We start from the raw sequence: 132,195 nt of genomic DNA on the forward strand, positions 1-132,195 counted from the left end.
AAAAATATATTATTATCATGATAGATGTTCATGTGGAGCGGGTGGGGGAGAGGTGAACTCCAACTGAGAATATTTTCGTTGTTGGGAGATGTTCTCCATACACGGCGGTAGTGTCGAGTTGATGTGAGAGGAGGAGATCCGGGATCCGAGCTCTTACTAAACGGCCTAACTATCAAATCGGTTTTACGTCCGGTCCGAGTCTGACAACACGGTACGTGGGCCACGTGGCTTCTGTTTGTATCGTATGATGGGGGTGGGGTCTAAGGTACGAAGGTCGACTGGTCGAGATTACAGTAGTAGCGATTAGCGAAGCGTAGGTACGACTCATTTTTTATTTGTTGTGGGTTGGGACTGGGAGGCTTGAGAGGGATATCTGGGCGGGGCGATAGAATGGCCGACGGTTGTTTGGGTCCCGCGGCATGTAAGGTGTTACAGTTTTCACTTCCCTCACGCTTCAACCCCACTGCTGCTTCTGCTGCTTCTGCTGTTGCTATTGCTTCTTCCTCTTCTACTTGTTCTAGATCAATCTCGATGACATCGCCACGTTCCACCGCTCTCCATGCCTCTGTAAATCCCTCCCAGCCTTCCTTGCTTGTTTTCTCAGGTCTGACACTTCCAATCTTAAAATCCCATTTTACTTATTCTCTTCGAATTACATTTTTTAATGTTTTTCCTTTTCTATTAATGTTTTCTTTTGGTGTGTGAGCTGGATTGCTGGGGTCGAGCACCTGACCTCATGGTTGATGGTTACTCTGCACTTCGTCACCAAATCCTGTGAAAATATTTTATTTTATTATCCTATGATGATAACCCACTTTTGCCTCTCTCTCTCTCTCTACCTGTAATTCTCGTATATTTTCTGTTTAATTTGATCGAGAAATGATGTGGATTGACTCTGCTGGGATATGTACAGTTTGTGTTGCTATGAATTATTGGGTATCTTCATGTTCTTCTTTCTGTTTTAGTTGATTGGTGATTAAATTAATGCTGGGAATGGCAATGTGGTTTCAATTATGAGCAGAAAGGTTGATGGACGATAGTAAATCTATAAACATGATACCAATTTTCTCCATTCGATGCAAAACGTCGTTTTATTGGGTTACATATTATTAGCTTCAACGCTATTCTGTTGGCCGACTCATTTGACTTGAACAAATAGCGAAAATTCGTTTCTACTAAGTGAACTTCAATTGCTTCCTTTCTTTCTTGCTACTAAATATGAATCCCCAATTGTTAAAAATATCAACCTTAGATCACTACAATATTTAATGATGAAGTACCACTGTATGCATGTAACAACTGCACTCTCATTTTCGTATCTTGCCACGTGTTTGTATTCACTTTGTTGTGTTTATTTGGAACATCATCTATCTCTCTCTAGCACGATACTATATCCTGTCCTTATGGTTTGGATCATACTGCATCAGTATTCAAATACTTCTTCATTGTTTCAGCAATATCATTGCCTTTGAGAAGAACCGCTGTTGGTGAAGATCAAAGATATTGATATTGCTTCCTGTTGCTGGCATGCTGAATCAATAATAATTGGGTAGAATAGGATGGATATGTGTGTTATATATACTGTGGGTGCGTGGCTTGTTGGAACTGGGTTGATTTTTCTCTGACCTGAAAAAGCATAATATTGCTGTTGTCGTTGACAGATTTATTGCTGAAAAGAAGTTCATTTTAGTAGAAAAAGATGTAATTATCTAGGAACGTGTAGTTCAGCTTTTAAGTCTATTAATTTTTTCAGTGAAGAGTGTTGCTTTTTTAACAATTTTTTGCCAAAATTTCAGAGCCAATTATATATCCCTTGCAGATAGGATGTTGTCTTAGAGACTCATTAGTTGACGAATGGTAAGCAAAACAGGATTGGGGAGTGCTTTTCTACAAAATTTTGTTCACCAGGATCAGGAATTAAGACAACCAAACTGCATTATAATACACCATATGACAATGGTGTAATGAACTCACATATTTTGGTCATGGCTGCAGAGATGTAAAGGGAGACCATTTTAGTTAAAGAAAAATTAAGATCAGCTAACGAAATGATGTCTAGTCTCGGAGAGGAGAATGATAAGAATGCCAATGCGTATTTTCTTTGAAGGGGGATAGAAGTTTTCCTTCTTGGAGAGGATGGTACAAAAAGTTACTATGCATCCTCAAAGAACATTTTTTCCTAGATTAGCTAGGGCTTTGTTAGATGGAATGAAACAAGGGATCAACCATGCACAAAAGAATACAATGTTAGCTGGATCAATTTAAGCACATGATCAGCTATAAAAGGAAAAGAAAGTCATATGTATTAAGATAAGGATATAAAAACATATGTATTAGGATAAGGAAAAAGTATATATTAAGATAAGGATATAAAGTAATTCATTCTTGGTGGTCTCTGAAGCTTGCTTTATATAATCTAAATTCTTTTGCAGCAGAGTGCTAGTAAAAACATAAAAGCCTCTTTTGCCACTTTTTTTCTAGAGGAACTTGTAGTGTCTTCAGAAAAAAACTTTGCTTCTAGTCCTTCCAAGAAGTCCAGCTTTGGGCAAAAATGTTTGAATATTTTAAAAGATAAAAATGAAGGACATTCAACCTGCTTTTGATTATTCTAATATTTTTATTTTTCCTCATCCTTATGATAGTAAAGAACGGGACTGTTAGTCTTCTCTTCATAACTTGACCAATTATTGAACTAAATTGAAATTGAGTATTATAAATAATTGATACATAAATTCTAACTCATGGCAACAGAACCTAATTGGTTCCTTGTAAATGATAAAAATGCACATTTCATATGCATTGATTCTGTACCAGTGTCTTCTAAACTTCACTTAAGGATGCAATATTGCTGTTCTGAATTTCTATATATATATATATATATTTTTGTGTACTACTATGTCTAAAGTAAAAGGTTATGAGTATCTTGATATTTCTTCAGGTGGAACTGCATTTAATGGTGTTGTGGAAGATCTCAAAAAGCTCACAACTCGAGTGGCACATGTACTTCCTGTTTCTGATGATGGAGGAAGTACAGCCGAAATTGTTCGTGTCCTTGGTATGTTAAGGCAATTACCTGGTTATATTGTTGTGTCTATATTGGTGAAGTTTTATTGCTTAAAGAACATATTCTTTTTTCCCCACACGAGATAAGTAGAAGATAATCAGATAAGTATTGTATAGGTGGTCCAGCTGTTGGAGACATAAGGTCAAGATGTCTGAGATTGTCTGATGAAAGTACTTCTGAAGCTTTAGCAGTGCGAACATTGCTTGGTCACCGCCTACCTCTTGATGCTCTACTAGCCAAATCAGAGTGGTATTATAATAGATCTTCTGTATAAGTGTTACTTAGTTATGAGTCTATACAATGTGATATACCATTATTCCCATTTAACATTATTTACCATTTTATTCATGGGCCATTGTTGGGTTAGTAACATATCATTGTCAAAGCCATCACCAGTGTTCAGTAGTATTCTTCTCATTGATGGTACCTTGATGCTGGAGATGCTTGGTTCTTTTAATGTGGTTAAATGTTTCATCAGCGTATTTTACTGGGACAATGAAGAAGACAAATAAGAATATTTGTCATGATCAGTGTCCAATATAATATTCTTCTCATTGATGGTATCCAGCTACTGGAAACTCTTGACTCTTTTGATGCAGTTAAATGTTTCATCAGAATATTATATTGGGAGAGTGAAGAATGAAGATGATCAATCCTTAATTAAGTCAATGTCTTACAATAAACTATTGTTATAATAATTATTTTTATTAGGGAAATTATTTTTTTGATCAATATTTATTAGGGCAATTATCCAATAATGGTCTTGACCTTGTGTCTCCCCAAATTGGTGTTCCTTGTGTAAGGCCGAGAATGAGGACTGTTTCCATTTGCTGATCTCCTGTTCCTTTGCTACAGCTTTATGGAGTTGGAGCCTTGGTTTATTTGGAGGTAGGTGGTCTTTGCCTTTTGATTTAAGTTCGTTATTTAACCCATCTTTTTTTGTTTGGCACACTAGAAGAGGCAAGGTTATGTGGAAATGTGTCAGGGTAGCCACTTTATGGACTCTTTGGGAGGAAAGGAATGCAAGAATCTTCTTAGAGAAGGAAAGAAGATTAGATGAAGTGAAGGACTGCATCCTAACAAGAGCAATCCATTGGCTGAAAACCTTGGATATATTTGATGACTTGTGGAGGAATTGGTTAGTAATAGCTAACACTTCAACAAAGAAGAATAGAATTTTGTCAGAATGGGATCCACCTTTAGAAGGTGTCATCAAGTTGAATTTTGATGGAAGTAGCCAAGGTAACCCCAGGCCTTCAGGTATATGGGGTGTCCTGAGGAGTAAGGACAGCAATATAATTTCCTTATTCTCAGGACCGGTGGGAGTGGGGGACTCCACAAGGGTAGAAATCCTTGTTGCAGTACAAGGAATTCAGATCGCTAACTAGCTTGGGGTGAAGCATCTCCTAGTTGAAGGGGACTCTTAGGTGGTAACAAGGTGGCTTCTAAACCCAGATGCTACCACTTGGGGCTACAAAGATCTCATAAAAAAAGTAAAGTGGTTAACTAGCAATATGAGAGTTGAGGTAAAATGGGTTATCTGGTCTGCTAATTCTATGGCCGATTCTTTAGCCAAATAGGGGGTTTCCAGGGAAGATCTTTTTTGTGCTACTTTGTAAGTTATTATTAATCTGGAAATTTGTACTTAACTAGCCTGGAGAGGTTGCAACTCGTGCCTCTCATCGGGGACTTTGTACTATCTTCTATTGCTGTTTAATATATTTATTTTAATTATCAAAAAAAATAAATAATGGTCTTGACCTTTTGGGTCTTGGGAAGGATAGACTGGATATCAACCTAACATTTGGCTTTTATTTTGCATGAAGTGCTTGCTTTCAGACTCAGACCCATATTCTCACACTTGCAAGCCTGAGATTTTACCATTATATCAAGCAATGGCCCCTTACAATAATTATTTTTATTGTATTTATCATTTCAATTCGTTTGGTGGGACTGGAATAAGTTCAACCGTTTACTTGTTTATTTCTCGACAAATTTAGGTCCTTATTTATTTGTCGCCCCTTATATCATAGTTTTCAAGGTGGGTGGGGCTAGGCGATGGGGGGGGGGTGCCTTGTCTCCTAGGCATCGGCTAGGCAATGGGATTTTTTAATAAAAACCATGAATCATAGGGTAATTCCCTAGGTTCCATAGCAAGTAGCAACCATCTTCCACTATTAATTGTCTATAATCTTCTTAAAAAAATGTATAAACTTCATTTAAAGCATAGAACATCAACATATTCATGAAAAAATGGAAGAAATAAAAGAAGTTTCATAAAATAGAGGGGTTGAGCCTCTATTTTTGTCATAGGAAAAGAAAAAAAAAAGGATGGAAGAAGAAGAATAATATGTACTGATTAGACAAAATTTTGAGTTTTTCCATGCTTATTAGTTGAGGTTTTGAAGTCTTTGAGGGTTCAAGATAGTATACATCTTTACTGAACCCTAACAAATAAGAAAAATAATAAACAGAAACTAGTATTTTAATTCAAACTGAATAATTTAGTTTAATAATGTCTGTTTAATTATTATAACCTCAGGAAGTTAAAACTGTAAAAATATCCAAGAGCATTGTATAAAAAATATCTTGGCGATCAAGTGAGGTTACCATCCATGAGTGCCTTGTTGCCTAGGAGTCACTCTAAATGTTAAGCTACCTTAGTATTACCTGATTGTCATAGTTAGGTAGTATATCCTAGAGGTAGTCTCTATTTTATATGATAGCGGGTTGTTCTTGTATCGTTTGGTGTAGCAATAAGAGATATGTCTTTGCTATTTTTGCTGGGTTATTTGGTTTTCATTTGATTGATAACAGCATATTTGTGTTTTATTGGATGGTTGCTCGCAAGAAAGTGTTGTGGCTATGTGAACTCAAGAAAACCAAATCGTTGACTAAGTGATTTGTTTATCCATTGACTTATATGCCCAATTATATAATATGAAAATAATAATATTAATTATATACATATATTCAAAATATATAATTATGTTCTACTATAACATATATTTTTTATTCCAGCTTCAATTTTTTATATAAAAAATTAAGGTGCGTGTTAGTGTTTTATCGAAAGGTCACAAGAAAGTATTGTGACCATGTGGACACATCACAACACATTGTTAGGTTACCTTGACATTTCTTGCTTGTCATAGTAAGATAGTGGAGCATAGAAGTGATTTCTATTTTTTCATATATTATTGGGTTGTTTTTGTATCATTCGAGGAAAAAGGCATGCATTCACTGGATGATTTGATTATCATCATGTTTGTGACTTATTGGAGGGTTACAAGAAAGTGTTGTGACTGTGTGAGTTCATTGAAATCAAATCACCCAAGCATGCATTCATTGGGTGATTTGGTTTTTCTTTTGATTGATAGCATGTTAGTGTTGTATCGGAAGGTCACAAGAAAGTATTGTGACCATGTGGGCACATCACCACACATTGTTAGGCTACCTTGGCATTTTGTGCTTGTCATAGTAAGGTAGTGGAGCGTAGAGGTAGTCTCTATTTTTTCATATATTATTGGGTTGTTTGTATCATTTGAGGAAAAAGGCATGCACTCACTAGGTGATTTGATTTATCATTTAATTGTTATCATTTCTATGTTTTATTGTTTGGTGATTTGGTTTTTCTTTTGATTGATGGCATGTTTGTGTTTTATTGAAGGGTTTAATGAAAGTGTTATGGTTATTTGAACTAATTTTTCAATATGTTAGACTACCTTGATATTTCTAAATTATCATAGTAAGGTAGACCCTAGAGGCAATCTCTATTTTTTCATATGTTAGTTGTTAGTGTGTCATTTAGGGTAGCAATTGCAGGATGCACTAATTGGATAATTTGGGTTTTGTTTGATTAATAGTTTGTTTGTGTTTTATTAGAGGATACAAGTAAGTTTTGTGACCATGTGAACACATTGAACCAAACCACCTAAGCAAGCACTCATTGGTACTATTTGGTTGATAGCATGTCATGTTTTATTGGAGGGTTAAAACACATAGAAAGTATTGTGACTATGTGAACTCATTGCTCCACATGCTAAACTATCTATATATTTTTTGATTGTTAAAGTAAGGCGGTGGATCCTAGAGGCATAGTTTTCAAGGCGTCGAGGCGAGGCTAGGTGATGTTTTTTTTTTCACTATTAATTGTTGACTAGTTGCCTAGGTGATTTTTTTTTAATAAAACCATGAAACTTAGGGTAATTCCTTAGGATCCATAGCAATTCTATAAATGGAAGAAAGAAAAGAAATTTCAGAAAATAGAGGGGCTGAGCCTCTATTTTTGTCCTAGGAAAGGAAGGAATGAAAAGAAGGGGTGAAAGAAGTCTTCAAGGGTTCTTCCATGCTAATCAGTTAAAGTATAGTCTTCAAGGGTTCAAGGAAGTATACATTGCTGATTGAACCCTAACAAATGAGAAAAACAATAAAAAGAAACTAGTATTTTAACTTAAACTGAATATTTATTTTAATAATGCCTATTTTATTATTATAATCTAAAAAAGTTGTAAATATAAAAGTCTCCTAGAGCACCATGTAAAAAAATGTCTGGGCAAATTGAGGAAATCGTCCATGAGCGCTTTATTGCCTAGGCGTTGCCTTGACAACTATGACAATTTTTTCAATTCATTTGGAGCTACTTTGTCCTTGTTTTTACTTAGTTGATATCAGTTTATATATTAATTTTTTTTCATCATTTTCTTTTTGTAACTGGGACAAAAGTAATTTAAATATGTTTATTCCTACCTGCAGTGGTTTCATATTGGATAGTAGGTCTTAGGAAATTTGACTCTGTGCATGATGAACCTTATAGTTTACTATTTTCTGAGTTTCTCTTATTGATTTTCTAGGTATTACAATGCTGGGGATATTGAGTGTTAGTGTGTTGAGTTGAGAATTTGACAGGTACCATATTGTAGAAGGGGAGCACTCTCTATGGAAAGGTGTATCAAGACCGTATAGGGAAACGATTCGAGCTTTCCTGGCTTACTTTCAAAATCAGGTATTCCCTGATCCCTGTTGCTTCAGTATAATACCCTCTTAAATATTCTCCTTTCTTTTTTTCTTATGAATGAAAAAAAAACTTGCATACATCATCATTCTAACATTTCCTATTCCTAACTTTGCCATGTTTCTAGTCATCTTTTCTGGTTATTCAAATACAAAGCAAAGATATGCTAATTATCTACATTGGAGGCACCACATTATTTGAACTACCCAGATTTTTTCGATCATTAACAACAGTCATTATTTCATTAACGTATGGAGAACCTGCACTTCAAAAAAATTGAAAGAATTAACACAACAGCAAAAGCTGGCATATCACAAAAAGATAGAAAACTACCACCTTATTACAAGTTTAACCCTGGGTCAGGTACCCACTGTAACAAATTTTCAGTTGTTATAATAGCTCTATCTTCACATTCCAGAGCAAATGAATTTTCACTTTATTCCAATGGTTACTGGTTGATAATTATAGAACAAGCAAGCTGTCATTTAAGGGAGTTTCCAAAACTTAGGGAAGTCAAATGCTAGACTTGAGGTCGAATACCGCCTCCATGATTCTAACTACTGACCATTAACAGCTAAACAATTGCCTGACAAAAAGATAAAAATGGATTTCCCTCATATTTGTGGATTACTGGAAATATTGTTCTTTTGATGTGTCAATTGCCATAGAGACCTGGTTTCTGTTTTCAAATTATTGTTTCTTAATCGATTCAATCTATTGACAATGTTCACTTGTATCTGTGATGCATTTCTTTTTCAAACTTACATTACATCTTTTTGCAACCCTAGGTATTTATTCTCTATTTATGTACATGTACATGCATACATACACACATAAGTGCATGCATGCATGTTTTTACTCAGTTTTTGTTAGATTTTTCTGTCAATAGTTAAACTGTCTTCCCAAATCCCAAGGTATTCTCTTTTGGACCTCTTGCATACATATATATTTTTTCTCAAGATTTTGTCTGTTATGCACTGTTGGACCTTTTGCACATAAGTGCTTACTACAAAAATATTAATGGTAGACTTATCAAAAAAAAAAAAATAATGGCAGTTTTTTTTTTTTTTGTCATGAAGATCCTTCGGAGGTCAAGCGAATCTTTTTGTTTCAGCAATGGGAGGTACTTTTTCTGTTCCCTTTGTAGTCCTGTAGTAGATCAATCTCATATTATTATCTATTTATCATTTTTTTCTTGTAATGTTTTTATATGATTTTTTGTTGGGATAAGGCATGGATGATGATGAATGTGTTTATATGACTTTTGAGTTTAAGCTGATCAAGTTTGCAATAGAAGTTGATATAGTTTATGCAGGATGAAGAGAATGATCTAACACAGGACCACAAAGAAGTTGAAGTTCACCATAGAAGCAAATCTGTATATGATTTTTGAGTTTAATAGTTGATATAGTGTTCCAACATCATAAGGATGCAAACTAATGGAAGAAAGGGTGGAGACAGGATATGAACAGAAGCCAATGAAGTGTTTGTTGAGAAATAGATTTAGATATTTGCAATAAAAGGATGCCTTTATAAGGAAGTTTGCCTGAAGTATTGGTCTGGTGATAGATGATGGAAGGTTAATGAGGTCGCTTTAGATTTGTTTGTTAATAGCTGGAAACAATGTTTTAAAGTCAAGACTGGATGTTGAACTGCTAGAGATGGCAGTTTGTGGTCTGAAAGGTTTGACCATGTGGTTCAAATGTTCAACCTGCGAGAATGAATAAATGGAAAAAAGGGAAAACTCTATAAAATAAAAAAAGCTTTATCACCTACATCTATTGATTCTAGAATATTCTTGAGGAGTTCCTTGAGGGCTGAGATACTAGCAGCTCTTGAAGGTGTACAAAGGGTCAAGGACATGCATATTAATAAGTTGATCATAGAAGGAGATTCTGAAGTTCTGGTGAATTGGCTAAAAGAGGATAACTCTAGGCTTTGGAATTACAACAATGAAAAGAGGAAATTTAAGTGGCTGACTAAGGACATTGAAATTCAATGCACATGGGTAAAGAGAAGTGCAAACTCATTGGCATATGGTCTAGCTAGGCAAGGGGTAAAAAAAAACTCTATTTTTTGGGCTGTGTTGTAATTGCTTTACTTTTGGTGTTCACTGGCTGTATTCGGGAGTTAAGATTGTTTAGCTCCCTTGCTTTGTAATTTTCATAATCTTAATACAATTCACTGTTATTGATCGAAAGAAAAAAAAAATTCTTGAGGAGTTGTACGTGTAAACAACAAATCTTTGAACAAGTTTTGGACAAGGTTCCTTTAATGGTTTGAATGGTTCAGCTCTCTGGACAAGGGTCATAAAGTGTTGCTTTGAAGACAAAAAGGACCCTTAGATATTTAAAATATTTCTCTTATTTCTCATTTTTTGTTTTTTAAGTTAAATTCATTTTCTTCATCACTCACTCTGTAGTAAATCCGATATTTCCATTCCTAAGGATAAGGGTTGCAGTTAAGTTTAACTATTTTAGATGGTTTTAGTAAGAAGTATGAAGTATTAAGGTTGCAAGCTTTTGGAAGAGTCTATGCCATTTAAGTTTCAAACATAAGAAATTTCTTATCAAGCTTGTTGTGTCTGGTAAGCAGGTTATAATGAAGGCTTGTTATGAAATGTAACTATACCCAATAAAAATTAAGCAGTGTAAGCTACAAATAAAATTAGTTGATTTACTATCTTTATTTTTGGTAGGCATTTCCATCTCTGAATTTCTGGACTACCTATATGTTAGTGTTCGGTCTGCCTGTTAGACTAATAATAGTCAAGGAAGAGAGAGAGAAGAGAGAAGGAGAGAAAGAGAGAAAGGAGAAGAGCAGAAGAGAAACAAGGAGAAAAAATTCTGGTTCGAATGAGAGAAAAAGCACCCTTTGCCATTTGGCCAGATGTATTTTATATTACTCAAATAATGTGAAAACGTCACATATGCCCCTACTTAAGTTAGGGACATTAAATCTAACATAAACTTACACATCATCATCTAAACACAAGCACAAAGACAGAAATACCCCTACATACTTGACACTAACACTCCCCCTCAAAGCTGGAGAGTATATATCATATAATCCCAGCTTGTTACATATGTAGTCCACTCTCCCCCGACTCAACCCTTTAGTTAACAAATCTGCCCACTGGTTCCCTGTGTTGACATATGCAGTGTCGATCACTCCACTCAACACCTTCTCTCTAACAAAGTGACAGTCAACCTCTATGTGTTTGGTTCTCTCATGAAACACCAGATTAGAGGAAATGTGAATTGTAGCCTGATTGTCACAGTAGAGCTTCATTGGAGTATCAACAGTGTATCCTATCTCTTGTAGAAGGTTCCTTAGCCACACTAATTCACAAGTGGTATGTGCCATAACTCTATATTCTGCCGTTGCATTGCTTCTTGCCACAACTGTTTGCTTTTTGCTTTTCCATGTCACCAGATTACCCCCATGAAAATTACAATAGCCTGTGGTAGATCTCCTATCAGATACAAAACCGGCCCAATCAACATCAACATATCCTTTTATTTCAAGTTTTCCACCACTTTTGTATATCAAACCGCGACCAGGAGCCCCCTTTAAATACCTCACAATCCTTATAACCGCATCCCAATGTGGAACTAGAGGTTTCTGCATGAACTGAATTACCATACTAACTGTGTATGAAACACCTGGCCGAGTGATGGTTAGGTAGTTCAGTTTACCTACCAGCCGCCAGTATCTGCCAGGGTCTTCAAACACTTCACCCATATCACTACTCAGCTTAGTGTTTGTTTCCATAGGAATTTTAGCTGGTTTAGCACCTAACAAACCTGTTTCTTCAAGCAAATCAAGAACATATTTCCTCTAACACAAGTTAATACCATGCTTGGACCTTGCTACTTTTATTCCCAAGAAATACTTCAATTTACCAAGGTCTTTTGTCTGAAAATGTTCTTGCAGAAAGATCTTCAACCTGTCAATGCCCATTTTATCACTCCCGGTAATGACAATATCATCTACATACACCACTAAGTAGTCATGACTGAAGACAGAATGGTCAACTTGGCACTGTTTCATACCAAACTTCTTTACTACCTCAGTAAATCTGTCAAACCATGCTTGAGGAGATTGTTTAAGCCCATAAATGGCCTTCAGTAGTCGGCACACCTTACCATCGTCCCCCTAAGCAACAAACCCCGGTGGTTGCTCCATATAGACCTCCTCGAGCAGATCACCATGCAAGAAGGCATTCTTGATATGAAGCTGATAGAGGGGCCAATCATACATCGCAGCAAGAGAAATCACAACACAGACTGAACCAATCTTAGCAACTAGGGAGAAAGTCTCTGTGTAATCAATACCATTAGGTTTGGGAATACCCTTTGGCAACCAATCGAGCTTTTAGCTGCTCTACACTACCATCAGGTAAGTACTTAACCATATAAACCCACTTATAGCCAACAACCTGCTTACCAGGAGGAAGAGTGGTGAGTTCCATGTATGATTATGAGCCAGAGCTGAGAGTTCTTCCATCGCACGACACCATCTTGGAGAGGCAAGGGCTTCCTGAACATCCTTAGGTATAACAACAGAGGATAGCAAAGAGATAAACTGGTGATGGGAAGTGGAAAGGTGAATCAGTGAAACATAATTAGAAATAGGATGAAGGGTACAACTACGCTTACCTTTCCGCAAGGCAATGGGAAGATCAAGATCAGATATTGGGGTCGGGGCTAGTGTGGTAACAACTGCCGAATCTGTCGACAATGATGAAGCTGGAGGAGGTGCTGGTACACGTGGGCGATGTGTATACACGTGATGGATTGGTGGTCGTTCAACAGGTGGTGGCACCGGAGGCAAAGACTTGGTCACTGCAGGAACAAGGGGAACAGAGTCCACAACTGGAAGAGGAAGGGGAGGAGGTGATGAGGAGGAAGAAACATCACCGGACCCCAAGAAGAATTGTGTAGACTCAAAGACAGTAACATCAACACATACAAAGGAACGTTGAGAGCTAGGGTGATAACACTTATGCCCTTTCTGAGTCCGGGAATAGCCAAGGAAGATGCACCTAATAGACCGTGCATCTAACTTGTCCATTCCTGGCCCCAGATTATGAACAAAACAAACACATCAAAAAATTCGAGGAGAGAGAGGAAATGGAGACAAGGTAGGAAACAATGTGGTGAATGGGGAATAACCATCAAGGATAGACGTGGGCATCCGGTTAACCATGAAGTAGGAAGTAAGCATTGCATCACTCCAAAAGGATTTGAGAACATTCATGTGATGCATGAGGGACCGAGCTGTTTCCAAGAGGTGATGATTCTTTCTCTTAGTCACCCCGTTTTGTTGTGGGGCGTAGGTACATGAAGTCTGATGGATAATGCCATGTTGGTCTAGGTAGTCTTGAAATGATGAAGAGAAATATTCACGACCATTATCAGAACGAAAAATTTTAATGTGAACACCAAATTGGTTGCGAATCTTAGCATAAAACTTTTGGAAAATGGTAAACAATTCACTTCTTTCTTTCATTAAATAGAGCCACGTCATCCTTGAATAATCATCAACAAAATATTTATATCCATTGTATGACATCACTTTATAAGGACCCCAAACATCTGAACGAACCAAAGAAAAATGACTCGATACACGATTATCAACTCTAGGACTAAAGGGAGCACGATGATGTTTCCCCAACTGACACGACTCACAATCCAAAATAGAAAGATGACTCAATGAAGGAACCAAAGACTTCAAAACTTTCAGTGAAGGATGACCAAATTGACAATGCCACTGGAGAGGAGAGAGGGACGACTGGAGAGCTGTTGACGTACTTCCACCACCATCAAGATAATACAATCCACCAGCTTCATGCCCTCCACCAATCTTCATCCTCGTCTTGAGATCTTGAAAAACACATGAAGAGGGGTAAAAGGTAATGGAGCAATTAAGAGACTTGGTCAACTTACTAACAGACATAAGATTAAAAGGAAATTTAGGGACATACAAAATTGAGGATAGGGATACAGGGTCCAGGTCAACATTACCAACACCACAAATGGAGGATGTGGAACCATTAGCAAGGGTAACGAATTGTGATGTTGGGCAATGACAGAGGGAAGAAAACACACCTGGAGTTCCAGTCATGTGATTGGAGGCTCCAAAATCAATAATCCAGGGATGGGGTGTGGATGCCAGACAAGCCATACCTGAGTGTGCGAGAGTGGCCATGTTCTACTGAGATGTGGCCTGTACTAACCTCTCATACTGATCACGGGGAATACTCATCATCTCCTTCCCAGTAACATCTGTGGATGTAGGAGGTACCTGATCGGCTGAATGGCTCTCCTGTCTGAAGTTATTGTCATTGGTCATAGCATGATTGGCCCAAGTTGAAGGTGGACCATGCAGGTCATAGCAATAATTAATGGTATGCCCATCCATACCACAGTGTGTACACCTCCTTGGACCCGAACTACGTCCTTTGCCACGGGCTCCCCCTGAATCTCGACCTCCAGTACGACCACCACCACGGTTATATGTAGGTCCACTACTACCACTATGGCCAGACTGAGCTCCCCGAGCTCCACCTCTAACACCATGGCCTCTGGATACTGCTAGGGCTGATCTATCGGAAATATTAGGATTCTCGGTAGATCCAATGGAAATCCTCCTGAGTCGAGCAAACACCTCTTCTAAGGAAGGGAGAGCTGACCCTCCTAGTATCTGAGCCCGCACTGGTTCATATTCAGATTTCAGCTCCACAAAAAACTGAGTCACATCAAGTTGTTCTCTCTGTTGTTGCTGAATTTTGACATCAGAAGTGAGGGGGTGATAAACATTCAATTCATTACGAATGTTTCTCATACTAGCATAGTACTCCTCAAGACTCTGATTACCCTGTTGTAGATTAAAGTATTCCTGGTACAACTGATATACTTTGGTTGTGTTGTCTTAACCTGAATACAGCTTCTTAGCGTGGTTCCACACTTCTTTGGCAGTATCAAGGAACATGAAATTTACACTAATCTTGGGTTCCTTACTATTCCATAACCTTGTGATGATCTGTGCATCTGCCTTCTCCCAATCATCATACTCATGAGAATCGGTGGAAGGTTTTTCGTCCCTTATGTGCTTCACCTTCTTCTTTGCTTAAAAGAAATACTTCTACAGATTTGGCCCAAGGTACATAATTTTCTTCGTTGAGCTTAATGGAGGTCATTTGAACATTCAGGTAGTCAGTAGGGACCATCACACCAGTCTTGCTATCACTGTTGTCTCCCATTGCTGAATTTGGCAAATTGCACACTAGATCACACTACACACTGATTTCAGTACTTACTACTGCTGCAAATTGCACTCTTTACACCACAAACCCAACTCCACGATTGCCTGAAACTTCACAACACTGTTTGAGGAACACCCCCCCCTTTGAATCACACTGAAGGGTGCACAAACCCTAGCACACTACAATCTGAAATCCCACCATACAGTCTGAAATAGACTTCTCATTTGATTCACACCAAGAAAAAATGCATAAAACCTCTTACCTGATCACCCGAAAATCAGACCACACAAGACACCCACTGCACCACACGAATCAGCCCTCTTCTCTTCATCGATTAGGGGAGGGCTTCTTAGAAACTGCAGCAACCGACCACAAACACCACAACTGGAGGCATAGAAACCTCCAAGGGAAGAGGGCGATAACTCCTTTTCAGCCCTTTCCCTTATCTCTAGTTGATGGCGAAGAAAGCAAGAGAAAACCCTAGGCTGGGTGCGCAAATAACAGAATTCTGGGCAGATCCGATTTGCTCAGTTCAGCTCTGATACCATGTTAGTGTTCGGTCTGCCTGTTAGACTGATAACAGTCAAGGAAGAGAGAGAGAAGAGAGAAGGAGAGAAAGAGAGAAAGGAGAAGAGCAGAAGAGAAACAAGGAGAAAAGATTCTGGTTCGAATGAGAGAAAAAGCACCCTCTGCCATTCGGCCAGATGTATTTTATATTACTAAAATAATGTGAAAAAGTCACATATGCCCCTACTTAAGTTAGGGACATTAAATCTAACATAAACTTACACATCATCATCTAAACACAAGCACAAAGACAGAAATACCCCTACATACTCGACATTAACACTATATAAAATTTTTGGGGATTAATTGTCTTTTCACTATAGAAGTTGGAAGTTTATGCAAGGATGAAGAGGATCCATTGTCACATCTTTTGCTTATAAATCCTCTATTTGCATGTTAAAGCAGTTCATTGGGTTGAGTGGGATATTGTGGGTTTTATCTTGGGACCTTTTGAATTTATTATTGGGTGCCTGGCTAGGAAATGGAACCTCTTGAGTCTTGCCTCTTGTTGTTTGTTGGAACATCTGGAAAGAGAAGAACAAAAGATCGTTCAAAAATAGAAGCAATGAGGAGGTCCAAGTTGTTGGTAGGGTGTTAATATCAATTTATTGGGTGGGTTTAATGCTTAAAGGAGTTTAGTGGGCTAAGATTTATACATACATAGATACATACATACATACATATATATATACATATATATCTATATATATATATACATATATATTTATATATATATATTTTCCGAAGTTGGAAATATATATTATTTGATGCTTGCATTTCTTCCGGGTTCTGATATTGTAAATAACTGTCATATTTGCACAAGCGTATGGTTGGGAATCTTTTCAATATACTTCTCTTTTTTGACCAAACTTAGATTGTTAACTTCCATGTTAATTAGGGTTAACTGCTCTAATATCTTCATGATGGAAACTGGGAGTCTGAGCATGATTATGCATCATCCCAAGACAACCTATAAAATTTTGGTGCTTGTTAGCTTCAAAGTGGTTTTTTTTTTTTTTTTTATAAATAAAATTTCATTAAGAATTCATTATCAACAAAATAAAAACTGTTACAATCATCCCAGTGGGAGGTGCGAGGTGCAGCCTCACCCTTCAAAAGAAAAGAAACAGCACAAAAATTACAACTGGGCCCTATACAACTGATCCCTAATTACTCCTTGTTTGGCTAAGCAATCAGCAAATGAATTAGTCTCCTTTCCCAGCCATTGTATGATTAAATTCATATGTTGTGTTGCCCATTTGAATTTCTTCAATTCATTTCTGTAGCACCATATCACTGAATCTGTATTTTTTTTTTATCAGAAACGATAACTTTCATTAGAGATAAATTAAACTGAAATACAGAATTCAACCCTTATTAGAAAAGGTTGATCCAATAAACATCAAACATCACAGCACTGCCCAATAAAGACTCTCCCTTACAGCCCCTTGTTTTGCTAGGGCGTCGCAAAACCATTTGCTGATCTCCTTACTCACTTGAACCAAACACTGACCTCCCTTGTTATGCTAAGAATTTCCCTTATCAGCTGTCTATATTGCCAAATTCCTAGCTGCCCTGATTGCATCCACCCAATTACCAACTTGGAGTCTCCCTCTATCTCAATCTGCTGTAGCTCCAATTGTTTGGCCAGTTTTACACCTTGATGTAGTGCCAAGATTTCCGCTCTTGAGGAATCTCCAACTCCTATTGGACCTGAAAACAAAGCCATTATCGTGCCTTCTTTATCTCTGAAAACACCTATACCAGATAGACCTGGATTACCTATAGAGAGCTTCCATCAAAGTTCAGTTTCACCCTTTGTTGTGCCGGTGAGGACCAAACTTCCTGTTTCATAGCTTTGGAAGTAGTAGTAGATGCCACAATACCCCAACTTCTATAATTGTCTTCAACTGAGAAATCCTTAAAAAGATCATAGGATTTCAACCAATGGATAACCTTAGTAGTTATTCCTTCCACAACCTCTTCCTTGGATCTACAATTGCCTTTGAAGATCCTATTGTTTCTTTCCTCCCACACTGACCACAATACAACAGCTCTAGTGGCTCTCCACATAATCCTTCCATGAACCGTTGGTTGCTTGTAAAAATTTGGATCAAAGAGGTTCACCATGCTTGAGGAGGGAGTCCACATGCAGCCAAAGAGAGAAGAGAACCAAGACCAAATAAAGAACACAAAGGGACATGAGATTAGTAAATCTGAAATTGTCTCACCAGAACCCAAATAGAGGCAACAAACATGGGGGGAGAGGCACATATTTGGCCTCTTTTTCTACAATAAATCCAAGGTGTTGATTTTTTGGAGTACCACTTCCCAACAAAAGGCCTGAATTTTAGGGGGTACAGGGCTACCCCACACCTCCTTTGAAGGAAAGTTCTCTACAAGGTTAGAGGTTTGAAGCAAAATGTTATAGAAAGGAGCAATTGAAAAAACCAGAAGGGGAAGGTTTCCAAATTCTGCCATCTCTATAGGATGATCAAGAAAGACTTCCCCTAACTGAGTGATCAAATCATCAACCATTTTCATTTCAGAATCCCTTAGACCTCTTCTCAAGCCCAAATCCCAAGAGTTATCAACAAACACTGAAGAGATCACTGTTCTTTTGTTTTCATACAAGGAGTAAATAGAAGGAAATCTATCTCTAAGGGAGTTTTCACCAACCCAAACATCTTCCCAAAACAAGACTTTGTTTCCAGCACAGACATCATATTTGAAATAAGGAAGCATAAGAGGCAAAATACCTTGAATATCTTTCCAAGGAGAACACTGAGAAGCCCCAGGGTTGAGTCCTGCATCCCAGTCGTTATCTGCCAATCCATGAATACTAACAATCACTCTAGACCAAAGTCTGTCCTGTTCCATTGATGGTCTCCAAATCCATTTCCCCAGCAAAACTGTGTTTCTTAATCTTATATTTCCTAACCCAAGGCCTCTATCATCCCTACTCCTAGAAACCACCTCCCACTTCACTAAGTGGTCCTTCTTAGTATCCCTTGGTTCCTACAAGAAATCCCTATTATCTTCTCTAACTGGTTAGCTACTTTCATTGGTCCTCTAAAGGTAGATAGGAAATAAACTGGTAGGTTGGCTAAGGTTGACTTGATTAAGGTTATCCTACCCCCTAAAGAGATGTAATTCCTCTTTCAATTTGCTAACCTCTTGGAGAATCTTTCAATTACAGGGTACCAAAAACTCTCAATCATTGGGTTCTCTCCCAGTGGTAGCCCTAAATATTGTAAAGGCCAGCCCCCCACTTCACACCCCAAAACCCCAGCTAGGGAATCGACCTCCTCTCCCCCTAAACTGAGCCCTGCCACACAACTTTTTCCCCAATTCACTTTAAGATTGGACTTCCTTTCAAATTGAAGCACTAGACTCTTTAAGTTCCGTAATTCCCCTTCCTCCCCGTTACAAAACAAGATGATGTCATCTGCAAATTGTAAGTGTGTGGCCATCACCTCCTCCCTACCAATCCTCCAACCTCTTATCAAATTGTTAGCATCGGCCCTCGAAATCATGGCACTCAACACATCAGCTACTAGGGTAAAGAGGAATGGGGACAATGGATCTTCTTGCCTAATACCCCTCTTTGCAGGATAGAAACCCCTAGCTACACCATTCACCAATATTGAGAAATGACATGAAGAAATGCATCCCTTTACCCAACTGCACCATCTCTCCCCAAACCCTCTCTACTTGAGAACCTTTAGTAAAAAATCCCAGTCCACCATGTCATATGCCTTTTCAAGATCCAATTTGCAAACCAACCCCTTTTCCTTTCTCCTCATCTTCACCTCAACACATTCATTGGCAATAAGTATTTGATCTACAATTTGTCTTCCTTCTACAAATGCCCTTCGATATGGTGAGATTAGAGATGGGAGGATCTTTTTTAATCTTAGCGCTAGGACCTTAGAGATGATCTTATACATGCTTCCCACTAGGCTTACAGGTCTAAAATCGTTTGGTTGGAGAGCGTCCTTCTTCTTAGGAACCAAGGCAATAAAAGTTGCATTTGCTCCTGGGTTAAATTTTCCTCTCTCATAGAATTCTTCAAAAACTTCCAACAAATCCTCTCTAATTATCTCCCAACAATCTTGATAGAAGGCCACCAAAAAACCATCAGACCCAGGAGCTTTAGCTTGAATCATGGAGAATGTTGCATTTCTCACTTCTTGGGCCTCAAATCTTTTTTCCAAAGATTTCAATAAGATCTTCCACCCTTCACTCCAAGTCCTCTAAGCTCTCACTAGGTCTCCCTGGGTTGTCATACACTAATTTGAAGTGATTAACCAAAGCTTGAGCTATATCATCTTTCCTTGTCAACAATTGCCCATCCCACTCCAATTTTGAAACAAAATTCTTCCTTCTCCTCCCATTTGCCAATGAATGAAAAAACCTTGTATTGATGTCCCCTTCCTTTAGCCATTTGCACTTGGATTTTTGCCTCCAACTTATCTCCTCCTTCCTAAGAAGATCTTCCAGTTCCTGTTTCAAATTCCATCTTTCCACCCTACCCTCTTCCCCCAGCCTTCTTTCAGCTTCTAGTCCATCTATTTCCTGCACTCTCTGATTGATTTCCACTTTCCTTTGTTCTAATCTACCAAAAACCTCTTTATTTCAAATCTTGAGTCTAGCTTTCAAGAGTTGTAGTTTCTTGTAAAACCTATACCCCTTCCATCGAAATTCCACTTGGTCCACTTCCCACCATTCTTTTACCTTAGTTAGAAACTCTGGATGAAGTAATCACATGTTTTCAAACCTAAAAGGGCACGACCCTCCATCTAGTCTTTCTTGAGACAACCTGATTGGGCAATGATCTGAAATAGGTCTCGGCAATTCTGTAACACCTAAAATCCCCCATTCAGCTTTCCAATCCATTGTAAAGAGGAACCTATCCAATTGACAATAGGTAGGGTTTTCTTGGAAGTTTGACTAGGTAAAATTTGCTTGCTGAAGAGGGAGGTCCCGTAATGCAAAATTCTCCACAAAGAGCTTAAACTTCCTCATGCTAAATGTAATCCTACGACTGGGGTTATTGGACTCGTTCAAGAATCTTATTACATTGAAATCCCCACCCAAACACTAAGGGCCATCCCACAAACCCCTAACGGCTGTTAGTTCTTCCCAGGAACCTTCCCTTTCCCTGTAAGAGGTGAGACTATAGACATTAGTTAGCACCCATGCCCACCCATCTTCCTTACTCTTCAATTTTATTGACACTGAGAAGGTTCCCAATTAATTCTTCTTCATACTCCCAGTCTTCATTTCTCCACGAAGTAATAATTCCCCCTGAAGCTCCCCACAATTGTGCAAAGGTCCAACTCAAATTTCTTGTTGAGCAAATGCTCCTAACCCATTTCTTGTCCACCTCAGACAATTTTGATTCATGTATTAAGACCACATCTGGCTTTTCTCTTCTCAAGAAGTCTTTGGTCACTCACCTTTTCTTTGAATTCCCCACACCTCTTACATTACAGCTTATTAACTTCATGGACAAACATTTCAGGTAGCTCTAACCAAACCACCCTCTTTACTCTTTTTTTCTATCCTTCCTACCCCCACTCGCTTTATCATAAACCACCCCACTCTTCAACCTCTCCACCTCACTCAACTTTTTCTTTTTTTTTTAAGATCAATAACACCAGCTTCATTAAATTAAAAGAAAAGAGGGAATATGGATACAAGAGGGGAGATATAATATCTTAGCTCCTCAAAAACAGATAACAATGGGAGTGCAAAGAGAAAAGATTAAAAACTAGCCCAAAAAACAGGCTCCCTATTCACTCCTTGCATGGCCAACCCATCCGCAAATGAGTTGGCATTCCTCTTCACCCAGCTGTACTAAGTCTCAATGTCCCTACCCAGCCATAAGAACTGTTTTTTCATTGTTAAAGTTCCACAAACCACTGTCCTCTGTCTTCAACCAACTAACCACCACCTTCGAATCACCTTCCAGGATCAAACGACTGATATTTAATTCCTTTGCTCTTCGAATCCCTTCAAGCGCTGCAAGGATCTCAGCCCTAAGAGAGTCACCTTCTTCAATAGGGCCAGAGAATAAAGCAATAACAATTCCTTCCTCATTCCTGAAGACTCCTTCAATTTCCGAGGGCCCTGGATTCCTTACACTGCTGCAATCAAAATTCAGCCTTATAAAGCCCGAGGGGGGAGGGGACCAAAACGGACAAAGAGTCCTCTTGCATCTAGCATTGGAAGCAATCTCTTTCCAGTTTCTTAGCAAGTCATCCATAGGAAAATCTGAAAACAACTCCAAAGATTTTAGCCAGTAGACAACCCTTAAAAGGATTCAATCTAACAATTCTTCCAATGTTCTTTCCTTGTCGGAAAAAATGCGTGAGTTTCTTTCTTCCCACAATGACCAGCATACCGCTGCCCTAATACACCTCCACATAGTCTTCCCTCGCTTCCTAGGCCAACTGAAAAAAGAAGGAGAAAACAAACCTTGGACAGTCTATGGAGGATACCAAGAACACCCAAAACGGGAGAAAACCCACTCCCAAACAGTTTTAGCAGCCTTACAAGAGACCACGAGGTGGTAGTCAGATTCCCCATCAGCTTTACAAAGAGCACATCTATTAGGAAGTAGACAATAGTTGGGTCTCTTTCTCTGAAGTAAGTCTAAAGTGTTGATTCTTTCCAGGAAAATTTCCCAACAAAAAAAACCAACTCGAAGAGGAATAGGCCTGCTCCAAATTTCCTTAACCGGAAAGGACAACCCAAAGGGGATTGGAGGCTGAGTTAAGGTTTCAAAGAATGAAGCACAAGAAAAGGTACCAGAGCTAGAAGGGGTCCAAAATCTGGTGTCTTCCTTAGCAGGGTTTAGGAAGACAATCTCAAGGGAGGCTAGCAAAGTTACCAAGCTATCCATGCCTGTATCCCTAATTGCCCTACACCGGCCTAGGTTCCATCCAGAGCCAGAAGTGGAGGCTGAAGGGACCAAGAAAGAAGATATGGGTTCATTTTTCAAGTCTGATAGAGCATACAAGGAATGAAACTGGTCCTTCAGAGGAGAATCCCCGACCCAAAGTTGTTCCCAGAATTTTATTCGGTTACTAGAGTTTAGACCATACCTGATCCAAGGGGAGAAAACTGGGAGCATATTGTGAATGGATTTCCAAGGAGAATCAGCTGAAGCCCTTGCCAAGATTCCAGGATCCTAGCCATTGTCTTCCAGCCCATGAAGGCTAGCCACAATCTTAGTCCACAATTTATCCCTTTCCAATGAAAACCTCCACAACCATTTCCCTAGTAGAGCCATATTCCTTTTCTTGAAATTACCAATCCCAAGACCTCCTAGTTTTTTACACCTAGTGACCACCTCCCAACTCACCCTATGATTTCTCTTCTCCTCTCTAGGCTCCCACAGAAAGTTCCTTATTAATTTCTCCAAAAGATTGGAAACCTTTGAGGGGATCTTAAACATTGAAAGATAGTAGACAGGTAGGTTAGCTAGGGTAGACCTAATTCGAGTGACTCTCCCACCTAAAGAAAGATAATCTCTTCTAGGCCGCCAGCCTCTTCTCAAACCTCTCCACTACCTAAGCCCAAAAGCTAACACTCTTAGGATTATCTCCTAAAGGGAGGCCCAAGTATGTCAAGGGCCAGTCCGAAATTTAGATTCCGGATCCAATTGAGGTTAGATATTTGCTCAAAGAGTTGTATTGTCAACTTTAGATTCCGGATCCAATTGAAGTTCCCTCCTTCACTGAATAGGATAGTATCATTTGCAAACTGTAGAAGTGTTAAGGGAACCTCCTCCCTTCCTACTCTCCACCCTCTTATCAAATTCCTCGAGTATGCTCTATGGATCAATCTCCCATTCACCAGGATAGAAGAATGACAAGTCCTAACACAACCCCAAATCCACTTACACTACTTGTCTCCAAAACCAAAACTCCTCAACACCTCCATCAAGAAAGACCAATCGACCAAGTCATAAGCCTTCTCCAAATCCAATTTGCAAACCACTCCCTTCTCACTCAACTTTTTCTTCCTCTTCTTAGAAAGCTCTCCTACCTTCTTACTAGAATCTTCCACCTTCTCATTTCCTTCTAGTTTCTTGCCTGAACCCTTCTTCTTCTTCTTTTTCCGTTGTCCTTTTGATTTTCCACTGTATCCACTTTTCTCCACTGTATTGGGAAATTGAATAATCTCCACCTCAACCCTACCCTCTTTAACATTCAGCTCCTCTTCCATTCTGATTCTAAATAGTTCCAAGATCAACTCCCAAATTTTGTCCCCTAGTTCTCTCTCTTCTGCTTCTGAATTTATCTCCCTAACTACCTCTGTCACTTGTCCCGAATCAAACGAATTGGCAGAATTTATAGCTGGGCTGGAATCACCTGTAGGCCAGACACACACGACTTGGGGAAACAGAGTTAGTAACCAAAAACTGAACCTGAAAACAATCCAAACCTTGGGAGGAAGAAGACGCAATATGAGTTGCTGGAATAGCCTGAACCTCTTTTGTTTGACTTTCGCTGGGAATAGGACCCTCGAAATCAAGATTTGGATTGATTGCAGTGGGAAACATACAGTTTATAGCTCTGCTTGGAGGAACTAGATTGCCAACACACACCGTACAAGCACCCATTCCCTAGTCTTTATAAAGGATTGAATCCCCTTTTCTCCCTGTTTCGGTTTTCTCCTCACCCGAGCCTGTTTTCTTTCTTTCCAACTCCTTTCTAGGCTGAACCAACTCTCCTGGAAGTGTACAAGCCTCTTCTTCAAACAGTAACTTTAATCCTGGGTCATCTTCCTCCCCAAACCTTGAACGACATTTACTCTGTATACTACCATAGCTGGATTCTTCAACATACAACTCCTCTTTCAGAGACTCATCATCTACACTTATCCAATCTGAAGCAGAATCCTCCTCTTCTAACCTTGTGCGATTATATCTCGGATTAGGTTTATCTGGGCTGGTGGAGTAAGAGACCAGTCTTGGCTGCCATGCTAAAGTCGGACCAGACAATCGTTTTTCTTTTGAGCCAGTTTCAGACCAATCTGAAGAGGACGAAGATATACCACATCGAATGTCCATGGTCTTTTGAGCCTTGTTCCACCTCACGTGCCTATTTAAGTGGTCACCTGATTTATCTATGGGCTTACTTGATGTTAAAGTCTTATTTCCAGGCCCATCCACTTGAGGTTTAAGACTGGGCCCACCAGTACCCCTCACCTTAACCGTTCGCCCATCCTTATAATTTTGAACCTGATCCAGTCTTTTTAAAAGTTTAGTATTGGTTCCCTGACTACAGGCTTGGGCCATATCAAATGACAATCCACCTGGTGCTGTTCCAATCTATCTCCACCTGTCCCCACCTTTGGACACTTGTTCAAATTCAAAATGTCTTATGATAGACTTTCTCCACCTTTGGACGCTATTACCTGAGCAAAAGTCCTAACCAGTCCTCTAGTTTGCTAATTAAAGTGGAAGGTTGGGGTACTGTTTTCCTATTCCTTGCTTTTACAGTTTCCTTCCCAATGTTAACTATTAGACAATTATGCCCTTATCTCTAATCAGATTGATGTACTTATTGACATTTATTGTAAATGAATAAAGTGCATAATTGGTTCATGTTATTTTGGTGTGTTTCTGTGTAATACCCTTAAACTAAACACTAATGAGACTCGTGCTAGTTTAGAATTTTGAAACCCTGAACCAGACCAAATTCCAGCATTACCCTGGACCTTGGAGATAGATGGGCTAAACTGGAAAGTTACACCTGACCCCTAGACTCGATTATGATACTACACTAGATTAGGCTGCCTTTGATATGCCAATCAGTAAGATCCTTAATAGGGTCAAAACCTGGGTATGTTGGGGTAGTTCGAGAATTCATTTGAGTGGGTGATCATAGTGATAGGATCAGCCCCTTGGTCGGACAAAGTGAATGATCGGGGAATGCATTCTCTCTGATGGAAACCTAAACTGTTGGCAGTTGATTTCAAAGTGTTGAGATTTGTTTTGCAAAATATATTTATATAGAGATATACATATATATTATGGTTTCACAAAATGTTTGCAAAATGTTTTAATTCCCGAGATCCATGTGGGTAGAGAGTGCAACACTGTACCTTGTAGCTGAGGGAGATGTCCTCTCTTGTCGGGTAGTGTTTGATCATTATGGGCTGAGAGGTTAAGTGTAAGACCATTGAGGGTTGTACCTGATGGGCTAATCTTGCATCTGCCCACAGTCCTTGGGCCTTCATAAGGTGGCTGGACCCAATGACCATTTAGTGTAAATGTTGGGCCCATTAAGAGCCCATATTGATGGACTAAGGGGTTCACTGTGTTCTGCAGTGAATTTGGCCAGGCCTTGTGTAAATGTTCAAGACTGCTATCAGTCTTGAGCACTAATAAATTTCAGGTTCGAAAAGGAGAGGAAGTATAGAGGAAAGAGGAGAAAGAGTAGTGAGAGAGCAGTAGAGCACAAACTTTGAAAGGAATGACAAAATCTCAATGTTCTGCTGCCGCCACTTCTATTTAATATTTATAGGTTATGCTAGTTACATGAAAGGACACATCTGCCCTTGGTATTTACATAACACATAACAATATAAAACTGAAAAATAAATAACTAGAATAACAGATTGACCATCAGCTAACCTTAGGATGACTAGGTACATTCTACCCTACGGACAGAGTGGAACCACAACTGTGGGGCCCACATCAGTGTTCTCTACACCTTGTAACAAAGGCTGGGCTGAACCCATGTGGCTGATGTGTAGATCAATGCTAGGGTCCCACGCCATACAAAGAGAGCCAAACTAGCCAGCATTTAAAGGGTAAAGTGAGCACTGTGACTTAATGGGCCTAAGGCCCATTTCGAACTGGGCGAATTTGGGTTTATAACCTGATTAGGATTAGCAGTTGGATAAGATAAGTCTTATCCAACTTGAGGGTCCAGATCCAAATATTAGATTTGGATCAAGAAACTCATTCCTAATCGGGTTAGGAAGCTGATCCAGAGAAGGTTATAAATAAGGGGGCGAATTCTATAGAGAGACCAATTCTTCTTTGCAATCTTTTTCTTCCTTTGCTCTTGCCGCCCTGCCTAGTTTGATCTCCACCTCTTGGAGTGATCAAGAACTGTTCTTGATATTGTTTCTTGGTGAAGAAACAATCTGAAGTCGTGCTCACACAACCCTACACGATTCTTGCTGAAGAATCACAGGTTAACACTTATTGCTGATCTTGCCTCAACATTCGCTTTGTCATCTTCAGTGGAGGCGGATTTGGTAACCTCTTTGGGCATGAACACCTACATTGGGAGGAGCTTTTTGCGTGGATTCCGTATTAGGTATTCCTCTCCCTAATCTTGGTTTCAGATTTGGTTCGGTTTGTTTCAAGAGCGAACCTTGAAAAATGCAGTTTTTCTAAATCAGGGAATAGGATTCCCGGATGGGAGAAAGAAATTTTTGAAATTTTGCCCAACCACCCTGCATGGTTCAGCCATCCATATGATGGATCTCCCATCCCTCTATTAAATTAACTCGAACCTTAGAAGCCATGTCATCTTCTTCTTCCCTGCTCCTCCCTAATCTCCACCATCTAGCTTCTGTAGATGTTGCAATCCAAACCCTGAGTTCTACATTATCTGAAGTTAATTCCAAAGACCTTGGGATAAGATTTGGCTTTGCTCCAGCTACATTAATCTGCACAGCACTCAGGTTGGAAGCATCAAAGGAAACCATCTCGCCTCCACATAGATTAGCAACTTTCCTGAATACCTCCATCTTCCATAGATGGAAAGGCAACCCAATAATTTTCAGATTGATAAGTTCTGTGGGTTCTACCAACTGTACATTGCATAAAGGCTTCCATTTCTCCAACACCACCACACCTTGCTCTGTTACAGCCGAAACAGTAGCAAAATCCAGAGGAATCCCCTGAAAATACACTACAGCCTTATGGTCGTCAAAGGGAGAAATCTGCAACACCTCTGTAGTCTTCAATATCTGTTGGACTTCTTCTCCTAGTCTCCCCCAATCTTTTACTTTCTTGTTTACTGAGAGGACAAGTTTAAGCTGCCAATCCTCTTTAGGTTTGTTCACCCACAATTTCACCAAACCTAGTCCAGCATCAATTTGCAATTTACTTTCCATCCCTATCTCCTCCTCTCCTGGGATCTCCCTGAAAACTTTCCCTGACTGCCCTTCAGATTGTTCCTTAATTTTTTGACCATCTTTTAGGGCACCTTCTCTGTCATTAGTTACCACCATAAACTCCTGAATTGCTTCTACTAACTAGTCCCATCCCGAGGCCTCCCTTCCTTCAGGGAAACAGGTAAACTGCTTCAGCCCCTCACCAAAGTGTTCCTGCACTCCCAAAAACCTCCCGTACTTGTTCTCTTTTCTTTCAGCTACGTACTTCCTGTTCTGTTCCAATAGACAGCACCTCCATTCCCTTGATTTTTCTGTTATTTTAGCTCCATCGAGAACTCCTTGGAACCATAGTACCGCCCTTCCTTCGAGAAGCAAAGAAGCTTTCCTCGATTCTACAATCTTTAGAGAGAGTCCATTTCTAGTCCAGATTTCTTCCAAGATGAAAAGTCTTCGCTTCCACCTTCAACACTTTCTTCCATGTTTTAGCTCGCAGGAACTGACCTTCCCTCCCTCTTTCCAAGCTTCCCTTGCTGACCTTCCCTCCCTTCATGTGCTCTCAGTTCACGACCTGAGAGGGTTTTTCTGTTTGATATCACTGAATCTGTATTTTTAAGCCAACCTACCACCACCTTGGAGTCCCCTTCTATCACCAAGCACTCCATCACTATCTCTCTTGCAATCTGTACACCTTGTAGGACTGCATATAGTTCAGCCCTTAAAAGAGTCTCCATTCCCTATCAGTCCTGAGTAGAGTGCTCTCAGATTCCCATCCTTGTCTCTGATGGTTTTTCCAATTCCAGATAGTCCTGGGTTGCCTCAACTACTCCCATCAAAGTTTAGTTTCATGAAGCCTTCCATGGGTGGTGTCCAAATGAGTCGTGTTTTAGCCTTTTGTACTGAACTAGAAGCTATTGAAAACCAATTCCTCCAAATGTCATCAAAGGAGAAACTTTTAAACAGTTTCATAGTTTGTAGCCAATGTATAGTTCTAGCCAAAACACAATCCGTAATTTGCTGCTTACTTCTCTCCTTCTCTTGGAAGATTCTGGCATTTCTTTCTTCCCATAAATTCCAAACCACTACTGCTCTAGCACATCTCCACGTCGTTCTTCACCTTTTCTTCGTCCAAGTAAATGTAGATGGATCAAACAGAAATTTAATCTCCAATGGCATATTCCACCTGCACCCAAATAAAGAGAAAATCCACTCCAAATTTTTGCAGTAAAAGAACAGGAAATAAATAGCTGAAAACAAGATTCACCATCAAACTTACACAGAGTGCACCAATTCGGGGAAATACTAAAAAAAGGCCTCTTCTTTTGCAAATAGTCCAAAGTGTTAATTTTCCCATATACCATTTCCCAACAGAAAGCCTTGATTTTAGGGGGGATCAGCTGAAACCAAACTTCCTTCTAAGGAAACAACGGAGAAGAAGAGGACTGGCAAAGAGCTTTAAAGAAAGAGGCACAAGAGAAGAAACCTTTAGGATTTGGTAACCAAACTCTCTTGTCTGGTTTAGAGGGTTCAAGGAAAACATTATCCAAACATAAGAGAAGCTCTGTCAAACAGGAGGCTTCTTCATCCCTCAGCCCCCTTCGAAACCCAAAATCCCAATTAAGATTCAAAGGTGAAGTATAAAGGACTAAAAGGCTTGAAATCACCTTATTTTTGTATAAGGAAATGGAGTACAAGGAAGGAAACAAGTCCTTTAGGGGTCAGTCATCAAGGCAAATATCTTCCCAAAAGCAGATTAGGTTCCCTGAACAAGCATCCTACCTGATAAAATTGAGGAATTGAGGAAGTACGTTGTGGATTGTTTTCCAAGGTGTTGTCAAAGTAGCCTGATATGATACACCAACATCCCAACTACTCTCCAATCTCCCATGAATACTATCCACTACTTCAGCCCACAAATTTTCTTGCTCAAGTGACCACCTCCATAACCATTTTCCTAAAAGAGCTGTGCTTTTCTTTCGCAAATTCCCAAGACCTAATCCACCCTCTTCCTTACTTTTGCACACAATACCCCAATTGATTAAGTGGTCTTTTCTTGTCTCTCCTGGCTTCCAAAGGAAATCCCTCATAATTTTTTCTAACTTCTTTTCTTCCCTTGGAGGGATCCTAAAAACAGAGAGGAAATAGATAGGTAAGTTAGCCAAAGTTGATCTTATCAGGTAATCCTCCCTCCTAAAGAGATGTAGCTCCTCTTCCAAGCGGCTAGTCTCTAACCACATCTTTCTACAACTGGGTTCCAGAATCTACTTTCCTTAGGGTTGGCTCCTAGGGAAGTCCTAAGTAGGTCAAAGGCTAAGGGGTAATTTGACACTCTAAGCACCTCCGTGACCAAACTTATGACACTCTCCTCCATATTAATCCTTGCTACACAACTTTTGTCTAAATTGATTTTCAGGTTGGACACCTTTTCGAACCATTGAATTGGTTCTTTTAGTTTCCTCACACTCCTAGGTCTCCCCCTTCACAAAAAATTATGATATCGTCTGCAAATTGGAGGTGAGTAACTGGGACCTTGTTTCTGCCCACTCTCCAACCCTTAACTTCATCTTCCTTATCTACCTTAGAGAGAAGTCTACTGAAAACATCCACCACTAAAGTAAAAAGAAAAGGAGAGAGAGGGTCTCCTTGCCTTAAACCTCTATAGGCTGGAAATAAATCTTTCACCACTCCATTAAGAAGGATGGAAAAATGACAAGACTGAACACATCCAAATACCCAATTGCACCACCTCTCCCCAAACCCCCGTTGTTGCATTACTTCTAGTAAGAAGTTCCAGTCCACCAAGTCATAAGTCTTTCCTAAATCCAATTTGCATACAAATCCTTCCTTCCTAGATCTCTTCGTTTCTTCTATACATTCATTGGCTATCAGGATTTGATAAAAAATTTGTCTCCCTTGAACAAAGGCTCCTTGGAATTGACTTATGAGAGAGTGGAGTATTTCTTTAATCCTCAAAGATAGGACTTTGGCAATTATTTTATAGGTACTGGTCACCAAACTAATGGGTCAGAAATCCTTAGGTTGACTAGCCTAAGGTTTTTTGGGAATAAAAGCCAAGAAGGTTGCATTGACTCCACGGCTAACAATATGTGTATTTGAGAATTCCTTGAATACTTCAAGCAAATCATCTTTCAAACTTCCCAACAATCTTGATAGAAAGCCATTGTGAAGCCGTTTGAACCCAGTGCTTTAGATTTGTTTGTGAAAAACACTGCCTTTTTTATTTCCCCCTCCTCAAAGTCCCTTTCCAACCATCTTGCTGCCTCCTCTTCTAGTAGGGGTCACTCTAGTCCTTCTAAACTCAATCTCTCCTCCAAAGGTCTTCTATAAAGGGATTTAAAATGGTCCACAAAGTTTCTGGTTATTTCATCCTGATTAGATATCACTTCCCCATTAATTTCCAATCTAGCCACAAAATTCTTATGCCTTCTACCATTGGCCATCGCATGGAAGAATTTTGTATTACCATTCCCCTCTTTTATCCACTTATGTCTTGACTTTTGTCTCCAACAAATTTCCTCTCTACTAAGAACTTCCTCCAAATCTTTCTTCAATTTCCATCTTGATTCCCTTTCTTCCTCATTAAGAATTCTTTCATTCTCCAACTTGTCCAATTCCTCAACCTGAGATGTGAGAGTAAGCTTCCTTTCTTCAAATCTTCCAAAATGGTCCCTATTCCACTCCTTTATCTTTGCCCTCAACCTTTGCAACTTCTTATGGAATTTGATTCCCTCCCACCTTACCCCCCTTAGGTCCTCCTTCCACCACTCCTCAACTCTGCGAACAAAATTTGGATGTGTCAACCACATATTTTCAAATCTAAATGGAGTATGACCATTTAGAAAAATTTCTGATCCTATTCTAATGGGGTGGTGATCTGAAGTGACTTTAGGCAACGCTCTAGACACCAAATCTTCCCAATGGTTCTCCCAACCCACATTAAACAAAAATCTGTCCAGCTTTGAACATAGTGGATTTTCTTGAAAGTTGGACCAAGTAAAGCTGGTATGCATAAGAGGGATCTCCTTCAGCTCTCACCTGTCTATAAACTCATTAAATCTCCTCATACTGGTGGTTATTTACTGTTTGGGGTTAGAAGTTTCATTAGAGAACCTTATGACATTGAAATCCTCTCCCATACACCAAGCACCCTCCCACAAACCCCATATTGCATACAATTCCTCCCAAAGCTCATTTCTTTCCTTGTGCCTATATGGTCCATAAACATTAGTTAATACCCAGGAAAACCCATCATTCACATTCTTAAACTTTACTGATACAGTGTATTTGCCAATCAGCTCCTCCATTGATTCCAGTACCTCATCTTTCCATAGAATCACCATTACCCCCTGAAGACCTCCAGGAAGGAGCCTCAATCCATCCTATGCCTCTTGATCCCCACTTTGTTCTACATGGATGCTTCATTTGGCGGAGGGATGGCAATTTGGGCAGAGAAGTTCGGAAGTGTTACGAAAATCTTATACATGCTTTGTGTGTGTGCATGTGTGGGTAGGGTATTTCAAAAACTGAATTAGCTGAGGCTTTATGTAATTAACTGATATCTGCGGCCACTTTTCTTTTTAGTTGTTCATTTCACCAAATTGATACAGAAAATATGAGCATATTCCCTTTGGGTTGGTATTATGTAACTTTTTTTTTGGATAAATGATTGAGAGATTTTATTAATCAGAAACTGTTAGTTACAAGCAACCCAAGGAGAGGCACAAGGTGCAACCCTTCCTAGGAGATAACATACAACTTTCAAACTCAATTAAAACAAGTCACAAAGTAGCCCAAAAAGGACAATCCCGAGAAGCCCCTTGTTTAGCTAATGAATCAGCTACAGCATTTGCCGATCTGCTCATCCACTGAACAGTAACTCTTTAGCCATTTCACTTTCTTGAATAGATCTCTATAACCCCAAATGGCGGAAGTACTGAACAATCTGGATAACCCCAAGGGGGTCGAGCCAAGCTGGCTCGCAATCTGGATTCCTTGAACAGCAGCTAGTACTTCTGCCCTTGTAGAATCACCCACTCCTACAGGTCCTGGCTCGCCTTCAATTATGTAACTTATTTATATGCTTGTTTGCTTGCATGCAATTTTTTCTCTGCTGTGCTTTTTCTTGAAGTCTTTTGTTATCTTTACCTTTTTGTTCAGGCATTCTTAAGATTTATTTTGTTCATTTTTATTTTCTAATAAAGAATCTTAATTTTATTCTATTGCAGAACTTGAACTCTTGAACTTTGATGAAGTATTTCTTTTTCAATTCCTTTTTTTGGGGGTGGGTGCATAGTTTAGTAATTTTTATTTTTTTTAAAATTAATAGATATATTTTAATTGTTGTTGATAGGAATCAGGAAATGCCTAGTAATTGCATTGGCAGAAACTTGGTTGATAGGACTCTTCCTGGTTGTCAGCCAAGATGCCTTTGACTATTCTAGGATTTATACTTTGATCTTGGAAATGCCTTTGCAACCACATTCAATAAACTCCAATGTTAACAATAAAAAAAAATGCTTTCACAACCACTAAATTTCTTCTTCCTTTGTGGGAAGTAGGAACTATTTAGGGGTTGCTTTCCTACTAACTTTTCAATTTTACTCGTCAGTCTAACTTTACCATATATATAAATAAACTTATGCTGGTTATGTGTTATTTCAATTTACTTTGCAATTGCAAAAAAAAAAAAAAATTACTTGCAATTATGGTCAATGCTGATTTTAATGCACAATTACCTGGCCTGTACTTTTATGAATATACTTGGTTTTGTCAACTGACTTCCCTCATGTTTGCAGCATTGGGAATTTCTTCTTTGCAGGGGCACGCATATTCTTCCAGTCTTTAGATGCTGCAATATTTTTGTTTTCTCGTGTTTCTGGCATTCCCACTGAAAGTCTTGTTCTACCCATGATTTCCACCAATGACAGGCTTACATTAGGATGTGAGTTATGGGTATGATTATTGATATCTGTCTTCATGTTTTTGTTTAATTCTTTGCATTCACTGCCAAATGTTATTGTACCATAATGTTTTCCTATTGAAAATTGTTGTTTACTGTTTAAAGTTTCAAACTATAGTTCTTGGGATAAGATGGATTGAGAATGTGTTACATGTTCAAATTCTTTGGGCGATTGTTGATTTCTTTGCTCTTAGTTCATCTTTTTGTTTGCATTTTTTAAAGCAGAAGTGCCAAGTAGAAGTAATATGCATTATGTTTAGTTATTATTGGATTGCTGCCTTTAACTTGGAGTCTTGGAAAATGTTTGAAGGGCTCCCCTTTTGTTATATAGCATTGATATTGGATGACATTGGCTGATCCCATGCAATTCAATACCCATGGTATTTATGCTAGTACTTAGCCTATACCAGGTAAATTATATAAATTTTTTTTTGATCAATAACAAACTTCATTAAATTCATCAAAACTTTCAATGATAATTACAAAGAGGAAGACAAAATTTCTTATCTTCCAGTATAACTTGAGCCCCAAGAGAAGGAAAAGAAAAAGAGAAAGAGAAGGAGAAACAGAAAAGATAATTACAATTGTGCCCAGAACATCGACTCCCTCTCCACTCCTTGTTTAGCTAACCCATCAGCAAAAGAATTAGCTGATCTTTTTACCCAACTGATTTTAACCTCCATTTCTCGAGCCAGCCATCTAAATTTCCTCATATTGCTGTAATTCCATACTCCACTGTAGTCTTTATTCAGCCATCCAACCACCACCTCCAAGTCCCCTTCAATTACAAGTTTTCTGATATTCATCTCCTTGGCTTTCTGGATTCCTTCCATAACCGCATGGATCTCGGCTCTGAGAGAGTCACCCACTCCAATTGGGCCTGAGAACATGGCAGAAACAACCCCATTCTCATCCCTGAAAACACCCCCAACCCCTGATTGTCCAGGATTCCCTCTGCAACTCCCATCAAAGTTTAGTTTTATGAAACCCGCAGGGGGGGGGGAGTCCAAGACACATTCATCACTGTTTTGGTCTGGGTACTGTTAGCAATCTTGCCCCAATTCCTCAACATGTCATCCACTGTATAATCTGTGAATAGCTCTAGTGATTTCATCCACTGTATTACCCTTATAAGGATCAAAGCCCTCAATTCATCAATACTTCTCTCTACTTCTGAGAAAATCCTGGCATTTCTTTCTTCCCATAAGGACCAGCAAACCGTAGCCCTCTGTCCTCTCCACATAATCTTGCCCCTTTTCATGTGCCACCTGAAAAAAGGAGAAAACAGATTTTGCAAATTTGATGGAGGGTTCCAACTACACCCAAATAGGGAGAGAGCCCACTCCCAAATAGACTTTGCATATTGGCAAGACACCAGTAGGTGAAAACCCGTCTCCCCATCAGCTTTACAAAGAACACATCAATGAGGGGACAAACAAGTATTGTGTCTCTTCTTTTGGAGCAGATCACTAGTGTTGAATCTTTCCAAAAAGGCTTCCCAACAAAAACTACCAACCCTAGGAGGGATTGGTCTGCACCAAATCTCATGAATAGGAAAAGGGAGGGCTATAGGATTGGTGGACTGGCTTAAAACTTTGAAGAAAGAGGCACAAGAGAAAGAACCGGTGGGGGGTGGGAGTCCAAATTCTAGAGTCCACCTTAGCAAGGTGTAAGAAAATATTGTCAAGAAGCTGAAGGAGACTCGAAATGCTGTCAAGGTCCGAGTCTCTCACAGAGCCGAGATCCATACTAACCATCTGATAATTAGTTATTTTCCTTTAGATTGCTGTCCTTCAATTTTTGTCTAATCAGAGAGGACCAAATTCTTGTAGCACTACATTAGGAAAACTGTCTGTAATCTTTTAATTCTTAATCATATGACAATCTTTGAATGAAATGCTTAAGCAGGTGATTTTAATAATCTGATAACTTTATATTATTGTCTTAGATCCTTTCCCTTTATTTTTGACTGTGCAGAAAGGACCAAGTTCCTAATTGTTGTATTTCAATATGTCTTATATAGAAATCATAGGGACCAACAATTAAGTGCATCCAACTTGGTAAACTATCTAGTCATAAATTCAGCATTAAATCATGTCTTTTAACTCTCTGGTCCATAAATTATTATAGTGGAAATTTAATAGAATATTTCTGTTGTTCATGCAGTGAGAATGGGCCGAATGGACCCTAGTGTTCTTTATTTCTTTTAAGTAGTGTTTAAAAGTTATGTTTCTTAGTCATGGGCCTTATGGGCCTTCTTTTATTTTCTTAAATTATCTCTTTAATGCTGGCCGCCCCATCAAGGGCATCCAAGTAATTGTAGTCAAACTTAGAATTATTAATAAAAGTGATGAAAGGGGGCTAGAGAGAGAGGTTCGAATTCTTCTTTTCTTCTTCCACAACCTATTGCTGAAACTTATTTTCTTCTTCTTTCTCTTTCTCTTTTTTCTTATTTTCTTGCATTATCTGAATTACATTTTCAACTGTTCATGAATGAGATCATTTGATAAATCTGAAAATTCAGATCTGAAAAGTTAAAAATATATTAAGTGTCTGAAATCTGAAAAGAGGCATAGATGCTTTTCTACTTTTTAGAGGCTCTGAATCCATAAGTTTGTTTGTGTTGGATTAACCCTTTACCATCTGAAATTTACTGATTTTACTATTTTACCCCTAGAACATACTATTTGTAAATATTGAGTTCAATTTGCATTATCTCATAAAAAATAAATTTCAACCTCAAAGTAACATTGAAACAATACAAATAAAAAATAAAAAATTAATAATTGATAATTACTAATTAATAAATGAAACGATTAAAATTTAGTAAAAAATAATTAATGTTTAATAATTCCTATTTAGTAAAAATAATTAATAATTAGTAATGTTTAATAAAAAGAATTATTAAATATTAATAAATAATAATTAATGTTTAATAAAAATATTAAAATAATTAATAATTAATAAAAAATATTTATAAATAATAATAATATTATTATTTCTACTCACCGAACCGTCGCTGCAACTTGCAGCGGCGATGGTGGTGGTGGGAAGATAGGAAGGCGAGAGAGAGAGAGAGACCACTTTTTTAAATTGTGAAAGCAAAATTCCGTTTTGATGACTACAGAATGTTGCCAAATCAAGATACATAATCATGGCATATAAAACATATTTCAAGTGAAAATATGGAAGCGAAAGCAAATGTAGAGATATAGAGCAGTAGTTGTTAGTGTGGTCCCACTTCATATTTGTGTTTGTTTTTATGTTATTTTTGTTAGTTGTGTCAGTTTATATATGTTTTTTCTTTCTTATGTAGGTGGCAGGGGTATTAGTGGAATTGTACTGATGTTTAATTGCAAACATATAAATAGATGAGTGGGGCGACAAGTGTAGTCTAACCACACCCTTTTCTCATTCTTTCTTCTCCTTCTCTTCTTCTCTCTTCTTCTCCTCTGTTCTCTGCTATTTTTCTTCTCGTTTCTTATTGAATTCTCATCAGAATAAAAACAGATTACAGTTCTTTTTAGCCTAGTTGGTATCAGAGCCAACCTAGGGTTGATTAGGTTTCTCATGTGGGCCTGATCCAGCCGGTTGCATGAGAACTACCTAGGGCTGGAAGTTCAGCATCATTTTTTTTTGAGAAAGTTTAACCAAGATTTATTGAGAATAAAAGGGGGGGGGGGGGGGGGAACAAGAGGAGATATACAAAACAGCGGGGGGGCAACCCCTGCAAGTTACAAAGGAGGAAGCTTGTCGCTATACAGATGCTCCAAATACACACCAAATTTAGCTAGGCCATCTGCAGTATGATTGTATTCCCTAGGAATCCAAACTAAGTTAACATTCAATCCATCCAAAGAATCCCAAGCTTCAGTCAGATAGTGATAAAGTCTCCAAGGGCCCCCTTTTTTGTCTCTTAATCATTTTATTGTATTTGCTGAATCACCTGTAATGATCAAATTCTGAATACCCAAATTCTTAATTATCCTGATTCCGGTGAGAGCAGCCATCACTTCAGCCTTTGTGGAGTTGGCCCAACCGATTGGGCCACTAAAAGTCCAGCAGATATTGCCCCTTTCGTCCCTTACTGTACCACCAATACCTGCAAAGCCCGGATTGCTTAAGGCACAACCGTCAAAATTAAGGGTTATCACACCTTCACTGATGGAAACGGGATGCCTCAAGGGAGTTTGCTGAGGATGAGGCAGAAACAGGAAGGGGTGAATATTTCTGATAATATCATTGACTGAAAGTCCTTTAAATAGATCTGAATTCACCAACCAAAGGATGCAAAGATAGGTAATATCTGAGATTAAATCCTCCAAGGTTCTGCTTTTATTGTCTGTTTCTTTCATCCCAAACGCCCCACATTACTGCATGAGGCACTGATTGCCAAAAGACTTTACCCCTTTTGCTAAGCCCTATTCCTTGCCATTGATTCAAGTTGTCCATAATGTGTTTTGGAAAAGCCCAGCTGTACCCTGCCATATTCAAGAAATGGGACCATATCCTTTGAGTGAAGCTGCAATGAAGAAGGATGTGATCTGCAGATTCACCCTCGCTGAGACAAAAATACAAACATGAGGAGAAATGGAGCGTCTTCCCAAAATGTTTTTCTGAAGGAGATCACAAGTATTAACTTTCTGGAGACAGGCTTCCCATACAAAGAAGCAAATTCTTGAGGGGATGTGGCTGCACAAAATTTTCTTGTAAGGAAAAGAGGGATGCTGATCTTCAGCAGTCAAAGCCCTGAACATAGACTTAGAAGAGAAATCGCCATTTGGGTGAAGGGTCCATATTCGGGTGTCAGAATGAGAGGGGGATATATAGGCATCTTTGAGGGTTTGGATTAAAGCTATTAAATCAGAAATCTCTGAATCCCTTAGGGGTCTTCTGAGGTGGAGGTTGAACCATTGTGAACGTATAAAACACATAGGAATCTACAAGAAATAACAAAAATGGCATATTTGTAAAAGGCACATGTCTGGGCTGGGGTGCAAGGTGCATGCTTTTTTTTGGAAGGGACCGTGCTTGGGTTCAGGTGAGGTGTATGCCTTAAAATGCACCCAGGAGTGCCTTTTAAGACACTGTTCTTTGGTAGGTAGGAATTTTTTTTGAGCCTTGGTATAGGAATCTTGTATCAAGGTGACAGTAGCATCTCTGGGTCTTTAATGACCCATTGGGGATATAAACTCATCATTCATCACAAGTTGGTGAGGAACTTCTTATATTTTTCCGCCCATACTACTTAACAAGCCAGAATCTCTGCTTTAACCATTGAGGAGGGTTGGCCAATTTTTAGATTGTGTCAAGGAGCAGTAAGTCATCCTTCATGTCTTACTATCTGAAAAGTTTCTAGAGAACTGAACATAAAAAATGACAATCTGAAAAGTTCATTGTTGAAAGGGCCCTCTTTTGTATTTCTATATTTACAACTTCATACCTGAATAGCTTTTTTGTATTGATAGAGCTGCTTGTTAATAGTTTTCATGTTTAACTGAATACCCTGTATGTATAGCTGTTATTTTCTGATGTATACAATGCATTTACCTCTCTCATCCCCCTAAAAAAAATAAAATAAAATAAAAAGAAAAAAGGAAAAAATCCCAGTTCACAATTAAAAAAGAAAAAAGGGAAATTTATACAATAGGAGATGTTGTTCATAACAAGGAAAAAGAACGGAGCATTGTTCTCAAGATTATGTAGAGAATGCTCTTCAACCTTGTCAAATCTAAAAGCACATAAAAGGAGGGAAAGAAAACTTCATAGTTATGAACTTCCATTAACATGATTTGTAGCCTAAAGCTTTCAATATATCTCACTAAAAATTCAGCTCTGTTAAATAGTGTTTTCTTTGCGATACTTCTGCTATTTGTTAACAAGAAAAGTCAAAGAATAATTCAATGACATATGGATATTAGGTGCACCCATGTCCATGTCTCTATTGATCCACCGAAGTGCATACATATGTATTTAATATTGTGCATATATACACGTTTTTGCTAGTGAAGGAACATGGTATGCATATGCTGCTTTCATAAAGGGCTTATTGTTTATTCTCTTCTTTTATATACATGCACAATTGTCCACTGATTATAGTTTCAGATTTATTTATGTATGCCAAAGAATGAACATCATGGAGCATTTTATTTCATAATTGTACATTTATCTTATATTTGACCACCATATTTGACTTTGCATAACTGATAAAAAGAGTTTGAGTAAGCATATAACTATTTGTTCTTTTGAAGTACCTATACAGAAATTTTAACCATACTACTATACCTGTGAGGAGTAAATGCTGAACAAATTTTCCATTTATCTTGTTCAGGAAAAAGCCGTTACCTTGTTTATTCTTTCCTTTAATTATGAGCTTTTTTTTTTTTTTTTCAGGATGGAACTATAATACGTGGTCAGAATGAAATATCTCATCCAACAAAGGGATCTATGGAACCTATAAACAAGGTACACATTTAGCGTTCTTGCCATGATTACTGAACCTATGGGTATGATGAGTTTGTAATTTTTGTCTGAAATTTTAGTGGGACTGGTGACTCTTATCTGTCTCAAATTTTCCTCTCTCTCTCTCTCTCTTTGTAACTTTCTTTTCCTTAAATGGGTATTTATAACACATAATTGAAACTGAAAATGGAATTTTACTAGAACTTCTACATGTCTATTGCTTGATGTTTGACCATGAATGAATATTTTCCATTGGGTGAAAAATTCTTGTTCGAGAGGTTAAGGTCTGCAAGCTAAAGGGCTCCTTGTTCAGTACCTTGGACTTTGGAAAAATATGACAGAAGCTTCTTTGGTTTTAGATTCCTCCATATGCCACATACAAATTTCAATGACTAATGAGTCACTTGTAGTTTCTTATATTGGATATTTGCCAACTAACATTTTTGGGCAAGATGAGGCTAAGTGGACAGGAAAAACTTCGGTATTTAATCAAATTGAAATTGGAATTTTATCTTTGGAGTTGCTGATTACATTGTAATTATGGGGGAGATATTATTCCCAACAATTCCCTACTATCACCAGTTTTATCCTTCAGCTTATTTTTTTTGTCAGTTTTTTTTTTTTGACAAGTGAGGTCAACTATTGTATTGATAAAAAATATGAAGGGGCTGAATCCACATACAAGTTCACATTGGTAATTACAGACCTGTAGAAAAATGATTGAAAAGTCTTCTACAGAAAGCAAAAGTGAGGCATAAAACAGTGCAAACAACATTAAACAAATAAAGATCGACTTATAATCAAGTATTACAAATCTACCATTCATGCACCAATTTTACCCTAAGAATTTGTGGTTCTTTAGTCACAACTCACATATAACAGACACGACAAATAGAATAGTCTCCTCAAGTGTCATTGTGGTTTTAGTGTCCACATGTCTGCCATGGGTACAGTGACCGTTTTGAAGTGTCCAATTAACCTAGATGTCCAGAACTGAATGAGGTTACATACTTGCAGTATTTCCCAGGATTCCTGATTCTTTTCTGAAGGGTGACACAAGTGATGGGAGAGTAATTCCTCAGAAATGTATCTTTAGTCATGCAAGAAACAATAGTACCTTTTTACTTGAGTAAATCTTGAATGAGCTCATGAGCTAATTGCTGGTCGTAATGTTCAGTCTTTCTAGTTCATTGGTTTATGTTCTGTCTTTAGTGGGATTAGAAATTGGACTCATTTTTGTGCTGGATTTGTCTTGATAGGAATGTTCTTCGGTTCAGGCACTTCCTTCAAGAATAAAGCGAGTATTCTACATGTCAAGTGAGGGCAAAAACTTGTTGCATGAGGTGAATGGTGCTTCTTATGATTCATGTTTGATTGGCATATCTATATGATTTTGCAGAGTAAACTTTCCCTGATATGTGCCTTCAAGTTTCATCAATATTATTTTTCTACAGATCGAAAAAAAAGGTCTCCTGATATGTGTACCTATTATTATGCTTAATGATGGTTGTTTAATTTACTATACATTTATGCATTTTTTTTGGGAAAAGAGTTTTATCATTTTGAAAAAAAAAAAGCTTAAGCATCCATTATTTTCATGATTGGAGAATGGTTTCTTTTATTATTTGCAAGGAATGTTTTGCTCATGTACCTATTGTCATGCTTTATGATGGTTGTTGACTTCATTATATATTAGATGCATTGTTTTTTGGAAAAAGAACATGATGTTTGGAAAAAATTATTGCTTAACATTTCATTATTTTGGTGATAGAGGAATGATTTCTTTATTATTTGCAAGGAATATTTTGTTCATGTTCTGGGACTATACTTTTGTCATTGACATATCAAATGGTTATAGTATGGATTTGCATAACACCAGTTATAGGTAGTATTGTAAAATTTTCCGACTGTACAAAGCTTGACAACTAATTTGGATATTCTTTTCTGTTTGTTTTTTGTTTTTTTTTTTTGCTTTTGAAATTTGGGATACAACAAGTAGATAGTAGAAGGGGACTCCAAGGTCATAACAGGGTGGTTGGGAAGTAATGAGGAGGGACAATGGAAGTAGAGAATTGAAACTGAAGAAGCTAAAGAGATATTAAAGGGCTCTGGATTATCATTTGATGGATGCCTAGGTCTGCAAACAGTCTTGTAGATGGGTGAAGGGATGAGAGATCCATCATATGGATGGCCAAACCCTGCAGGAAGGTTGGGCGAAATTTCAAAAATTTCTCTCTCCCATCTGGGAATTGCATTCCCTATTTTAGAAAACTACATTTTCAAGGATCAATCTTGAATTCAAAACTGGACCAGATCTGAAACAAAAAGGGAGGAGAGGGATGCACCTAATACGAAGTGGCAATAACTCCCAATGAAGGTGTTCACGCCTAAGGAGAAGACCAAATCTTGCTTCCACTGAAGATGACACAGTGTGTGGTGAAGCAGGATCAGTAAGATGGTTCTTCAGCAAGAACCAGGGTTCTTCAACAAGAATCGAACAAGGGCTGGTGAGCACGACTTCAGATTGTTTCTTCGGCCAAGAAACAATATCAAGAACCTTTCTTGATCAATTCCTCAAGAGGAGATCGTACTGGGTAGGGATGGCAAGAATAGGGGAGAAGTCTGCAGGTTGCTGTGTTGTGTAACTGAGAAATTTGCCCCCTTATTTATAGCCTTCTCAGGATCAGCCTCCTAATCTAATTAGGAGAGAGTTCCTTAATCCAAATCTAATATTTTGATCTGGACTCTTGAATGGATAAGACTTATCTTATCCTTCAACTAATCCTAATCAGATTACAAATCCTATCTTGTCTCCTTTTAATTAACTAGCTTAAGCCCAGTTCGAATTTGGCTTTAGGCCCATTAAGCTTATGTGCTCACTTACCCCTTAATCTGCTGCCCAGTTGGATCTCTTTGTATGGCGTGGGACCCAAACATTGATCTACACATCAGCCACATGGGTTCAACCCATCTTTGTTACAAGGCCTGTCCGAATTCACTGTAGGAGACAGTGAACCCCTGAGTCCATCACCATGGGCTCTTAATGGGTCCAACATTTACACTAAATGGTCCTTGGGTCCAGCCACCTTATGAAAACCCAAGGACTGTGGGCAGATGCAAGATTAGCTCATCAGGTATTACCCTCAATGGTCTTACACTTAACCTCTCAGCCCATAATGATCAAACATTGCCCAACAAGAGAGGACCTATCTCTCGGCTGCAATGTACAGTGCTGCACTCTCTACTCACATGGATCCCGGGAATTAAAACCTTTTGCAAATATTTTAAAACCATAATATATATATATATATATATATATATATATATATCTATATAAATATATTTTGCAAAACAAATCTCAACGTTTGAAATCAATTGCCGGCAGTTTAGGTTTCCATCAGAGAGTGCATTCCCCTATCATTCACTTTGTCCGACAAAGGGGCTGATCCTGTCACTATGATCACCCACTCAGGTGAATTCTCGGACTGTCCCAACATACCCAGGTTTTGACCCCCTCTAAGGATCTCACTGATTGGCATATCAAAGACAACCCAATTCGACACCTAGTGTAGTACCATAATCGAGTCTAGGGGTCAGGTGTAACATTCCAGTTTTGCCCATCTATCTCCAAGGTCTAGGGCAATACTGGAATTTGGTCCGTTTAGGGTTTCAAGAAAACCCACACTGCATGTACCTCAGGTCTCACCCTGGTGGTTGAGACAAACCACCCCAACCAACTTGGCAGTACATCAGTGTCAGCCTTGGCAGGATAAATCTCCCCAGATACATCCAACGACTATGAAGATTCTAAACTAACACGAGTCTCATAAGTGTCCAGTTTAAGGGTATTACACAGAAACACACCACAATGACATAAATCAATTATATACTTTATTCATTTACAATAAATGTCAAAAGATACATCAATCTGATTGGAGTAAAGGGCATAACTGTTTAACAACTCCCACTTGCACTTAGGTCCAATCGGATAGAAGCCGGAGTCCTACACTTTCCACGTGTTTCTCAAACACTTTTTGTGTAAGTGGCTTAGTCAATGGGTTTGCTAGATTCTCCGCTGACGCTACTTTCTGAATCAGGACGTCCCTCTACCAACTATCTCCCGCAGTACATGGTACTTCCTCTCGATGTGCTTCGACTTCGACTGGGCTCGTGGCTCCTTAGCCTGAGATATAGCTCCATTGTTGTCACACAACAGTGGAATGGGTGATGTGTTGGACGGAACTACTCCTAATTCCTAAATGAACTTCATCCAGATGGCTTCTTTGGCAGCTTCACTTGCCGCAATGCATTCGGCTTCGGTTGTGGAATCTGTGATGGAACCTTGTTTGCTACTTTTCCAGTTAACTACACATGCCTCCCATCGTAAAGATGTACCCAGATGTAGACTTTCTATTATTCGGATCTGACTGGAAATTGACATCAGTATACTCTTGGATCTGTAGTGAATTACCATCGAATACCAGACAAAACTATTTTGTCCTTCGAAGGTATTTCAGTATGTTTTTCACAGCTGTCCAGTGTTCCTATCCTAGGTTAGACTGGTATCTACTTACCACACTCACTGCCTGAGCAATGTCAGGATGAGTGCACAACATGGCATACATGGTGCTCCCTATGGCTGAGGCATATGGAATCTCCTTCATGCCCTCAATCTCCTCAGGAGTCTTGGGAGACATACCCTTGGAGAGAGTGACTCCGTGCCTGAAAGGAATATTTCCTTTCTTGGAGTTCTCCATACTTTATCACTTGACAATTTTGTCAATGCAAGTAGACTGGGGTAATCCTATTATCCTTTTCGATCTATCTCAATAGAGTTGAAGTCCCAAGATATAGGTGGCTTCTCCAAGACCTTTCATGGAGAATTGCTGTGAAAGCCACACTTTCACCGTAGTTAACATTCCTACATCATTCCCAATGAGTAGAATGTCTTCTACATACAGAACCAAGAACGTAACCCTATCCCCATTGGTTTTCCTATAAACACAGGGCTCATCCGAATTTTGTTCAAAGTCAAACTATTTGACAGTAGAGTCAAACTGGATGTTCCAACTCCTAGAAGCCTGCTTCAGTCCATATATGGATCGGTTAAGTTTGCATACCATGTGTTCCTGACCTGCAACAATGAATCCTTGCGGTTGCTGCATATAGATATCTTCAGTAAGATCTCCATTCAGGAACGCGGTTTTAACATCCATTTGCCAAATCTCGTAGTTATGGTATGCTGCTACAGTTAGCAAGATCCTAATAGACTTTAGCATAGCCACTGGCGAAAAGGTCTCCTCAAGACGAGCTTTATAGGTCTCAATGTTACCATCTGGGCCCCTCTTCCTCTTGTAAATCCACTTGCAACCAATTGCTTTCACCCCAGAGGGTGGGTCCACAAGAGTCCAAACCTTGTTGGTCTCCATCGAGTCCATCTCGACTTTCATGGCATCTACCCACTTCAGGGAATCTATGTCCAACATAGCTTCCACATAAGTTGTGGGATCCTCCTCACTTGTCGTGGCTTCCACCAAGTAACTTTCTTGGTCATAGAACTAGAGGCCTGGATACCCGGGTAGACCTTCTAGGTTGAGTATCTGGAGCTTGTGGGACATCTCCCACTACTCCTGGGCTCTCCTCATCAAGAACAACTTCTTGCTGAAGATTCTACAGGATGTAATCTTCTTTTAAGAAATAGGCATTTCGACTGTAAAACACTTTTTGTTCTTTCGGATCATAGAATAGGTAACCTACAGAGCCTTTGGGGTAACCTACAAATAGGCAATTACTGGTCTTAGATTCCAATTTGTCAGCACTAGTTCTTTTAACATGTTCCGAACAACCCCAAATTTTCAAGTGTCTCACACTTGGTTTCTTACCGGTCAAAAGCTCATAGGGAGCTTTCGGAATGGATTTGGTTGGAACCCGATTCAGCACGTAAATCGTAGTCTCTAATGTGTATCCCCAAAAGGATGTAGGTAATTCTGAGTGAATGAGAAGTGATCAAACCATATTCAATAGGGTCTGGTTCCTCCTCTCCGACACACCATTTAACTGTGGTGTAGAGGGAGGGGCTAATTGTGATACTATCCCATTTCCTTTAAGTAGTCCCTGAATTCGTCAGAGAGATACCACCTCGATCTGATCAAAGGGCTTTAATTTCTCTCCCTAACTGTTTCTCGACTTCTTGTCTGAACTCCTTGAACTTTTCAAAGGATTCAGACTTATGTCTCATTAGGTACATGTAACCATACCGAGAATAATCATCGGTTAATCCTAATCAGATTACAATGAAGGTGTTCACGCCCAAGGAGAAGACCAAATCTTGCTTCCACTGAAGATGACACAGTGTGTGGTGAAGCAGGATCAGTAAGATGGTTCTTCAGCAAGAACCAGGGTTCTTCAACAAGAATCGAACAAGGGCTGGTGAGCACGACTTCAGATTGTTTCTTCGGCCAAGAAACAATATCAAGAACCTTTCTTGATCAATTCCTCAAGAGGAGATCGTACTGGGTAGGGATGGCAAGAATAGGGGAGAAGTCTGCAGGTTGCTGTGTTGTGTAACTGAGGAATTTGCCCCCTTATTTATAGCCTTCTCAGGATCAGCCTCCTAATCTAATTAGGAGAGAGTTCCTTAATCCAAATCTAATATTTTGATCTGGACTCTTGAATGGATAAGACTTATCTTATCCTTCAACTAATCCTAATCAGATTACAAATCCTATCTTGTCTCCTTTTAATTAACTAGCTTAAGCCCAGTTCGAATTTGGCTTTAGGCCCATTAAGCTTATGTGCTCACTTACCCCTTAATCTGCTGCCCAGTTGGATCTCTTTGTATGGCGTGGGACCCAAACATTGATCTACACATCAGCCACATGGGTTCAACCCATCTTTGTTACAAGGCCTGTCCGAATTCACTGTAGGAGACAGTGAACCCCTGAGTCCATCACCATGGGCTCTTAATGGGTCCAACATTTACACTAAATGGTCCTTGGGTCCAGTCACCTTATGAAAACCCAAGGACTGTGGGCAGATGCAAGATTAGCTCATCAGGTATTACCCTCAATGGTCTTACACTTAACCTCTCAGCCCATAATGATCAAACACTGCCCAACAAGAGAGGACCTATCTCTCGACTGCGATGTACAGTGCTTCACTCTCTACTCACATGGATCCCGAGAATTAAAACCTTTTGCAAATATTTTGAAACCATAATATATATATGTATATCTCTATATAAATATATTTTGCAAAACAAATCTCAACGTTTGAAATCAATTGCCGGCAGTTTAGGTTTCCATCAGAGAGAGTGCATTCCCTGATCATTCACTTTGTCTGACAAAGGGGCTGATCCTGTCACTATGATCACCCACTCAGGTGAATTCTCGGACTGTCCCAACATACCCAGGTTTTGACCCCCTCTAAGGATCTCACTGATTGGCATATCAAAGACAGCCCAATCCGACACCTAGTGCAGTACCATAATCGAGTCTAGGGGTTAGGTGTAACATTCCAGTTTTGCCCATTTATCTCCAAGGTCCCGGGCAATACTGGAATTTGGTCCGGTTCAGGGTTTCAAGAAAACCCACACTACATGTACCTTAGGTCTCACCCTGGTGGCTGAGACAAGCCACCCCAACCAACTTGGCAGTACATCAGTGTCATCCTTGGCAGGATAAATCTCCCCAGATCTATCCAATGACTATGAAGATTCTAAACTAACACGAGTCTTATAAGTGTCTAGTTTAAGGGTGTTACACAAAAACACACCACAATGACATGAATCAATTATGTACTTTATTCATTTACAATAAATGTCAAAAGATACATCAATTTGATTGGAGCTAAGGGTATAACTGTTTAACAATGGGCTGGAAAAAATGGGGGTAACAGGGAATTGTTTCAGCAAGGGGGGGTTGTACTTGGTACTAAATATTACAAGGATGGTTAGCTGAGGCTGACCATCTCTCCACTCTTATGTACTTCAAACTTTACTGATTAATACAATTTTCATTGTTACTGATAAGAAAAGGGATTATTTATTATATATTTCCAGTTTTATACTTTTGTTTTCCTTGCCACAATATTACAAATATGGGATCTTCAAGTATGCTATGTATTGGTGGCTTCTCTAGTGAGAGCTAGCAGTTCAATTTCTAAATTTTCACATCTTTTGTTTGCAAGGTAGGGGATAGACATAATTTATCTCTGGAAAGGTCAGGGTGGAGTTAGGGACCTTGTGGTTTTGAATTTTGGTTCACCATTAGATTCAATGAATTTTCTGGTAGTTGGATGTTGTTAAGGAAATGGAGCAAATTGGATAACAAGGTTTTACCATAATTTCTGGTCGCTTGCAAGAAGTTGGTTGTAACTTTTATGGGTGGAGAGCATGCGCAAGAGCGTAGGAGGGCCTTCAGAAGGTTGGATAAGATCCAGGTTTTACTGGAGGTGGAATCTTCGTAGGGTTATGTAATTGGGGAAAAGGTTAGAAGGAATATACCCCATAAACCATGAACCTCCTTACTATTTTAGTAAGCATCTATCAGGGGTTGTAGCTTGAGGAGAGATAGGGAGGAAAAGGGGAGGATCATATCTTCCACAATCGGGGATTGTTAATGCAGAGTTTGTAGGGGTGTTGGTAAAGATTTGACTTCATGGGGTTTTGTTATGGATGATTTGGGATAACTTTTAGTTGTATTAGTGCTGTGTTTATTTGTTTGCATTATATTTTTTTTTTGATTATAAAAAAAGAAGATATATTAGAAAAGAAAAGCAAATACAACCTGAAGAGGTGCTGAGACAGCACCTCCACCCAAACTAAGGAGAGACAAGCACCCAAATCCCAATACAATAAGACCCCTGAAACATCTTACCACCCCAACCACCCCAGATTAGAATACAAAAAGAAGCAAAACTCATATCTAGAATCAATCTCTTGAGAGAACTGACTGAACCCGAGCACCGTCACAAAGCTGCCAAAGGAACCCCAGACCTCTCCCTTCACCTGTGACATTTCCAACATTTCCCCTCACTCTTCATCAACAAGATCTAAAGCCTCTCCTTCATCTTCCTCCCATTTCTCACTCCCTTCCCCAGTTACTTTCCTCTTGTTATTTTCCTGCCTTCTATTTTATTCAAAGTGTTTGATTGCCTTTCTCACCAATGCTTCTCCCCCTAAGAAGAAAAGGCCAAGAGATTTCCCCACAGCTATTTGTCTGTCTACTAGTTGATCAATGCCCACTTTTCCTTTCTCGGAGCTATTTATCTTGAAGATTCCTTCAGCTTTATTCCCCTCTATCTCCCTCTCCTCTTCTCTTCTTTCCTCTCCAGACTTATCCTGGACTTCAGTTTCCAAAGAATTTTTGACATTCCATTTCTCGCTGTATTCCCCCCTGAATCAGCTATCTTCTCCTTCACAACCTTCTTCCTGACATCTTTCTCTTCCTCCAAATTCCTTCCAGAGGACTTTATCATATTCATTTCTTCCCTCTCCCCTACAGATGCTTTATGGATTTGAAAATTTGAAAATCTGCCCTGAACCTTCCTGTCTGAGTCATCGTCTAAACAATTTGCATTTCCTCTGTCTTTCAAACAATTTGAAACTCTGGATTTAGCTTTAGTTCCTTTCCTCTTGTAGATTCTCTTGAATCTACAACAAGGATTGTCCCTGACCAAACCTTCCTTGAGACGATGAAAAACCTTAGTTACATGAACAAGCTGCCCATTGCTGGATCCTCTTAATCTTCTCAACTCCCCTGCATTGGGATTCTCAGAATTAGACAACTTCGAAATGTCTTCACTTCTCCCTCCTAAGTCCACCCCCAACTTTCCAACAAAGACTGAATAGTCGAACCTGCCTCACTAACCACGTCCTGGTTCAGATCCCTGCTGCTGGAATCGAAGGAGACAGTCTTATTCTCTGAGGCGATGAAACACATATCCTTTCTAGTACTTTCTTCCTTTACCGGAATTTTCTTCTATTTTGACTCTTTCCGACATTCCGTCACCAGACTCAACCCCATCTGATATTCTGCAAACATCTTTCTTGGTGTGAACGGTTAAGTCCTTGACAGTAGCTCTTTCTTGTGGACCGTATCCCATGGTACAGCTTGGGGAACTATCTTCTCTAAACATGCTTTAACCTTCTGACCATTAGAATGACTCATTTCTTCCAAGCTCACGAACTTCGTAATCACCCACTCCCAAGACTCCTTCCTCTTGCCATGGCCACCAAAGGTTCTTAAATTGTTACATTTAAAAGCTGTTACCTTTTTTCCCTCAAAACTATGGCTGTATCCTTCCTCATCATTCTACCTCCATTGACATGCTAGCCTCTTGAGAATTTCTTTTCCGGTCTCCCACGGCTTAGACGAGAGTTACGAACAGTCTTCAAAGGGGAACAAAATGGACCAGAACTATCGTCCATTAAACTCAACTCTTTAGAAGTCACGTGCAACTCAGCTCATTTTAAACCGAGCTTCGAGCCGAATTCAAACCCGATATATAGGCTCGTTTGCTAGTCGAGCCGAGCTCGAGCCCAATGAAGCCCGGCTCGTGAGGCTCGCGAGCCTAGTAAATAATTTTTATAATTTTTATTTTTCAAAAAAACTTGGCTTATTGTCGAGCTCAAGCCGAGTCGAGCTCGAACTTGCAAGCTATGAACTAAGCCGAGCTTGATCTCAAGTCTCTAGCTCAAATCGAGCTCGAGCTCGAGCCTGATACTATTCCTGCGAGCCGAGTTCGAATAGCCAAGTATTCGGCTTGGCTCGGCTCGAATCCACCCTTAGCCTTGACTTTTCTCCTTTTGGGCCAACTGACCTGTATGACCCAAATCGACAACCTGATGGATAAAACCCACCCTGCCCATCTATTCACAACACCGCCTCTCCATCTTTCTCATAATTGCTTCGGAGCAGGCGAGACTCGTTCATAGAATTTCATCGTTCCACGTTGGTTCCACTCCCTTGTTCTCAAGCTCCCTCCACTCCCTCTCCTCTTCTTCCACCTGGGAGCCGACTCGCCATGCCATCATTTTCCTCAGGCTCTCTGTCGATCCTCCAAAGCGATGCTTTAGTTTCTGGCACAATCCAAACCTTGTGCCAATGACCATCCACTTGCAACTCCACAACTCTAGGAATAGCTTCAGGGCGTACCTTTGTGATTCCAATTCTTGCAACGCGAAGATCCTGAATATCAAAATCAACCAAAGATCCTCCGATGGCATTCACAATACTCTCAAACACTCTTACCGCCCAGAGATTGAAAGGGAAGCCCAAGAGCTTCAGCGCTATCATTTCGACTGTGAGATTCATACTATTGCAGTTTGGAAACTATCGTTCCACTGAAACCAAGCCAACACAAGTTTCACCTGTCTGCAACTTGTCTATTTCTTCTTCAACCTCAACGATTGCCTTTTTACTGTCAAAAGGCCTGATAAACGAAGGGGCAAGTCACACAATGACCACTTTTAAACAGCTAAGATAAGGTCTTGTTAAGTCCTTAAGTTTGCTGGACTGGGAGCAGATTATTAAGATATTCCCAGTCACAGCTTAAAAAAAATAATAATAAAAACAAAAAAGGGCTTTCTTATAAGCCCAATCAGTCCTATTGGTGGGCTGAAACATTTTAATAAAGAAAGGGGCCTGCAGTCTAGTTTAGTGAACAACAGGCCCCAAGTTATATGGGCTTATTTGTAATGCAATAAGCATTTAATGGGCCTATAGTAGAGCCCATTTAATGGAACAACAGGCCCTAAAAGAATAAATCCATTTTAATTAATTTCTTGTGAGGTATCCCACTTATTTGTAAGGGGATGCCACTTGTTCTATTCTAACAAGAGGACTATTTTCCCTCCTTTAACCACTTGAAGTGGGGGGACACATGCCACCCTAGGGGAGAGAGTTATTTTCCCTCCTCTAACCACTTGAAGTGGGGTGACACATGTCACCCTAGGGGAGAGGGAGTTATTTTCCCTCCTCTAACCACTGTAAGTGGAGGGACACATGTCACCCTAGGAAGAAGGATTTATTTTCCCTCCTTTAACCACTTGAAGTGGGGGGACACATGTCACCCTAGGGGAGAGAGTTATTTTCCCTCCTCTAACCACTTTAATTGGGGGGACACATGTCACCCTAGGGGAGAGTTATTTTCCCTCCTCTAACCACTTTAAGTGGGGGGACACTTGTTTCCTTGGGAAGGAAGAGTTTTCTTTTTCCCTCTTTAACCCATTTTAAGTGGGGTGACACTTGGCACTCTAAGAAGAGAGGAGTGGGGAGTTACTTAACCACCTCCCTCCTCTATATAAACCCCTTTCCTACAAGGAGAAGGGGCTAATGCCTTTTTGTTGGCTATTATTATTTGTTTGCAGGATTTCTAGCACTAAAAAATAAGTGGGAAGAGAAAAGGGAAGAAGATTGGTGTGGAGAGCATAAAAGAAAAAGGAAGAAGAAGGTAGGGAATCTTGTTTTCTTCCTACACCTCTTCAATATGATACTCATTGTGCTTCTCACATGAGATGGAAGCCCATATTCTATCAATTCCTCTCACTCCTTCCTTTCTTCTTTTATTTTTCTTTTATTCCTTGTTTCATACTGAAATACATGTAAGCAGACAACCATCTACAGCCTTGTTCATGAAACTTGGCTGATTATGGTTCCTTACAACCTATTAACCTATGTGTGAGGGGGAAAACCATCTACAACTTTGTTCATGAAACTTGGCTGATTATGGTTCCTCACAGCATGATAATGCACATAACCACAATTTAAAGGCCATTTGTAGCCTTATTGATGAAACATGCTTTTTATGATACCTATTTACTTGTTATGCATACAGTGTTTGTTTCTTTATTCGCTGGATTTCTTTCAAACAAAGAGGGAATATATACCAGAATTTTCAAAGGAAAATTCTGTAGAAAAATGATACTTAGTTTAGTCTCTATTGATTGGTACTTCTGAATCAGAATCAAAAGGTTTTCTCTGCCCCTAGCAGAGATGTAATTAAGGGAACATCTACGTGATTTCCCGAATGGGGCTTACCCAAATAACAAAAAAACACAGTTACTAGTCTAATTGGGTGAATTATGTTATGTGAGAAATTATACTAAAAAAAAAAATTCAAGTAACAGGTCTACACAACATGAAGCAGGTATGCATATCTACACAACATATAGTTTTATATCACTGCTTGATCTTACAAACTTACTTAGGATTTTAAATACAAGTCATATTCCTTTGATACATGATGGTCTTATAAAACAAGAAAAGTAAGATAAAATAACCAAGGATTAGCACCTAGAGGAATCGGTAGGAAGCAACATATAAAAGCTTCTTGAAGGTATTGACAACATTAAGGGTATGTTTGGTTTGAAGGAAAAGGCAGGGAAAGGAAAGGGAAGGTAGGGAAACCTTTACAAGGTTTGTAAAGCTTTCCCTACCTTCCCTTTCCTTTCCCTACTTCTCCCTTCAAACCAAACATAGCCTAAAGAACTCTGGCATCCAGACCAAAGATGCTAAAGACAGATGTTTAGCTTTGTGGGACAAATTTGTTTAAAAATAATATTAAACTAGTGCTTTCTAAAATTAATCATAAAAGCAATGTTCTGAAAATCGTAATCGTATCGTAAATTGTAGAGAAAATTGAATCAAATCGTATCGTAAATCATAAGATTATTTCTATTTTTTACAAACTTGTCAAAAATTAATATAGATATATTAAAAGGCTAAAATAGGAAAGTGACTTTTACCCTATTTTTAATATATATCTACCATATATGTACTTAAAACAATATAACTTACCACTTATACAATAGAAGCCTAAGATGATATAATGAAGTTTGAATTTTTAATCAAACTAATCTACATACAATGGCTCTTTAACCTACATGATGGAAAATAAAGTCAATTTCTAGTCTTAAATAATGTACATAAATCATTTTCTAGTAAGGGCTTTAAAAAAATGTCTCCCTTGGCAAAACTAAATATAAACAAAAAAAAAAAAAATCAAAGTAGAGAACTAATTCTTAATTGAATTTATTTGAGTCAAAGTGAATTGTAGAAATCATAAGATTTATGAATCAAATTGTAGCATTCAAACAAAAATCGTTAGATTTTTGCAGAAAAGGATTCAAATCAAACCCTTGGGATTCATGATTCAAATCGTGAATCATATCGTAAATTGTAAGATTTTGACAAATAAAAGTACTACTAAAACTCAAACTCAAAAACTTGAATAACCAAAATGTAGAAAATTTTGCCACAGACTTGATGGTTGTGAATAAATTGGTCATAAATTATTTTATACTTGGATCATGTGATCTTGTGCTTGTTGGGTAGAACCTGACGACCATTTTAATGTAACCAAAAACAAGCCTAATTGGTAAAGTTTTGACACTTCAAATTTAGAAGAGTAGAGTGAATTTGAGACTGTTCTTTGTAATTTCAGGTTGAAGCTTAAGTAATTAATCTACAAGTTTGAATTTTAGATCCTTTCTATTCCACACCAGCCTGCCAATGAGTAATTTTCCCCTCGATTTATTCTACATATCTAATGTTTGTAGGTATTTTGGTTTCTGATAGTGTTATGTGATATTCATGCCTTTTTTTTCTTTTAACATTTAATTTGAAGACTTACCAAAAGAAGATGCTTATTTTTCATGGTGTATTCCATAATTTTGGCAATAAGAAGTTTTAATTTCTTCTAGAGTTTAATTATGTATTTTGATTTTCATTTGCAATTTTAATATCTGCAACTTCAATCATTATCATCACTTTCACTGAACAGGTCTTCCCCACAGCCAACCCTACTGTCTTGGAGCAGTTGAGTGAAGTAGATTGCATTGTCTATGCTATGGGTTCTCTTTTTACTTCCATCTGCCCTTCACTGGTAACATTCTAGACCTTATTTTCAATCATATGATGACAGTTGTTTAGTTATTTGAAGAACTTACTGATTATTTAAATGGGTAAAAGACTTAAACCTCCCTTGAAGTTTATGCTAAATACCAAGACCTCCCCTCTCTTTTCTAAATGGACTAAGAACTCCCTTGTGATATGACATCATCAGACATATACCTCCCTTCCCTTAGTTATTTGTTAAGATCCTGTTATATAAACTATTAAATTTTTTCAAGAAACCCAATATTGCCCCTCTTTTTGACAACTGCAAGACATAATCTATAGAAACAGTTTGGGAGGTTGAAGAAAGTAGCTGTATACATCCCATGAATTTCTTCTACCAAACTACAAGACGGAATCTATGGTGTGACTTCTCACACAAACAGCAACACTTACATAAAAAATCCTAGTAGCATTGTTCACATGAACAAGAAAACTGTAGGTAGGTTGAAGAACAGTTCATAATGAGAATCCCTAGAACTATCGGATGGAATCTTGTATCAAGACAGAGGACTATTGGTGCTAACCAAAGAACTACAGAATCAGCCTACCATCAGAAGGATTGTTGAGTCTTTCATCCTCTGTTCTTTTGACTTTTTTTACTCAATGTTATAGATTGAGAGTGCATATAGAGCATTGGAAGGAATTGAAAAACAAGTGATTCCTATCTATTTGAATGGCTTAATTAGAAGCTTTGTTTTAGTGTGGTTTTCATAGGATTAAGAAGTAGCTGTTACAAATATACTAGGATTTTCTATTTAGCAAAAGAATATCTAGGAATTTCCTTCCAGATGGATGTATAGTTATTATAAAATCTTGGTAGTTCGACCACATGGTATTTGGTTCTCAATCTACTAGTTCCTTGAATTGCCATGATTGATTCATTTAACATAAACAATGTGTTTCTGAGTGTTAACCATTCTCCGTATCATCTCTTACTACCCCTATGTTTACCCTACTAAAATGATATTCTCTATTATAATAAGAAACCTCATGATTTTAGCTCGTACTCCTTCAAGCAAAAAAAAAAAAAAGAAAAAAGAAAACGTGGTTATTTTGATACTCTGCTCCTAGGTTTAGCTTGATAACTGGATGGAATATCCAAGACTTTGGTTTGCTGCCATTTCAAGCTTTAAATCATTGGTTGAAAATGTGAGCTTTATTACTATTTCATTACAGGTTTGAAAAACAAAACCTTCAACATGTTTTTGGATGATTGTATCCAAAAACCCTTGCTCTTTACGAACCAAAAAGTCCTGTCATCATGCTTCCCGTTTCTGTTTTTTGGTCTTCCAAAACACTGAGGGCCTTTAATCTGCCCCAAATTTCTTGTTCATTTCAGGCCGAGGCTCCTGTAAGGCTGTAATCTACATCTTACAACAAGACATAACACTGATCATGAAAACTGTAGCTGTGGTTTTCTTTGAAAATTTGAAGAATAATGAGGGATAAAAATGTATTTTCATCAAATTTTTTTAAATATAGCAGCACCTCATTATGAGAGGGGAGGTTTAAATCCTATAAAAAATTAGAGGGGATGTGTTAGTATTTATGAGAAACCTCGGGGGGGGGGGGTGTTAAGTCTTTTACCCTATTTAAATTTGGTTGTTTTTCTGAGTATGTAATATGTGCCATGTTTTTGGTATTTCCATGTGTCTCTCATGGTCATAGATTCTGCAAGCATTTCCATAGAGGTACTAATGGTATACATAATATAAGGTCTACCTGTAACATCAAAGTTATTTATATTGTATATTAAGTGTGCCACCCAAACAAAGGGGACCTGGGTAAGCTAGAAGAATCTGTTCATTATGGATTTCTTTAGGCAGTTTTTTTTTTAATACAAATCCAACTTCATACTCTTTCCACAATTGCCAGCAACAGTGAGGAATAAGAGTACCTGTACTGAAAAGCTGATTTCCACCTTGAATTCTTACTTGTCAAGTCCTGTGCCTATGGTCAGTTGGTTGATTAGGGAATGAGGCACCTGTATGGCCAATTCCTCTCCCCAAATAATGTAATCTGGGATTTCTTGGCTCTCTTCCCCCTTTCATTTTTTTTCCCTTGCAGCAGTTACACTTGGAAGGCAAAGCTATTATGGGCTTGGACACATTTTCTTCAGTTAGTGATTGGCTGAGTATAGCCTTCCAAGAGAGAAAAGAGAGAAATTCTCTTACATCTGATCTGTTTACTTCATTTCCCTTTTCTGTAAACTGATGTCTAATGCACTTCCAAGCTGACTTGAGAGTCAATTTCCCATTATTAGACCTTCACACCATTCTATCTGGTTTTACCATTCTGGGTCTGCTGTGATACTTCTGTTAATAATTTTATTATCCATAAAAAAACACTCACAGTACCCTTTATTTTCCTTTTCTTTTTTCCTTTAATTATGTATAGATCATGTATAGGGAGGACAATTGTTCTATATTTTCTTCATGCTTGTCTTGTGTTCAATTTTGATATCAAGCCTTTAAACATTTAAGAAGAAATGCCTAAGTTCATTCAATTCTTGTTGGCAACATAGCATTATAGATAGTTACTCATTGTATCTTGGTCTCTTGTAAATAAAGAACTTAATAGGATGTAGGTTGCTCAGAGTTGTGACATATTCATTCTTTTTCCTATTCTAATTTATTTTGCAACACTTTTAGGTATTACTTGGGATTGGGGAGATCATTTCCTCAAGATCTTGTCTGAAGGTAATCTCTAATAAAGCAACTCAAGTCAACAAAGATTTATCCCATCTTTATGTGGTTGACTACATGAATGCTATACTGCCATTCCACTCTATTTATTGCCATGTAATCAATCTCCAATCAATCAATGAAGTAATTATCACTTTATAAAAAATTAATGATGTTATGGATGTATTACTTCAAGTTCTTTTGCTTGTTTATTTATATCATAAGTTTTCTTTTCCCTGACCAGCTGTGTCAGAGATTAAGTTCTATTACTAAGGGGGCATTTAGGACCATACTGAAGTAAAGCAGTACTTTTTAGTTTCTTTTTTTATCAATACAGTACTTTTTAGTTTCCATAGATTTCAACTCACATTTTGATCCTTTAAAATGGAATTGTGTCACACATCACCACAGTGATGATTAAAAGTTGAATAAGTTAATTTTCTGAAAACCATAAACTAGCCTTCTTTAAGGAAGGTTTTGTGTGATGGAATAACATCCTGAAACTTTTGCGCTTGCATAACATTCTGTGATGCACTAACTTAAGCACGTTCTATCAAAAGCAAATGAAATGTTTCCATGAGTGTATGGTTTTAATTGCCACCTATATTAACAAAATTCTTGAGAATTTTGAAAGATCTTTAATGAAGTTATCGTTTCCAATAAATTTGAATGGCTGACATGAGACATGGATTTGAGAGTTAGTTGGGCTAAAAGAACAGCTAATGGTTTTGCTGATGCCTTGGCAAAACTAATGGGTGGGAAGAAATCAATTGTTTTGGGCTCAGTTGTAATTTTGCATTATAATTTTGAGGAGAGTTAAGAGTTTTTAGCTCTCCTCCTTTGTAATTTGCTTGTTTTGATTTAATGAAATTTGGAAAAAGTTACTGTTTCCAATAAAAAAGTATTAGGACTTTATTAATTCTAGTGAAATCTATTGAGTTCTAACTTGAAACACAGTTATATTCCTAATTATATCAAAAAAGGAAAAAAATGATATCACTATAAATGCAGTGAGAGTGGTTATTGCTGTATTTACTGAACTGATTCAAACTCTAGGTACTCTTGTTGAATGGTTCACATGATCGAGAAACCAGTGGATTCTCTGCTTCATGCTTTGTAACTGCCATCACAGATGCTTTAAATAGAACATATGGAGATTCAAACAATTGTCTGAATAACCTTGTAAGTTAGTAGGTCAACTCCATAAAATTTTTTACATTTCAAATTAAATGGTTGTGTTGTTCTGCTTCCCACAAATCCTTACCAAGATTCCTTTATTCTCAGCCAAGTGATTACATCAATGCCCTGCTGGTGCCCAGGGATGGTCAAATTCCAGTAGATGTTCAGAATTTGGCTGCCCAAGGAATATTTCATGTGGTATTATACATATCTAATTTCTAATTATCTTCTATAGACATCTAGATTTAATAATGAAAAAAGTTCTATCAATTGCTGCTCCCCACCCCCCCCCCCAAAAAAAAAAAATAAAAGAAAAAGAACTTTTTTGCTCATATCTGGAATTTCTGTCAAGTTGAACCAAAACATCTTCTATCCATTTTTTTGGGTAGTAAAATACTGGGATGCTTTACTGTCTAAATATGGGCTTAGCAAGTGGGAGTTCATATTGAGCCCTAGGTTTTGCAGCAACTTAATGGATTGGGAGATTGATTCTTTGGCCTCATTGCTGATTCTATGACAGTGTCATCACCTGTCATGCAGCAGACTTGAGGGCATGGTTATGGGATCCTTGTAGGTTTCCTCAGTAAATTTAATTTTCAGGAAACTTGAGTCCTCAAAGGGGAGGTCCTTCCAAGATTGCTTTCACAGTGTGGATAACTGCTTTGGGTAGATAACATAAAAGACAAGTTGGTGAGAAGGGGATGACCACTTCAACAACTTCATGTATTGTTGCTTTCTAGAAGATGAGTCAGTGAATCACTTTTGCACAAGGTTCAAAGTATCAATATGCCCCTGTGTATTGGCAGAGGCGTATGTTACTTAAAACCACATGCCTTTGTTTTTTTTTTTATTTTTTTTTCAAAATTTGTTTTTTAGGCTTGTATTTAACTATATATTTTATTAAAAAGAATGGGGTTCCCAAAACACCTGTAAACAGGTGTATCGGACCCCAATGATATGATACGATACACCCGATACGAGGCATATCGTATCGAAATTTTGAACCTTGCTTCTGCATTGTCAGTTTTGTTCCTCTTCTGTTACTTAACAGGTTTTCAGGGTGATGTGGTGCCTCCCTTTCATGATTCTGAAGACATTCTTGTCCTGGGAAGTATAGACTTAGTAAGATAAAAAGGAACCAAACCACTTTTGCTATATGTTGGTGTATGTGGAATTGTGGAGTGAAAGGAAAAGGAGAATCTTTTATCCATAAGATGCCTAATAAGTGCTCTTATGCAGAAAATTGACAGTCTCAACTATTTTTGGTATTCCATTGTAGAAGAGTTTGGTGTGCCTGGATTTCATTCACTTTTTCAATCACTGGAATAGTATCATTTTTGATTTTCCTCAGCTAAATAGTTGCATATGCTGTGTATGTGGTTTCTCAACCCCTCTTATAGTTTAATATATTAACACAATCACGTTCATCAAAAATGAAGAAAGAAGTGAGAGGTAATTAAGGTTATGGGGGAATATCTTTCCTTCTCTATCATGTGATCACATCTTTTAACGTTTGTACCTTAAAAAATTGTTCAAGTTATGTTCCAAGAAGGCTGTGGGGATGGTGCTTTATGGCTTCTCATCCACAAGGAATTTGAGGAAGTATAGACTCATTTATATTTGGCTTGATTTTCTTTTTTGTTTGGATAGATGGTATTTTTTTTTTAATTTCTTATTAGGCCTGATTATCTGTTTTGCTTTTCCATTAAGGATTGAAAAGTGCCTCCCTTGTGTAACTTCTTGTTGCACATTTTACCCATTATACCTTTTCCAAAGTGTGTGTGTGTACATAAATATATTCCCCTAATATTTTTGCATCCATTAAGAAAATATCAGAATGTAGGTGAATTTGTGAGTATTGCCTATTTTTTGAACTATGCCTAGGATATGTTTTGCCTACGTGAGTTTTTGTCTAGGATACGGAATTGTAAAATACACTTCTTCAATGTAGGATTGATTATAAATCTTGTCTTCCATTTGATTTCCGTCGCTTTATACTTTAATCTTCAGATTACCTCTAGATCTAATCAGTATAATAGTATATTAAATATCACCACAATGTGGAAGTTCCAACAATATTAAACAATTGTTTGACTCCAATCTTGTCTTAAACTACATCACTGGTCATAGAGATTTATTATTATTTTTTTCCATTTGAATTGATTATGACAAAATCAAACATACTCTATTTGCGATTAATGAGATCTATTGGTGTGATCCCATTATTGCAGATCACTGTTGATTCCATTTATGATCCCAAAGTAGGGCCAACTTTTGATTCCAAGTCACTAATCAAGGCTCTCACAGATTTGATTGGTGAATACATGAGCATGCTTTAAGTACCATTTCTGGTATCTGGGAGAAAAGTGAAGAAGAAATATGAAGTGGTGTCTCTCTAACCATGCCTTTTCACAGGGTCAATTTGGCTTGATTCTTTACAAGGTGCAGTTTTAAAACATAGAGTTTCAATATAACTGTTGATGCTGTTTATTTTATTACACTAAATTTTGCTAGGGTTTGATTGCAATTAGCAAAAGATGAAATATATGATTCCTGTTCAGTTTTTAGGTGTCACTGCACAAGATTAGATGAAATATACGATTCCTGTTCAATTTTGCTAGGGTTTCATTGTATAATACTGCTTGTAAGTGCAATTGTTTGATTATCTACCCATTTGAGGTGATATGTAGGAGAAAATACAGTAATTTTATTTTGACTTGAATTCCATTGGTTGACTGCAACAATTTTCTCCATTAAATGCAGTTTTAGTGGATGCCTTAGCTAGAGGTGTTTCAATTTAGTAGCTTCAATCAAAAAGAAAAAAAAGGCCATTGTAGCTAGAATTCTTTGCAATATGATTATCCTTCAAGTCTCAACTCCATTAGAGATCAATCAATGATACCCTACCACCTCAAAAGCTCAAGGGGAGGGTTATTAGTGTATTCAGTGTATATGATATTTATGTTTCATATGCTGAGTCAGCAATCTGATTGTAGATTAGCACTGATAAAACAAATCTGATTACAACTTATAAAAAAACAAGATCTGATTACAGATAAGCTCAAGTGGGTTTTTCAGTACAACTTGTGCATTTCTCAATTCAGCTATTGGGTAGTAGATGTTAGTTATCAATTAACAGTTTGGTGAAATTAAATTACAAAAATGCATTCTCAAGGGAACGCATAAATACCCTCATGAAATGAATTTCTATGGACACTTTTTGTCTTTTCATTAGAGGGTGTTTTCCTAGTAAGAATTTTTGGATGTCTCCCACATAGTATGCTGAGTAATTACCTTATGTGTAAATCTAAAAATATGAGAAACTTTGTATATCGATGAAAGGTAAAAGCTCCTGTTGAAAGTTGCTACAAGGACTATGCATATTTAGATATGTTAAATGGATATAAAATGTAAGTTTTGCATAATACTTTTAACTTTCATACTTTCAATATGTTAATGTTTTTTGGTTGGTAACCATCCAAAGCATTTTAGTGATTATGGAAAAGGAATGGTATGTAGAAGAGTTTGTGACTTTATTTCCCAACCCCACACATTTTGCTTAAAGTTTTTGTCAATATTTATTCTTAAATAGTTCTTAATGCTGAAAACTTTAATAATTGAATTAATGGGGTTGTGTTAAAATGTGATTATTATTGCATTCATAGTTTTGAAGGTGCCAAGGTGAGGCTAGGCGATAGGGGAGCATCTTGTCGTCTAGTCACCCAAGCGTATATCCTAGGGTAGTTTCCTAGGTTCCATAACCACATTTCCTTAATAATTATCCATAATTTTCATAAGAAAAGTATAACCTTCATGTTAAAGTATAGAAAATCAACACATTCATAAGAAAAAGAAAGAAAAGAAAATTCAAATCAATATGGGGGCTGAACCCCTATTTTGTTATAGGAAAAGAATAAGAAAATACAGCATTTAGCAATGTTTTGTTGATTAAACCCTAACAAATAAGAAAATAATAAAAGGAAATTAGTATATAAACATACAAACTAAATATTTTAGTTTAATAATGTTTATTTTATAATTATAATCTCAAAAATTAAGAATATAAAAGTATTTTATTACACAATGTACAAAACTACTTGGCGATTAGGCGAGGTGAGCCTCCAAGAGCGCCTTGTCGCCTAGGTGTTGCCTTGACAACTACGATTGCATTTTAGATATTATGCTGGATATGTAGTAGCAAGATTCTTGTGCCTTTGATGAGTTTGGCCCCTACGATCAATATGAGACTGTTTTACCATTAAGTGACATTATAATAGATGGCATGAAGGAGAAAGACAACATAAAATCATTGAACTAATAAAGAAAATAAAAGAAAATGAAGACACATGGAAGAACAGCAAAGAAAAAGGGGATGAAAAGTGGAAAGAAACGATCTAAAACAAGGCACAATTATAGCAGTATCTTTTTGCCTACCCATGTGTAATGATGAGTGAAGAGAAAACCTGATTAACTGAGGGGTGAGGGCTTTGCCTAGTAAAATAGAATGCTACTATGTATAGGAAAATGGGGGTGGGGGGAGACTGGTAAATATAACTACATAATGCCAACATTTCCTTTCATGATTGAACTCCTAGTCATTCAATTACATTGAAACCATAATCATGGAAATTTCTCCATCAATGTTTTCTTTCGTCCATTGGGCTGAAATATTTAGGAACATGAAAAGAAATGGGAGATAAGGAACATTTGGAATTTACAAATAGATTCATCTTCAAGGTTTGAATTTGAGCCACCTACAAGTGAGACCTGTTTCTCATTTGTTGTTTTGGCACTAAACGAGGGAGAAAATGGACCTCAACACTTTCATCACTCAACATAGAGCTCCTTTTGTGGCACTCAAAAGTTTGTTGAACTCTATATCAAACATGGAATATAGGATGGAAGATGGAGTCAAATGAAACACATTCATTCGTGTCTCTGCCACATGGCATATTATGATTAAGCAATGTGCTTTAGGGATGGTGTGCTAGGGTAGAATCATTAATCTAATATAGATTGCTTAAGTTATGTTTTGGTCATTTTACAAATCGATTAATAAATGCCTAGTGTTCCTTAAAATAAATTTGAAGTAGCTATTTGTGTATTAATTGTACCTTGTTTCTAGTCAGTCCCATAGTGAAATAAGTATTCCCTGTGTATGTGTGTTACTTGCATGCTTCTTGTCATTGGTTAGAATTTGATTGAAGTGCCAAGAGTCTGAAGGTTGTGACTTGTGGCAATATACATCGGTATGCAGATTCTTAAGCTTAATGTTAGGCTTCTTAGTTTTTATATTTTCAAGATACTTAAGTTATGTTTTGATAATCAACTGGTACAATTAGGTAGTTTTTTTTCAAGGTAAAACAAGCAATTATCTCATGAGTTGTAGCGCCATTTATTATGTGCTTGCTATGTGAGCTCTGTTTATGGTTAAACACCTGATTGAGGAATACACTCTTGGTGCCAGTAAGGTAAATTAAGTAGCTTGTGAGCTGATGGCTTATCATACTGGAAATATAGATTCATACTTGAAAATTTGAACCTGAATTTTAGATGCTCTTCTTGCAAAGATAAATTTAATTTGATGATTGCACTTATGCATTAATTGTGGAGTGTAAAATATACCAAATAAGATTGACATGTTTATCTGCTGTCTGCCAATTTTCTTCATGTGTGCTAGATGTGATGAAATATGAGCATGGGTGGCACAACTTTATGGGAAGATTTCAGTGCAAGAAAGGCTGTGTGTCTCGTATCTTTCCAAGCAGTGATCCTGAAACGACATACCTATGAGTTGTGAGTGTCAATATCAATCAAACAGAATAGGCTCAAGATAACCTGTTTTCTTATCTCCTATCTTATTATTACATTGCCCTATATTCAAATAAGAAAGTGTTATATCTATTCTTTTATATAAGCCTGGAGTCTGCACACACTTGTTTTAGGTTATCCTGTGATATGAAATCATCTCAGAGAAAAGTTCCTTCAAAGGGAAAATTAGTGATGAAAAAAATAAAAAGTTATTCCCACTTTGTGCTGCGTTTGTTTTCTCATCACTGGAAAATAGTAAGAAGATTTTTCAATGTAAAATTTCGGTTATATTTCTTCCTCTTTTAGTCTTTTACGATCAAAACCACCTTCTTTTTACCCCGTTTACATGGAAAGTTGGAAACAAAGGCAGACTTAGGCAGCATTTAGCTCTCTGGAACTGGTGATGGTGATTTTTTTAAACAAAATTCCTATACATATTCTAAGATAAGAGGTCCTCACAAATTATGACTACAATGAATTTTAGAAATGGCCATGACACCCTCCATCAATGTTAGGCTTTTATGAGCAGAGTATTTTCTTACCATTTTAAAGAATCTTACTTGGCTCCTTTTTTATAATCTAAAGAATCAGACTTGTCACCACCATTCCCAATCAAACCTAGCTTTGTCCATAAACTGTATATCTTCGTATCCATATGGAGATGAAGCTACGAATAAGCTATAGCTGCTATGCTAAACGCGGCCTTGGTGGGAAAAATTGTGACGTTATTACTACACAAACTGCAGCCGAAGATAATAGCATAAAGGTGGCCATGTTGAACTCGGGTCTGAAGGCTAATTCCAGTGACCGGACAAGAAGCGAAGGGAGCAGTCATGTCCAAGTGAAAGCCAGTAGGCTATACAAGCTATTCTCACTTGACAGGGATCATCTGAGAGTGAAAAGAAATGTGATAAAAGCCTGGCAGCTGCAAACCAAACGGACCTTTAAAATTCTCCATCACATGGTTTAATGGCAAAATCGTGAGAAAGCAGATCGAGCAACAATGGGTGGGGAGGGGGTCCATGTATCCCATAGACCAAAGGGATGCACCGATTAGCTAGGAGGACCTCCGACCTCCGGTTCAAGCAGGGTAAAGCTGCACTGCAAATGGTATCCATTTGTCCGAATTTGAATTCAAATCAGATATGGTTCAGCTGAATTGAGTTGGGCCTGTTTATAATTGGATTGAGTATATGAAGGGAGGAGCGTTACATGAGCTTTTTAGGAGTTGAGCAAACAAGCCCTGGATGCTTCTGATTTCATCCTAAATTAGGTTAAAATCGTTAGGTTAGACTCTTAGTCACTATGATTGATGGGGCGTATTTAGGCTCCACAGTTCACACTCCACACAAGGAGTCCGCGTTCTGTGAACCCGTGGGTTCACTGGACGCGTGAACCCGCCAATGAGAGACGACGTGGTGCAAAAACAGGCTAACGTTAACAGGCAGATGATTGTTAATTGGAGTGTGCGGTTGAACTGGCACAAAATGACAAAATCTAAGTTAAAATCCCTGTCTCAGTTCGAAACTTGGAACTTCGAACCTTGCCTCCATCGGCACATTGCATAAGGGTGCTATCCCATATTCGCTATTGATCCAAAAAAGTATCCTATGTTGTTCATCTAGAGTTGAGCAGTGCAATCAGGAAATCACATTTAAGTCGGCAGTTACACAGACAATCCAGGAAATCAACAGACTGATATCAGTTTATCCTCCTCATAGTTTCTGTATTAGATCATAAAAATTCAAGTAACCTTAACATTGAATCTGTAACAACATCAATAGTTTTCCAGTAATTTCTAGTAAATATCTAGAGTCGAATGCCTTCTCAGAGAGTGGTCTCTAAATTTTTTCCTCTTCGTTTTGATAATAAATTGATTCCAAGAACCAATAGGAACTCCTTTATATTAGAAACTTTAGCAAGTCCAGAACCTGCGTATAGTTTTTACTGTATTTTAGTTGAATTTAAGCACTGCGTATAGTTTCACATGGCCGCTGGTGTAAGCTGAGGTTCAGGTCACCTTCGATCTGTTCAAAACAGAAAACTAGGAACACCTTTGGAAGAGGAAGAAAAAGAGGAGTATGTTCAACCGCACACTCCGATTAACGGCCACCTGTCCGTTAATGTTAACCTGTTTTTCAGAGACGACGTGATCGTCTCTCATTGGCGGGTTCACGCGTCTAGTGAACCCACGGGTTCACAGAACACGGACTCCCACACATGGAACTAGAATGGAGATTGGAGGCTTCAGTTCCTGTGTATGAATATAAAAAGATTCCAATGGGATGGTTTGCGATTTGCGTACATGATCTCTGCAATCATAAATCAATGAGGGCATCGCCAAAAAAAAAAAATCAATGAGGGCATCACACTAATTTCATTAAATCCGTTCAAAGCTAGATTACTGTTTTGTTACCGAGGATTCAGAAGCAAAAGTTGCTGTAGACAAAAGAGCAGTAGACTGTGTAGACCCAGATTACGGCTCAAACCATATACACCCTTCTCGCCACCCTGATCAACAGTTCTCTTGCAGACATTATTTTTTTTGCAACTATATATATGCTGATGATAAATAAAGCTTAGCAAGTATGCTTGATTGAGCACTTGACTTCCTAAATCTCTTAGGCCCCGTTTGGTTTGTGGGAATAGGGATTTGGAATTGGAGTCAGGATGGACTATTTTGATTCCAACTGTTTGGTATTTTAGTTAAATGGAATCCGAGTTCTATTATCATTCCTACTGAAATGACATTCCCCCATTTAAGAAAATAACCATTCCCTACTTCTCTTTTGGAAGTAAATCCCATTCCTACTGATTCCAATTTCTATTTTCATTTGTGTCTGAACCAGACTATGAAAATAGACTATTCCAATTCCAATTCGGTTCTGATTCCGGCTGTGAATCAGACGGACCCTTAGTCCATAAGATTTACGCAAATGCGCCCGAGAAACAATTATGGCTTCCGCTCGCCAATGGCAATGTATCTGTGAGGCCATATTCATCCTCGGTGTTTGGGCTCATCCAGCTGCCTCCCGCCTGCTCCAAGAGATACCCATGTCAATGTCCGTGTGGCATGATCATGAATAATGGATGCTTTGCTATGGCCGTATGTACAGCAATGCTATTGAGAAAGGAGAAGCGTTTCAAGATATTCAAAGGCAATGTCGAATTTATCGAGTCCTTCAACAGCATCGGCCATTCCTACGAATTAAGTCTCAACAAGTTTGCAGATTTAACTAACGAACAATTCACATCTTCTCGCAATGGGATACAAGAAATCCACCAAATCAAGGCCATCGGCTGCAAGATCATTCGCCTACAAAAACTTTGACTGACGTGCAATCTAGCATTGACTGGAGAAACTAAAGGAGCTGTTACCTCTGTTAAGGACCAAGGTGACTGTGATAAGTAACTAAATACTATTTTCTAGAGGTGTATCTGTTGTTTTTGGAAGCAGTGGAATGTTACCACTTACCAATTACCAAACTCCGTACCTGATATACTTTTCAGAGCAAGAACTAGACGATTGTGACAATAAAAATGAAGGACGTGAAGGTGGCTTCATGGACAACGCTTTCAGATTCATCTTACAGAATGAGGGTTTCACAACTGAAGCTAACTACCATTACAAGGGGGCTGATGACTACTGTCACACTGACAAGGAAGCAATCTCTATGGCCAAAATCAATGGTGTCTGTTGCCATTGATGCCGATGGGCAGGTTTTCCATTTCTACTCGAGCGGTGTCTTCACTGGAGAGTGTGGCACAGTCCCAAATCATGTTGTTAGTTTGTTACTGTAATTGGTTATGGGACAAGTGATGATGGGATCAAGTATTGGCTTATCAAGAATTCCTGGGGTCCTGACTGGGGTGAGAGTGGATTCATGAGAATGCAGCGAGATGTTGACTATAAAGAAGGTCATTGTGGTAATGCTACCAAACCCTCCCATCCAACTGCATAAAACATTAACAACCTATGGATGTTTGTCTTGAGCAACTCAGCCACTCCAGCTAGTTTTTGGTTAAGAAAGAACTGTACAGAATCAATCCTCTAGCAATGAAAAAAAATGCATGGCTATTGGCAACTAGTATTTGTAATGTAACTTTACAGTGTGAGGGTGATATAGATGGTAGTGATGCATGATTTAAAGTTTCAACTCACTCCATGAGCATCATTTTCTTTTTCATCTTTACTTTGACAGTTTAAGTAGGACTAAAGCCTGTTATGGAGATTGTCAAACAGGAAAAAGGTAATGAACCATCTCTAGGTTAGGCTTTCGTCAAATGACCCTCCAACCTATGAGATAACTGGGTCTCCTTTTACTTCCTACTCTATTTTGTTTCAAGCTGGATTCAAGATACCAGCCCTTTCCTTTGGTAAAGGCTTAAATTTTTGGGCAGTTTTATAGGAAAATAAAGGCCCAACAGATGATTTGGTCTTACCAGTTCCTTCTGGTTTAAGGCTAAAATCCAAACAGGCTGCAGCTCTAATGTCAAGTTCCATGTAAAAGATGAAGCATTGGACACAGTTAAGGCTGAAAGTTGAAGTTTTCGAAATGAACAGGGCACCAAGTTATAAATCACAAGAGAATAGCATGTAAAGGATTTATCACTTTCATTATGTCTCTTCCAGCTAGAAGACATGCTTACCATATCTCATTTCATAAGGTTGCTTGTTTACACAGGAAGCCTCTAATACATCCATAGATTTACCAGCTTTAAAGGGTGATAAGCATTATGCCCAGATATGGTTACAATCTCTTAGACAGATAATTAGTTTCATTATGGAACCAACAATTTAGAACAATCCACAAATGCTAAGCTAAATGAAGCTCCGTATATGGAAGACTGATTGTAGTGGTCAGTAAAACTGCTTCTGTTATCCATGTACATGATAGAACAAGACATCCAAGGACACAAATTATAAAAACATATAGCTGTTAACACTTAACAGTATCTAGAGGTGTGTAATTATTTAAGATGCAGCACATCATTTTTAAGAATCGTATATACTAGTAAATACTAGTAAGAAGATTGACTTTTTTGCTTGTTTTGGCAAAAGATCCTGAAAACAGTAAATACTAGTAAGAAGGAAAACATACACACACACACACACAATGAATGGGGATGTGAGAAAAAGTAAAATTGATTAGAGACAAAAAAATATCCCTTGATGGAATAACAATTACATTTGTCAGATAACAGTTTAACACTGAACCAAATTTTCACCAATGACTAGTGCAGATATATCCTATATACCTGCTGAAAGTAATTCATTTTTAATCATGATGGATCAAGCCCGCTTCCCACTATTTGGGTTAGACTTTGGGCAGAGAACCTTCCGTCCCTTGGCACGCCTACGCTTCAACACAGCTCTCCCACTAGTGGTTCTCATTCGCCTTCTGAAACCATGAGTCCTAGCCAGTGACTTTCTGGACCTGTTCCTCTTGGTCTGGCACAGAGCAGCCTTCCCTGCCCTCACCACTAGACCTCTACCGTTCTCTCTTCTCACCACATTGTTAAATCTCAAATCAACCCCCAATGACAGACCTGCAATCCATGAATAGGTGAAAACGAAAAGCACTATTTTGTGTTATACATCTCATTTTCCATTTTCCTTTATTTCAGTGGTGGATTACATATGCTAAGTTACATCATGTTCCTCAATGGTATCACATAGCCCAGATACATGAACAGCTACAGAGTAACATTACAGTCTAGTGAAGAGGGCAGAAAATTTAACAATGTGTGCAGGTAGATTTCTGCAAAATGCATGTAATGCAGCTCTTCTAATTGTAAGAACGGGATCCCACTCATTTGCTAATCTTTTTCAAAATTTACCTAGAGATCTTATTGGACCGGATAGCATTAAAATGTTACAGTCCCAAATTCTAATACAAAGCAATGATAATCCCTATTCCCTACTACAGTACTACGCTACGTAGCTACCCACCAAAGAAATCAAGTTTAATTAATAAAGAAGAACCCACGAATCGGAATCATTACATATGCAACTGCTGAGTTCTGAGCTCAATCTGGATAAATTGAAAGAAACCTAGTTCCCTTTACGCCCAAATATCGTAAAAGAAATTAAGAATCTAAAATTCTTATACAATACAATGAATCACTACTTCATTACCTACTAAAATAAGAAAAATTAGTTAAAAGAAAATAATTCATGATAGATAACCATTAGACATGACAAGTTGCAAGCTCAATCTGGCTTTTCCCTTTAAAAGGGGATTTAATCGATAGAGATTATAATGGGTTACCTGCGAATGAAGAAGGGAGAGAGAGTGAAGTTGAAGGAACGAAAGAGCAGTGAAGAAGGCCAGAAGTAGTTTTGGAGTTCACCAAGTTCAGAGATGCAAAGCTTCTCTTTGTGCCCGTAAGGAAAGTGAGAGAAGCTGAAGGACTGCAATTACTGATTCTCGCACTTGACAGAGATACTAACGATATCGAAGTCATTCTTCCTCCTTTGCTCACTGTCTCCTCAATTCCCTTGGTGTGTCCCTCCTTTGCTTATCGCCTTATCTAGATTTCTACAACAAAACGACTCTCTCTCTCTCTCTCTCTCTCTTTCTCTCTCTCTCTCTCTCTCTCTCTCCTTTCGTTTTGGGCCTAAGCCGCCTGAGACTCTGGGCTGGGGGATACAGAACTGAACGCATGGTTTCGAACTGGGCCCCATGTCTTATCCCTTCTTATATTCTTTTTTATTTTGATGGTACCCTGAACCCATGTAGATTGTCACATTGCATTATCCTTTTGGGTCAATCACAAAATGAAAATGAAAACCGAGAGCTGTGACAAGTTTTGTGTCTTGTGGGCCAAAGGCCCAAATCCCAGTTATGGATGGGCCAGGATCAGTTCACTTCCCGCCAATTATGGTTGAGACAAATTTGAAAGTATTGTTAGCTAAAATTGAATTAAGCCCCATTAAATCTTGATGACCACATAACATTCTTCTCATACCAATTGTTACCACACTCACACTAGAGCCAATTAAACCCCTCCCGGCCTCCCCCTTTCTCGAATTCGGATTAGATGAACGCGATGGTTGTTTAGCAGGCTGTGGAACCAATGATGAGGTTTTATGTTAGTAATTAATTCATGAGCCCCACTGATGGAGGGCCAGCTCATCATCTAGGCGATAACTCATAAGATAAGAGGCACATGCAGGATAAAGATAATTCCAAGATTCAAGATAATTCAAGATTCAAGATAGAATAACCCATGCGTGGATAGATCCAGGGAGATCGGACAGTGGAGATCAAGGCAACCTCAAAGAAGACTTCGATCCTAGCTAAAAGAGTAGATGTTTAGATCACTTACAACTTTTTCTTCCTAGTTACTCTACAATTCTCCAGATGTATTATAAATACTATTATTTCCAAGCTAATAGACACATTCGAGTTTTCGTCAACTTTTCTCTCGCTTCTAGAGATTCATGTATAGTTCTAACCGACTTCACTACGAAGCCTTGTCTTCGCCTGGTGCTTGCATAGCTAGCCCGGTTTATTGCTTCCACGCTGCGTCAGGTGGTATCAGAGCAAGAGTTCGCCCAGTCAGATGGCCAACCAAGACGGTAGCAGTCGCAACCCACCCCGTGACGGAGATCAGGGGTTACAAACTGTTTGGAGAGCAATTGAAGAGCAGCGTACAACCACGCATAACATTGAGCAGCAGTTGGCAGAGATCACTAGACAACTGCAGACCTTGTTACGGGAGAATGTTCCACGGAACCGGGAGAATCCGTATCCAATCAAAGGAGACGACCATGGTAGATCGCTCGTCAATCCTGTACCCTGACACCCTGTTCTTGATGATGATAGTGACGATGAGCTAGAACTCGGTGTTGCTCCAGTTAATCCCGGCGATGGCATAAACGATAGGAATTGGCGTAACCCTGATAATTTTAATCCCCGCCAGAATAATGACGAATTTAAACTCAAGGTAGATATTCCTACTTTTAGTGGGGATCTGGATATAGAGGGACTCTTAGATTGGATCACGGAGGTCAATCGTTTTTTTGAGTACATGGAGATCCTGGAAGAAAGAAGGGTGAAATTAGTAGCTTTTCGACTGAAGGGAGGAGTGTCTGTTTGGTGGGAACGAATGAGGGAGACCCGGATCAGAGAAGGAAGAGGTCCAATTCGAACATGGAGGCGCATGAAACAACTAATAAGAGGTATGTTTTTACCCCCTGATTATGAGCAATATATGTTTGATTCATATCAACGATGTGCATAGGGTTCAATAAGTGTCAATGAATATACATCTGAATTTCTAAGATTGGCTAAACGAAATCAGCTACCTAAAAGTGATAACCAGCAGGCAGCTAGTTATCTGAGCGGTTTGAGACCGGCCATCAGAGACAAAATTGATGTCCAGATGGTTCTTAGTGTACAGGAAGCAAGGAACCTAGCCTTGAAGGCTGAATTAATGTTCCAAGAGAGGACCCGAGGTGATAATTACCGTCGGTACAGTGGAAGTGACAATAGACCGGCAAAAGTCGACAAGAACAAATCAGCACTAGGAGTACAACCTCCTCACCCAGCAAGTACAACTAACGCCGATAAGGCCCTCATGGGAGGAAATACTCGAGGTAACCCTTCCAACCCTCCTAAACCCAATAATCCCTATGCAAAACCTACTCCTTTTAAATGCTTTAAGTGTAATGAAGTGGGGCATAGGTCCAGTGACTGTCCTAGAAGGAAGGCAGTTAACATGGTAGAGAGGGAGGAGGAAGAAGATGTTGAAGAGGAAGTATATTGTGGACCTGATGGGGAGGACGAAGAAGGTCCATATGAACATGAAGAATACACCTGTGTTGTGAGAAAATTAATGCTGTCCCAAAGAAGCAAAGACACCACTCAACGACACCGAATGTTTCACACTAGATGTACTATACAGGGTAAATTATTTGATTTAATTATTGATAGTGGAAGTCAGGAAAATATTATTTGCAGGGATGTCATATAGAAATTGCAATTACTTCTTGAAAAACATTCGAACCCATATACAATTGGGTGGATCAAGGAAGTCGGTGGCGTACAGGTGGAGGAACGCTGCAAGGTCCCATTCTCCATTGGTAAATACTCTGATGAGGTATACTATGATATTGTAGATATGGATGCTTGCCATATTTTATTAGGTAGGCCTTGGCAATTTGATACAAATGCAAAACACTTGGGTAGGAAGAATACCTACCAACTCGAGAAAGAGGGTGTACGCTACACCTTATTACCTATGGCAGAAAGGAATTCCCCAAAGGCTCCAAAGGCAGAGGAGAAAAATTCCTGACCATTACACATCACCATGCCAAATTTGTAAAAGAATGTAAGGATACTCGCGAGGTACACTTATTGGTGGTAAAGGGAGAAAGCATGAATGAGTCACTGGAGGAAAACAAAATTCCAGTGGAAGTGCAGAGACTACTTGATGAATTCCATGATGTAGTTCCAGATAAATTACCTAATGAACTCCCACCCATGCGAGATATCCAACATCATATTGATTTTGTTCCTGGTGCTAATCTACCTAATCTACCACATTACAGGATGAGTCCTAAGGAAAATGAAATCTTACGAGAAAAGGTAGAAGAATTATTGAAAAAGGGGCATATTCAGGTCAGCATGAGTCCTTGTGCAGTACTAGCATTGTTAACACCCAAGAAAGATGGGAGTTGGAGGATGTGTGTCGACAGCAGGGCTATTAACAAAATCACTATTGACTACAAATTCCCCATTCTCAGGCTGGACAACATGCTAGATCAACTTGATGGAGCTGTAGTATTTTCAAAAATCGATCTCAGGAGTGGGTACCATCAGATCAGAATCTGTCTCAGAGACGAATGGAAGACAACCTTCAAAACTAGAGATGGATTGTTTGAATGGTTAGTCATGCCCTTTGGATTAACCAACGCACCCAGCACATTCATGAGGCTAATGAATCAGGTATTGCGTCTTTTTATTGGTAAATTTGTTGTGGTATATTTTGATGACATTATGATTTACAATAAATCTATCACTGAGCACATTGGACATATCAGGGAAGTATTAAAGGCATTAAGGAAAAACAAATTATATGCTGATTTAAAGAAGTGCACTTTCATGAGTGATAATTTGTTGTTCCTAGGATTCATTATAAGTAAGGACGGAATTAGGGTGGATAAAGAAAAAATGAAAGCCATTAGGGAGTGGCTGGCCCCATCAAACGTCACGGATATAAGACGTTTCCATGGGTTAGCAACTTTCTACAAGCGATTTATCAAACACTTTAGTAGTATTGTAGCTCCCATCACTGAGTGTTTGAAAAAAGGAAAGTTTCAATTGGGAGAAAACAAGAGCAGAGTTTTGCCCTCATAAAAGAAAAATTATGCACTGCTTCTATCCTTGCCTTACCAAGTTTTGATAAACTATTTGAAGTTGAATGTGATGCCAGTGGAGTTGGAATAGGGGCTATATTGTCCCAAGAAAAGAGACTCATTGCATTCTTTAGTGAAAAGTTATGTGAAGCTAGGAGGAAGTGGTCCACTTATGATAAGGATTTCTATGCTTGGTTAAGAGCATTGAAGACATGGGAACATTATTTAATTGCAAAATAATGTGTTCTTTACACCGACCACCAAGCTCTTAAGTATCTCAGTAAGCAAAAACAGTTGAGGAGTGACCTGCATGCAAGATGGTCTGCTTTTCTTGATAAATTCCCATACAAAATTATGTATAAGGCTGGACAGCAAAACACAATGGCTGATGCTCTTAGTACACGTGTAGCCCTCATCAGGACTCTTAGTATTGAAATTGTGGGCTTTGAGTGCTTGAAAGATATACATGCCCAGGATGAGGACTTCCAACAGGTGTGGGAAAAATGCATGAATCGACAGCCAACAGGTGATTTCTACATTCATGATAGGCTCCTTATGAAAGGGGAACAACTGTCCATCCCTTGCACCTCCCTCCGTGAAAAGATCATCAAGGATCTGCATGGGAGTGGATTAGTAGGACACCTTGGAAGAGACAAAACAATTGAAGCAGTCAAGGGGCGTTACTACTGACCGAAATTAAGAAGGGATGTGACCAGTATTGTGAGTAGATGCTATATCTGTCAGACACCTAAGGGACAGGCCCTGAATACTAGCCTCTACATGCCTATACCTGTTCCTATTGCGATTTGGGAAGACTTGTCCATGGATTTCATGCTAGGCTTTCCAAAGACTCCAAGAAATATGGATTCCGTCTTCGTAGTAGTTGACCGGTTCTCCAAGATGGCTCACTTTCTCCCATGCAAGAAGAGCACAGGTGCAACAGCGACAAACAAGCTATTTTTCAGAGAGATTGTCTATTTACATGGGGTACCTAAGACCATCACATCGGACCAAGATACGAGGTTCTTAAGTCACTTCTGGATGACCCTGTGGAGGCTTTTTGACTCATCATTGAATTTCAGCAGTACAGCCCATCCACAAACGGACGGACAGACAGAGGTGGTGAATCGGACCCTTGGTAATTTGATCTGCAGCATCTGTAGGGAGAGACCGAAGCAGTGGGATTTTGCCATAGCACAGGCCGAGTTTGCCTACAATAATGCAATCCATAGCTCTATAGGTAGATCTCTGTTTTCCATTGTCTATATGAAGGTTCCTAATCATGCGTTGGACTTAGTGAAGCTACCTAGAGTACCCAGCCTCAATACCTCTACAGAACAAATCTAGTCCATCCAAGAAGCCGTACAGTAGAAACTAGAGCGAACCAACACAAAGTACAAGATGGCGGCAGAAAAGCATCGTTGGCACCAAGTGTTTGACGTCGGTGATGAAGTCATAGTGTTCTTTTGGAAGGAACGGATCCCCGTGGGAAAGTATAACAAGTTACAACATCGAAAGTACGGTCCATACAAGATCACGAGAAAAATCAACAACAGTGCTTATGTTATGGACTTACCAGATCACATGGGTATCTCTAAGACATTTAATGTTGCTGACATTCATCACTACCTACCAAAGGCAACACTTGCATATCCCAGTCACGACTCAGGGTCGAGTCCTTTCCAAGTAGGGGAGAATGATGGAGGGCTAGCTCATCATCTAGGTGACAACTCATAAGATAAGAGGCACATGCAGAATAAAGATAATTCTAAGATTCAAGATAATTTGAGATTCAAGATAATTCAAGGTAATTCCAAGAAGACAGAATAACCCATGCGTGGATAGATCCAGGGAGATCGGACGGTGGAGATCAAGGCAACCTCAAAGAAGACTTTGATCCTAGCTAGAAGAGTATATGTTTAGATCACTTACAACTTTTTCTTTCCTAGTTACTCTACAATTCTCCAGATGTATTATAAATACTGTTATTTCCAAGCTAATAGACACATTCGAGTTTTCGTCAACTTTTCTCTCGCTTCTAGAGATTCACGTATAGCTCTAACTGGCTTCACTATGAAGCCTTATGTTCGCCCGATGCTTGCATAGCCAGCCCGGTTTATTGCTTCTACGCTGCATCACCCATTGGGAATGGTGTGGGCCCTTGTATTTAAATACTAGCATGAAACCTTATTATTGGTTCCACAGCCTGCTGAACAACCATCGTGTTCAGCCAAACCTTACTCCCCTTTCTGACCCATTTTTGTGGTTTGAGCCAATACTCCCCTTGTGAGTTATACATCTTTCATTTTCTTACTTGGGGGTCATGGGCTTGGTTAGTCTATTATTCTTCAAACAGTGCTGGCTCGTTGTTTGCCTGTATTTAGCTGGGGGTAAGTTGGTCAACATATAAATTGATCATGATACCCACATTCGTTTGCCGCTATATTGGATTTCAAGGCAACCAAAGATATACTGAATTGCAAGGTGGATAAACAACTTACCCGCATGTTAATAAGTACTCTCCCTCCCACTGCTCTCTTTATCCGAATAACATAAAAGAATTCTGGAATGTCACTTATCCAGATAAGTTTTATTTAGTAAACATTTGCCTGGATAAACAGGTAAGTAAAACAACGGAAATGAAAGAACCACTTTGGCCAATGGTCGGGGGCAGTGCTTAAACAAACATTTGCCTGGATGTTGAGGCCCATCAAGCTATTTATACCACACATTCAATGGGATAAGCCTAAATGAAAACCTCATCCACCTGATATAAAGTTATGTTATTAGCTGATGTACTTCCTCCTCTGATAGTTCGTTAGATGGATTTATTAAAGCTATGTTTGATTTGAAGGAAAAACTAGGGAAAGGAAGGGAAAATTTATCCAAACCTTGTAGAGGTTTTTCTATTTTTTTCTACTACTTTTTCCTTCAAATCAAACATAGCTTAAAGGAAAAGGGTTGGATGTGGATAATTATGACCCATAACCTGGGATTCTATAGCTTGCCATCTGTCCTAAATAGGGCCACCCTGAGGATTAACTAGGTCAGAAAGTATCAACTTAAATTCTTGCTCACATCTTTTGTTAAAACCAAATAACTAGACGGTGGCCAAAAATTCTATTTTAAGGGTCCATTTGGTTTACGGTTGGAATCGAAATCAAAATCAAAATTTGTAGGAATCGGTATCAGAATGGTCTATTCCCATAGTCCATTTGATTCAGATAAGAAAAGGAATGGAAATTGAAACCAGCATGAATGAGATTTCATGGGAGAATGCCGTTCCACTAGGAATGAGAATGGGATTCCGATTATGATTCTGTCCAATCAAACAGTTGGAATTGGAATGGACCATTCCCGATTCATTGCAGACCCCTCTTTCTACAAGCTAAACGGGCCTAAGTGTTTGAAAGATCTGAAAATGAAGCATGAATGAATCAGGTGGTCTAAAAGATGCTGATTCTTGGCTTGAAATCTATCAATCAGAATATTGAATTCTTTAATAATTACTTAGGTTTTTGTTTGATCAAATCCTTTGGAATAGGAGGAAGTGGATCTTCGTTTTCTTATCTTTTTTATTTCCCATGAAACTGTTGGTAGAGTGGCCATAGGCCCTCATTTTGATCCTCGACATGTTGGAATATCCAACGGCCATGTGACAAGCCACATGTTGATGGAAGATGATTATTTTATGGTTATCTCTATGCAACACTTTCACACACAATCATTCCCTTGTTTTTCTCAAATTATTATCTATTTATTTATTTTCTATAAAAAGAAATTTATTTGATTGTTTACTTAAAAATGTTTTATGCATAGAGATACCAATATTGTTGGATTATTATGGATCCTAGTTCTTGCACTTACTGGGTCAATGGATATCCACTTGACCCAATGTAGACTGGATGACCAAATGGTTAGATCCTTCGTTAACATGAGATACTTGTCTCAAATCTAATGGAGCATGAATTTTACTGTTGAGTAACACTTATCTCAATTGGTTATTTTGGTTACTGTTTGTTCCTAATAATAGGAACTTTAACGTTGGAGAAGCATACTATATAAGGGATCACTCCCAAGTGCTTCAAATACATGAGATAACGGAAAAGATCCTCTCAGCTCCAGTTCTAATCAGATTCAGTTCTCTCTTACATTTTGTTTGAGAGGTTGGTGTATCGAATCCCATATTATGTGGCAGCTACAGTTTTCTCTTTGTATGCAGGTTTAGAGCGCCCAAGCATCAGCCGTCCATCTCTGCATCTTCATGGTCCTACAGAAACTGAATTCCTTAATTATGAAAAGCTTTTCAACATAAACAAACAAGCGTTCATCACTTGTTCAGTGTTTACAAAGTATTATAATTTAGAACTGCCATTTAATTTCTCGATTGTTAGGTGGTTAAAGAATGAGATAATCACTTAATAAATGTGCATACAACAACTCATTCCATGTATCCGGGACTCCAGGTAAACACCAATGGATGCAATCGGCATAAGTAATGGGATCAGCTTTTTTTTCACTTGTTAAGAGCTTGCCTCTCCGCTCTGTGTAAACTGATGTATGACCATCTTTCCGAAACTCCGACATCTGGGTGATGTTTAAAAAGCTCACTTCTATCTTCAACTCCTGTAGGACATCCCCCAGTATTCCCATGATTTCCCTACTCGAACCAGTTCCCCAGTATGGACGACCTTCGATTGGGTACGATTCATTGAAGCAATTTCCATCACCTCCTGCCCTCCATTCCCAACTCCTGCAAATGAAAATTGCAGATGATAATTAGTATTACTTGTCAAAGAAGCCATTATCGATCAGAATGTATTTTTCTTCTTAATTAAATACACACCCACTTTGGTGAACTCACCATAGATGAGTTGGCGACAGACTCATAAAGAAGACTCTCTGAGTGTGGGGATCCACCTTAGATTCAATCCAGTTTGCCCAAGTTTCTAGTGCTAATCTATATGCAGTTGTGACATTGTATTCTGTGACATCATTTAGAGACCCATTTCTGAAAATGAACCCAAAAACGGATATTTCAGTAATAGAAAGCAAATTATTAAATACCAACCAATGAACTTTTTGTCTGACCAAACTGATTCACTTGTGTATGTGAAAATCATTTCGGGTTTGAAAAGAATAAGAAAGCAAGTTCTTCTGTTCTTCTCACGTTGCATTGATCACAGGCTTGTACATCCACCAGACGTAGCTTTCGAACACTAGTACATGGACTCCCTCCCAGTGTTGGCTATGCTTGGCAATGGAATCGAGCTTGACAAGTCGTCTCTGTACTGTGTGGTTGGTTGCATGATCCGAGTTGGATTCCACAATGAAGGGAGCCCAATAAAACTCGATGGTTGCGTTAAATTCCTGAAATCCAGATCATAGAATGAAGACGATTGATTTCAATTTATCATCCCACCAAACTGCCCCAACAACCCCCAAAAAGTTGCTTATGGCCGTGATGGGATTCCCTACCAGAAGACAGCTAAAGATAGGAGGTTGCTTAATGGCTAATTCATAGCCATCTACCATTGTTTCACTACCCAGTCAAGAGCTGAACTTAACCATTGTTGATTATCATCAGGGGGATCACTGAAGGTTTGCTTTGTGTGAGCTGTATGTTGACCTATATTGCATGATTAATTAGAGAAGAGGGAAGACATATAAAGAGTACCTCTGCTCTGAAAATCTTCATGGGAGGATGCCTGTGGATGGATTTCTTTCCATCAGGAATGACTGACTGTACAAGGCAGACCATGGATTCCCATTGGGTTCTCTGAATTGAGTCGCCTATGAACATTAGTCTTTTGTTTCTCAAAGCCTCCAGCAGCTTCTTGGCATCAAACCTGAGAAATGGGATGGCCCAATCAGCGGGCCTTACCAAGAAAAACAGCTACTAGACATGAATCAGGATGACTTTTACATACATGGGAGCCAGTAAATGTTAGGTATGGACGGTGGATCAGTAGTGTATAGTCCTGTATGGTGTATAGAGCCTCACTGTGTATGATAGTAATAGAAATCTTTCTGGTGTAAATGCTTGTTACCTTGGTAGTTTGCACTCATAAGGCTCCCATCTCCAATTCTGATAAAGAGAATCAGGCCTCCCATTCTTCTGGCATGTCACCTGTTTGGTCAAGTAGGGGCAGCTCTCTTCAGTATACAAGGGATGGGATGCATTGTCCAACACCCATCTCCCATCAAACACATTGCACCAGCCCACAATGGATTCATGGCCAGAATTATCAATTGATGATCCCTGTTCTTCGCTTTCGGATGGTAAAATCTCCAGAGAATTTGACTGGAGAGAATGGGCATTTTCATTGTTTCTCCAACAGAAGTTCTCTGAGACTAGCCTCACGGTTCCAAATAAGAGAAGAGAAACCAAAGCAAAGGGGTAGATGGACAGGATCCGGTGATCAGATGAGGGCTGGGTGGCCATTGTGGGTGGGAGGAACGAGATGAATTTTCTGCATATTATTCACCATTTGAGAAAAGTTGTTGTTAGGTTTACAAGTGTATATTGATTCTGGAATTTTAAGCATTTGAGAAATTCTGGATGCAACCACCGGTTGGTAACTTGGTAAGGTCAAGTTAGAATATGAGATCTTCCATTGTTGGAGAAGAACTGAATGTCAAATAGAAAGATGAATTTGCACGCCACGTTGTGATGTGATTACTGATCAGACTATCTGAATTCTGGAAGCACAGACCTTGTCCTTCATGGATTGAGCCCTTGAATCCTAGGAAGGATAAAATGCATACACTGAACAGGGTTTTAGAATTTTGGGCTTTGGGATATGACTCAAGTGCTGTCCTTTTGTGAAAGGAAGGCTCCATGATGGCCAAGCCCATGAGCTAGGCATAGGCCACTGTTTTAAAAGCATTCTCTGGAAGCTGTGATTGAATATGGGTAAGGCATGTGAAATATGATCTCTCTTGCCAAGAAGTTCGTCCATATTATTCAATTCATATAAACCCTTCATTGATTTTTGTAGGGTCTTTGCCTCTCTCTCTCTCTTTCTAGTAATGGTTTTGAATAAAGTAATAAGAAGGGAACATTGGTGGCCGACATGCCACCCTAAATTCGGATCTTGTAATGTTGTGTTCAAACATCTCTCGACTCTGTCAAACCTATAAATCCCAGTGTCATGACGACATGACCAATCGAAAGCTTCAGAATTTTATATCAAAATTACCTGATTTTCTCAGAGCAATTGCCTCTATAGGCCAAAGTTTAGTGCAGGGATCCTTATAGAACAATTGGTAAGCTTGTAAAGTGCAAGTGCAACTCGACCATCTAAACTGGGTCCATCACTGATTGATTATTGGACTGAGGTCCACTACTCAAATCTAATATATTCATCCAGTACCAAAGAGCTGTGACCCGTGGGCTCATGCCCAGGGAGAGCTACTTCTCACAATAGCATGATAACAATATCAATTAGAGTTGAGAAAGCTAAATTCAGCCTTGAGAGCCCAACTGTGGTCGGCAGAGTATAGAAGCAGAGGTGATAATAACCAAGAAAGGAGCAAGAACAGAATGGTAAGTAAGGGTGTAATAGACCGGTTTTGGATTGGACCCCATTCAGTCTAAAATTAATTTAGACGAATTGGATGGACCAACAAGATATATTGGATTGGACCAATCCGGTTCAAAATATTTATTAGATTGGATTGGACGTGGTCCATCCATAACAAATGTATATTGGATTGGGTTGGATTAAGCCAATATTTGGTCCATTGCTATAAGATAAAAATATGTATCCGTAGACCGAATTTAGGTTAAAACCAATCTAAATCAGAATAAATTTCAAAAGATTGAACGATTCAGACATTGAATTGAACTGATCCAAATTGATTCAAAACATTCATTGGATTAGATTAGACCTGGCCCAGTTATAATAGATTCACATTAGACTGGATCGCATTACACCAAATCCAATCCAATTGACACCCCTAATGGTAAGTCATCCTCCATGATGACCTTCATGTTTCATATTCTTATTCTTAAAAGATGGACAAGACAAATAGAGGTTCTTATCGTAGACATACATAACGACAATGGACATAGGACTAAAATATGTCCATAAAGCAGAGGTGTGGTGAGAATGAATAAGAAGCTTGTAACGTAACATATTTATGAATTTACACATGATCTTGAAGTGGGACCACTAAATAATAGATCACTAGAGCCTTATCGCCCTAATCTAGGGCAGATGCTAGGTTACAGGGACCATGTAGATTTTGCCTATTAGGCAAGGGTTTAAAAACTGACGTAAAAATTGAACCGCTTTGACCACCAGTTTTCTGGTCAATGGTTCAACCATTCAGCCGAATGCATCAACCTCTATTAAAAATTAAAAAATTGACCCACAAACCATCTTTTGGGTCGAATATTAGCAGTTCAACCATTTAGATAAGTCATCAGCGGTTTGATGGCCAAGTCAATGGTTAATTGCCCATATCAATGGCATTTCAAAATCCATGGGTTTCTTTTTTTTTTTTTTTTTCTAGTTATTTTGTTAAAACAAGACATATCTGATTTGTTAATGAACAAGGATGCTTTATAAGAATAAGGATACCCTAAAAAAGGAAAGATTAGGGATGGCAATAAAAAATGTAGCGTATTAATCGGGTGTTCTATGATAGAATCGGATTCCTTTCACACATGCTAGATTCCAGCTACACTGTGGCCTTTGATAATGGCTCAAATTGCTGAACAAAGATACGTTGTTTTGTCGTTTAGTAAATAATATAATTAAATAATAAAATATTATATAATATAATTATATTATTAATTAAATAATATATGAAATTTCAACTACAGCCATTAACGTACTTGACAGTTTGTGAATTATCAATACAAATATTTTAGAAATTGTTTTATCACATCGCATAATATAACCATTTTTATTAAAAAATAGAGTAAATTGCATAATAGTATCCCGTACTTTGGAGGTAGTCTCATTTTAGAGCCCGAACTTTAAAATGTATTATTGTAGTACCTAAATTTCTAAAAAACTGCTACTTTAATTCCAATCATCATTAGCATTATCCTAATTATCTGATACAAGTAATGTTACATGTGATTACAAACTTTCAAAATCCCAAAATTATAATTTTCAAAAGAAGATAATATTCATCGTCTTCTTTCTCAAGAATAAGCCAAAACAGCAAACTTGAAGATGTGGAGTACAAATACAAATATGTAAAATGCAAAACTTTATATTTTACATTATTTTGTATATATTTGCATAGTATATAATTGCATTTGTGCTCTTTCCAAACTCAGCCTTTGTGGAAAATCAGAAAGAGGCCCAAGTTTTTACTAGGATTAATACTTGCTTTTTGAAAAATATTTGTTTTCCATAGCCATTTACATGAAACTAAATACTGTAAATTAGTATTTTTGAGAAGATACTAATTAATTAAAATGTTCTTCAGTCTAAGGCTTAGACTCTAAGCTACAGATATAAGAGAATTGCTAATATCCATTGCTTTACACATGTATGCCAAGCCAAGAGTACTTGATTGTGTCACTTCAGATGGGAATGGTGAAGAGTGTTTCATTACTTGCACAACTACTCATACATGGACTAATGCAAAAGAGTAGATGTCAAACATGATCATCAGGAGGATAGAATTTATACTCTGCCTCAGCCTAAATCAGACAATAACCTACAAATACAGTTCTGCCTCTCTTTTCTCCCTAATCACATACGCAACTTTGTGCATTCAATAACACTTAGAAACCATTGTTTTGTTATTTTTGTATAATATAAAATTTGATTTTAAGAATTACCCATTAGAGATGGTCCAAAGACCATAGTTGTGTGGTCCTAATTAAGTCCTAATTAACCCTTATAAAGAGAGGCAAGTTGTCCTTTAAGTTTAAGATAGGTGTTTGTCTTTCTCATTCAAGTCATTATTCCTATTGCTGTATGGGTAAACGCTTATAAGTGCTCTCTGCCTTGATAGTCAAGGGAAGGGTTATCTCAATTCATTAATTGAGTGCAAGTGTTTGAAGGAAACCTGTTGAATTGGCTTACATTTTGGGTTTTCTCAGAGTCGTTGAACTTGGTCTGATTAATGGGTTTCCAACCCAAATAGCTACCTAAAATATTTGTGGTGGAGTACAGGCTGGTGTGACTCCCCCACCTTGATGGTTACAGAAATAAAGAAAAAGGGAGTTGATCTTGGACTTCAGTTGATGCATCCATCCGCTTTTTTCTGGTGTAATGAACATTTTTCTTTGTCTATGAAAAGGTGAATAGGATGCTACGCTGACCAGCCTCTTTAATCTAATATCATTCCAGTTAGCTTTTTTAAATGTAAAATTTCTTCGAAAACAAGCTAGCTTCAATAAGAGGTTGTTATCATAATTGGAAAGGGACAAATGCACATAAATCCAACTCAACAAAGGCAAACTCGGTGGTTAGTTGGGATTATTGCTTATCCAATAAGAAAGGATTGATTTCTTTGATTGTATAGATTGTTCAAGTGGGCCTGAGACTGGGATAGCCCACAACCTCATAGTCCAATTTCAAGTGGCAAGGCCCCTACGTACGCTGTTTGTTCTCTTGTATGTGCCACTTGGGTTCATAAAATGACGTATCCCTAACAAGTCTTACATTGATTATTATCAGCTCAAAGATCAAAGATCAGGACCTCATCAGCAATTTGAACTTGAACTGGAACTGGTCCAGGGGTGGCGGCTCATGAACATGTGATCATTAAATGCTATGTTTGGTTTGAAAGAAAAGGTAGGGAAAAGTATGAAAACTTATACAAAATTTGTAAAGATTTCCTTGCTTTTTTCCTTCTTTTCTCTGCTTTTTCCTTCAAACCAAATTTAGCCTGAGTATGGATAAAACCATCTTTCAAAGGCCCCATGCAACTATCAAACTATCAATACTTTAAAAATTAAAAATCGTCACTTAGGCTGCATTTGGAAATGCACTTAAATCTCTGGTTCAGGGTAAATTTGTACTTTGGTTCACTTTTGCCTGTATTTAGCAATATTACATTTTTGCATTGATAAATGATAGATTAATGCATATTTACATTGATAATAAGATGTAAAAGTACATCAATAAAAAAAAAGTAAATTTGTATTCAAGTGGGCTTTTGATAAAAAAAAAAAGCATATCCTTTATTGGAATTCATATTTGTATCCATTACAGTTAAGAGTTTGTTTGGTAAGAAGGTAAATTTGTTGCAAAACTAGCCCAACTTTATAATTTATATGAACCATTTTGCACTCTACATACTTGCATTCACACATATTTGCATCGCTTCCAAACGCAACCTTAGGCTGTGTTATGGTTGTAATGCAAATAAATTTGTACTAATGTAAAACTATAACAGTGTAAATTCTAACTTATTTTTGTTTCAAATTTTATCTTATTTTATTTGATTACAGTACAGATGAAATAAATTAAGATATGAAACATAATAAAATAACATTCAAAACAAAATTACTAGTGCAAATAAATTTGCGCTACAACCAAACATGGCCTTAGTATGAGGCATGAGATAAAATTCATGAAATTGCAAGTTCTATGTGGGCTGTTGTATGCCTACCTCACATTAACTCTACTTTGCTCCAGTCCCAATTCCCCTATAATGTGTATGGCATGAAATGCCAAAAGAAAAAGAAATTCAGGACCATTTTAAATGTGGATGGATTCGAAGAAAAGAATATACTTGTTGTTGTTATTATTATTTTTATTCTTCTTCTTCAAGAGTGATTCATCACTTCTCTGATGTGGGTCCTTGCCATTCCTATGCCAAATAATCATTATAGACAATGTAATAATTACATTAAGAGTATATTGGTATTAATGGATTTTCTTTTCTCTGAATTCTGAATGTAGAGAATGTTGTTTTGAATTTTGAATTTCAAAAATTATAAAATATTCATTTTAACCCCGTATATTAAAATTTTTATTTGTTTTCTTGAAGTATCATTAGAAAATAAAAAATTGTAAGATTCTTCTTTAAAATATAAGAGGAAAAGAATACCCATTCTCTTTTTAAATTTGTAAGATTCCTCTTAAAAGATAAAAGTTAAAAGAAAAGGAACAAACATAAAAACATCCATCTCATGCTTATACAGTTAGGTTAAACCACATACAAAATGCTTATCTATTTTTTTTTTAATATTTACTACTACTATTACTATTATTATTATTATTATTATTTTTTTTTATTATTATTATTATTTTTATTTTTATTATTTTATTAAAAAAAGAATTCTACCGTCGGCCAGGCAATCATAAATCATGGAAGATGCATGGCAAAGCTAATTTGGTCTTTCCCGGCCCTTTCAACGTCATCAGCAGCATTAATTGCCGATGAAATCAAAATTATGGGCCATCTCTTAAATTATTAGCTTGTGACTTTGATGGGCCATCCCAATACGCCATCCATTAAACCTGTGAGATGATCAAGGAACTACAAGACAGCGGAAGAGAACTACTCGTTTTTTGTGATTTCTTTTCATCTTGGAATTTTCTAAGGGCTGGCTGCCCTACATTTCCCACTTGAAAACGGAAGCCCTGACCTGAGACTGAGAGGCCGGCCTCCTCTCCTTTTTCGTTCCCACTCTCTCCGTTTTATCTTCATTTCTTTTTTCCGTTATGGTCGCAATCAATTGTGCAAGATAAAGTCACAGTCGACACTTTGGTGATTTCCACTAGCTATACTTTCTTTCTCTGGGTGACAAATGACAAACAAAGCAGGTGTTATGCACTAGATCACTGCAGATGGTCGTGCTGGGTGACTTCTTATGGGTTTCAGTCTCCACCTCATCATCAATCAAGTGTTTTCAATCTGTGGGCCATCTTCCTTCCTTTTTCGAATTCCATCCACCTGTTTGGATGAATAAAATTTCCCAACTGGGTATTTTATTTGTTTTGTGATGACTGATGAGCCTTCCCAACTACGTGATTTGCCGCGCCACGCCCAGACATTCACCAACCGCATAGATAAATTGCTTGCAACTCCTTTTAATTATTGCTTAAAACGAGTTAATTAAAGATAAGCTCAAGCTGTTGTTGACTCCAGTGAAAAAGCTGTGAAGAAAACTGGTGAAAATTAAAGTTGCCGAGTAATTGACCATTTTGATATTTCATCGGTTCATCCCTTTACTCTGATAAGTTGACTTGTTTCCCATGGACTCGACTGGATCAGTTTCGCTGGTTTCCTACATCCAGCCATGCCGTCTTTTTTTTTTTTTTCTCTAAGAGAAAGGCCGCCATTTACGACTGAACTTGAGGTAGATATCACTTGTTTTGTGATTTGTTTTCTCACATGCATCGCCAACAGGACTCAGCTGTGCATGAAGGAGTAGGTGGTTCGTTGTGGGGACTTGGGACTCAGCTGTGCATGAAGGAGAGGAATATGATATAGAAAAACCAAATACAGAACCACCGCACAGACTTTCGTCGGAGTAGACAACTCATCTGTTGTGGGAATAAACTTCTAGTCTCGCTAGAAAAAGCTCGTGGGGCCTCAAACCGCTTGGCTCATCAATTACGACGCAGCTCCAAGGAAGCAGCCCTACGACGACGACTAAAGCATGCAGGCCCACCGCCCACTGCATTAATTGCTCTCCGCCCATAAGGCAGTAGTCTTCACTATTCTTTCTCCTTTGTCCCCTATAGTTTGATTGAATTGTACTCAAATAAACAGATATCAGAAGGGGAGGGCTCATCTGGGCTAGACAAATGTTTCACCCCAAAACAATGGTCTAGTCGGGTCGGGGTTTCTATGCAATATGTAACTGAAAATGATGTGGATCTATGCTTCATTTTAAAAGGGGGGGTTCGATAACATGAAAATATTTTTGTTTTTATTTGTTTTTAAAATTGCCACATCAGCAATATAATTAAAAGTATGTTCTTGAATTCTATTTTTATTTTGAGAGGCAAAATTCTTTCAAGAAATAATAAATGTTTTTGTAACTATTAAAATAATGGTTTTTAAAATACAAACAAATTTTGTAGGGTAGAATTATAAGATTTATAGGAACATGGTATTAAACAACCATATGAAAACGTGGTTTTAAAATCATCAGAATTCAATAATATGTTTTTGGTTTCACTTCTGAAAACAAAAAGCATATACACAAGCAAAAACATTTTTTGTGTTTATGTTTTGAGAAACAATTTACTTTTAAATGAGAGATATATAGTTTTTATTTGCTTTTGAAACCAACAACAAGAAAAATAGTTCGCATCGAAGAACACCCTCCACTAAAATAAAAGATTTACCTATTTCTTGTTGTAGTGCAAAACCCAGAAATATATATAAAAAAAAAAAAAAAACAAAGATAAAGATAAGTGAATAGAAAAAACACATACATTTACATGGTTTGGCTTATAGCTTCTGTCTACGGGCAAAGGAGGAGCAAAAATCACTATAGAATTAACAATGGTGAATAGTATAAAACTTTGCACAATTTCTCACTCATAGCAAACCCTAAACCCCAAATACACTCAAAACACTCGACTCCTCTCTCAAGCCCAAAAAAATGTATATCAAGGAAAACCCCCAAACTACATAAATCTTCATATTTGGATCGAACCCATAAGCTGAATATGGATCAAGTCCGAACTACTGCAGGGGCTCCACCCCTCACACCCTGTGGTAGCAGCCTAATACTTACACTTCCACCATAAATCACTATAAAATTTTGCCTTCGTGCTTTTCACCTTAGGCTCAGTTTGGAAGATTACAAATGTAAATATGTACTGCACAAATATATACAAAATAATACAAAATACAAGGTTTTGCACTCTACAAATTTGTATTTATACTCCTTCCAAATTAAGCCTTGATTCAAAGTGAGTCATGAGGTAGGTATTAATAAAGAATTCAAGGCACAAACATAAAAACTATTTTTCGAAAAGTACACATATTGAGGAGTTGTAATGCTATTAGTTGCAACCAAAATGAATCTGAAAATGACTACTCCAGATTTGCCACCCCACAAACTGTTCCCACATCCTAGAACACCACTGCCATGTATTGGGAACATCTCCCCATGAATGACAAGGGAGATATTCCCAATGTGCTGCTGTAATATCATATGGGTAAGGAAGTGGGAACAACTTGTGGGTAGCAGATTTGAGCCTGAAAATGACAATAATAAATAAAAAGTAGAAAAATAATTATATATAGTGTTTATGCTCAATATGATTAATACAATAATTAATTCCAATCATCTTATTTGTTGTCCTTTTGTGCATTCCAAGCCCTTTATGGTTTATCCAAGGTTTTCGAATCGCCATTGACCCGGACGGTCGGACCGTTCAGCCTCGGAATCATTCAGGTAATTGATTCCATTTTACCCCAAATCAGGTATTTGGTCAAAAATCGTTAAAAAAGTCAACAACCTATTGATCCAGGCAGTCAAACCAATGACCCATTGACCCGTTCAATGGTTTTTTACCTTTTTTTTTATTTTTTAAATTTATTTGTCAGAACGGGTTGTCCATTCAAACCGAATAATCAGACCGTTGACCTAGAAACTAGTGGTCAAAACGATTCTATTTCATTTTTTAAAACGTTGGGTTTCTATATAACTCACCGGTTTGAGGAGTATTTCATAGAAAATTAATTATCAATCACATGGAAAAACCACTCAAAATCTTTAGGAGGCAGTCCTAAACCATTTAAAATGAAATAATTTCATTCTAATTTGTCATGGCAATGGAATTAATGAATAAATTGAGAGTTCAATTGTGGTGCATTTATTAAATTAGTTATACTTTAAATCCAGATCTCAACCAATTATGTTAAAGTCTGCTTAACTTTTCATTCATTCACATTTCATAATCCATCTTCACCTTTAACAAATGTGTAGTTTTAACCATGTTCAACCAATCATGCGTTTGCTGGGATGCACCATAAATGATCATATGAAATTGAATCATTATTAGGATTTGCCAAATTCATCAAATGATTTTTTTTATTATTAAGAATCATTATTTCAATTGACTTGCAAACAATCAAATAATTTTTCTTTAAATCTAGTAGTTTAATATTTAAACAATAGAATCTGTCCAAAGCACAAACAAACACTTCAGTAGTTTGAAATGGGTCTTCTATAGATGATTTACTTTAGTAAAAAGATAACGTGTTCAATCTAACAACCTGTCAATTGAGCAAAGCCTCTAGATCACTAAACTATTCAATTTCCTGCTCGATGTCATCTTCATACCCCACTATTAATCCAACATTTTAAAAAAGGCTTGGTTTCTGAAGCTTCTCCATGAACTGAGGGAGGTGAAAACCCACATGGAATCCTTTGGATCACTAGCTATTCTCGCCCGTATAACACTCCTAAGTCTGACCAGAGCTCTCATGGAGGGGACCCAGAAAACCTAGCAAAAATACAAAAATGCACGGGCTGGATGAATATAGTTGATGTTCACTTGCGTGTGACATGCGACCAATCCTGAGGATTTACCACTTGCCATCTCACTAGAGTTTTCATTGAATATCGCATCTCCATGTGGATACAACAAGACAGAAAGTTTCTCTTGAGTAGATTTGTTGAATTGATCCATTAAAAATCATTTTGTTCCATAAAATACATACAATGATAAGAGTATGTGTATACATACCACATGTTGGGGAAGACTAAGGGAAGGAATTTGAAATTTCTATTCTGTTTGATTGAAAACAACATCATCAGTATAAAATAAAATCACCCAGAAAGTAAGAGAAACCAGTAGAACATAGAATCAAATATTGAGGCAACCCTACTTGTTACGCAGCAAGCGTACATCCAAGATTTCCCACCTCTTGTCTGAAAGAAAAAATGAGAAAAGAAAAACAAGAAAAGATCAGACCTTGTGTGGCACAAACCCATGTGTGCCCAAGAATCCTCCCAACCCCGTTATTTGCTGAGTCCCCTTTTTATACTTCTGCTTTTACCAATGCTTATCTCACCTCACGCCCACCTCCTAGACATCCTCTCTCTATATATAAACTCGAGTCCTAGACAGCTTTTCTTCACTCTCGTCTTTTAATTCCTTCATAGTTTGGGATCGAAATCCGAGATGGGTTCTCGATTCCAAGCTTTGTTCTCTGTGATTTGCTTTCTGCTGCTGTTCCTAAAGCAAGCAAGAACAGAGCAGTTTTATAATGAGAGAAGCTTGAGTGATAGAAAGCTAGCGGGTGGCTGCAATTTGTTCCAAGGGAGCTGGGTCTACGATGCTTCGTATCCTCTCTATGATTCTTCGAGCTGTCCCTTCATAGATCCAGAGTTTGATTGTGAAAAGTACGGTAGACCCGATAGGCTCTATCTCAAATACAGGTGGAAGCCCAACAGCTGTGAGGTTCCAAGGTATGTAACAATCATTCAGTACCTCCTTGGAAGCTGCTTTGTTTTTACCTTTTTGTTGTTATCGTTAAGCTTGTGCTAGTACCGGAGGTCTCTGTTTCTTCTCCGCCGTGAGTTTGCAGAGACAGATGGAGCTTTGTTGTTTTGATTAAACTGTCCTTCGATTCTGTAGGTTTAATGGGTTGGATTTTCTGAGGAGATGGAAAGGGAAGAAGATAATGTTTGTGGGTGACTCTCTGAGTGTGAACCAGTGGCAATCGTTGACATGCTTGCTTCACGCTTCCGTGCCCAACGCCAAGTACACACTGACCAGGAACGAGCCGCTCTCCTCAGTAACATTTGTGGTGAGTTACTGGGTTTCTCCTTTTCCATTTTCTTCTTTCAAATGGAGACTTGAGACTTGAGAGTTGAGATCAACTCAACTCATTTCAATTCGTTTTTTCATTAATGAAATGAGTACTTGCAGTAGTTCGTATCTTTTTTTGTTTATTTTCTGTTCAAAAGATTTGAATCATCTTAGCTACCTCGGTGGCTTTTCTCTAGACGGGATAAAATTTGATAATAATTGACAACAAATTCAGACATGGGCTCATCATTTGTGATGCACGCAGTATCATAAAAGCAACAGAGCAATTCCAGTTCCGGGTTTTATGTTTAAATTTTACTGAATTTTGGGTTTGAACAGGGTATTTGAAATGAAATAAGGTGAAAATCTTAGCCTTTTTCGAGGAATTTCAATTAGAAATTAACCTAACTTCACTTCGGTCGTTGCGACGATAGTGATTTATCATTGTTTTTTTTTTTTATTATTATTTCTTTCTTAATCTTCCTTCGATGAATAAGGCAACAAGCTGGACTGAAGCATGCAGTATCTTGGTTACTAGTATTGTCCTTCCGTTGAACTGAATTGGAGACAGTTAAGCATAGAAATCCACGACATTTCAAATTCAGAGGTTCATGGTCTTTCCATCCAAGAAGAGTTCTTATTATTTAACCCTTCCTTTTCTTTTTTCTTTTTTTTTCTTTTTCTTTGTAATGCTTTTTTGAAAACCAAGTGAGAATTTTCTTGCCATTTATAATAAAACAAATTAAAAGGGGTATAACACAAAGTTTTTGCAGTAAAAAGAGCAGAATAATAGCTAAAATCTTTCAATCCTAGAAAGAAATTCAGTGCACTTTCACATAAACAAATTCAGCCTATGAGAAAGAACTATTTAACTCATGTATATTAAGCAAAATTTCCAAAAGGGTCCATGGAATTCGATTCCATACTCCACTACTGTAAATCTATGCCTAAAGGTTTAGACTTTGGAGAATAGAGATATATAAATTCCTTGCTTCCCTTTGTTCACTTTTGTCTTTTAACAAAGGAAAGAAGAAGAAAGGTTAAACAAAATAACAAAAAGGAAAGAGAACAATTTGATTCTTTGAATCTAATTGGATGTTCTACCAAAAAAAATTGAAACTGGATGGGGTTAGAATAGGAGTGAAATTAAGTTCCCCCTTTTCGAAAGTTAGAAAAACTATGGTGTGCCATGGTCCATGGAACAAATAATTCACCAACGTTGAAAACTTGGGTTTGGGGTTTTGGATTGTGCGATGTGGGTCCCAAGAAATGCATGCAGCCCATGTGATTTTAGTGGTGATGAGTAACCACCGTCCCATGTGGCCATCTGGGGTTTACTTAATTAACAATACTCTGCTATTTGACGCATTAACAGAAGTTAACTGTCAAAATAACTGTACTAACAGAGTAATAGGTACGGGGATTTATAAGGACTGTATATTTAGGAGGACTTTTTTTTGTGATTTTTTAAGCCAACAGGGGCAATTTGAAGCCTTGTGGCAACACTTTCTTCACGGAATCGGGACCCCCACCTACTTTCTTTCCCACGGCTGTCAGTTTATGATTTTCGCTGTGGCCACCCAAATAACGACAAGATCTCTTTGGAACCACGAAAATACCCCTATTCTAGCTTCGAAATGACGAACATGCCACTAATTCATGACTAATGATTATCCTGATTCTAGAATCAGTTGCATCTGAGATTTCGTCTATACCAGATCCAGATCCAGATCAGATGGTGGTGATCATCTTGGTGGTCCCATCTAGTGTCCTTCCTTTGTACTTAGGGAGCTGAGCAGGATTACCACTATGATGTTTGACAGGACTACGGAGTTACGGTGTTGCTGTATCACACTACATACCTAGTGGATATTGTTCCTGAAAAAGTTGGCCGGGTTTTGAAGCTGGACTCAATGGGGGCCGGTAGTGCATGGAAAGGCATGGACATGCTGATTTTTAACACGTGGCACTGGTGGACCCACAGAGGAAGTAGCCAACCGTATGATCTATTCATCATCAAACCCGTTTATTTCATCCTTTATTTCCTTTGTCTTTTCCCAAATAAATCTGCACGAAAGGTGGGATATTGCAATGTGATGATTTGTGCTTGATTTGCAGGTGGGATTATGTACAAGACGGAGGTAAATTGTACAAAGACATGGACCGTCTGATGGCATTTTACAAAGGGCTGACCACTTGGGGCCGATGGGTCAACGCGAACGTAGACCCCACCAAAACCAATGTGTTTTTCCAGGGGATCTCTCCCACCCATTACCTGTAAGCATTATCCCAGCACAAGCTGCAAAACTGCTACTCTCTCCCTACTCCCCGTACCACACTATCATAAAATTGGGTGCCCAGCGGCCCAGCCCATTATTCCGTGGGCCTCTCACCAAGGACGTCAAAGAACCTTAGGTGCTGTTTGGAAATTTTTTCAAGTACATTTTTTGACAGCCCAATAGGTCAGAAAGATGCATTAAGCTCTTAAGGTCTTATCTTTAAAGACTGTTTTGTAAGCATCTTGATAGATTCAAAGGCTATTTCAAGCACGAAAGACCAAAAGTTTCATTTGAAACTTTGGGTCTTCTAGTCTACAAGATGCCAAATGAAAAAAAGAAAAAAAGACCATTTTTTGAATTCCCTTAGCCGGTAGGACCCAGGGCCCCCCAGCCAGTGCACCGAGGTTCTCGCCAATGCAGGCTCTGGGGAAGGATCGTTGTACACAGCCTTACCTCTGCAAATACAAACGAGTCCGGATTTTTTGCCTACAAAAATTCTGTTCACCTCTACCTGAATAACATCGCAGTCACCTCCTACATAGTATTATGCAGGGGAAGATGTTCCCAATTCAAGGGGGTGGTATGTTGTGAGTAGACGTGGGCAGGTGATCCGGAATCAATACAGAGAAGCTGTTTCCAAAATTTAAAGCCTGGTCAGTGGTCACCCAAGTAGAAATGGAGAAACCCAACCATTGCACCAAGGCCCATCCTCACCCACATCTTCTTTATAATGTGGTGTGTATTGGAAGCCCAGGCCCACTACATTGGACCTAAAATGCTTATTCCTTTTGCCTGCTAAACTTATCTAAAGTACAAATGAAGAGAAGTAAAACTGAACTGAGTGTTTGAAAAGCAGAGGAAAAGATTGGAATGAAGCAAGGAGGACTTGCAGCGGGCAGACACAGCCGCTGTTGGGGTCGACCTACCCGGCAGGTACGCCTCCGGAGGTGATAGTAGTGAACAAAGTGTTGAGTCGACTAAGAGTACCAGTGTATCTGCTGGACGTGACCAGGCTCTCACAATTGAGAATAGATGGACACCCGACGACCTACAGTGGCAACCACAAGGGCTTGGACTGCAGCCACTGGTGCCTGCCTGGACTCCCCGATACCTGGAACCTGCTCCTAAATGCAGCTCTAATCCTTTGAACACAAGGACCAGCAGATTGCAATGTGTAAACCCTAAACAAAATCTCATTATTTGTACACTATTTCAGTTCTGGGTGAAGTTTTCCTGTGATTTTTCTTTTTATATGTTGCTTGTAGTGCAATATGGGCAATAAGAGGGATGGTGCACAAAAGAAAAAGAAAATTGTAAAGTAATTTGTTCAATCCCTGTAAAAGTGCTTATTGGAATTATTATCAATTTCATTTGCAGCAGGAGAAAGTGTATTGAATATTAGATATTTTTTCAAGTCAAAGAAGTATTGAATGATAAGAGGGATGGTGCACAAGGAAGTAATTTTCTTGTAGCAATCTCATAATAGGAGTTTTTTGCCTATTTATTGTGGCTTTTGGGTTCCACAGTCTAAGCCCATTGACCATAGTTGCATCGTGCCATAAGGATGGAGGTACATAGATAACAATGAAAACTTTTTTCTAGGCTCAGTTTGGAAAGAATACAAACACAAACATCTACAATGCAAATATACAAAATACAAAGTTTTGCACTCTATATTTGTATTTGTACTTGTTCCAAATTCAGTTGTAAATACAAATAATAGACTTAGTTTGGAAGGAGTATAAATATAAATATGTACACTACTACAAATATGAACAAAATAATACAAAATACAAGATTTTATATTTGTACACTTTTCAAACTGAGTGCAAGGCTCGGATTGGAAAGAGTACAAATACAAATATGTATAATGCAGGAAATGAAAAGAGTTAACAAACCTTGGTAAGGAGGGATCAAGAAAAAGACCATTCCAAAATCCCAAGTGTTGTCTGATTTCTCAAAGCAATGCAAGAGACCAAGCTTGCCATGATTAATCTCATGCTCTGACTCTCAGAAATCATGTCATTGCTACATTACAGAGGCTCCCATCTAAAGTCTTGGGAAGGGTAGAGACAATATGGACCTAACTCTTTTTTGTTGGCACAACGTGGAAGCTCTCACTCTTGAACTTGCATTTTCATGCTTGGTAGTCCAAAATTTTACAATTTCACCAAGTAATGTCTTCTTTAAATTATATTAATAAATTAAACTAAAAATAATCAAAATATTGTATTATTATAAAATGAATAAAATACATAAAAAATAAATTATGTACAACTTGAAACAATGAATCTTTAGTAAATGCACTACCTTTCATTCAAACCAAATTTACTAATGAACTGTAAGTTTTTTATGTAATGGGATACCATTGGCTGCCCTACAAGAAAACAACATGCTGAAGAGAAAAGTCATTCTTCTATAAATCTTTGTCGGTATTTATGCTTTCATATTTTTGGTGATCATCACAATAATGAATCACAAGGATCAAAATTTCACAACGTATTGCCCGTATTGGTCAGTTTGTATCGTATCGGTGACCCAAAGATTCACTACTATTATATAGACCACTTTGGAGTTTGACCTGTTTCAGGGGTAAATAGGCCTTATACTGACTCCCTTGAACAGGTTTGAAAAAAATATAAAGAACCTATCGATACCCGATACACCAGATGGGGCGTATTGAGGAGAAATCATGGTTTTGAAAACTGGACCATACCAGATGATCAGACCTATTGGCTCAATAACCAGTCATAGGTCCGGGTTCGGTTTTGGACTCTTAAACCATCTAACCCAGATTTGAATCAAACAATCATACCGTTTGACCTGGGAACCGGTGGCCAAAATGGTTCTGTTTCTGGTCCAGTTTTCATAAACATGAGATAAATGCTTTAGACTTCCATATTGGCTCATTTGCTAGGTAGAAATCAACTCTTGGTTAACCTGCCATTGCTCATTAGTTGTCACTATCATGTGATCATGCATGACACTAAGGCTTAGTTCGGAAAGTGTACAAATACAAATATGTAAAGAGCAAAACCTTATATTTTGTATGTATTTACACTGGGTAGAAATCAACTCTTGGTTAGCCTGTCATTACTCATTAGTTGTCATTATAATGTGATCATGCATGATACTAAGGCTCAGTTCAGAAAGCGTACAAATACAAATATGTAGAGTGCAAAACCTTGTATTTTGTATGTATATATTTATATTATGCATACTAGTAATTAAGCACGTGCATTGCACGCATGATTTTTTTCCATATTAATTACTTGAATTTTAAATCTATCATATTAAGATATAAATTGAAAATTAATAAAAGTAACAATATGATTAAAAATAAACTTAAATACTTCTACTAAATGCACACGTGCAGAAATTTTAAATAATAATAATAATAATTATTATTATTTTTTATTATCATTGTTATTATTATTATTATTTGATGCTACTCGATCCAAGGTGGTGCATGAACCGAGGATATCAACCAGATAATCCTTGCCAACAGGGCGAAGCCGAGATGGAAGGATGGAGCTACGTTTCAAGACCTGCGGTCAAGAAAGGGGAAGTCAGAGGCCAGAGGAGTTATCCTTGGGTGGGTACTTCAACGCTCAAGTAAGTCCAAGGTGGTGGATGGTTGGGCCGAGCAATAAGGGTGTTGTTCTGAGCAGAGTAAGAGTAGGGGTTCTAGAAGTCTGAATCCCTTACCTTGAGCGGGAGATAGCTTTTTATAAATGAAGGTCTGTGTCCTTATCAGATTTGGCTTCTGGGGTTTCTGGGATGAGGTTGACCGTCAAGGTCCTCGGGATAGAGTCCTATTCCCTGGCGAAGTTGTGGCATGTCCAGAAGCGTGTCGTTAAACACCCCAGAACACCAATTTAAGTATTTATAATTTTTACCGTTTCTCAAATAACTACTAACGTAGTAAATGGGTGAGAACAGGTCGTATACACAGGGAAGCAAGTGAAAAATTAATATATACTTAGACTCAGACAAGAGAATTCAATTGGGAATGGCAGAAAATATGAAAATAAAATCTATTATTGCTGAAATTAAATGTTTTAAATTTAAACAAGACAATAAATAAAAATAAAATTTAATAAAGTATGGGAATTAACAAAGGAAATAAAAGAAATAAAAAAAAATGATTCAGAATCCGTATCCGGTGGCAGTGACTATAGATCAACTAGATAGCTTGTAGAAACCCCTCTTGACAAGAACCGGGTGTCCTACAAGCCTCGAACCCCTCGAGACACCTTAGCCTTTAACCGAACGAATTCAGATCTGCAAAACAGAGAAACAAACAAGAATTAAATCTAAAAGATTGCAAAAGTAAAAATAACAAAAAAGAAAATAAAGAAAAGAAAAGAATTGTTGATCAGATCCAGTGGTGGTAGTTGCAGATTGGTTGTATAGCTTGTAGGAACCCCACCTGACAAGAACTAGGCGCCTTTCCCTTCTACAACCCTTAAACTCCTCAAAAAACCTTAACCTTGTTAACTGGGTGAATTGACCAACCCCTTCTACAGGGCCCCTAGGACCCTTTTTATAAAGAATGGTGGACACGACTAGAAATAGGGAGAAAGATGGGGATGACAACTGGGATTTAGAAAAGTTAGGGATGCCTTAGGGTTTTTAATGGATGGCTAATATGGTTTTGGGGTGATCCTATGGCTGAAAATGGAAGAAGAAATACCCAATATTTTGTAGGGTTGAGATTTGGGTGCACAAAAATGGAGGGTGTAGATTAGAACATCTAAGGTTGAAGGGTTAAGATTAAAAGAATATGTGGTGCCCTATATTGAATGGTTGGGATATAGGATGGAGGGAGTGGTTGAGATTTAATAGTGAGGAGCTGAATGGTAAGGATTAGCAGAATAAGTGGCTCTTAGGGTTAGAATGCTAAAAAGAGAGTATCCTACAATGGATGGTGGAGATTAGAAGGGATGGAAGGTGAGGATTTAGCAGTTAGGGGTGGCTAGGGTTTGTTAAGAGTGAAAAGAATGGGTTAAAAGAAGCCCTAGGGTTTGCTAAGGTGTGGGGAGTACGCTAATACAGTAGGAGGGGTGCCAAACTAGGTTTAGCAGCTAGGAGGCGCCCTCCTGCTTTCAGTTTTTCACAAAACACCCCCTCTCTCAATTGGACTTCACACCATCTTCCCAAAATCTGCATTTCAATCATGAAAACTTCACAACTTTTCCTAGAATTTGCATAGAGACCCTTAGAGACCACAACATTCAATTTAACTAGGAAAATGACACATTTTGACTATTCTAAGGCAAAAAATACCCCTAAATTGAAGCCCTTAAGGCATCAAAATGCAGAGTTATCACACCCCCAACTTAAACATTACTAGTCCCTTAGCAATGCATCCTTAAAATTACACTAATCATAGAAATCTTTCCCATCTCAAGATCCTCCCTGATAGAATTAATCAAGCATCCTGATTCTAGCATTCTCAAACCCTGTATAGATTGGTATTGGGTTTTAGGGGTAAAATCGTCTTGTTTTGAATATTACAGAAACTTGGTTTTAAAATTTTATTCACCCTTCTATTTGCAAACTGTCTTGTTTAGTTGAGATTGATTTTTTAAATCAGACATGTATTCTTCTTATCATTTCTGACAGTGGATTTCTACCCCTCAACTTGATTTGCACACTTTTTTTTTATTGCTACCTTTCACCATTTGATGTGAATGTCGACACTTGCCTTAGGTGAATAGACCCAGTTACTGAGTGTTAGGTGAGTGTCTTTGGCATTCCCTTTTTCGTTTGATGTGAATCTCAACACTTGAATTAGGTGAAGAGACCCGGTTACTAAGTCTAGGGTGTCCATTGACCCTTTATTCTCTCTCACTTATGGGGTCATTTTGAACCACGAACCCAATTTTCCATGTGGAAGATTCTTTGGTCATCACTCATCGTTCTTTGCAAAATAATTAACCCAACTAGTAGACCCTCTTCCCACTTTTAATATAGGTAATGTTTGGTATCATGGCTATTTCTATTTGAGATGTTACCACATCATTGCCACCTAGGCTAGGCATTTTGAGTTTGAATCAATTTTCTGTTTGGTTATGTGGTTGCTTTGAAATAAAAGACATCCATTAAATATCTCTACCAAAAACAATAATCAGGGGATGTTATGGCAATGTAGAGATATATTCTAATGCTTTACATATTTGCAAAGATGGGATAAATTGTAGAAGATCTTCCAATTTGTGAACCTTACCTTTAGGGTAAGATGACAAAATGACCATTTGTGGTTAAGCCTGAAAGACCTATAGGCACACTTGACATGATACATACTAATGTATGTGGTCCCATGAATGTTAGCACACACAACTAGCATTGTTATTTTATAACTTTCATCGATGGTTACTCTCGGTATGGTTACACGTACCTAATGAGACATAAGTCTAAATCCTTTAAAAAGTTCAAGGAATTTAGATAAGAAGTTGAGAAACAGTTGGGGAAATAGATCAAGGCCCTTCAATCAGATTGAGGAGGCAAATATCTCTTTAACGAATTCAGGGACATCCTAAAGGACAATGGGATTGTACCACAATTGTCTCCTCCTGCTACACCACACTTAAACGGTGTGTCAGAGAGGAGAAACCATATTCTATTTGATATGGTTTGATCACTTCTTGTCCATTCAAAATTACCTATATTCTTTTGGGGATACAAATTGGGGACTGCGATATACGTGCTGAACTGGGTTCCAACCAAATCCATTCCTAAGACTCCCTATGATCTTTTGACTGTTAAGAAACCAAGTGTAAGACACTTGAAGATTTGGGGTTGTTCGATACATGTTAAAAGAACAAGTGCTGACAAATTGGAATTCAATACCAATCATTGCCTATTTGTAGGCAACTCCAAAAGCTCTATAGGATATCTATTCTATAACCCAAGAGAATAAAAGGTGTTTTATAATTGAAATGCCTACTTCTTGGAAGAAGATTACATCCTGGACAATCACCGTCAGAAAATTGTTCTTGATGAGGAGAACCTAGGAGTAGTGGGAGATGTCCCACAAGTTCCAGATAACACCCAACTTAGAAAATTTACTCGGATTTCTAAACCTCCAGTTCGTTATGGCTATGATCATGAAAGTTACTTGATGGAAGCTACGATCAATGAAGAAGATCCCCTGACTTATATGGAAGCTATGTTGGACATAGATTCCTTGAAGTGGGTAGATGCCATGAAAGCCAAGATGGACTCAATGAAAACCAACAAGGTCTGAACTCTCGTAGACCCACCCCCTAGGGTCAAAGCAATTGGTTTTAAATGGATCTACAAGAGGAAGAAGGGCCCTGATGGAAAAGTTGAGACTTATAAAGCTCATCCTGTAATTAACGAGTACACTAAAAAAGAAGGAATTGATTATAAGGAAACATTTTCGCCAGTGGCCATGCTTAAATCCATACGGATCATACTAGCTATAACAACACACTATAACTATGAGATTTGGCAAATGGATATCAAAACCTATTCCTGAATGGAGATCTTACTAAAAATATCTATATGCAGCAACCGCAAGATTTTATTACTACAAGTCAGGAACACATGGTGTGTAAACTTAATCGATCCATCTATGGACTTAAGCAAACTTCAAGAAGTTGGAACATTCAATTTGACTCTACTGTCAAACAATTTGACTTTGAGCAGAATCTGGATGAGCCCTATGTATACAAGAAATCAGTGGAAGATAAGGTTACATTCCTAATTCTATATGTAGATGGCATTCTACTCATTGGGAATGATGTAGGAATGTTGACTACGGTGAAGGTATGGTTTTCGCAGCAATTATCCATGAAAGATTTTAGAGAAACCTCTTACATCTTAGGACTTTGACTCTATAGAGATAGATAGAAAATGATAACAGGATTATCCTAATCTACTTACATTGACAAGATTGTCAACAAATACAACATGGAGAACTCCAATAATGGATTTGTCCCTTTTAGAAACAGAGTCACTCTCTCCAAGGGTATGTCTCCCAAGACTCCCAAGGAGATTAAAGGCATGAGAGAGGTTCCCTATGCCTCTGTCGTAGGGAGCATCATGTATGCCATGTTATGCATTCGGTTAGACATTACTTAGGCTGTGAGTGTAGTAAGTAGATACCAATCAAACCCAAGACAGAAGCATTGGATTGCTATAAAGAACATACTCAAATACCTTCGAATGACAAAAGAGTTTTGTCTGGTATTTAATGGTAGTTCACTATAGATCCTCGGGTATACTAATGCCGAGAGTCAGACCCATATGATAAAAAGTCTACATCTAGTAACATCTTCATGATGGGATCCTATATAGTAAGAAAAATAGTCCACAACCCAGGCCAAGCACATTACCGTAAGTGAGATTGCCTAATGAATGAAGTTGTTCATCCTAAATTTGGAATCCTATCATATCACCCATTAGATTGTTGTGTGAAAACACTGGATATACGGGAAATTGTTAGTAGAGGCGACCTACAGATTCGGAATGTAGTATTAGCAGAGAATGTGGCAGACCCATTGATTAAGCCACTGACATAGAAAGTGTTTGAGAAACACATTGATAGTATGGGACTGAAGCTTGTATCATATTGGACATAATTGTAAGTGGGAGCTGTTAGATAGCGTATGCCCTTAGTTCTAATCAGATTGATGTACATATGCATTTATTGTAAATGAATAAAATACATAATTGATTCATATTATATTTGGTGTGTTTTTGTGTAATTACCCTTAAACTGGACACTTATGAGATTCGTGTTAGTTTAGAATGTTCTCAGTCATTGGATAGACATTGGGAAGTTTATCCTATCAATACTATCATTAATGTGCTGCCAAGTAGGTTGGGGTAGCTTGTCTCAGCTACCAGGGTTAGACCCGAAGCACACGTAGTGTATGTTTGCTTGAAACACTGAACCCAAACCATTTTTTAGTTATGCCCTGGACCTTGGAAATTGGTGGGCAAAACTAGAGAGTTACACCTAACCCCTAGACTTAATTATGGTACTACACTGGGTGTCGGATTGGACTACCTTTGATATGCAAATCAATGAGATCCTTAGAGGGGGTCAAAACCTGGATATGTTGGGGCATTTTGAGAATTCACTCGAGTGGGTGATCATAGTGACAGGATCAGCCCCTTTGCCAGACAAAGTGAATGATCGGGACTGCACTCTCTCTGATGGAAACAAAAAACTTCTAGTAGTCGATTTCAAACTCGTTTAAGATTTGTTTTACAAAATATATATATTTATATGAATATATACATACATATATATATATATATATATATATATATATTATGTTTTAAGAAAAAAGGTTTGCAAAATGTTTTAATTCCCGAGATCCATCCAAATAGAGAGTACAACACTGCACCTTGCAGCCGAGGGAAAGGTCCTCCCTTGTCGGGTAGTGTTTGATCATTAAGGGCCGAGAGGTTAAGTGTAAAACCATTTAGGGCTGTTATACATGGTGGGCTAATCTCATTTAAGACCATTGTCCTTGCCCCTTCATAAGATGGTTGGACTCAAGGACCATTTAGTGTAAATGTTGGGCCCATTAAGAACCCATATTGATGGAATCAACGGTTCACTGTGCTTAGTAGTGAATTCGGCTAGGCTTTGTCACAAAAGCTAGGCTGAACCCATATGGGCTTTTGTGAGATCAATGTTGGGGTCCCACGCCATACAAAGAGAGCCAAATTGGCCAGAAACTAAAAGGGGACGTGAGATACATTCTTAATGGGCCTAAGGCCCATGATTAATTGGATTAATCAAAATGTCACATGACAGCTTAAAACAGTCATGTGACATGGGCGAATTTGGGTATGGATATGGGTTTGAATCAGCAAATAGGATAAATAGATAAGTTTTATCCACTTAAAGAGTCTAGATCCAAATAAATATTTGGATTAGCAAGCTCCTAATTGGATTAGGAGAGCTGTTCTTTAAGGTATACAAATGGAGGAGGGCGAACTACTCCAGTTTACACATTGCTCTTGGTTTTCTCTCTCTCCTTCAACTCTTGCCGCCCTAGCCCTAATTCAACCTCCATTCTTGAACTGATAGAGATCAGTTCTGATATCTAATTTTGCAAGAAAACATCATATTTATTTCATCCTCATCTCCCTTGCTTGATCCAAGTTGTTGGATTGCAGTTCTTACTGAAGGACTGCGTTGTTGAACTAGCTTCACCCTAAGCTATGCCATTTTCAGTGGATGCTGGTTTTGGTACCCTCTTTGGGCATGAACACCCACTTTGGGAACTACACATGTGGAATCTGTATCAGGTATTCTTCTCCCTTTCTTTTGGTTTTAGATTTGGTCCAGTTCGGTGCAAGAATGATCCTTGAAAAATGCAATTTTTCTAAAACTGGGATTGCAATTCCCGAAAGGGTGTAAAGAAATTTTAAAATTTCACCCTACCATCCTGCATGGTTTGGCCATCCATATGATGGATTTCCCCTTCCTTCAAATGTACTAGTTCCTAATTAGTGATTTGGTACTTCGGAAGGTCATGGTACCCGTATCAAGTTTCGCAAAACTCATTCCAAATTGGGAATAGCCCTATAGAGTGACTAAGGCATTGGGACTTGGCACCTATGAGCTAGAAACTCTAAAGGGAGGTCAGTGCTTTACACATGGAATGCTAAAAACCTCAAAAGGTACTACTTCTAGAGTTTTAAGCTCGTTAACCCAATTTTCTTCATTATTTTATTTCAATTTTAGTTTGGTTTAATTCGCTTAATTAGTTTGACCTAGTGAACTGGGAAACTCATCTTGGTTTTAGTTAACATTGGGATGGGTAACTTGGCCTTAAGTGGTCGGAACAACTTCAATGGAAAGTTGCTGAAATACTTAAATACTGCTCATGCAACCTCCCTTTATGTAACCCAAGTAGGGAAATGTTGTGACTAACTCGACTAGTTCAGATTAGTGTCAACCATTCAAGACAAAAACATGAGGAGACAGAAGAGAAAAATTTGCACAAGTACGAGCATTGAATAGAAAAGCTCACTTGATTACTCTAAAAGAAAAAAAAGAAAAAAAAAAGAGAGGATATAGTACATCACAAAAAAAGAGAAAAGTATAGAAGAAGAATGAAAAGTCAAGATTGTGGGCTTGAGGTACATCAATTTGAAGTCATAGAAACAGGAGAAAAGGCCAAAGTGTTATTGGGGGGCATGCCGTCAGCCCCAATCTCTTCTTCCCCATGTTCCTCTTCCTCCTTGGAATCCAGCTCCTTGTTGGCCCTCGTAAGCACGTCCTCAGTAATAGTTGACAACTTCAACTTCCCCAAGTTACATTCCAAGAACAATTCAACTATGAATTGTTGACAAATTTTGAAGCCCTTCTTCATCGAGGCCAATGCATACATGTCCCGATCTGTCTTGAACTCTTCTAAGGCAGTGGGTGATGACCTTGGCTTTGGCCACCTTCAGCTCCTCGTGGAGCTTCATCCTCTGCTCCACTAGCTCAACCTCCTTTTGTTTGAGATCTCTTATGAGGATGGCATCAATTTTCTCAAGCTCCTTGTTTTTTGGACATCTAAGCCTTCTCTTGCCTCTCTTGCTCCAAAGAACCAAGGACCGATTCCGCCTTAGCTCGGAGCAGCTCCACCTCGGCCTTTAGCATATCAATCTCCTCCTTGGCCACTTCTAATTGCCCTTAGGAGTCCTTTTCCTCTATCCTCACGGCCTCGCACTAGTGGGAGCTCGAGTCAACATTCCCCATCAACACATGCTTGAGGGTGTTGACCTAAAAGAAGACCTGAAATTAGTCTTAACTCACAAAAAAGGGGAATACGATAAAATAGAAGTCTCACCACCACAAGGTACCAGACAGTTTTCCTATTAAGCATGAGAAGGCATGGCTGCTCTACTCCATTAGATCCTTAAGGAGGATGACACGAGCATTTAGACTAATAGGATCCCCCGATTCCCTAGGGGCATCCTCCAATCTCTCCTCGACATTGTCGATGTTGATGTGGATGAACTCGGTAGCGACCTACTCGGCTGCCCTGACCTCCTCTTTGACAACTTGAGAGGAGATCCTTTGTTACCTTCCTCTTTTTCCTTCTCAAGGTGTCAAAGACTCTAGTGGTGCTCATGTGCGACATTTCACCTAAAAAAGACAAAGCACCTATTAAACAACCAATCGAGGTGAAAGACAAATGAAGAAAAACCTAAGTGTGGAGCAACGACCTACCTACTAGACTAAGCTGGCTCAAATCAACATCTCCTTAGCCATGAAGTCCCCAACTTGTAACTTTTTGCTAACTAGGTTTTATATTTAGGCCTTTAGGGCTCATCCAAGGTTTCCTCTCCTAGGTCAAGTATGGTTGTTCTCCACTCTATGGTAAAGGGTCATTCCCCTACAGTCGATACGTAAAAGAACTTCCTCTTCCAGTCTGGCACCTTGAAAGTGAAGCCATGCAATAGTTTGAGCCCAAAGCGGTAGGACAAATAAAAGAAGCTTTCCTCACTGAATTGTTTCTTTATTTGATAGAGGACGGTGAAGGTTGAATCAATGACAAGATGGTATTGTGCTGGTTAGGGTCCTCACAAAATTCAAATGAAGCTAACCTAGGGTTTGTCTTAGTAACTAAGAAACTTAGGGATGAAGGTGTGAAAGGGAAACTTGAGACTGACCACCAAGACTTGCTCGAAAACATAGACTTCGTCCTCGCCGTGTTTTGAAGGACACAAGTCAGAATTAAGAAGGATTCCAAACTCCTCAAGAATCTAGTACCACTCCAAAATCCGCTAGAGATCGAAGGGGGTTAGCCAAGTTCTATTGAACTCGGACTTCTTTTGCTAGAGGTTGAGGCCCCTTTATGGGAGCAATAGTTTGCTCTTCTCCCTTAGACTCGAAGCTCGACATATTTTAAGAAATGGAAAAAGGGAAGAAAGGGAAGACTCACCTGAAGAAGGCTAGGACTAACCAACCTGACTTTGGCTATCCAACACTACCGACCTCTCCAAACTCTCTAATCTCACTTCAAGCAACTTTGCAAGGAGACAAGTGATGAATGAACCCCTGACTCTAGTATTTATGGACAAGAACCTTGAATCATCAACGACTGAGGTCCATTCAATACAATGGTTCAAATGGGCATGACGTTTCATCTTTTGAGGTTAGTCGGTTTCAAACTCACGTAAAGTCTGCGAATACGTGCCACACGACTTGTCAGATGGCTCCAGACTAGTGAACCAAACCCAACATGGATCCACGAACCCGACCTAAAAGCATCTGACAGAGACCATCCCAAACTAGGCTACTCCCTTTGCTCAAATTGTTCACCTCAAGCTTGGAAGTAAGGGCAATTGATGAGGGGTGAAATACATCTCCAATCACATCTTGTTGTGTTGCAACCCGACAACCGTTTCTTGGCACCTTGACAACACACCTGGCAAGATGCTGCTTGTATGCTCCTCAATAAATTAGCTTACATAATCTAAACAAGTTGAGACCTCGCTATAGAGCACATTAGTAGATCGGCATTTAGGCCCGAAACACATGACCACTCTGACTACTCTACGCTCCTAACCTACCTTTCCGACTTGGACCACCCACATGGCACGTCCTTCCCCTTATCGATTCACACTGGATAACAACTCCGAGACATCAAGGACTTGATTGAATGTCCTTGCTATAGAGCATCAAGGACGTCTGACCCACATGGCACGTCCTTCCCCTTATCAACTCACACGGATAACAACTTTGAAACATACATTGATATGACACCCCCTGGCGGCATTATACCTGCTTCCCTATACTTTGCGAGGAACCAAATAAGGACAACCACGATGCTGTGCGAGCGTATCCCGTAAGCAGTAGATTAATGAGCACTAATACACCGCGTGTTGGACACCCTACAATCCAACCTTAAGATCCATATGAGAGTTACCTCTCATCCTCATAAGGTACACTCACTACATAAACTCTCTTGGTATGGTTCTTGCTTGGTTATTTTCCATCACCTTGTCAGCTTGATGCTTACTTAATAGATTGGTTTCCTTGCCTGGATCACTCCCCTGGGCCCTTTGATGTTCTGTCTTGTAGATTCAATAGCAACCCTCATTTCTAACCTCCTAGCTATCATTGCCAGTAGGGACTCACGTTTTGACCATCATCATCAATAACTTAAGATTAAATTTTGATAATAAAATCTTAATAAAAATGAAAGAAAATATTAAGTTACTTATATGTTAATAAATTAAACATTTTTAACTAACACTATCTATAAAATTTATCATTTCAAACATAAAATATAAGAAAATGATAAATAACTAAGGAAATATTGTATGTATTTAATAAAATAATTGATTCCAAGTTTGAACCTATTCAGTATAGGATAGATATGGAACCAACTCAGTTATTAATCAGGACAAAATCATGAAATCAGAATATGCATGGAATAGGCCCAACCCATTGACAACCCTAGATCTCATTATTCGAAAACATTTTGAATTGGATCCAGATTTTAATAGGTATATATGTTGTTCTCTAGAGGCTTCCTGGATTTTTTTGCTATGAAAGTAAGAAGCTGACAACAAACAAATTTTGTTCTCCACTGTCCTTAGGTTAAACCTTATTTTCATGGTTGGAAACAAGATTTACCATGTGGTCTATCAACATTGCCTCCAATTTTGGGTATTGAAAGTGGTGATGAAGTTGTAGTTGTCAAAGGTAGTTTGAACACGAGGCTGTTTTCGGCTGTAGTGCAATTTTATTTGCATTAGTACAAATGTATGGGGTGCAAATGGAAAAAATGCAGATTTTGGTTTAATTTTGTTTTGGATTTTACTTTATTCTATTTTAATTTGGGTCTAATATTTACTTCATTTTTACTACAACCAAACAAAGTGACGTAAAATTTGTAACAAAAATCTATACTATTATAAAAAATACGAATGAGGGTGTGGAACTTTAATTGACTAAAGTGGCCACATTTGTTATTTAGTCCATTTCTAATAATGAAGGTTGAATCTCATTTAATCCCCCTTCATTAATTCTTGTATTTAAGGTATTAATTCCCATTCTCTCTTACTATATCTCATATTTAAGTTAATTTTCACCAATAAATGCTTTTAATTATATCTATATCCAATACATTTAATAATATAAATTCATATATTTTAAAACTTACTCAAAAACAATCATTCTTTATCCAAGTGATGACTAAGCAATTCAACTATTCGAATCAAATTGGCTAATCAATGAAGTCATAGTTAGATAATGAAATTTTTAAATAGAAATGAATATAGAAAAATGCAAAGTGTAGAAAAAATAGACACATTTATGATATTTCTTTATTAATCAAATTAAAAAACAAGTGTAATAAACAAGAATTATTTTTATTGATGGTGAAAATGAAATACATAATACAAAACTAACCAAAAATAAAATTATTTTCTTGTTTAGTGGAGATCAATAATTCAACTTTTGGTCAAATCTGTCAACCTTTAATGTTAGAAGTAAATAATAATGAAAATTAATAAAATATAAAAAACACAAAAAAAATTACATAAATTTTACAAAAAAATATTTGGGCACATGTATAATATCCTATATTTATTATATTAAACAAAAAATAAGTATAAATAACAATATTATTTTACACACATAGAAAAAAAAAATTATAGAAAAAATCGAATACATATATAACTCAATATTTATACTACTATTAAAAATATGAATCAGATTGTGGAGCTTTCTTTTTGCCTAAAATACCCATTTTTTAATTTAATCCATATTTAATTGCGATGTTTAAAACGTAGTTTGAACTACAGTTCTCACTTCATTCAATTCCCACTCTTTAAATATTACATTTTTTGATAAATGAAGAAAAACAAAATATACACTAAGAAGATAAAACATTACAAAAAGAAAAGTCTAGCCAAGTGGGTAGGCCTCTCAATGATACCCAAAACTTTCAGCCCAATATGAGGTGCTTACCTAATTAGATTCAAATTCAGCATCCGATTCATAGTAAAGAACAAAAAAATATATGAATTTTATATTAAATTTTGTATATATTATTTTTATCATTATCATCACCTAGAATTAGTCAAACAAACTGTACATTCAAATTATTTGTACTATCATAATTTTGCATCAATGCAAATAAATTTGCATTGCAACCAAACATAGCCTGGGGAATATACAAGAAAAAAATTCAGTCTCGATTTGGATTTTATACTGTCTATGATCCGACTGTGATAAAGGAAAAATATATCACTTAAAAACCCAAATCCATCGATTGATGATATTCATCAAAATTCACGGCAAACGGAAGTCATCAGGTCGACTGAAAGTTGGAGTCGGGTTCCAGATTTTGTGAAGCAGGTATGCAACTTCTTCCTACGTTGTTTTTGTATTGATGATCAAACCGACCAAGCTGTAGTTCATTTTAAAATGGGTATATCCAGGGGGCATAGGATAAAGAAGATAATAGAAAGATTAGATGTGATTTCCAGAGAGAAGATCAATTTTCAATTACAAAATTGTGTACCAAGTGATGAGGAAAGAAAGGAAGGGGAGCAAACGAGTTCTTTTGTAGATCATTTGGAGGTCTGTGGTAGGGATAGTGATAAAAAGTGCATAAAGGACCTTTTGATTTGCGAGAGTAGTAGCCGAACGGATTCCAGCACATTCCCAGTAGTCATTTCTATAGTTGGCATGGGGGGCCTGGGAAAGACCACTCTAGCCCAAGAAATATACAACGACGGAAAAGTGGTAAGCCATTTCCAATTGAGAATCTGGGTTCATGTGTCGGAGAATTTTGACGTGAAAAGAATTACAGAAGCAATTATAAACGACGTCACCGGGGATAATTGTGGAGGTCAGTTGAACCGGCTTCAGAAAGAGTTACGTAAAAGGGTAAAGAATAAGCGATTTCTTCTCGTGCTGGACGATGTGTGGAATCCAGATGATGACAAGTGGAAAAAATTGAAGCTCCCCCTGAAAGACTGTAAACAAGGAAGTAGGATTTTAGTCACAACTCGCTCCATGAACACTGCAGCCATAATGGGTACAAATACAACCTCCGGATCCGCATATAATTTGCAGCCATTATCTGAGAATGATTGCTTGTTCCTGTTTAAAAAAATAGCCTTTGAAGGAGAAGAAAAGAAGGGCCATAAGGAATTCGAAGACATTGCTGAAGCCATCGCAAAGAAATGCGGAGGCGTGCCTTTGGCGATTAAGACCGTAGCAAGTCTGCTGAAATCCAAAAAAACGAAAACTGATTGGAAAAGCATCTTGAAGAGTGAGATATGGGATTTTCCAGAGGTTGAAGATGGTATTTTTCCAGCACTCTCTTTGAGTTACTACGATTTGCCGCCTCTTCTGAAGCCTTGCTTTTCGTATTTGGCCATTTTCCCAAAAGATTACGAAATAGAGAAGGACAAGCTAATCAAGTTATGGATGGCAAACGGGTATATTAGGTCCGATCGACAACAAAAAGATATGGAGATAATAGGTGGAGAATATTTTGACAGTTTATTGGAGCGTTCATTACTTGAAGCTGTAGAACAAGATCACGATGGCAACGTAGTTCGGTGCAAGATGAATGATCTCGTTCACAAGCTAGCCCAGTTTGTTGCTAAAGGTGAGTTTCTGATCATTGAGATGGGAGATCATTCTCATCTCAGAATCGATGCCCGGCATTCCTCGCTTCTGGTTAGGCATCAGATGGAGAAATTTGTACAATTGCAACCAGTAGTTAGTTTACGTAGTCTTCTGTTCATTGTCTTCTCAAACATGAAGGTTCCACATCCACCAGATCTATTTGACCATACCAGATCCCTTAGGGTGATGGATTTGAGCCACACTAAAATCGAGGAATTGCCAGCTTCATTGGGGAAATTGAAACACATTAGATATCTTGATTTCTCCTTCACATATATAAAAGAGCTACCGGAATCTGTGGGTAGCCTACTTAATTTGCAGACGTTGAAGCTTAATAAGTGCATATATCTATGCAGATTGCCTCAAGGAATGGTTAAAATGTGTAATCTCAGGCATTTAGAACTTGAAGGAACGGAGGAAATCAACTACCTGCCCAAAGGATTAATAGAGAAACTGGGTGTCTTTGCAACATTGTCGAGGTTCATCGTGGGTAGTGCATGTAAGATTGGAGAACTGAAACATCTTAATCTGGTGCGGGGCAAACTGAGAATAGAAAAATTGGAGAGAGTGGAGAACAGGGAGGAAGCCAGGGAGGCAGAACTGAAAAATAAGCAATACCTTGATTCTCTGGTCTTATGCTGTACAGATAAACGCGATGACGAGGAATGGACAGCGGTGGATAGGAAGGAAGTGGAGCGGATGGAAGGCGTGTTTGAAGGGCTCAGACCTCATACAAACTTGAAGGAATTGGAGATATTCAGCTACATTGGTTACGAGTTCCCTAGTTGGATGAAAGATTCCTCGTTCCAAAAGTTAACCAAGGTTGCTCTGTATTACTGCAACAAGTGTAAGCAATTGCCAGCGCTTGGAAGACTCCCGTCACTTGAAGAATTATATATATGGAGAATGGAAGATTTAAAAATAATCGGTGACGAGTTTTATGGGGACGGGGATGGTGGGATTAAGGGATTCCCGAGGCTGAAGAAATTAACATTTGCGTTTCTGCGGAATTGGGAGGTGTGGGATTTGGGAGAGGACGAGATGCCATCTCTACTCGCGTTGATAATCATGGATTGCCATAAGCTCAAGGAATTGCCGAAAGTCTTCCCCGGTGGACTCAGCTCTCTAAACATCAGCGGATGTGCAGAATTGAAATCCCTTTCCGATGGGTTGCGACGACTTCATTCACTCAAGACTCTCGACATTTACGGCTGTGTACAATTAAAAGATTTGCCCGATTTACGACCATCAACCAAGCTTGAAGAATTGAACATCAAAGACTGCCCATTTTTGTCGAGCAAAAATAACAACGAAGGGGAGGAATGGCTCAAGATAGCACATGTTCGTCGAATCTATATTGAAGGCAAGCAACTTCAAAAGGCAAGCTCTCTCTCTCTCTCTCTCTCTCTCTCTCTCTCTCTCAAAATACAGAATTACAGATCCATTGTTGTTGAATTGCTGAGGCTAATCGCTCATCCCCGTTGGCATTTTAATTAAGCATTAAAAAGTGTCTCATACTGTGCACTAATTGTTCTGGATTCTTTGTTGGCTTACTGTGGTCTGTGGGCAGTGGCATTTCTCATATCCCAAATAAGCCTGAATAAAATTAAGAATTTTTCGATGAATTTTCTCTTTGCTTAGGTCCTTTAGCTTTAAATCTATCCATTCCATCATGAAGTCATGGAAAGACTTATTTTGGATTTGTTCTGGGTTTATACCCATATCAGCAGCAATCCAAACAGCTCTATCTTGCATAGTTACAGGTGAAAACAAGCAAAAGACCTGTATAAACAATGAATTTATGCAACTCTTAGATTTCTTTATCATTCTATAGACATTTTTCACTAGCATGAAGTATCCGTTTTTGGTGCGTTTACACATTCAAATTGCATCTTTGACCCAAAAATCTTGCTTAATAAGCAAGATTACCAAACAAGTTCTCAATGTGATTTGTTGCTCGCAGTTGTCGGCATCGGCAGAGGTCCAGTAAGGAGCAGCAGATGAAGAAGTAGGAAGAGAAGAGGAACAAAGAACACAGTAATACAAATTGAAAGAAGATGAAAGCTACTGCTGGAGACCCGTATAAATCGATCTCTTGCTTCTTGATGAATTCTGCCTTCTCCAATTGCGTTTGCCTCTAAAATCAAACATTGTTATATTATATTTTGTGTCTTTGTATTTAAGCTAAAGAGACTTATGGTGTGGTATTTTGTTGTACTTTGAAAGATTAGCCTCGGCTAGCATGCTTTGACTGGTAATATATTCTCTAAACAAATTTATTTCTACATGGACAGGAAAGTTGTACCACTAGCAAATATTATAAAGCTTAACAAAAGCAACAAAAAATTTAGAGGGGCAAGCAATTTTCCATGGCAGGAGGCTTGGCAAATGACAAAATTCATTTGAAGAGTGAATACAAATAAACCTGACTAAGTCAGGTTGGAGTCTGGGTTAGGGTTGAAAAGTTTCTAAACCTTCGGTTAGGGTAGGGTTGAGGTCTTGGCCAAACCGGTCCAACCCCAAACCCAACTCGTATTCATATTATATGTATACATATTATATAAAAATGTATTTGTGTATGTATCAAAAAACAGTTTAAAGGATTTTTTTTCCAGTTGGGTTAGGGTTATTAGGTTGGGTTCAACAGCTTGGGTTGGGTGAGGGATGACCTCAAGCTGACCTAACCAGGCCCGACTTACAATTCAAGACTCCTCTATCAAACGAGTCCAGATTTCCTAGTCACTTTTCCTACCCACTCTCTACCTGCAGTGAATTGGAGTCATACATCTCTCAATTCATAATAGAGATCTGTGGCTCCAATTCCCGGCAGGTAAAGAGTGGGTAGGAAATCCTTAGTGCTATCAAACACTTGTATTTATGACACACTAGTGTAAGGGTAGAGCTGTAAAGTGGGCTGGGCCATGCTTGCCACTGTGGCAACTGAGTTGTGCCAGACCCAGCCCAAACCCCAGTGTCGTACCATGCTTACTCATGCAACCAATGCTAATTTTCATCGATTTTGAGCTCCCAACTGAGGGAATTAGAGTAGATGAGTTGAAGGTTTCAGCAATCCATGAGTTGCCTACACCTAAGAATTAATTTATACGAGATCAAAGGGTTTTCATGGCCTTGGTTTCTTTTTACAAGGGATTCATCAAAGACTTTAGTAGCATCATCGTCCCAATCATAGATTGCATGAAGAGCAAGGAGAAGTTCTAATTGATTGAAGTAGCGTAAGCATCATTCTAATTGATTGAAGGGCCGGATATCTCTCATTACGATGTCCTAGACAAAGGTGTTTGATTTTGATTATATTTCAAATGGATGTGTTGGTTTTTCTTCAATTGTTCAATCCACTTGTAATGAAGAACACAACGGCGATGACTATTTATTCAAAGACCAGCTATATACAGATTTCTTTCTTTTTCATTGGTTTCTAAGTCCCTTCGTTGCTGTTATATATATATATTAGATTTGTTAACCTCCGTTGCATCATTAGATTTCTATCAAGTTAGAGTGGAAGAGAGGTGATGAGAGAGAATTATACTGCTACAAATTATATGGAAATCTTAAGGCTCAGTTTGGAAGGAGTATAAATAAAAATATGTACAGTGCAAATGCATACAAAATACAACATTTTACACTTTATATATTTGTATTTGTAAGTGGTTGCTAACATGCCAGCTATTTTTATTTAAATAAATAATAAAATCATGATCTCCAACACCGCCTAAAAATTTGTTTTTGTTTTTAGAAATCATGATTCCGATTATTTGGAAAGCATGATTTAATTTTAGAAACAAATCCGTCCATCTTGTTTTTTACTTCTCATCAAAACAAAAATCATTAAAAAAATCCAAAAACAAAGTTAAATAACGTACTTTTGTTTTCTTTCTTTTTTTTTTTTTCTTTTGGTTTCCGCTGATGTGGTAATTCTGAAAACAAAAATATTTAATCTTTGAATACCCCCTAAATGATCATAACTTTTGATGTTGTTCGATCCGAGGTGGTGTACGAACCAAAGTAGCAGTCAGATAGTCCTTGTCAACATGGTGGAGTAGAGGTGGAAGGACGTGGCCGCACTTTAAGACCCGTGATCAAGAAAGGATGTCAGAGGCCCGAGGAGTTATTCCCAGATAGGCATTCCGACGGTCAAGTCAGTAGAAGGCGATGAATGGTCGGGGCAAGCAGTGAGGGTTCTGGTCCAAGCAGAGTAATAATATGAGTGCTAAAAGTTGGAACCCCTTACCTTGAGCGGGAGATACCTTTTTATAGTCGAAGGTCTATGTTCTAGTCGGATTAGGCTTCCGGGGTTGCTAGGATGAGGTTAATCGCCGAGGTCTTTGGGATAGAGTCCTAATCCCCAGCAGAGTTGTCCTCATTCCTTCTCTTGTTCTTGGTCGTGCTTATCCTCTAACGTGGCTGTGGAGTCGGTGTATGCCGTGGAGCTGGCCGGGTGGTGCTGATGTGGCTAAGGTGACTAGGCGACAACTGGGCAGCCACGTGGCATTTAAGGCCAGTTCAACCATAATTCGAACATCATTCCCCCAACTTTGAAGTCGAGGGATGAGTGCTTGGTCGAGGTGTAGTGTGGTAGGGTGCTTTAGTTCTCGGTTGAGGAACTCCAAGTTGGAGTCCTGGTTGAGCGTCTGGTCCACTTAGTATTCCCCGACGCTTGTTAGAGCTTGGAGTCCGCACATTGCGGGATCATCATCTACGAACTTTGAGAATTATAATTTCGGAATTCGAACACCTTTAACACACTATAGGCTTGAATACACTAATAGATGTTTTTCTGTGCATCCTTGCTACCTAATTACTTTTAAGAGTTTTTTTTTCTACAATTACATTTTAAGAGTTAAAGAATCTTACAATCAAGGTTTTAACAATCGGATCAGATACAGAACTATTTTGGGGACCGGTTCCCAGAAGTCCAACGGTTTGGTTTGAATGAACAACCTATTTTGACTTAAAAATAATTAAAATTTAAAAATGGTCAAAAATCAACGTATGGATTGATAAGTCAATGGTTCAACCACTCGGATCAGCTGATCGTTGACCAAATTAACAGTATTTGGCCTAGGAGTGATTTTAGGGTGAAACAGAACCGGTTGCTTGAATGGTCTCGGGTCAACTGGTCCAATTGTTAGGTCCGGTCCGGTTTTCAAAGCCATGCTTAAAACAATAGAGTTAACCCTATGTTTTGTTGGAACCTACTTTTTCTTTCAAACCAAACATAGCCTAAGAGTAGAAACTAAGGCAGTGTTTGTTTGTGGTACATGTAAATGCACTTCTACACTATGCAATATAGTTTCAATCCGATTTAGGAGAGTGTAAATGAGAACTCGATTATTAGGACTATAGTTTTACATTGAAAAAATCAATGTTAACATTGCATAATTATCAATGTAAAAACTTAGATGAATGAAGTCTTACATTGATTGATTTATGATGTATATTAACACCACTCGGCACTATCAAATCTATACTATATATATAAATCAAAGCAGTCCATGTCAGCATGCATCTCCTCTCTCCAAACTTCCCTTTTTACTTTCTCTTTAACTTTTCCTCTCCTTTCGCCTTTCCACCTCTCCCATTATGCCAAGTTAGCAGCCCTCTTTCTTTCATGTTCAAGATATCACCTCATAAAAGTATTCCTAAAAGAGGAAATATGTCATATTTGAAATTTGAGAAGAGTTAGTTTCTAGTGATCTTTTCTTTCCTTCTATAGTCAATATTCCCAATCTCCATTCTTCTTCCCCCAACCAAAGCTATTCCCAATCTATTCCTATTTTTTCTTCTCCTTCCCCAATCGTGAACTACCATGTGTGTTTGTTCACTTATTATTTTTTTTTCTTTTCTAATCACAAACTATCTTTCTTTTTTTCTTATGAACAAACTACTATGTGTGTTTGTTCTGTATGTTTTTGTGTTTTATCCATCCATCTCATTTCTTTCTCTCCTCAACCTGACCAAGTCAATAATGATGCAGCAATTATGCAAAAAGTCTCTCTCAAAAATTTCTCTTTTGTCATGGAAATAAAAATCAATATAAGAGGGAACCACATTGGTTTTGCACATGCATGGATGAGGGGAGAAGAACATGGGTAGGGAACAACGACTCTCTATGATTTTGAAATAGGAATTGACAATGATGGTTCACTGTTGATTATTTTTTATTCTCTTTTATTTTGCATCGCTTTTCAGTAAGTTACTTAAGTAATTTTTTCTTAGGAAACACTTACCCAAGTAAGTGTATTTACCCATTTTCTTTTATTTCCCAAAGAAAAAAAAGAAAATGACCATTTTAACCATAAAAATTCATTATTAAAATTGGCACTTTTGTTCCATTCAAGTGTTGGAAGCTTTTCCCCCAAGTGGAAAAGTTATTTACCCACCTAGGAAATGAGTATCACTTACCCGATTAAGTGATACCTAGGAAAATAAACATTCCCTGGTCTCTACATTAATCTAAAAAAAGAACATGGGATTCTTGGTCAATGGGAACCAAAATCCCATTAACCAATTTTTCCCTTCTCAAAATCCAAAAAAAAAAAAAACACCCCCTAAATGTTTCTTAGTGGATAGGTTTCTATTTTTCTTTATTGTTGGGTTAGCTTTTACGGTTTAGAATCATAAAAATTTTAACTATTTATGTTCATTTTATTGAATAATTGATTATAAATTGGTGAAACATGTCTACAGGATAGTGTCTGGAAAGAACTTTCAGATAGGAAAAGGAAGAATGTCTGGAACATCCCACATATAAACTGTTCACAGGATTCACTGGTTCAGGTATGGGAAAATAATCCTTTATTTTATCATTTTGAAAACTCAGGTCTACGAATGACTCCTATTGAGATAATAAAACCATCACAGTTCATTTTTCCCCTGTTTAAATAGCTTGATGTCAACTGCCTTTACCGAACTTCAACAACTGAAAAATTATTATGGTTCTATTGTTATTTATTTTTCAAAATACTTCCTAGTATAACCATTTGATCTTTCAAAAAGACTATTAATGATTCACTTTTTTTTTGTGATATTGCGGATAATAAAACCACATATCCCCTGTTTAAATAGCTTGATGTCAACAACAGCCTCAAGTGAACTCAAACTGCCATTGAATTACTACCATGGTTCTAATGTTGAATTCACTTTAGATTATATCAAATAATCTCTAAATGCAAAATAGGTTTGCTATTTAAATAGCTTGAATTCACTTTTGATTATATCAAATAATCCACCACATATGTTTAACATTAGCAGTTTGGTAAAAGGTTTTGACCTATATAGTATGGTTATTGACGATGGGTAATTTGGCCCGATCTATCAACACCTGGATACGTGGAAGCGACTTGCTGATTGAATGATGAATCAGCATTTTCTGTTATATCAGCGAGTTAGATCAGCTCGGGTACTTCAGGTACCTCGGCCAAGACCGAGGTCCGAGCAATTCGTGATGGTCTGTCCTACCGAGGTGACACATAACCAATTTCTAAAAGCTAGTCAGCTATCTCCAAGCTCTTCGGGATCACGCCGCACATCTGCAAGTCTTATCCTTATCCTGCCCGGATCAAATGGACTCAATAAGTCTTATCAGTTAACACGAAGTCTACCTCCTAGTGCAAAACGGATTCGTAGTAACATGGATCGGGGATCTTGAAGGTGTTTCGTAAGAACTATGGCATTTCACCTATATAAGGGCACCAACCCCAAGGACACAAGGTACGTGCATTTATCTGCTCACTAGCCTTCTAGCATACAAATTTTTAGCTCACACACAGAGTACTAACTTAAGCATTGGAGCATCCACATCAGGTAAGCCACTCCGGGTCCTCTGAACCTTCTTATTTTAAAGTTTGATTGTCTAACTAAACGGACCAACATCCAAACTGCCCTTCAGATAAGAGCATCCAGATCGCACTCTATAAATTTTCTCTCTGTTATATTAAATTCGAAGAGCATCATGGATGGTTGAAAAGTTAAGGATTTTTTGCGTTGGTATGTATTTCTACCCTCTTCGTCCTAATTTTTAACCATAAATTAAAGCAAAGCTTTTGATAGTTAACATTTGAAAAGGGAAATGTACATTATCTAATTTATGAGGCTAATATTTGATGGATTCAATAAAAAGACTGTCATCTATCCACAAACAAACGCAATAGATTATTGAAAGAATTAGATTAGTTTCAGTTGTTTGGTTTTAGTTATAGATATTCAATTGTAAGTAACCAATGTAGAAATCAAGCTATCATTGATTATTTGGAAAAGATAATACCACCCTAATTTATATATATAAATTCTATTTCATATTTTAATATATCTATTCTTTTATACATAAAGGTTTCATACTATCAACTTGGTTCAGAACCCATCTTTAACTTCTAACAGCTATCCCTGAATTATGTAGCCACTGGCATGAAAAATAAAGAAGAGACACAAATACAATTTTTTTTTGTTGATCCTAATTTTGTGAAGGAAAAATGACAGAGAAAAGTTCAATAATAGACAGGGGAAACTCATGACAATGAAACCCTACCAGGTTACCACTCAATATTTTACTTTTGATATTTTACTATAGAATTATCATATTATAGGATAATTTTGCTAAGATGTTGTAAGAGTTATGTGAGATATTTTTCTTTGAAAATAAGATTAATTTGAAATTGTGAGTGCAATAATTTGAAGATAAGTAATAGAATGCAAAAATTATTAACAATTTTGTAGAAACCGATAAAATAAGGTAAATTTTCTAAAAAAAATCAAAAGCTAACAACAAAAATTAGAACCTTAATTTTTTAAAATTAATTAAAAAATAAGAGAGTTTTTCAATAAAAATAACAATTTTTTAGTACATTAAAAGTAATATTTATTGAGAAAAAATTAAAATAAAAAAGCAACAAAAAATATAAATAAGAGAAATTCAAAAATCAGCAACTTACTTTACACAATTAACTCATTAATTAAAATAAATTAAATAACTCAGTTTTATCAACTTACTCTAAAATTAGTAAAATTAAGTTTATATATTTTATAAAAAATAAAATTTAAATAATTAAAAAATTAACATAATAAAAGAAATGTTAACAAACTAGTTAACCGCTTTCATCGGTTTGGTATCGGTTTGATCGACTTTTTAAAAAACCGAACTAATCGATTCTGTTCAGAAAACAATACCGAACTGTGAGCACCCCCTACCCTACCTCGACAGCCCTAAAACCATTTCCGGCCCAGGATCCGGGCCCCGCTTGGCCCATGGACATCCATCCCTACGATGGGAGCATCTTCATTGTAGCCTTGTGCCAACACATGGGTCGTCACTCGTCATGGGCCTCAGGGCCGCTCCAACACATGGGTCCAACAACTTTGGATCAATTTTGATGACTTCATGTTCAACCTGAATCCATCAATAGGCACATAGGCTAGAAGGATCCATCGATAAAGGATTGAGGACACGAATTTGTGCGCAACGTGTCAGAAGGAAAGTGGGTTCCATTGAAAGAACCCACTCCTGGAGTCGTAGGGGCATATCCACTTGTTACCCACGCTGTCGAGATTCTATTGAGTGAATCCACATGTAAATATCCTGGCAAGTGCTGATTCACCCTATTCAAATTCAATTTACCAACACGTAACTAATGCAGACAACACGTGTCTTACCTCAAAATACACCGCTCACCGCTCCGGTCTCTCTAGTCTCTGCTTTAAAATCCCTTCCCTTGCCTGACTCATGTGGCTTATATCTGCTACTCTTTATCTCATACGCAGCAACCATCGAGGCATCGAACCCACTAGCTAGTTAGCAATGGCTTCTCAGAAAGCTATCAACAATAAAACCAACCGGGCTGCTCAAGGAGATGCGGGAGAGCCGCAGGGTAGTAGAAAGATTGAGGTGCATCCTGAGCAAGAAAAAGTGCCATATGTCACCAACAAATGTGATGCAGCAGCTGATACACCCGATACAGAGGAGAGAGAATCTCAAGCTGAGAAAGAACAGCCCACGCTGGAGGAGATGGGCAAGTACCGAGCGATAGCCCAACAGAGTTCCATAGATGCGATCAGGAGAGCAGAGGAGCGATATGAAAAGGCGAAGGCATCGGCTGCGCCTGCGGCGGGACTAGAAGCAGAAGGAACCAAGGAGTCCTCTACAGGGGATGCCACTTCTTATGTGGCGGAGAAGGGTGCCAAAGCCATGGACACAGTCAAGCAAGGAGTTCAAAGTGCTGCAAAATATGCATCGAGTAAGGGTGGCGCTGCCAGGGACACAATTCTGGAAAAAAACCAACAAGGCTATGGTTATGCCAAGGACAAGGCTCAGCAGGCCTATGTTGCCACTAGGGATACTATGGCGAGGGGGGCTGGCCAAGCCAAGGACGCCACCGTCGAAGGCAGTAAGAAGGCAGCAGGGTACGCAGGCCAGAAAGCCGTGGAAGCGAAGGATGCGGCCGTCAGAACAGGTTGGGCTGCAGCACACTACACATCGGAGAAAGCTGCTGAGGCGGCAGAGGCAGCTGCAGCTTACACGGCCAAGAAAAAGGCCGAAGCCGACCCAACAACGGTACATCACCAATTCCCCAACTAAACAACTGGGTTTTAGAAAGGATACAAGGTCAAGGTGTTTCATGATTTCTGCATTGCATGAACAATTGAACCGAGTTTGAATTTGAAAGAAAGTTGTTAGCCACATATCCTCACCCCTCGCTCTCCCCCTCATCCTCTCCTGTTGTGTACTCTTCTATGTATGTCTATCTTTCCGTTGTATAACTCTGTAAACAACTCCTGTAACAACACACTATATATATTCAATACAAATAAAGTTGCAAACCAACACCTAAATATCGATTGTTAGATTGTTTTCATTCCTTCAGCTTAACTAGTCCGAAAGAAGTTATCAAAGATCAGCTTAGGATGTTCAATTTCATAAATGACACTATTTCATTTAACTTCCTTTTTACAGAAAGAGCTCGGAGCGACGGCCAATGGTGAATGTGAGAGTGGTGGCCAGGATATTATTACAGAATTTAAAGAAAAGATAGCCATCCAGATAGGACCAACATGAGAAAAACAGGGACTCGATCATAATTAAAGAAGAAACAGGTTGAAGGTGGATTATTGAATACTGTTGGCGAAACTGTAGCAGAAATTGCACAAATATGCTAAAAGATGTCGTAGTAGGACAAGAGCCAGAGAGAAAAGAGTAGCTGCTTTTTGCAAAGAGAACGCACATAGAAAGCACATAGATTTATAGATGGAAGAAATATGAATGAATTTGAATTTAAATCGCTATAATGCTGCATAAAAGCATCCATGCAAGGTGTTTGTAATCTTTACAGGAAAAACTGGTTAGTAATACAGTAGAGTGGTTTTCGACTTTTCGTTTGATACAGGCTAGCAAGCTGTAGACCTGCAAACGAGCTTCGATTGCTGCTGGCTTTGACACTGCACGTGGCATGACCTGGCTTTATCTCTTAGTTCTTGAAATGCACGCATTGTTTCCACATCGAATCCTCCAGCGAACTGGTTTAAACACAGATGGCAACGATTAGAGATCAAAACCAAGGAACCTAGGAATCAAATTACGAAATTGTTGAACAGGGTTATAATTAAAAGTCTTGTACCTGATGGACTCGAAAAGCAAACCTTACTCCTTGGAGCATCAGCTCCTCTTCCTCGGGACCACCACCAACATTTTCTAACTCCGCGGATACTCTCTTCATGTATTTCATTGCCAGCTTCACGGATGCAAGCTTGATCTGCATCTCAATAAATCAAAAGCAAAACTCTTCAATCAATTAGAGCAAAACTCAACTAGAAGGGTAAAATATCTACCGACTACAATGTGAAAACTAGTAGTTTAAAACAGGAACACCAAAGCACACATCAGTGACGTATGTTTGATTAAACGTCAACTGTAACTGCAACTTTAAAGAGGTGCAGCATAAGGTTGGATTATCCATGTAGTCCAGTTGTCCGTGCATCCTAGTTCCCTACCTATTAAGCCTAACCCCACTAACCATAAACCAAGTCTGTGTTCAAATCAGCTACTACCTTGTAGCCCGGGACTAAAACCTTGAATCACGGCCCGACTATAAAATCAGGTTTCATATTTTTTTCTATCACTTGTTCACTTATTAGATATTATGGTAATTATGGTAGTTACCTCTACTCTTATAAAAAAAAAATAGTGATTCAATCTTAGCATACTTTTCTAACTCAAAAAAAAAGACACACAACAAAGGCCTTCTAACATTAGGTTGATAGTGTAAGCATACTTCACATGCACCCGTCCCCATCTCTTAATCCCCAGTAATGTGAATGTAATATGTAATACCCCCGAAAAAAAAAGTACATACATTGGGTTGAGGCCGTTTTCTTAAATTAAAAATAAAAAAGTTGAGCAAAATTTACCATATGAATTTTGGGTCCCAAAGAAAATACCCCCGAAAAAAAAAGTACATACATTGGATTGAGGCTGTTTTCTTCAATTAAAAATAAAAAAGTTAAGCAAAATTTACCATATGAATTTTGGGTCCCAAAGAAAATACCCCCGAAAAAAAAAGTACATACATTGGGTTGAGGCCGTTTTCTTAAATTAAAAATAAAAAAGTTAACCAAAATTTACCATATGAATTTTGGGCCCCAAAGAAAATACATCCAAATAGCGGGCTTGGGCCCATTCAAAATTTAACAAATGCCAAACTCAATCCAACCCAAGTTGCACCCGCAAGTATCAACTTCTTTTTTTTCAAGCACAACTTGTATTACAAGGAATAAATAGATACATAGATGGAAATTTTTTTGTTTTACTGAACTAGTTTTCTTACAAGATCATAAAATCATATACATGCTCAGTGTGCTTACTAATTTTCTTTCCGGGTCATCAGATCATCAACCCAATCCAATCACCCCTAATCATTATTTATAATTATGTTAAATGTCATTTTATAGAGGATATGTTATATTATAATCCAGTTAGATTAGACAAATCCGATAAAAATAAAGTGCCTTCTGGTTCTGGGTCCATTACTTTCGGACCAAGACATTTTTCTCGTCAAAACTGGATCCGGGTGTTTTAAAACCTGTCGCACTGAAATGGGTTTCCAGTTTGTGATTCTGTGAAACGTATGCCTCCATACTTTTTTCCATAAATTAATCATCTTTTTTTATTTGTCTGTATTTGCATGCTATTCATCAGGAATAATAAACATTTTCATCATAAAAAACCATACGACAAAGCATTAAAATATAAGTAGGCCTGTAGGTCCAAAGAAGTATATACGGTACCTGGCTAACAAATCCAGTTTCTAGCATCCATTCCGTGGGAATATGAAATCCTTTGTATCGGTTTGTTGCCGTCTCTCTCATACGTGATAGATTATATACTCCATGCTCTAATCTGTTATTATTAGATCAAAAGCGTCAACAGTAGTAACTCGGTGAGTCCCGCTAATAAGACGGTTATTTTTTTGTCAATTTGAAGGGAATGGGGAGAAATTTTACTTTTCAAATAGAGCTTGCATTTTCTTGAGTGCTGGGCCGCAGGGCTGGCGACTGTCATCCCTGAAGGAGGAAGCCTCGGCTTCGAGCTTCTTAAGATCACAGTACCCAAAGGCAGCTTCTCGCAATGCGTCGGCCTTGTGCTCCGGCCAATCGAAGTGCTTCAGGACTGCTCTTTCATCCACCTGTTTGAGAAGAAGAAGAAGAAGAAACACAGCCACAGTGTGAGGAGAGATTTTGGAAACACGGTAGGTGTTAACCTTCCAATGATAGCGGGCCTGCAGAAAGCAATCAAGCATACCAAGTACGATAGTTCGTCGTCGAGCCACTTGACGAAGGGAACTACATCTTCAATGTCTATAAAAGCCGCATTCTCAACTTCCTTTATCAAGAATCGAATAAAATCTCCTTGAGTCTCCACATCTGTTTTAATCTGTACAACCAACGCAAAGTCAAAAAGAGAATATCAGAACTGTAATTTCAAAAAGAAAACCGTGATCAATCCACTGAGTATAGTATCCCACTGATTAGTGATTCCTAAAGATCTTTAATTTGAACCAGTTTTTTCCGCCAAATGAAGTGATTTCTGTTCTGCAAAAGAAGGGCATTTTGGGAATTAACAGCACTACGGGAGTTGGGGCCCCAGCAAAGCGGACAGTGGACTAGAAAATCTAGAGAGGATGTAAAGTACTAAAGTAGGGAGTCATATGGGCAGATAAAAACAAAAGCATAGGGGTGTTAAGAGTCATTTCATCATTCTTTAATACAGACAGTGGCATTGCTGTAAATATGGAAACGGACAAGGCGGAAACAGAATGGTACTGGCACTTACAGCGAGCAAGTGAGTGGACCGGTTCTCGATTTCGCCGATCATGTTCCGCGCGTTAGCCGCCGCCGGAACTTCCGGTAGCCCCGCCCCGGAGTCCCTCCTTGAATCCCTCCGCATGAGAGAGTGATAGAACTCCACAACCTCTGGAACTCGTCTTACTTTTGAAGGCGCCGCTTTCAATCCCTTCGCCGGCAATGGAGGCGGCGGTGGAGGCTGAACTGGAGGAGGAGGAGGAGGTGGTGGTGGTGGTGGAATAGCCGGTTGTTTCGTCTTTTCCGTTGAGTCGATGCTTTCTACAGTCGAGGAAGAACTCGATGGCGAGGGTGGTGCTGACGCCGGTTTTGACGATAACGACAATGAGAGTGACGAGGAAGGTCTAGGCGGTGGTTTTGGAACTCTAGGAGCTCGACTTTTCACAGTAGTACTCGTAGATTCCGATACATCGGATGTTTCTTCTGCATTGCAGCGAGGTTGCTGCACTCTTTCGCCTTCTGCATCTTCTTTCTTCCGATCTGTAACTTCAACCTTCTGAGCATCTTGATTCGGAGCAATGTCCGTCGCTTTCGGAGCCTTCCTCAAGTTCTTCAGTAGATTCGACCTCGCGGACACATCTATTAAGCCCTGAAACCTCTGTGAGGAAGAGCATTCGTCTTCCCCTGTTTCTCTGCATATTAACCTCTTGGAGTCCGTTCGACTTTGCTCCGAAAGAGTTCTCTTAAGTTCTGTAATCTCTTGTTCCATTTCCTTCATCTTCTTTTCGCTTTCTCTCCGTTCTTCGTCGATCTTCGTTCGTAAGCTCTCGAGCTCAAGTCTCAATCTCTCATTCTCAGTTTGCAAACTCTTTCTTTCGCTTTCTTTCCTGTCTTCGACCGTCTTCCGTAAGTTGTCGAGCTCCAGCCTTAAGTGGTCGTTCTCAGCTTCCAAGCTCTCGATCCTCTTCGCGGACTTCCCAAGCTCGGCATCCTTGGACGAGATTTCGCTCTCTAAAAAGGGGACAATTGCAGCGGTCTCCTTCAAAAGCTTATGCTCGAGAAGCTCAGTCCTGAGACGAGATTCCTTCTCGCGCAACTGTTCGACGAGACGAACGAGCTCTGAAACGTCTGGCGGTCGAGGCTGGACTTGAGCGGAAGAGCGAGGGAAGTAGACGCCGAAGGAGCGAGAGAAGACAGCCTTGGGAAGAGCTTTTGCAGAGTTAGGAGGAGGTTTTGCGGAGCTAGGGGAGGGGCAATACTTGGGGGTCTCAGGTTGTTTAGGAGTTGCAGGAGATTTCTGCAACCCCATTGCGGCCTTGACCTTACCTGCAACCATTGTGAGCCAGAGCTAAACGTGAGAGCTGAGAGAAGTTCTATCTTTCCCTCCCTCTGGTTCAAGCCTCTTTCCGCTGTGAAGCTCAATCTCCCGATTCTAATAAGTTGGAGCAGAAGACGAAAGCTCCAAACACATCCTTCTGAAACTGGGAAAACGAGGGCTGCAGCTTGGAGGTAGCGAGAGAAGTTTTTCTCTTGTCCTTTCGCTACGAGAGCAAGGGAGATTGAGAAGCAGAATACAGAAAGAGGCGTTGGATAACGTGAAGAGAGCGAAAGAGAGGGAGAAGAAGGCTCAGATGACGAGGAACGGTCTTATTTCTTTTTTGGATCCAAAATTTGAAAAATAGGAAAGGAGTTAAAGGGGGTGGTATCCAACGAGCGCGCTCTCATCGGTATTCAATACGTGGTTGTTTCTGAAATAGTGAATAGTGAATACCGGTTCTTTATGGAATAAAGGAAAAGCTTTGCTGCCTTACATAATACATACCATATCTGTATGTCTGAACTCTGTATAAGGTAGGGCGCTCATCAGTTGCTCAATGAATGAGAGCGCTCTCATAAATTATGGCTCAAAATAACAAACCAAGAAATAAATGAAGATGGGAAAGATAGTGAAGTGAAACCAACAAAAGCGACAAGAGACAACGGTAGAGTACTGGAGTGCGGTGAGATTACCGATTACTCCCGTGTAAGGTGTAACGGTAGAGAGTAATTAATCGCGATATTTTGAAGGGAATTGGTGCGAGATTTATTACATTTTGAATTGAGTGATGGCGGCATATGTTGTTGATCACCAGGGACCAGGCAGGGTGGTGGACACTATATAGAGTATCTAATCTCGTGCACCGTACACGTGAAGGAAGGATAGAAGCTGTTGTGAACCGTTGAGTTACTGTTTTATTTGGTGTTTCTTGTCTCTTTAACTTTTTATCTTGGCCCGGAAGGAGAGGTGAGTGAGTCAAGACTGGAACCTTTGCTTAGGAATGGGATGGGGGCCACTTCTTTTACTCCACATTGCGCCTAAACCACGCTACAAATATGCTTTTTACTCACTTCAGTGTTCTACTTCTAAACAACAATCTTCTAGCCGGTTTTACCTTATGCCCAAATAAATAAATTTGAATCGTTTAGTGGAAGTTTTGTAGTGTAGATAAGAAATTAAGTGATGTGGGCAAAGATGGAATCAAGTAAGTTAGGCGAGTTGATCAAATTTTAGCTAAATTTAGGTCTAATCCTAAGAATTGGACTTAAAGCCTGAGCCCAGTTCAAACATGAGGTCAAACTTAATTATCCAACCTAAACCAAAGTCTTCACTAAAATGTTAGGCACTCGGGTTGGGTCCGGACCCGGGCTAGACTTGGATTGGTTAAAAGCCCAATGCCCTAAACTAAAAATTAATATACATTTATGTGTACGTGTAAAGAAGAAATACCTAGAATTTTGATAAGTTTAGTGTTAACTTCAACCATCAAATGTAGAATAAAATAATTCTATTAATTTAAAAAACCGCCAAACATAAAATTTCACCCATCATTATTAGAAATTAATAATATCATGTAAACCTTGCAATAAAATTATTAAGTAATAAATTTCATTAAAGTTAACTTCCAAGTTGATGATGGGCAAAATCTATACATTGGTCGCCTGGCACCATGTCACCTCGAAGACCACGAGATTTGCATGACCGACCTCGGAAAGCATTTTCCATCAGGACGGGTCCATGTATCCTCAAGTGACCTCGGTAGATCGTCCACAATGATCAAATCAAAGCCGCCAAAGACATCAGTTCCACCTCGGGCTCCTCGGGATATCAAGCGACCCAAGCACAAATAAACATTTTGATAGAATGACCCTGACTTGCCACGTCAACATGGGGGACGCGTTTCCTATGCAGTTAATGTCTTCGAGATCTTCAGGAACATGTCGAGTAACTAATAGAAATAGCAAGTGGCTCATTCTAAGAACACTGCCACGAGCCCTTATGAATCTGCACACCAAGATCCATTACTTTTGAAAATCTCCGGAGCACCTTGATCATCCCCCAACTCTATAAAAAGGAGGGGGTTGCCTTTACCTTCAGGGAGTATGCTCTCTAATAAGGTATTCTACCTCTCTTTGTTGTCTCTGTTCGGAATTATCCTTCAGGTCGTCCAGTTCGGCACTAACTTGACTATCGGAGCCTCCTTACTTGGGCTCACAACCCAAACTCTTTGACATCCACTCTTTGGCAGGGTTCGGGCTGCTCACCACTTTCACTCGAAGCTCTCCGAGTAGATTGAGCACTATCACAAGTGAAAACATATAACCATTAAAATCAATTAAGTAGTCCTCTACAAAACAATAAAAGAGTCTAAGATCACTAAAAATTCTTTAGCTACAAGGTTTAACATCTCTCAAAATAACTGCAACAACAACCCGAGATCTTCCAAAATCCATTCAACTTCCTGTTCCTGAAAACAAATTAATAAATTCATAAATTTAGTAAAGAAGTAATAGTATTTAGATGGATATAGCAATATGCATTTAAAATTCTAATCACCTCAAGTACTCATTATGTAGTGAGATTAGAACTGAAACCAGATGGAGCACCAATTTCATCTGTCAAGGCTCTTAACAATGTTTATGAGGCATAACAAGTATGCTGATATGATATATTCCTTCTTGTCTTTGCTTCACCAACAATGTCTCATGTAACCAATGGCCTATATGCTGTATCTACCAAAAAAACCAATGGCCTGTAAGTGTTTGTAGAAAGAAGAAGACATATTGGATAATTAATAGATTGTGGTGCTACCCAGAATAAAAATAAATAAATAAAAAAAGAAGGGACTATATGTAACTGTTAAGCTAAAAAGGAACTTTAAGAAAGAAGAATGAATATTGAATACTCGTTTTCTCTTCAAGATACTAACAGTGATTTTGGCTACAGTTACAACAGCATTAAAAAGAAAAACAATTTGGATACGGGAGAGTACTTGTGATTTGTGAACCAAGACTCCAAGAGGAGACTTTAGTGTAAGGGTTTTAGACTTTTAAGAGGTTTTCACGTTTTGGACTTTTGGGTTTCCTTAATTCTTGTTGCCATAATGTCAAAGAAGTTGAAGCATCAAGACACAAAGAGGGAAATTGGTGTTTAAAAAAAGAAACTAATTAATGACTAATAATTTATGGCATTGGCATGTGGCACCTAATACGAAATTAGTAATTTACTAATTAAGCAACAACCATTAACATATGATTCAACTATATCTATCTATCTATCTATATATATATTAAGTTGGGCTCGGGTTGCCCAAGACCTTAACTTGAGCCCAACCTGAAAAATATAAAAAACCGCCTTTTCAAGCCCAAGCCCAACCCGAGGCCCAAAAAATCCAACCCGACATGTGAAAAAAAAAAATGGTTAGGCAAGGCCAGGTTCGGGTTAAGCTCACCCAAGTTGCACCCCTAGACGTGGGTTGGTCTACACCACACTACTCAT

General features: G+C 38.3%; 8 protein-coding genes across 14 annotated transcripts; 5 read left to right on the forward strand and 3 right to left on the reverse strand.

Moving 5' to 3' along the window:
• The first annotated feature begins 324 nt into the window (after nt 1-324).
• Nucleotides 325-65,376, forward strand: MEE18 (maternal effect embryo arrest 18). Of its 4 annotated transcripts, none has more exons than XM_088966461.1 (14): nt 325-604; nt 2,939-3,055; nt 3,181-3,313; nt 7,970-8,066; nt 9,155-9,198; nt 33,879-34,035; nt 40,436-40,507; nt 41,764-41,847; nt 55,289-55,390; nt 58,056-58,103; nt 59,145-59,270; nt 59,373-59,465; nt 61,499-61,709; nt 64,948-65,376. In XM_088966461.1, exons 1-13 carry the CDS (start codon nt 391-393, stop codon nt 61,604-61,606), a joined length of 1,395 nt encoding a protein of 464 aa, XP_088822587.1. In that variant the 5' UTR covers nt 325-390; the 3' UTR covers nt 61,607-61,709; nt 64,948-65,376. The 4 variants fall into 4 exon arrangements, with proteins under 4 accessions (XP_088822587.1, XP_088822588.1, XP_088822590.1 ...); XM_088966463.1 differs by having other exon boundaries at nt 477-936; XM_088966462.1 differs by lacking the exon at nt 59,373-59,465 and having other exon boundaries at nt 327-604.
• A 357-nt stretch (nt 65,377-65,733) lies between these two features.
• LOC148873790 (senescence-specific cysteine protease SAG39-like) lies at nt 65,734-69,077 on the forward strand. Its single transcript, XM_088943594.1, is given in 4 exon segments — nt 65,734-65,929; nt 67,928-68,370; nt 68,601-68,858; nt 68,861-69,077. Coding segments are annotated over 4 exon segments (1,077 nt in total). The 3' UTR covers nt 69,041-69,077.
• Nucleotides 69,078-70,208: 1,131 nt separating this feature from the next.
• LOC148873791 (Ribosomal protein L34) lies at nt 70,209-71,701 on the reverse strand. The gene is made up of 2 exons (XM_088963726.1): nt 71,351-71,701; nt 70,209-70,628 (listed from the first exon to the last, which is right to left on the reverse strand). Exons 1-2 carry the CDS (start codon nt 71,544-71,546, stop codon nt 70,372-70,374), a joined length of 453 nt encoding a protein of 150 aa, XP_088819852.1. The 5' UTR covers nt 71,547-71,701; the 3' UTR covers nt 70,209-70,371.
• Nucleotides 71,702-79,427: 7,726 nt separating this feature from the next.
• On the reverse strand, nt 79,428-82,379 carry TBL31 (trichome birefringence-like protein (DUF828)). 4 transcript variants are annotated; one of them, XM_088964987.1, is made up of 6 exons: nt 81,495-82,379; nt 81,122-81,323; nt 80,615-80,814; nt 80,309-80,455; nt 79,880-80,197; nt 79,428-79,714 (listed from the first exon to the last, which is right to left on the reverse strand). In XM_088964987.1, the coding sequence occupies exons 1-6, from the start codon at nt 81,887-81,889 to the stop codon at nt 79,669-79,671; spliced, it is 1,308 nt and encodes a 435-aa protein (XP_088821113.1). In that variant the 5' UTR covers nt 81,890-82,379; the 3' UTR covers nt 79,428-79,668. The 4 variants fall into 4 exon arrangements, with proteins under 4 accessions (XP_088821113.1, XP_088821112.1, XP_088821114.1 ...); XM_088964986.1 differs by having other exon boundaries at nt 79,428-79,723; XM_088964988.1 differs by having other exon boundaries at nt 79,429-79,723; nt 81,122-81,293; nt 81,495-82,376.
• Nucleotides 82,380-91,583: 9,204 nt separating this feature from the next.
• LOC148873793 (protein trichome birefringence-like 39) lies at nt 91,584-96,810 on the forward strand. The gene is made up of 5 exons (XM_088963562.1): nt 91,584-92,809; nt 92,979-93,150; nt 94,976-95,151; nt 95,271-95,429; nt 96,288-96,810. Exons 1-5 carry the CDS (start codon nt 92,523-92,525, stop codon nt 96,577-96,579), a joined length of 1,086 nt encoding a protein of 361 aa, XP_088819688.1. The 5' UTR covers nt 91,584-92,522; the 3' UTR covers nt 96,580-96,810.
• Nucleotides 96,811-111,860: 15,050 nt separating this feature from the next.
• On the forward strand, nt 111,861-119,928 carry LOC148873794 (putative disease resistance protein RGA3). The gene is made up of 3 exons (XM_088944142.1): nt 111,861-114,455; nt 119,784-119,873; nt 119,917-119,928. The coding sequence occupies exons 1-3, from the start codon at nt 111,861-111,863 to the stop codon at nt 119,926-119,928; spliced, it is 2,697 nt and encodes an 898-aa protein (XP_088800268.1).
• Nucleotides 119,929-122,815: 2,887 nt separating this feature from the next.
• LOC148873795 (uncharacterized) lies at nt 122,816-124,465 on the forward strand. The gene is made up of 2 exons (XM_088964865.1): nt 122,816-123,639; nt 124,039-124,465. Exons 1-2 carry the CDS (start codon nt 122,887-122,889, stop codon nt 124,138-124,140), a joined length of 855 nt encoding a protein of 284 aa, XP_088820991.1. The 5' UTR covers nt 122,816-122,886; the 3' UTR covers nt 124,141-124,465.
• Nucleotides 124,323-129,290, reverse strand: LOC148873796 (protein INCREASED PETAL GROWTH ANISOTROPY 1-like). The gene is made up of 6 exons (XM_088964864.1): nt 127,411-129,290; nt 126,880-127,011; nt 126,582-126,763; nt 126,366-126,477; nt 124,700-124,834; nt 124,323-124,598 (listed from the first exon to the last, which is right to left on the reverse strand). The coding sequence occupies exons 1-6, from the start codon at nt 128,713-128,715 to the stop codon at nt 124,470-124,472; spliced, it is 1,995 nt and encodes a 664-aa protein (XP_088820990.1). The 5' UTR covers nt 128,716-129,290; the 3' UTR covers nt 124,323-124,469.
• Between the last annotated feature and the right edge of the window lie 2,905 nt (nt 129,291-132,195).

Source organism: Nelumbo lutea, chromosome 1, assembly GCF_056320005.1.
Source record: "Nelumbo lutea isolate HS-2025 chromosome 1, American lotus-T2T, whole genome shotgun sequence".
In the NCBI taxonomy this organism is placed as follows: Eukaryota; Viridiplantae; Streptophyta; class Magnoliopsida; order Proteales; family Nelumbonaceae; genus Nelumbo; species Nelumbo lutea.

Coding starts and splice junctions, on each gene's coding strand:
- MEE18 (XM_088966461.1), top strand. CDS start 391: ATGGCCGACGGTTGTTTGGGTCCCGCGGCATGTAAGGTGTTACAGTTT. Junction 9,199..33,878: donor TTTTGTTTCAGCAATGGGAG/GTACTTTTTCTG, acceptor TCATGTTTGCAG/CATTGGGAATTTCTTCTTTG. Junction 58,104..59,144: donor CCTCAAGATCTTGTCTGAAG/GTAATCTCTAAT, acceptor TTCAAACTCTAG/GTACTCTTGTTGAATGGTTC.
- LOC148873793 (XM_088963562.1), top strand. CDS start 92,523: ATGGGTTCTCGATTCCAAGCTTTGTTCTCTGTGATTTGCTTTCTGCTG. Junction 92,810..92,978: donor AACAGCTGTGAGGTTCCAAG/GTATGTAACAAT, acceptor TCGATTCTGTAG/GTTTAATGGGTTGGATTTTC. Junction 95,430..96,287: donor ATCTCTCCCACCCATTACCT/GTAAGCATTATC, acceptor TTTGAAAAGCAG/AGGAAAAGATTGGAATGAAG.
- LOC148873796 (XM_088964864.1), bottom strand. CDS start 128,715: ATGGTTGCAGGTAAGGTCAAGGCCGCAATGGGGTTGCAGAAATCTCCT. Junction 124,835..126,365: donor AAACTGGATTTGTTAGCCAG/GTACCGTATATA, acceptor ATTGAGATGCAG/ATCAAGCTTGCATCCGTGAA. Junction 124,599..124,699: donor TTGCTTTTCGAGTCCATCAG/GTACAAGACTTT, acceptor TGTTTAAACCAG/TTCGCTGGAGGATTCGATGT.
- LOC148873795 (XM_088964865.1), top strand. CDS start 122,887: ATGGCTTCTCAGAAAGCTATCAACAATAAAACCAACCGGGCTGCTCAA. Junction 123,640..124,038: donor CCGAAGCCGACCCAACAACG/GTACATCACCAA, acceptor TCCTTTTTACAG/AAAGAGCTCGGAGCGACGGC.
- LOC148873794 (XM_088944142.1), top strand. CDS start 111,861: ATGGGTATATCCAGGGGGCATAGGATAAAGAAGATAATAGAAAGATTA. Junction 114,456..119,783: donor AAGGCAAGCAACTTCAAAAG/GCAAGCTCTCTC, acceptor ACATGTCTACAG/GATAGTGTCTGGAAAGAACT.
- LOC148873791 (XM_088963726.1), bottom strand. CDS start 71,546: ATGACTTCGATATCGTTAGTATCTCTGTCAAGTGCGAGAATCAGTAAT. Junction 70,629..71,350: donor TCTCCCTTCTTCATTCGCAG/GTAACCCATTAT, acceptor CATGGATTGCAG/GTCTGTCATTGGGGGTTGAT.
- TBL31 (XM_088964986.1), bottom strand. CDS start 81,889: ATGGCCACCCAGCCCTCATCTGATCACCGGATCCTGTCCATCTACCCC. Junction 81,324..81,494: donor TATGAGTGCAAACTACCAAG/GTAACAAGCATT, acceptor TTTCTTGGTAAG/GCCCGCTGATTGGGCCATCC. Junction 80,815..81,121: donor TGAAGATTTTCAGAGCAGAG/GTACTCTTTATA, acceptor TCTGGATTTCAG/GAATTTAACGCAACCATCGA.